Here is a 144,179-nt window from a genome sequence, read left to right on the forward strand (position 1 = left end):
CCACCATTGTTTCTTTCAGTTTTTCATTTTTCTTAATTGTAGCACAATTTACTATTTTTGGCAGTTTTTCAGGTCTTGAGGCCCTAAAAGACGTTTTTTTGAAAAGTCACCTCAGGTAAATATGAATTTTCAACTCAATATTCATTGTCAGTAGTTGTAGTCCTAGAATAGATCTTTCTAATGAGGTATTGTGTGCATCAAACAAAGATCGTATGCCAAAGTTACGACCTCGGGAAGTTTATGTACCAATTTACCTCAACGGGGCCCATAGTTTAGAGTTTCATCTCCTAAGGTTGGGTTTTTGGATGTTTTTGGGTTTTCCATTGTTTCTAAATAATAAATAGGCCTTCAAGTCTCATTGTAACACAGTTCGAAGGCATGTAGCCACCACATCTCTTTAAGAGATAAGTTACCATTACGTGAGCTAGTTTACGTCCATTCTGTATGTAAGCATATTTAGTTCTTTGATATCAATGAAATGAATTTTTATGTTTGTTGGATCTCTGTGTGGTTATATTTGTAATTTGTCATGTTTCAGTTTAAATTCAGATCAAAGATGATGCCATCCAACCCATAGATGACGAACTAGGTTCTCTGGTAGAACCTCCTCCTATGGTGTCCATCTCCTATTTGATGAGATGGGAATCACACCTCCACCAGAAGACAGAGTCATGGACATATGTAATGTCACATTTGATCAACTGAAGGAAAGGATCATGTAATAAAAGTGAAGGTTCTTCACAAATGATCCTCAAAATCTAGTCTCTGTATCCACTTAAAAGCTTACGATTGTAAATACTAGGAGGAATCCATGGGAAATCATGATAACTATTGTTTCTTTCTCTACAACAACACAAGATAACACAAAGTATATGTTTAATGAGAATTCACGATTGAGGAAAGAGTTATATGTATTAAAGAAACAAGCGAAACATCTCGCCGCAGAAAACCAACGACTATCTTCCTACAAATTCAACACATCATAAAGGAATTTAACCATATAGGAGGAATTGAGGCCAATGGAGGATACCATGGTGCAATTTTATGACGAAATGATACTTCTCCATGAAGTAGTGGCACCTCTTGTTGGTATACAAAAGAAAACACAAGAAGTCTTAAAGCTCCTCGAAGTGGAAAACATAGTTATTGATTAAATCTAGGAATGGCCTGCCAAGTATCAAGATATTCCACAATAGTTGGTTAGAAAGGATGTATTGTCGCTAAAGTGGAAAGAGTACAACTAAGACTCCACCATCAAAATTACATTTGTCTCAGAGAACAATCAACTAACACTATTGCTGCCTATAGTCAACTGCACAAGGGTTTAGAGTCTCTAGCACAAGAACACAAGATGCCTTCAGTGGGATCACTTAGAGAGATAAGAGGAAGGGAAATCATCTTACAAGAAGTGAGGCAGTACATTGAGCAAATCAAGCATACATCATAACAAGAAGGCTTAGAGATCACTAAAGACATTATTTTACAATATGTTATTGCACCAACTAAATCGCACATGAAATTGTCATGGATATGGAATAATGTACAATCAAGCTCCAAATCCATATTGCAGAAGCACTAGAGGTGAAGATACGACTTGTAGTAGACTTGCCAGTCCTGATCAAAGTTATTTCTATGTAATCCAGAGCATGGCATACATATATTACCAATGAGCTCCATGAAGAAGCAAATGACTTATCTATTTGAAAGTATTTTTGTCCTATTAGAAGTTTTGTCTCATATAGCCATTGTCTTATATGTATATTGTCTTTTGTAATGAGTTTAATGTAGTGAATTCCAAGAGACACATGTGGAATGTAAAAGGTCATGTATAGAATGTGAAAGTTGTATGGAAGACCATAGGTCATCGAAGTTGAAAAGTCATGAGGAAACTCAAAAGTCATTGTCATTTGTTATAAATAGCTCCTCATAACTCAAGTAAGGGGCTTGGATTATTATAGTTTGGCCTTCGCTACTCCTGTATTGCATTGGAGGCAAATCATTCTTTGGAGAATCAAGTTGTTTCCACTACTGGATCTAGTGTTTCACCTATGTAAAAGTGTACTTGGAATTTTTCATTAATAATTAGAAGCTCCTTGAGCCAACACTTTTTCATGCATGTATCGTGACTATAGTAAGACTGGATTCTTGATATGTTTGCGGTATATGTTAGTGTAATACATACTAAGGCTAATGAACTATTTCATTGCTTAGATATGGATATTGTTGAATGAGTGTTGTTATGCTTTTACGATTGTTGTTTATCTTGTGAACTAATTTGCAAGTAAATCAACAGGTCTTTCTCTTCTGCTCGCGGGTCTCTCTTAGGATAGTACTATTACTTCCCTAACCAAAGGCTCATTTCCCTTTACCAGTCGTGGAAGTTTCTTTTGCATTCTACATTTGGTGTCACACAAAGCTTACATACTTGTTTCCCCAAAGAGGTATTTGTGATCTCTTGTGTATGTGTTGTAACCAAGGTGTACCTAAAACCTTTGCAATGGTGGTTGGACCATATAGCCGGATGGGAATCCTACACCAAATGGTGTGAGGTCTAATTGGGACCTCACATCAGGGAGATCCCTTGTATGTTGGTGGTATCCAACACTGTCAATACCACGTGCACGCTTGATCCATACACTTTTCTTGCTACTAGCCTCCTTGAGTGATTCTGAACCCTCGTACATATTTCCAATCACTAATAGAGGGATATAACTTTGAGGTCCACATCCATGATTTCAGTCATTACGATTGGCAGTGCCACGATTCTTGCAGATAATCTTTAGCTACCTATTGAATGGCCTTGTGCTCTTTTTAGGAGATCCTTGTTTTGCACCATGTGCATTTCCAGCCACAATCTCCGCCTTTGAACAATTGACGAATCAAATATGGGATGACAAAGAAGAGTACGAAGGTGTGGCCATTTTGCCAAATGGGCCACTAGATTACCAGAGGTAGCGAATGAGCTTAATTATCTGGAATTTCAAGTCATATTAAATCACCATAAATAAATCAGTTATATGAAATTATTGTCGTATGAAATCATTAAATGTCTTATTTTTTTTGCTTGTTTGTCAATTTGTTTATGTTCTTCTACCTAGGTTTAACTTGTGGTTTAGAAACCACTATCTAGAAGCATCTAAGCGCCCGTCACCTATTGAATGGCCTTGTGTTCTTTTTAGGAGATCCTTGTTTTGCACCATGTGCATTTTCAGCCACAATCTCCGCCTTTGAACAATTGGCCAATCAATCTCTACACCTTCATTTTAATATACAAGAAAACCACATCCAAATAAATAAGGGTTCATGCACCATGCCCTTGGCATCTCACATTTACTTCTCCACAAGTGAAATCTTCTGTGAAAAAAACCTTCAAAGCCTCCTTTTTACAGTAAATGTCGACAAGCCTTTCTTACTGTCAACAACACCTCTACATATGTGATCTAGAGGCACATGCCTCCATGTGGATCACTGAGTTCCTGCAGAAAATACCTTCATGCCTTCCATGGCTTGAACTAACCGCTCTCTCCAACATATCATATCAGTTGCATTAGTAGCACCATTGTCAACTCAATGCACGACTTCATTGAGATTATGGTAGCAATGCCTCTCTCATATTAACTCGTGATATTATTGGTAGCTTATGTAGGCTTTCAATTTTTATCCTTGGATGGCAGTAAACAATGCCAGCAAGCCATGCGTTCCTATACATTGAACGCAACATCATCCGCTCGCAGGGCCTTTATTTGAATCTAAGCAACCGGTTCGAAGAGGATCTTTTTGACGCTCATTAATTTGAAAATTGAAAATTTAATTTTAAATCATTAAAAAAAACAAATAAAATACCTCAATCGTTTTTAAAATACCTGCCAACAAAGTTGGCTGCAGAAGTCAACGGCCCGAAAGAATTCGAGGACTGGGCTGTTGGCACAATATTTAGGCCAACATTTTGGTTTAGTAGCCGAGGATACAATGTACCCGTGTAGCCTCAAGATTCGAAAACCCATGGCCGTAACATCAATATCAGTGACAGTGACAGGATTCTCTCTTCCAGTTCCAATGCCTCTTTCGTCCCAATGGCTGCGCATCAATCTCGGAGATAAGAAAATTCGGATTTGGGATGCTTAAGAAACATAATCCCATGCTTATGAAACGCAAGTCGAGTCTTCGCCAACACAAGCAATGATCTTGCTTGAACCACCTGCATAATAAAAAACAGTAAGAAGTCGAATTGGAATATTTAGAGACGAGAAAAACAAAGGAATCTTGTACCTGGATCGAATGTTGGGATCAATCATTCTCCTCTTTCTCCTAGAAAAGAATCTTCCACATCAAATGCTTTCTTAGGTAAGCTTATCTAGCCACTTAATTCTAAAGATATTAAAATGCTGGATAATATTTAAGTTAACTCTTCTCGTTCTCTTGCTACTTTTTCATCTGTTTCTTTTCTTTATGCAAACTCTGACTCTATTCCTCAATCCACCAATGGATTGCAACATGAAAAATTTCCTACTCTGAGTAGGAATCCCTCTCTTCCTACTAAATAGTTTCACCCTCGCGAATATGTTATCTCTCAAAACCATCTTTTAAGAACTTCTAGCACCAAGTCGAATTGAAATATTATGTGCGTACTCGATCATAGATAGATGCTTCTGTGTTTGGTGGCACTGCTTCCTGTATTAAGCGTGCTGAAGAAACGTGGGATGCGTTGTGTGTTGACAAAGGCGTCGAGAGTGAGATGATGATGTCGACTCATCATCTCACTGGGTCCTATGTTTCTTGCTGGGGTTGGATGTTTCCTAGGGACTTTCAGTAGAGTTCGAGATTATTCTAGGGGAAATGTTTTTTCAGTTAATGGTTGGACTATTTGAATTTTTTGTTTATATGCCTATGATGCCATCAACCGGGTCACCTTAAAGTGACATGTCATTTCAAGATTAGTACGTGCTCCAAGTACTCAGTTGCTCTTAAACCTGGACTATGCCAAGTTTCTCTAAGTTCCTCAGTGTGGAGTAGTTTAGTCTAGTAGTTTTCAGGACCAATAGGTCTAATGCAATGGGGGGTTAGTCACTCACTTGTAGTGGCTTCTAATGTGTTAGTAGATGATGTGGGTTCCCTTAATATGATCTCTAAGGGAAAGTTTACTGAGGAGATATTGATTAAAAAGGCTTCAGGTACTATACATGTTGTGGGTGAGGTGTCTGTGTCTCTAGCCATTGTATCCTCTCACCTCGATTTTGTGGAGGGGGAACTCCCTCAATCATCTAGTGTTGTTAGGTCTACAGACTTAGAGAGGAGCCTATCGTTAGTATGTGGGGGTGAACTTGCTCATTATGGTGAACCCTCTTATGATGGTTCTCGTCCATTTACTAGGCATGCTTCTTTGGTGGCCCCTTCTACCATAGTATGGTGCATTATGGAGAGACGAGCAAAACAAAGGACTCTTGTACCTGGATCGAATGTTGGGATCAATCATTCTCCTCTTTCTCCTGGAAAAGAATCTTCCACATCAAATGCTTTCTTCGGTAAGCTTATCTAGCCACTTAATTCTCAAGATATTAAAATGCTGGATAATATTTAAGTTAACTCTTCTCGTTCTCTTGCTACTTTTTCATCTGTTTCTTTTCTTTATGCAAACTCTGACTCTATTCCTCAATCCACCAATGGATTGCAACATGAAAAATTTCCTACTCTGAGTAGGAATCCCTCTCTTCCTACTAAATAGTTTCACCCTCGCGAATATGTTATCTCTCAAAACCATCTTTTAAGAACTTCTAGCACCCCTTATACATCTTTGTTTATCTCCAGCCTTTTCAATCATTCTAACTTTTTTAGCCCCTCAGAAAGGTGTCATGAACACCCTCTTTTCTCTGTACAACCTCTTCCTCCCCTGAATCCTCAACATTCTTTTTACCTTGAGAAGGGGGTCTCTTCTATATCTGATTTGTATCCCCTTAACCCCTTGACCCCGGGAGGTTGCAATCTAAAGAGGGATCTTTAAGGATCTCACAAATATTTATGTTAACCATAGGGAACTTAGAGTGGAGAATCCCTCTAATGAATGTTCACAATAATCATGATTTCCTATAAAATCTAGGGAGTTGGGTGCCCTTCCAATAAACATGCTATTCATAGACTAGTTGGTCTCCACAAACCCTTTGTGATCTTTATTAAAGAAACTATGGGGTGAGGTTATAAAGCTAGGGAGGACTTTCATAAGATTTGTCCTGTGTGGTATATATGCTTCGTTGATGATGTGGGACACTCTATGGGTTTGTTGGACATGTGCAACACATTTGATGTTTTTCTTAGACCCTTCTTTTCCAAGGTTGTTATAATTTTGGATGGTCATCTTAGAGGATTTGAGAGTCTTGTCTTACTTGTCAATTGTTATGGGTCATATGAGGATATAAAGGTGTTTTGGAGATAGATTAAGGAAAGTGGTTTGATGTAGGAAAACTCACTCATTTTAGCTAGGGACTTGAACTTCATCACTTCTGCTAGTGAATTTTTGGGGGTTAATGCTCAGACTGACCCTATTGCCCCAATTTTCTCTCAACTAATTTAGGACTCCAACCTTATTTATGTTTGTCCAATACCTCTAGCCCCTACCTAGAAGAATGGGAAGTTGGGGGCTCATGGGATTTCTTAAAGGTCGGACCATTTTCTAATAGTTTAACCCTCGACTGCTAGGATGGGGAATGTTTGGTCCTAGATCTATTCGGAGGGCTTATATTATCATTTTCCTATCTTCCTGCAACTATTTTTGAATGCTTCCCCCATCAGGTTTCCTTTCAAGTTCAATTGCTCCTAGATAAAAGATTATTCCTTCATCTATTTGGTTAATTCCTATTGGAAGGATTTTTCATTTGGGCCCTCACATTCTGCTATGGAATCTTGGGTTTAAAAAATGAAGGAACTTAAAAAAAATGTCAAAATTTGGGCTAAGAATAAAAAAATAGTGATAGAGGGAGTTGGGATCTATTGAATTAGAGTACATGACCACCTTTCAATCCTATACCTCCTCAAATTTTCTTAATGAAGTGAAATTTTATCTCTATAGTCTAGAAGATAGGAAAGCTCTATTACTTAAAGCTATCAAGGAGGAGTGGCAATTAGAAAGCAGAGTTATCTGGGTTAAGGGAGGAGGTGGAAACACCAATTTTTTCCATAAATTTGCAAACTTTAGGAGAGTTACAAACTCTATTTGCGACATAATGGATGTTGACGGAAATACTTGTAGCTCAAAAGTGGAATTAGAGGAGGTTTCAAAGACTCACCTTTCTATTCTTTCCAAAGATTCAGGAAAAAAATCAATTTCAGCATAATGTCATGTTATACATCAGTTTCCTTACTTCTTTTTAGAGTAGGACTCAACTAAGGTGGGTGGCTCTGTCTCTTTGGATGAAATTAAATCAGTCTTAAAATTATTTGCTAAGGATAAAAGCCTTGGTCCAAATGGGTGGACCATTGAGCTATACCTTGCTTTCTTTGATTTTTTGAGGAAAGTAATTCTACGGGGTGTGGAGGAGGCTAGAATAGTAGGGTTGGTTTCTGGGGAAATAAATGCTACCTTTATTGCTCTTATACCTAAATGATCCAAGCCTTCTACTTTTAATGATTTCAAATTGCTTTATTTAGATGCAATATGATCTATAAAATTATTGCTAAAATCATCTCAAACAAATTGAAAAGTAAACTCTCTGAAATGTTATCGCTGGAATAATTTGGGTTCCTCCCTAAATCCTAGATTCATGATGCTATATGTGTGGCTCAAGAGTCCCTCCATAACATCAATACTAAAAAACTTGAAGCTATGATTTTAAAAATGGATTTGGTTAAATCATATGACAAAGTTAATTGGGACTTTATTAGGTTGCTACTACTCCATATTGGTCTTGACTTGAGGGTCACAAACTAGATTATGGATTGTGCTAAAATCTACAAATTTTGGGTGCCTGTAAATGGGTCTCCAACTGGTTTCTTCAACCATATCAAGGCTGGAGACAAGGGTGCCTACTATCTCCTCTATTATTCCTACCTTTTCATAGAAGGCTTGAGTATAATGGTCACTAAAGCTAAAAAATAATGGACTTATAAAATGGGTGAAGGTGACAAAATCTTTGTATATTAGACATCTACTTTTTGTGGATGATGTTTTTGTTTTTTGGGAAGGTAGGGTTGTTGAATGGGACATTTTTCATAGAATATTCACTACTTTTTTCCATGCATCTATTATGGATATCAACAGTAAAAAATCTTCTTTCCTTTAGAGTAGGACTTCAGCTGAGACCATAGCCTCCATTAATTCTTTCTTGCCCTATAAGGTGGAATCAATTAAGAAAGGATTCACATATATTGGATTCCAATTGAAACTGAATTGTTACCACTTGGAAGATTGATCCTGGTTAATTAAGAATTTAAAGAAGAATTGGTAGCTAGTGTTACAAGTGGTTATCTCTAGGAGGTAGAACAATTTAAGTAAACTCAGAGTTGGAGAGTATCCCGCTGTATTGGTTAACACTCTCTAATATCTCGAAATTAATTATTAGGAAGATTCATTAATGCATGTTTAATTTCCTCTCATCTAGTAAAAAGGAAAAGGAAGTTATCCATTTGGAAAAATGGGACCTTTTATTTCAACATAAAATCCTAGGGGATTGGGGTTTCAAAAATCTACACTGGTTTCTCTTATGCTCTCAATGAAGAGCCTTTATAGTGCTACGAATGGTTTTGGTATTTGGAATCAAATTATTAAGGACAAATACTTAAAGAAAAGTTATCTACCATTGGTGGACTAAGATCCTTTGACAAGCATGTTAATAACTCTGGTTCTACTACCTGGAGGCGCTTGTTGGAATCTTTCCCTTGGCTCTCCTCCCGTCTTTCCTGGAAGGTGGGTAAGGGTAATCAGATCATTCATGGGAAGGATGATTTTAGAATATGACACTTTTTATAAACTATCTCCAAAGCTAGAAATAATTTTACATGGACCATTGGCTATGAATGGGACCTTTTGTAAAAGGTGATTTCTAACAGTATTTACCTAGATAACAAAGATGATTTCATATTCTAGAGTTGGAATACCTCTTATGGACAGGTTTCAGCTAGACTAGCTTTTGAATCTATCTCCTCTTCCACACTAAAACATAGATATATTTGGTGGCACATAAAGATATGGAAATGGCCATTGCCTCAAAAAATCTGGTGCTTTGGTTAGATCTCTCCAAGAAACTATATTCTTACATTGGACAATCTACAACAAAGAGAATTCATCGGCCTGAATGTTTTCTATCTTTGTATGAGTGGGCCTAAATTTGTGGAACCAACTTTATTCAATTCTCCTTTACCAAGGTTGTATGTAAATACATATTATTTTTTTCTTAGACATTAGCTCATTGGATCAACCCCTTCTTTTCAATCCTACCTCTACTGGTGGGATCAAGATATGGGCATATTTAATACACTACCAATATTTCTTGTTCGGGCACCTTGAAGGTGAGGAAAAAATACATATTTGAATATTTGACCATCAATGTTGATCATATACTAACTTAGTGTTGAAATATGTAAGTAGGTTCGGTCTTCATAATGGCATATGTAATCATGATTTTGTGTATTTAATGAAAAAGAGAAAAATAAAATTATTATTTGTATTCTTGAGTCATTGGTTTCATGCTCAAGGGAAATTTAATTTTAGGTCAAGCACCCATTGAGTGCTTCTAGGTTTGTCATAAAGTCAATTGAGTCTTTATCATGTATTGAAGACCCATTTGGGCATGTTACATATTGTAAAGAAAAAGTTATTGAGTCAAAATAAATTCAAAAGACCCTCCAAGACCTCGTCATGGCACAAAGATAAAGTTGGCCTACATGAAGGGACAAGTTAGACTCAAGAGAGAAATTCGTACTATTCACAAGCCTATAAATAAGAAGGAATTCAACCTCATTTGCTCACTCACTCAAGAAAGTTCGATCTCCTCAATATAGAAGTTGTAAAAGGACAAAGAAGAAGATCAAGATCGAAGATTTTATGCCTCTCTCCCTCTCTTTCGTTAGGGTTTCTACTATTTTTGGGCTAGATGAAATTATGAAGATGCAAGATCGAAGTTGTGAAGTTGCAAGGTTGAAGATGTGAAGTGGCAAGGTCGAAGATGTGAAGTTGCCTCTAGATTGAAGAAGCTGCTAGGTAAAAGTTTTTGAAGTTGCATCAAGGTTGAAGACGTGAAGCTACTAGGTCAAAGTTGTTGAAGCTGCTAGATCGAAGTTGCGGAAATTGTTGTTGGGATCGAAGTTGTTGGAGAAGTTGTTGGAAGGTCAAAGTTTGTTGGTCGAAGTTGTGGAAGGAAATCTCATCAAGAAGGAAGGATGAATTGGCATTAGAGGGTCTTGGTCAAGGGTCATAAGTCTTGGAATTAATCATTGAAGTTCTATAAGAAGAGAATTATTCTAGTGGGTTTTCCTCTCAATTGGAGAGGCTTTGGCCCTCACTGATCACCTATATCTTGTGTCCTATTGTCTCATTATTCTTTATGTTTTGGTAGTTGTTTAATGATAGATAACACTAATAATAATACAAAAACAAGAAGTTAATCAAGTAAAGTAAAAATACATCACAAGTAGTTATCAAAGTAAGAGAAACTACCGACACTTGTTTTCCCTTAGATTTCTCAACATGGGATTAGAGCTAAGGTGACTACATCAAGGAAGGGAAACATGAAGAAGGACACTCTAGGGCCCAAGTATAAAGAGATCATCCTGGAAACATCAAGAGCATCAATCATCAATAAAGACTAACCCTCTCATCATATTGAAAGGGAATAATTAAGAGAATCAAAGAAGACATCAAAACCTTAAATTATCCAAACAAGAGTTCCACACTTGAAGTGTTCTTGGGAAACTCACACACTCTATAATAATTATTATCAAGAAGGAATAATGAAGAACTTTTTGGTCTATTTTTCTAGGATGTATTGTCTACTCATGCGAATTATTAAGACATCCTTCTGCAATAGCAAGTATCCAACTGAAACCACCATCAAGGATCAAGTCATGTGCCAAGAAATGTACCCTTTGCAAGCCAAAATAATAAGAAAAAGAAGTCAAGCCAAGTGAAGTAGAAAGGAGGAAAATTTGTCCATCTTCTAGCCGCTTGTGTGAACTAGGTTCGGTCTTCATAATGGCATATGTAATCGTGATTTTGTATTCTTGAGGCATGGGTTTCATGCTCAAGGGAAATTTATTTCTAGGTCAAGGACCCATTGAGTGCTTATAGGTTTGTCATAGAGTCAATTGAGTCATTGTCATGTATTGAAGACCCATTTGGGCATGTTACATATTGTACAGAAAAAATTATTGAATCAAAATAAAGTCAAAAGGCCCTCCAAGACCTTATCATGGCACAAAGATCAAGTTGGATTATATGAAGGGAAAAGTCAACCTCAACAGAGAAATTCATACCCTCACAAGCCTATAAATAAGAAGAGTTTTGACCGCATTTTCTCACTCACTCAAAAAAGTTCGATCTCCTCAAGATAGAAGTTGGAAAAGGATGAAGAAGAAGAAGAAGATCAAGATTGAAGTTTTTGGGCCTCTCTCTCTCTCTCTTTCATTAGGGTTTCTTCTATTTTTGAGCTAGATGGAACTATGAAGTTACATCAAAATTGTGAAACTACAAGATCATAGTTGTGAAGCTGCAAGGTTTAAGTTGTGAAGATGCAAGGTCAAAATTGTTAAGCTACAAGGTCGAAGTTGTGAAGTTTCCTCTGGATCGAAGAAGTTGGTAAGTCAAAGCTGCTGAAGCTACATCAAGGTCGAAGTTGTGAAGCTTCTAGGTCGACATCACTGAAGCAACTTGGTCGAAGTTGTAGAAATTGTTGTTGGGGTTGAAGTTGCTGGAGAGGTCATTGGAAGGTCAAATTTTGTTGCTGGAATTTGTGGAAGTAAAGCTTATCAAGAAGGAAGGATGAATTGGTCTTGGACGGTCTTGTTCAAGGTTAACAAGTCTTGGAATTTTTCAATTGAAGATCTATAAGAAGAGAAGGATTCTGGTGGGTTTTCCTCTCAGATGGAGAGGTTTTGGCCCTGACTTATCACCTATATCTTGTGCCATATTATCTCATTATTCTTTATGATTTGGTAGTTGCTTGATGATACAGAACACTAATAATAATAAGAAAAGAATAATTTAATCAAGTAAAGTAAAAATACATCACAAATATTTATCAAAGTAAGAGAAATCACCTACACTTGTTTTCCCCTAGATTTCTCAACACTTATATTATTGGTTTTCGTAAGGAATACATGAGACTTGTGAATCCCAAAAATATTAACAAATATTGTTACCCTTTGGTATCTTAGTTATGCACCTTTGGATTTCTTGATGGTGCATCCCAAGAAGGCCAATGTATTAGGGGTGCCTTTGTCATGATTCATGGTCTTCTCTCTTTCCATATTGAGATGAACCTTGGATCCAAAAAAATCACTAAGGTGGAAATCATTGCTTGTTGGCCCACTTGCATATTTTGCTTCCTTAAAAAAGTTTGTTTTCTTACAAGTTTGTGGTGACTCATAATTGGCTAGTTATCAAGCTCCACAAACTTGGAGGCATTAAATTTGCCTTACTGGAAGTACATGATAACAAACATGAAGAAAAATTTCCAATACCTCTCTTTTCAACACATACATAGGGAATGGAACACTTAGGCAGACAACATATTGAAGAGGGAAATTTTCGTAGAAGAAAGATATATATTTTTTGAAGAATGGTAGGGTACACTATTGTCAAAAAGATAAAGAATTTTTCTTTTCTCAGTATATCAGTTTTTCTTAAACAGGACCAAGCACTGAACAAGGCCTTTCCATCTTCAAATTTGTTTAAACAACTTGTATATTTTATCTTGGAAAATGATCTCTCAATTTCTTAGAGAAATTAGTACAATGATAGTTTTTTTGTCCGTTACTTTTTGTTGGGATTATTAGCCAAGTTTTTGTCAGCTTTTCTCAATGCCTTACTTGTTGTGTTTACTAAGTTTCATCTAGTGATATTGTCATATTTTAGGATCTCTACTTTTGACATTTGGAATATTTCCTAGTTTTCTGCTTGTGGAGACTACTTTTGAAGCTATGCTTCAATGTAACATGTTTGTATGTAACCTTTTTATTTGAATAGAGAAGGTGAAAACTTTTCATAAAAATATAATAAATAAATAAGAGATTTGGCTATTAATCACTATTAGTTTATCATTGAACAATGCAACTTATAATGTTTAGAGTTGTCTCTAATAAGAATTTTTGAAGTTTCTACCAGAAGCCGGCAAAAAAAATTTGAGGTGAAATCTTGATTTTGCTTATTTAAATTGGGCTTTTGACTGCATATATGGATTTAGCACCCTGAAAAACCCCTAGGGCACTTTGATTGTGCAAATTTTACCCATCAAACTTGTGATTTCAATGAATTCCTGCTGGATTTTAGACAAATTAAATTGGAAACATAAATCGATTTTTTTTCAAAAATTCCATTAAAGACAACTCGATAATGTTTAACTTTGAAAAAGAACAAAAATCCAATATTGTTAAAAAAACTATTTCTCAAACATTTGATTGGACCATAACTTGAAAGTCTTATTGCAGCCTTTGCACAATATAATACCATATATCCAAGTAGTAATTTATGGATATTGTTACAATATTCATGCATTAATTTTTAAATACTTGTGTAACAATTTTTTATTCTTATGTTTTAGGCCATGATGTAATTTATGGATATTGTTACAATATTCAGGCATTATTATTATATACTTGTGTAATGATTTTTTATTCTTATTCTTTACAAAAACTATTCAAAATAAAATACTTGAAAATAATTCATACTTAGGTAAATAACATATCTACCATCAATTACTTCCAACCATAAAAAATGGATTAAAATAAAAGATAAATAAATACACTTACCTAGGGTATAATTGTAAATGTGTGGAGTTGCTAGTGGTTAGCACCAACCAAAATTTATGGAAGTTCGTGTATGATCAAACAATTTAGACGAAATCATTTTTTTCACTAATATCCAGTGATACAATTTATGTTGTTTAAGATACATATTTTAATGCATAAATGGAGTCAACATCCTCACAAACCCCTCGGAATTCGTATTTTACAAATTAAATAACTTAAACTCAAGTTTTTAAAAACATTTGCCATATTTTAGTTAAAATTAAACAACGATATCATGCCTAGAGAAATTCATTTCCCCATTGCCTATACCTCTAAACCTCTAAAGATAAACTTAATCCTGAAGGAGTCCATAATATTTTTTAAACCAGAAATATAATGGACAATCATCATATAATGGAAATTCTCGTTTCACTAGTATAGGAGCAAAAAGCGAATATGAAGGTATTCTATTAAAAAAAAATTGAGAGAATGTTGAAATCATCTAAATTATCTTCATCACAATGCACAACGGTTTTTTTTATCAAAACGATTATAAAGGGAGACATGTTTTTTTATTAGAATGATTATAAAAAGAGGTTGTGCTTTTTCTAATATGGTCATTTTTATAGGCATCTTTATTACCCATTGTAGATTCTGAAATATTTCCAAAATTTGTAATCTATATAAATTCAACACTCCAATGCATGCAACAATTTTGGTGTATTAAAAAATACTAGGAATCATTGAAATTAGCATGAGACAAAACACAATGAAAATTAAAATTATGTTTACCCAACAATACACAGATGTTTCTCTTTCTGCTTGCACTAGTTTAGATATCAAGAGTGATGAAAAATCCTTAAATGCATTGTGTGTTTACATAGGCATTGAAGGTGGGATGATCAGGTAGTAGTAATGGAAATATGGGTTGATGGAGAAGATATGTTAGTAGTAATGGAAATATGGGTTGATAGAGAAGATATGTTGTAGAAATAATGAGGAGACAAATACAATGAGAAAAACACAATAAGTAATATAAATATTGATTTTTAAATATTAATATGGTAAATCTTGATTTAGAACTCAATTTAGGTATTAAGATTGATGAAAAAAACACTAAATGTGTTGTGTGTTTACAAAGATATTGTAAGTGAAATGATTAGGTCGTAGTAATGGAAATATTATAGAGATATTGAAAGTGAGATGATGGGGTGGTAGTAATGGAAATATGGGTAGATAAAGAATACATGTTGTAGAACTTATGAGGAGACAAATACAATGAGAAAAACAGAATAAGTAATATAAATATTGATCCACTAAACCTTAATTTCTAATTCAGAGTTTATATATTAAACATTATCTTCAGCACTCCCCCTTAATGTTTAATGAGGTGATTCCATGTATCTTTTTCATATAATGAAACTTTTGTTTTGGAATTGCTTTGGTAAATATAAGAACAAGTTATCATTTTTTTTACAAATTTTATTTTAATCTCCTTTTGGCATAGGATCCCTTCTCAAATGATATTTGATATCAATATGTTTAGTATAATTATGAAAAATTGGATTTTTACTCATGGGAATTGTAAATTGTAAATATGTTGTCGCACACCCCAAGGTGAATACGGTTCAAAAAATAAAAAGATGAAGAATTATATTATAAATCTTATTGGTTACTTCTATGTTAAGTCATAGAGAGTACAAAAGTTCTCACAGTTTAATGTTTCATGAAGTTCCACACAACTGGAAACATTATAAGTTAAACGTTCACATTTAAAATACTTACTGCTCTAAAGTAATCATACGACATTATTATAAGCCTGGCATATCATAAGGATGCTACGCGGTTAAAGTTTTTAAATCATTCAATGTAGAAATTACATTACATAACTCTGCAACCCTAGCTGTCTCAATCATGGTTATTACAAGTGTTTGGAATCCTTAAAACGCAAGATCTGACCGTCCACTTGGCAGCTTCTCCATGTAATATATCTATAGATCGATGATCCTCTTGAATCAGGCCCATGGGACGGTGTAATTTGATTGGGGCGATTAGAGATGAACTAACCCAACCCTTCCCTGGCGACCAGTCTCATTTTCTTGCTTAGTTGTTCTGGTTTCGTCTCTCTGCTCAGATGAGGATTTGCTGGTTCAACCGGGATTAAAACAGTGTTAACCGCTCAAAACTCTTGTCCCTTCTTTGGACATCCTATCTTCACCATGGAAGAGGCCCAGCTCCTCAGGTAAATAAATTCTTTCCCTTACGGCCTGTAGTACACAGTTATAGATTTCCTACAATTTCTTTTGTAACTTGCTCACCGGATTTTTAATTGACATGGTTCCCTTGTAGGAGCTTGGCTATGCTTCTTCCCGAATGATTCTGGGTTTCCCACACGTTCCCGGTCTTTGTACAGGTATTAAATTGTACATGGTTGGAGGTCTTTTCTCTTTTCACTTCTGCTGAAGGTATTGTTTGAACATAACTAGCCTCGGTCATTTTATAACACAAGATTGACTGTTCCAGCAGGGTTCCTCTCGTTCAACTACCAGGTCAAGGTTATTCTATGTATGTTTCTTTTTTAGAGAATTCTCAATTTGGAACTAAGCTTATCCTTTCTACTGTTTTTGTATGACACAGGTATGCCACAGTCTGGGTTGTGTTGGGTGGTTTCTTTAGTTACACTTTCACAAATTCTTATCTGCTCTGGCTACATGGTTTCAGGTGTGAAATTCGCCTCTCCCAAATTCTAGATGGGAATAAGTTCGTAAACTTGCAAATTTTGTTTTTCAATGAAGAAAACCCAATAGGGAATTTTTTTTGGGTTTTCACAGTTTTGTTTTTTATAAATTTTGAGGATAGACTATAACAGTTTCCACTTAAAAAAACTCAACCCTTTGGGTTCACTCTATATCGTTCATCTAGTTATACATTCATACCCTCTCAAGGATAAGGACAGAATGTGTTAATACAAATAATCTCTTTAAGTTATTCAATTTTTTCTCTTTTCTGTCAAGAAAGCGTATACGATAATTAAGCGTGAGTCTCTTTTTATCAATATAGAGATACAATTTTCTTATGAAATTTGGTAGAACACTTTTCTTGTTCTTTTCTACCCTTTACTATCTATTCTTGTAATAAATTATTGAGGTTGTTCCCTTACACTTACTGTTTGTATTCAAGCACTTTAAACTCTCATTTATGCATGAAAAATGGGAATTACTGTTCCTATTTACTGTCCATATTTAAGAATCGAATATTTGTATTTGTGAAAGAATATCAGGTATTTCCCTTCCTTTTTTTTACAGTATAACGCCACTAGTACAAATTTGTACTGTCTTGTCGTGGATAGTTTAGGGACTGTCGCTAGGTCTGCCATTTCCTGGCTGGGACCGAGGACTAAGCCTTCTCCTCCATGGCCTAATCATTGTAATACTGAAATGTGTATTTCTAATAACATAGTTAATTTATTTTTCTAATTCTTGTTTCATATCCTCTATTGGTTTACTGAAACCCTAACCTAACTGAGGATTGTCACAGGAAAACATGTTCTCTACAATTATGCTAACATTACACAATTTTTCTTTCTTTTGACGACACTTTCCATACTCTCTCTCTCAGAGGTCACTGTCTTGTGAGATCAATAAAGTTTTCAGATCTAATTTCTGTTCTATTAAAATCATATATATATATATATATATAGAGACATTCAAATAATCTTCACATTCCAATATATATATATATATATATATAGAAATTCAAATAATAAATCTTCACATTCCAAATCTATAATCACATACAGATAGAGGGTTAGCAAAAATACTTATCTGTTATTCTTCTAAATTATTTATAACTCCAACTATTGGGAAAACAATGCTCCTCCCAACCTTGAGGCCAAAATTTCCCCTGCACCCCCCCCAAGCTTGCTGCACACCCAAGTAGCTTACATGATAGTTTAATAAAATTTGCTTAGGCTATCTGATCCTAGCCAGATGTAGCCCCAAACCGTAAGTATGATCTTTAAAGCCTCAAACGGACTCTGCTGGCCAACCAGCTCAAGAGTTTGATTCCTCTATCTCTTTCCTCCTCTTTCCTCAGGTTCAAAAAATCCCCTCTTGGCCTTCTCTTGGAAGTTTTTATTTCCAATGGAGGAGTTTGGGTAAGTAACTACCTTGCCCATAATTGTCTAACTACCTTGGGTAAGCTTTATATAGCATTGCTTCCCAATATTGGTTCATAATAAAGTGTTGTAGCGGCTACAACCACCCTCCAAATTTTTTCCCTAGCTTTGTTTTGGAGCCTCCATACCAACCATCCTTAGTAGCATGTCTTGCACTATCAAGTACATGAGCTTCATTAGTTTTCTAGCAGCTTGCCAGCCTGTGCATGATAGCTTGCTTCACTCCCCTCACAGGCTGCTTCCTCGAACTTGACTTGGTCTAGCTGCTAGCTGAGCAACTCCTCAAGAAATTGTGCAATTATGGAGGGGAACTAGTATTCCCTTCAGAAATTGTGCAAATTTGACTGGCAGCCTGTTGGGCTTAGAACATGCGCAATCCTGTCAGACAGTCTTCCCAATGAAAACTAGGCAATATAGCCCAACAGGACAGCTCAGCCCAGCAGTTGTGCAATTCAGGGTAGCAATCAGCTGCTCCTCCCAGAAATTCTGTAATCCCTCTAGACAGCTAGCTTAGCTTCCTCCTAGAAATTGCACAAAAATGTCCCCTAGTCAAGCAGGTTGTTGCATGTGCCTTTAGGTTGACCGGCTCCACCTGGGACCGAGAAAACTGGACTTGCATGCATGGGCTGCTTTTTCCTGAAATAGCAAAAATCAACATGCAAAAAGCATCCTAGATTTTAGGGAGCTATTTTTAGCAGCTAGAGGTTACATGCAAAGTTCTTTTTAGAAAGTTTCCTCCAAGTATCGCTTTTTCCTACATTTATGGCATATGCGTCATGACCCTGAAACTTATTTATTCGATGCTTCAAAGCTCATTCTTCACATTGATCTTGGAGCTTTGACATTCCACATCACATCTATTAGTCTTCGACACATCCAGCTCAACTATTTCCGGGTAAGTCCGCTTTACTTGTCTTTTGTAGCATTTCTGTCACTTTTTGTGTTTTGGGTTGTGTGAGTGTTGTTTGCTTGATTTCTATGAACACTTGTTGTCATTTGCATGAATTCTAACTTGTACAAACATCGTTCTAGTTTTCATTAGCATCTCATTATTGTCGCATGCATGACACTATTTTGCACGAACGGTCACCGATTTGGCGACTCGTTTCACACACATGCATGTTGTTCCATTTTCTGAATCTTACATTCACTGTTTTCATGCATGATCATTCACTCCTTCTTATACTTAGTATCGCCATGCATTCACATCTTCATTTGCTTTCAGTTGCCCGTCGGCGGGTTTGGGAAACCTTGGCCCAGACTCTACCTCACCAAGACAACATTGCACAATTCTGAGAGGGAAGGCTCTGCCTTCCTCCTAGAAAATTCACAATTATGGCCAGTGACTATCCTCTAGTCTTACCTTGTACAATTCTGAGAGGCAGTGACTGCTGGCCTAGAAAATTGTGCAATGCAATTCCTGGGCCTGCATCACTTTCTAGTTGGAATTGTGCATTGTGAAATCTCAGCACCCAGCAGGCCAATCTAGATTGCGCATTGCACAATTCCAGTAGTCAACCAACCTACCAACAGTTCGGACTACCTTCTGTGCAGTTCTGCAAGTTAGTCTCCCGGCCTCCCAGTGAAAATTGTGCAATCCTTTCCAATCAGTCCCCAGGTATGTTGCATGTCATCCCCCAAGTTTGCTTTGGTTTTAGCTAAAAGATTTCTTGCCATGCATGTCACCATGTCTCCAGATATAGTAGGTGTTTGTCTGTCTCTTAGCAGTTCAGGATCAATGGCCTCCAAGAGAGTAGGATCAAAGGACACCAATGGAAGTGCAACTAGAGCAACAATTGAGTGAGTGTCTATGAGTTTGTCGATCTATGAAGACACCAAGCTGATCGTAGACAAAGACATCAAGATGAAATGGCAAGAGGTCAATGATGCATTCTCAAGCACATTTAGGGAAGATCTCGAAGACCGCCAAGTCTATGTGAACATTCACAAGTTCGGCTTGTACTGGATTGCATGCAGGTATCCTGCATTCCCATGCACGGACATGATACATTGGATCGTCTCACACACTGATCCCAAGACGATGACATTGAGTAGTGTCAGCGGGATGAAGATTGCTACCTTCAGGGCATAGGATTATCAACAGATGTACCATTTGTCGAAGCCAGTGATCACCATGGAGACACCCTTCAGCATACCCAACAATAATGCCAACTCCAAGGATATCTTGAAGAACTAGGTAAAGGAGCCAGCCAAATTCAGGATGACACCCAACCAAATTTACAAGACGAAGATATTGCGGAAGGCGTATCAATACTTGGTCATATTTGCATGTCACTTGTATGGTTAAGAGAGCACAAAGACCTTCTCATAGATTTGGGTGATCACATTGGAACAATTGGCCAATGAAGGCAAAGCATGTAACTGGTTTGACATATTGGGTCATAGGCTGAAGGAACAAGTAACAGGAGCTCGGTAGCTGCCTAAAGGTCAGAAAGAAGAAATCTACATGTCCACTTACATCTTGGATGCAATTTGTGCCCGTCAGCAGTTCCCGAGCATGAAGTGGGCATGGACATCGGCGAAAACCTTTATCAATACTTATTGTAAACTATTTTCCGAATGCAGCTTCAGAGGAGTTATCACACAACTGTCAGATCATTTTGTCACCTCGGTGTACAAGATGATATTTGAGCAGGATCCACCTTGCATGTTGAAGGCAACAATGGAGGCACTGATCGATGCAATGGATTGGTATGCCTCACCATCCGACACCTTCATACGGATTTACAGTGCAGAGAAGCCTTTGCATGTTTTGCCGAAGTATGCCTTGGACAAGCATGTCATGCAAGAAGTATCATACCACATCTCAACACGACTGTTAGCTAGGCTGCACTTGAAGAAGAAGGCACCTTGGCCCACTCTTTTGTTGCAGATCAGGTTGTACGAGATACCAAACCTCAAGCATGCATATGTCAAAACAGAGGAGATCAAGAAATATCATTTCGATGCCCGAAGCTTCAATACATATGACCCGCATTGTATTGTGAAAGATCACTGCGTGAGTGTACAGTTTAAGTGGATCCACAGGGCATGTCATTGGGGAGAGGAAGACCCATGGAGATATTGTTACATCTTTTCCAGGCCCAATGAACCAGTCCGCATCACTATGGAATGGTTAGTGAAGCAGTGTGAAGCAACATTCAGGAAAGCACTAGCAGCACCAACAATAGAGCTAAACATACTGGCGCACAAAAAAGGCAAGAGAAAGATTGTCGATAGCACATAGGCAGAAAAAAGTTGCAAGTTCAGAGCATACCCACTAGTGCATAAAGCATCTTTGGCAATAGAGGCAAAGAGAAAACAACGTGATAGGAGGACCACGCAAAGGCAGAGAGAAAAATAGAGGATGGAGGAAAGAGTGAAGGAGTTGCATGAGTTGAAGGAGAAACTCCGTAAGGAATAGGAGTTGTGCAAAAAGGAGAAGGAAGCTCAACAAGAACAGGTATAGTAGGGGGTGCAACATGTACAGATAGACGAAACTGCACCTGTATAGGTAGTATAGTCATCCAAACAGTTGGCACCAAGCAGACAGGGTGAGAAGTCGTAGGAGTAGGACTTCGCTCAAGAGATTGAACAAGCACTTGAGAAAATGGATACGGATATGAAGCAGCAAGAGTTAGAGAAAGACATCGACCTCATGCCTTACCACGAAGATGTCGACCCACTAGCTTCACTGGATCAGGAAGCAAAGAAGGTCCCAAGCGACCAAGGAGATATTGTGATACTTCGAGACAATCCAAAAGGAGAGATGCACAACATATCATTCGATGAGTCTCAACATAGATTTGTGCAATCATGTAGAGTGTCTACTCCAGATGAAAACACATCTCTTGCACAATTTAAGGAACAAGTGATTGTGTCTAACATGCGCAAGCATCCAACAGCATTGGCCAATGCTACCAGAGCATATGCTGAAGCCACTAGCTCAAGTGTTCGCTTCTTGATAGTAGAGAATGAGCGAATGGCTAAGGAGTTACAGATGACCAAGCAAGGAGGAGAACTGGTTACAACATTCACCCAAGAAAAGTTGAAGAAGGTGATACTAGATGAAGTATCGTCCCTTAAGACAGTCATGTGGGCATTTTATTCCAAGTTTGGTACCATGCATAAGGAAATTGTCCATCTCAACGGTTGGTAGCAACGATGTGCTAGGAGAGAACATATCTTGTCAAACGTGCATACTACTATTGACTACATGCAAACATGGACAATGAGATACAAGGGAGCCTTGTTACACTTTCCCAAGATGATGAAGCCCAGAGCAGTCGAGTTGAAGGCACACATCCGGAGTCAGATCTGGAACTATGAAGATCTCCCACAGCTCATCACTAGTTTGCAGGCTTCCCATGCACAGGTATTTAGGAGTATGGATGTTGTTGTGCATGCACATGCAATCCCATCTATTGGGAAACTCACTGAGGCAAAGACAAAGGCACAAGTCTGACTGGAGCTTGACTCATACTTTAATGAGTTGATGCGCATAGCCACCAGCAGAGACTTGGTGATCAGTGCAGTCACCATGCATCAGTATGTCATTGGTCTGACCCCATGTTATTAGATGAGTTGGACAGAGGAGCTAGAGAAGAGTACCCAGATGTAATGGAGGTAAGAGTTCATTTCCAGAAAGATGTCACCACAGATTACAAGGAAACCATTGTAGACTACCAAGCTTGGCATCAGTTCGCCATCGTCGACCATCATGAGGATGTTGAAGAGCTAGTCTTCCCACAGCTGTCTGAAACATAGTGATGTCTTTCATGGCTTGCTCAAACCTATTTTATCTCACATCGGTACATGTGCAAATTGTATGTAACGTCTTATCAAGTGGAAATTCAAGTGTCGATAGTTGGATGTAACAGTCATAGAGTAGATGAAGAATCATGAGGGTAGATGAACAATCACAAAGGGGAATGCCAAGGGACACCCCACCCTTTGCTATATATAGTCCCTCATAACTCATTATAGAGGCTTTTGGTTAGCCAAACTTCTGATAGGAGTATCTTAGAGAAATCTTGGAGAGTACTATAACGAGCCTTCACTTCTCCACTGTGCATAGCTAGTATATCTCTTTGGAGGAGCAGACAGCATTGACTGTAATGTTCTATTGTTGGAACTAGTGGTTGGTCACGATTGTATTGTATGATAGAAAATTTCACTTCTTAATATAACAGAGCCATCACGTTTCATGCATATGTTGTTATTGTATTTCAGCTAACTTGTTTACTCTAATAATATATGTATCTGTTTTCTTACACATGCATGTATGGCTTTCCTATATAGGTATGTATGAATCTTATTGAAATGTTCTATTGGTTTATCCATCACTTTGGATTGCTAGCTCACTTGACTTCTAGTTTTTGATGCATATTTTCTTGTGTGTTCCCTTCTTAACTCCATGCTTTCACAGGTTTCCAAGGGGCGCACTCACCTCACCCTCTGTGTGTTAGAATCATTCATGCACCTTCCTTGACTTGCTGCATATGTCACACCCTTGCTACCAACAGGGACATCTTACTTGCCTTTGTGTGCAACCGCAGTCAAGGCGATATCATACGACCCACTGCTAGGACTCCTACACCAAACAGTCTGAGGTCTAGTTGGGACTTCTTACCGGGGAGATCTCTTGACATGTTGGTGGGTCCAACACCATCAACATTTCTAGTGCTAGAAGGAGGGCCAGATGGCAAGCTGTGTCCTCATCCTATTTTGAACCTTTGCACATCTATCATGGATTCTATTACACTCATCCCTCCACGATGTCTTTCGCATGCCGAACCTCTCAACATCATGAGGGAGTTTTTTGATCTCTTGTCCGAATTCACGTATGATGGTGAAGGTGAAGTAGCCTAGCCTGAGTACTTAGAAGACTTCTATGCATTCCTTAATAATGCAGACGAGTTCTATGTAGAAGAGGTCAGTATGCTACTATCATACACACTTTGTGAATCCCCACAACGGTGGTGCTGCAGTCTACCTCCTAGCAGCATGCACTCACTTAAGCAGTTCTGTGATCTCATTGAATCTACTTTCCATCATTTTGATCCAGAACCTCTTGACCAAAAAATGTTACAACAACAGAATTCCCCGCATGAATCACCTATGGTATTTTGGGAATGCTTCCATGTGTTGGAGTTTCAATATTTGAAAAGCCAAATGAAATTTCCATATCTTTGGGATAGATTCGAATACTGCCTTAACAAATCAGTCCATCCCAAGAAGAAGTTCAAGCCCAAGCCTTGCTCAACATACTTTGGTGATGGAGCTGCACAATCACAGATGGACACTATCGCTATCACAAGTGACTTTTTTTCGTCCCCTCATCAAATAGCTCCACCACTACAGAGTGATGTGGGAGAACATGCACACACACCTGTTCAACTGTCACATCCTCCCGACATCACTTCTCTCAATTTTCACGCAGATTTGGTTGCGAAGCCCATGGGTTGTCACATGAATATTCTACCTCAACCTCCATCTTTGTGTTCCGATGATCCTCCAGATTACACTGTCCTGTGTTCTTCCATTATGGAATCTACACTTGTTTTGAACGAGGATCAAGCTATCGATGGAGTTGGTGTTGCACAACCACCCTGCACTGTCATTCATGAACAGTATGATTGGGATCTTGAGCATCAACACTCGGTGAAGGGTTACTCACTTATGTCTGATCCTCCTCTGTTTTTTCTTGACATCTTTGGTGATTCTGCCATCCATGATTTTGCATGTGTATCTCTGTCTACAGATGCACCCATTGTTGATCATTCAGAGAACACACTGGATATCATTCCATCATCTGACAACGGAGAGGACAAATTATTCATTTTAAATCCACTTGAGTTTTGATCTGCTTTTTTCGGAAACACAAAGGGTGATTTTTTCCGCTTCTCATCTACCCCTCTGTTTGATTCATTAGATCATGAGGATGTCGATGAAATCATCGATTTTGCTAATCATAGCTGTCATGATTTATTTACTCCCATATTCGATCACGATGATGATTATATTGCAGTTGATTTTTCGAAGCCACCTGTTTATGATGATCTATTTTTTGACGAAGTCGAAACGCCACAAATTGTCAAGGCACTTCAACTCAAGCTGATGGTTATGTCAGGCCCTCGCTTTCCTGAGGTTGGTTTCACTTCTGATTAGGAAATTGTTGAAACACCTGAGGTTCCTCATCACTCATTTGTATACATTGAAGACCAATCTCACACACAGATCATTCTTCCTCCACTCGAGCTACACGACCCCATGCAAGTTGTTTTTGTTTCTTTCGTTTTCTTGCTTGTCACAGTTAAGATTATATGTATGCTTAACAGTTGCACGTAATGTCACACAACAACATGATAAGTCCACAGATTGCATGTCATGTACTTTCACTCACTTATGTTATGTGGACACATTTAAACTCAGAGTGTGTTTGTCTTCATTATTATATATTTCATGTTTGTTGGTTCGTACAATTGTGTTGTTCGTGAACCATGCCTTCACCAACATGGGCCGGCCAATGAGCCAGTGGATGCAATTGGAAGAATCACTTCACATGAGCAAACCCATGCACCATTAGCTTAGGAGTAGGAGTAGTGTTTTCTTTTGAGTTTGTTTTCTTGCATGCATGTTTGTTTCTTACTTTGCATGTTTGATTGTTGTCCTGCTGGTTTACTAACTCACTTTGCTTATGAATTTACTCTTGCTTTTTCTTTATTTTGTTGTTTTTTTTCTTTTTTACTTTCATGGGTTAGTATCGCATGAAACTGTGTTCGACTCTTGGAACAAGCTGGGTAAAGTACAAGAATACTTGTGTAGCTATCAATACCTGGTTATCTATCGTCTTATCTCTGTATGAAGAAATTTTTATCTTTACTTCATGATACTTCGATGGAAAATACGTACTGTTTGAAGTGAACCTTGGTGAAAACACAACGCTTGTGTGCTAACTATTGTCACCTACTCTAGTCGGTTGTCTTTGGGTTAACCCTTGGCAGCTCAGTGAAGTAGAGTAAGGTGGGGGGGAAATCTTAACAAGCACGTTAGAGGTATTTATAAACTACTTCTCTAAAGGAACAACCTCTTTTGCTCTCAATAAATCAGGATCCCTGTTTTTCCTTTGAAATGAATAAATGCTAGGCGTAATTATGAAAATGAAAAATAAAAAAAATGAAAAGTGAAAAATTTCGAAAAAAAATGAAAAATGAATAAGGTGAAAGAAGAGAAAGGCTTCCTATGCAGAGAGGTGATGCAAGTAACTCCACCGGGGTAATGACCAAGCTCACTGGCGGCAGAGCGATGATTTTGTTCCTATGTGACTCCGTTGGGGTACTGTCCAGGCCTCCTGGCAATGGAGCAACACTAGAGATGAAACTAAAACTCTGACGACTATACTGATTGTGCACCAATATACCCCTCATCCCCAATTGAAACAACTGTGTTTTCTTGGCTTGGAATGTGTTTCTACCGACCAAGAGCTTGGCAGGTGCTACATCTTACAATCAAGCAAGTGTGAAAAAAAGGAAAAACTTAGAACTGAACAATACTTCTGGAGGTGTTAGACTTGCTTTTCATGAACAAGGTCCATTCAGAGAGCTGGAGTTCTACCAGTGTGTCTCCAAGTGTTATAGCGGCTACAACCACCCTCCAAAATTTTTCCGTAGCTTTGTTTTGGAGCCTCCCAACCAACCATCCTCAACAACATGTCTTCAACTGTCAAGTACATGAGATTCATTGGTTTTCTAGTAGCTTGCTAGCCTGTGCATGATATATTGCTTCACTCCCCTCACAGGCTACTTCCCCGGACTGGGTCCAGTTGTTGGATAAGCATCTTCCTCAAGAAATTTCGCAATTCTAGAGGGGAACCATTCTTCCCTCCATAATTTGCATAAATCTGATTGGCAGCCTGCTAGGCTCAGAAACTACACAATCCTGTAAGACAGTCTTGCCAGTGAAAACTACACAATCTGACCCAACAGGATAGCTCGGCCCAAAAATTGCACAATTATGGGCAACAGTCAATTTCTTCTCCCAAAAATTGTGCAATCCCGCTAGACAGTTAGCCCAGCTTCCTCCCAGAAATTGTGGAAAGATATTCCTCAGTGAAATAGGCTATTGCATGCGCCTTCAGGGTGACTGGTTCCACCCGGGATCGAGAAAAATTGACTTGCATGCATGGGATTCTTTTTCCCGAAATAGAAAAAAGCAACATGCAAAAATCATCCCTAGATTTTAGGGAGCTATTTTTAGCAGCTGGAGGATACATGCAAATATTGTTTTAGAAACTTTCTTCCAAGTTTCACATTTTCCTAGATTTGTGGCATATGCGTCATGAGCCTCAAACTTATTTATTCGATGCTTCAGAGTTCATTCTTCAAATCAATCTTGGAGCTCTGACACCCCACAACACATCCAGGAGTCTTCCACATATCCAACCCAGTTATTTATGAGTAATTCCACTTTACTTGTCTTTTGCAACATTTCTGTCGCTTTTTGTGTTTTGGCTTATGTGAGTGATGTCTACTTGATTTCTGTGAATGCTTTTTGTCATGTGCATGCATGTTAGCTTGTTCAAGCACCATTTCAATTTCCATTAGCATCTCACTACTATTGCATGCATGACATTGTTTTGCATGAACGGTCATTGATTCGGCGACTCGTTTCACACACATGCATGTTGTTCCATTTTCTGAATCTTGCATTCACTGTTTGCATGCATGATCATTCACTCCTACTTACACTCAGTATCGCCATGCATTCACATCTTCATTTTCTTTCAATTTCTCATCGGCAGGTCTGGGCAACCTTGGCCCGGACTCTACCTCACCAAGACAGCATTGTGCAATTCTGATAGGGAAGGCTCTGCCTTCCTCCTAGAAAATGCACAATTTTGGCCAGTGATTGTCCTCTAATCTTTCCTTGTGTAGTTCTACCCAGTGACTATCCTCTAGTCTTGCCTTGTGCAATTCTAAGAGGTAGTGACTGCTGGCCCAGAAAATTGCGCAATGTAGTCCCTAGGCCTGCATCACTTGTCAGCTGAAATTGCGCATTGTGCAATATTAGCACCTAGCAGGCCAGTCTGGATTGCGCATTGTGCAATTCTAGTAGTAAACCAACCTCCTAAAAGTCCAGCTTCCGTTTTTCATAGTTTTGGTAGTCAGTCTCCTGGCCTCCTAGTGAAAATTATGCAATCCTTGCCAGTCAATCCCCAGGTATGTTGCATGTCATCCCCCAAGTTTGCTTTGGTTTTAGCTGACAGATTTCTTGCCATGCATGTCACCATGTCTCTAGATATAGAAGGTGTTTGTTCGTCTCTCAGTAGCTCAGGATCAATGGCCTCCCAGAGAGCAGGATCAAAGGACACCGAAAGAAGCGCAACTAGAGCAACAATTGAGTGAGCGTCTACGATTTTTCCGATCTATAAAGAAACCAAATTGATCGTAGATAAAGACAACAAGCTGAAATGACAAGAGATCAATGATGCATTCTCAGGCACAATTAGGGAAGATCTCGAAGATCCCCAAGTCTATGTGAACATTCACAAGTCCGGCTTGTACTAGATTTCATGCAGGTATCCCGCATTCCCATGCGCAGACATGATACATTGGATTGTCTCGCACACTGATCCTGAGACGATGACATTGAGAAGTGTTAGTAGAATGGAGATTACTACCTTCAGGGCACAGGATTATCAGCAAATCTACCATTTTTTGAAGCTAGTGATCACCATGGAGACACCCTTCAGCATACCCAGCAACAATGCCAACTCCAGGGATATCTTGAAGAACTGGGTAAAGGAGCCAGCCAAATTTAGGATGACACCCAACTAGATTTACAAGACAAAGATACTGCGGAAGGCATGTCAATACTTGGTCATCTTTGAATGTCTCTTGTATAGCCAAGAGAGCATAGAGACATTCCCGTAGGGTTGGGTGATCATGTTGGACCAACTAGCCAGTGAAGGAAAATCATGCAACTAGTCTGACATGTTGGCTCACAGGTTGAAGGAACAGGTAACAGGAGCTCGACAGCCGCCCAAAGGTCAGCAAGCAGAAATCTACATGTTCGCTTACATCTTGGATGCAATCTGTGCTCGTTAGGAGTTCCTGGGCATGAAGTGGGCATGGAAATCAGCGGAAACCTTTGTCAATACTTATTGTAAACTGTTTTTCGAATGCAGCTTCAAAGGAGTTATCACATAGCTGTTAGATCATTTTGTCACCCCGATGTACAAGATGATATTTGAGCAGGATCCACCTTGCATGTCGAAGGCAACAATGGAGGCACTGATTGACATAGTAGATTGGTATGCCTCACCGTTCAGCACCTTCATATGGATGTACAACACAGAGAAGCCTCCACATCTTTTGCCAAAGTTTGCCATGGAAAAGCTCATCATGTAAGAAGTATCATACCACGTCTCAGTAGGACTGTCGCACCGGAAGAAGAAGGCACTTTGGCCCAGTATTTCATTGTGGATCAGGTTGTATGAGATATCGGAACATCAAACATGTGGATGTCGAAAAAGAGATCAAGAAATATCCTTTCAATGTTAGAAGCTTCAATCTGTATGACCCGCATTGTATTGTGAAAGATCACTACACGAGCATACAGTTTTAGTGGATCCACGGGGCATGTTATTGGGCGGAGGGAGACCCATGGAGATATTGTTACAGCTTCTCCAGGCCCAATGAACCATTCGACATCACTGTGGAATGGTTAGCAAAGCAACATCTAGGAAAGCACCAGCAGCAACAACAATAGAGGTAAACATATCGACACTCGACAAAGGTAAGAGAAATATTGTTGACAACGTAGAGGCGGAACAAAGCTGCAAGTTGAGAGCAGACCCACTTGTGCCAAAAGAAGCTTTGGCAATAAAGGAAAAGAGGTAACAACGGGATAGGAGGACCACGCAAAGGTAGAGAGAAAAATAGAGGATGGAGGAAATAGTGAAGGAGTTGCATGAGTTGAAGGAGAAACTATAGAAGGAACAGGAGCTGTTCAGAAAGGAGAAGGAAGTGCAGCAAGAATAGGTAAAACAGGGGGAACAACATTTACATATAGATGAAAATGTGCCTGTACAGGTAGTAGACTCATCTAAACAGCTGGCACCAAGTAGACAAGGTGAGCAGTTGCAGGATCAGGACTTCGCTCAAGAGATTGAACAAGAACTTGACCAGATGGATACAGATATGGAGCAACAAGAGTTAGAGCAAGACATCGACCTCATGCCTTACCAATAAGAGGTCGACCCACTAGCTTCACCGGATCCAGAAGCAGTACAAGTCCTAAGCAACGAAGGAGATACTGAGATCCTTGGAGACAATCCTGAAGGAGAGATGCACAACATATCATTCGACAAGTCGCAGCATAGAGTTGTCAAACCAGGTAGAGTGTCTACTCCATATGACAACACATCTCCTGTGCAGTTTGAGGAATGAGTGATATTTTTTGACGCGTACAAGTATCCAGCAGCATTGGCTAATGCTACCAGAGCATATGCCGATGCTACCAGACCATATGCCAAAGCCACTAGCTCGAGTGTTCACTTCTTGATTGTAGAGAATGAGCGAATGGCTAAGAAGTTAAAAACATCCAAGAAGGGAGGAGAATTGTTTACAACAACTACCCGAGCAGAGTTGAAGAAGGCGATACTGGATGAAGTATCATCTCTTGAGACAGTCATGTAGGTGTTGTATTCCAAGTTTGGTACCGTGCATAAGGCAGTTGTCCATCTCAACGGTTGGCAACAACGATGTGCTAGGAGAGCATGTATCTTGTCAAACGTGCATACTACTCTTGACTGCACACAAACATGGACAGTGAGATACAAGGGAGCCCTGTTATCTTGACCAAAGAGGTCGAGTTGAAGCCACACATCCAGAGTTAGATCTGGAACTATGAAGATCTCCCGCAACTCATCATTAGTTTTCAGGCTTCCCATGCATGGGTATTCATGAGTATGGATGTTGTTGTGCATGTACATGTGATCCCATCTATTGGGACACTCACCGGGGCAAATACAAAGTCACAAGTTTGATTGGAGTTTGAATTGTACTTTGACGAGTTCATGCACATAGCCACCAATGTATACTTGGTGATCAGTGTAGTCACCATGCATAAGTATGTCGCTGGTCCAACTGCACTCAAGACAATGATGTGCATGTTATTAAATGAGTTGGACAGAGGAGCTAGAGCAGTGTACCCAGATGCAACAAAGTTAAGAGTTTGTTTCCAGAAAGATGTCACCACAAAGTACATGAACACCATTATGAACTACCAAGCTTGGCATCAGTTCATCACCGTTGACCATCGTGAGGATGTCAAAGAGTTGGTATTACCATAGTTGTCTGCAACATAGTGATGTCTTTCATGGCTTGCTCAAGCCTATTTTGTCTCACATGGGTACATGTGCAGATTGTATGTAACATCTTGTCAAGTGGAAGTTCAAGTGTTGATAGTTGGACGTAACAGCCATCGAGTAGATGAAGATTCATGAGGGTAGATGAATAGTCACAAAGGGGAATGTCAAGGGCCACCCCACCCTTTGCTATATATAGTCCCTCACAACTCATTGTATAGTATTTTGGTTAGCAAAGCTTTCGATAGGAGTATCGTAGAGAAAGCTTGGAGAGTATTTTAATAAGCCTTCGCTTCTCCACTATGCAGAGCTAGTATATCTCTTTGGAGGAGCAAGTGACAATGACTATAACGTTCCACTGTCGGAACTAGTGGTTGATCATGGTTGTATTGTATGGTTGGAACATTCACTTCTTAATATAACAGAGCCAACACATTACATGCATATTTTGTTATTGTATTTTAGCTAACTTGTTTACTCTAATAATATATGTATTGTTTTCTTATGCATGCATGTATGGATTTCCTATATAAGTATGTATGAATTATGTTACTGAAATGTGTTGTTGGTTTAACCATCACTTTGGATTGCTAGTTCACTTGCCTTCCAGTTTATGATGCATCTTTGCTCCTTTGTTCCCTTCTTAACTCTGTGCTTTGATAGGTTTCCAATGGGCACACTCACCTCACCCTCCGTGTGTTAGAACCGTTCATGCACCTTCCTTGACTTGCTGCATATGTCACACCCTTGCTACCAACTTGGACATCTTACTTGCCTCTGTGTGCAATTGCAGTTAAGGCGATACCGTACAACCCACTGCTTGGACTCCTACACCAAACAATCTGAGGTCTAGTTGGGACTTCTTACTAGGGAGATCCCATAATATGTTGGTGTGTCAAGCACTGTCAACATAAGGCAACGACATTATGCAATTTTAATAAAATCAAACATGTGTTCATATATGCCCATTTATATGTTTTAGCCTTTTCATCCCATAATACATAGAATTACTAAAGTAAAAGTAAGTTAACTATTTTCTTTTCATTGGGGGTGTTACATATTCCCCGTCTTGAGCGAAACACTATCCTTGGTGTTTTTTAGCCTTTAACATAGGCTGGAATTTGCTTATGCATAAATTTTTATTCCCATCTTCATAGGTAATCTTTCCTGGCTGAAGTACCTCTGCTGTACTTAACGCAGTAACTACTTGTTCTGTAGCATCATTTCCTCTAAATGAGAACACATAGAGGTTTGATTATGGTCATCCTTTCCAGTTTGGCTTACATTCACTACCCTTGTGGTCATTAGTTTCTCTTCAATACTTATTTAAGATCATATATGCATGTATTGTTTCAATATTCATCACTACATTATCAGTTGTTATTTATATACCCATCAAAGATCATTAGCACACATCACAATCCAACAAAGCTCAATAACCTGCACTCATTATGAGTTACTATCATCATTATAAATTCTTTTATTTACTCAATGATGTCACCAATCGACAAAACCACTCCAAGTAGTTCTATTACAAATTTTAGTCCACAAAGGTATCAAATTTGTTTACGCTACTTGCTACGCAATAGTAATATGATCAAAATTCAATCATTCTTGTCCCCGATGAGAAATTGTACTAATTAGCACTACTATAACTTTATCTTCATTCAAATGTTTATGCATACTAGTTTTACATGAGTAATGTTTAGGATGGCTTCTATTATTTTTCTTTAATATAAGGGTGTCTACTTGTCCAGGTAGCTTAATTATGTTCATCCTGGATTTCCCCGTTTTTATCTAGTAATTGAATTATTTGGAATCCAATGCAACACCAAGTCCACTTTGCAACCTACATTCAATTTTGGATTTTTTCCCTGTCACATTGCAGGTGATGTAGAAACATAATTTGCTTCCATTTATATATATATATATATATATATATATATAGAGAGAGAGAGAGAGAGAGAGAGAGAGAGAGAGAGATTACTCAATTCATTCGGTTAACAAGTTACTTAATTCATGTAGCCTTTACGTTCATGTGGTTTGCTAAAAGGATTAACATTCTTAACTCGATGTGTTGGCAGTAGTCATTTTGCTGACATTTTTTTTATTCTGCTTAAGTGGACATGATTTCGTCCACATTATTTATCCGCTCACCGCTTACCATTTCACATAGAAGTCTTAATCAAAATTCATTTTTCCTTAAAGGTTACCTCCTTTACTTGTTTTCTTCTTTATGATTAAAGAACATAATAGTGCTAATATAATCACTATGGTGATTAAAGAGCACTATGTGAAATAATATATTATTCTTAAAATCACCAAGTCTTGCAACAATATTTCTCAATACATTACCTTGGTGTAGTTATCTCGACGTGGTATTTATAAGCAACAGTTCTAATAAATCATTTAACTCAACTCCACTTGTATCCATAGGGTCGTGATTGAGTGATTTATTCTATGTCAATAGGTGTGAATACTACTTCTGCTAATGTGCCATTAACATTCTCCTTTCTTGATTTTAAATTTGGTTAAACTAGGTGCCATATCACTACAACAAAATAAGCAATTTGTGCCATATTTAGTGCCAAATTTTAGTGCATTTTTTTCCCAATTGAAATGAGAAGCTTGGCGCTAAATCTGACTCTATTGTACAATTTTTAAAGTGTCCTTTTTGTGCCATATTTTTCATCCCTTTTTCCACCAAATTTTGCATCCTTTTTTGCATCAGATTATGCACCCAGTTTTGTGCCATGTTTTGCGTCTAATTTTGCACCACTTTTTGCATCATGTTTTATGACAAATTTTCCTTCCAATGTTGCACCAGGATTTGCATTTAATTTGATGACAAGTTTTGCTTCTAGTTTTGCACCATTTTTTACATCAAATTTAACACCATATTTTAGTGGATTTTTTTTACAATTGGGATGAGCAACCTGTCACTAAATATGATTTTATCGTACGTTTTCTAAAGCGTCATTTTTTGTGCCTAATTTTTCATCATTTTTCACTCTAGATTTTGCATCCCTTTTTACACTAGATTATACATCGCTTTTTGTGTCAAATTTTGCACCAAGATTTGCATCTGATTTTATAACAAGTTTTGCTTCTAGTTTTGTGCCATATTTTGCATCTTGTTTTCATCACTTTTAGCTTCCTATTTTGTGTCATTATTTGCTTACATTTTTGCACCATCATTTGCAACAGGTTTACACCGTCTTTTGCATCCAATTTAGCATATTTTTTTACATTCATTTTGTGTCGGTATTAGCATCTAGCATCTAGTCTTATGTCAGGGGTTGCATCTTGTCTTACACTAGTTTTTGCTTATAATTTTGTACTTATTAATGCATCTAGTTTTGTACCATCTTTGGTGCCTATATTTGCACTATATGTAGAATATGATTTAGCACCAAATTTTTCATCCATTTTTGTGTCCATTTTTGCATTTTTTTTGGACCATTTTTTACATCCACTTTTACATTTGATTTCTCTCCCTTTTTCTCATCCCATTTTGAATCATTTGCTTCATCCAATTTTGCATAATTTTCAACACCATTTCTTATATCCATTTTTTTTTTCTAAATAAGACTATACTATTATTCACATTAAAAGAGTAAAATTACAACATAGTGAGCATAATGAGCCAATTGGCCTGAAAGGAAGGCCGCTTGAAACAGCAAGTGTCCATAACACCGATATTGGAAAGGACTTTGTTTTGCAGTCCCGCGTAGGGTATCCAGAGGAACAAAAACAACAAAAAAAAACATAGCAGAAACAAAAGATTGACCTCGACACAATAGCAGAAACTAAGATCGACACATTTGATGAAAAAGCCCTCTCAACAGGGCCACAAAACCTGTTAAGAAGCTGCAAATCTTGATTAAACATCCGGTATCTCCTCCACGATCTTGCACCACCCCCCGTCAGCCAGGACCTGAGCTTGGGTCGCCTCATTTTCGTGCGTGACCGGAGGAACAAGCACCATTGTAGTGTCATTGACAATGCTGGCCGGCGAATCCATCTCTCGCGGTGAGCCTGCAATTGGCATCGGAGCACTAGGATCGCCCTCTTCATGGGCTTCCTCTAGAAGGAGGACTGAAACATGTGCAGTGATCCGTGGGCGATTAAGGGAACAGTTGAAGGTGAAGATTGCTAAGCCGAAGGAGGGCAAAGACGAGGAGCCAGGGGAGTTGGGTTCAAGAAATTGGCTAGGCCTCAGAATGCTCCCTCTTCCGCTATAAGAGCGAGGGTCCTGACTCGAGGCGGCATCACCGGAGGAAGGGCGAGAAGGAGTGCCCCACGCGGTGCGTCTGCGGCTGAGCATCCTTTGGCGGAGCCGAGGCATGACAACACCGTGAATATTTATAGAACAAACCACAGGAGAGGTGTAACGCAGACCAAACACATAGGCCTGCGGACGGGTGCCCAAAGCCACAGCGGGGGACGGTGAAGTAGAGCCAGAGCCCAACCACCACGGAGACTTCGCGCTAGCAGCACCTACAACCATCCAACACAGAACAAGAAACAACAGAGTGTAACCATGGCAGAACCTGGTTAATAAACATTTCCCCTGCCTCAAGACCCTCCCGCCATAACTATGGCATTCATGGGAGCCGATAGCCGATGACAGTCAGCTCGTGCGAGGAGGGACGAAAAATTAATGTTAACCTCAAACATTCCCTTACACCCTGTTAATCCCACCTGCGGATGATCCTCCCTCCACATGGCTTTCGGTCCTCTGTACAAGGCCGGTAGGTGGCGTTTCGGCTTCGCCCACTCTAGTCCCATCACAATGAATGCAACGCTAAACACTCGCATCCGGGGTTCTTACATCCAATTTCACATCCTTTTGAGCATCCAAATTTGCATCCCATTTTATGTCTAATGTTACATTCAATTTTGAGCCATTTTTTACATCCACTTTTTCATTTGTTTTTGCATCACTCTTTGCATCCAAAATTGCATCTCAATTTTTATCCATTACATATGAATATTAGGGCACAATGGAATCGAACCACCAACCACCTGCTTGTAAAGCAAGTGCTCTTCCATTAAGCTAGCACCCTTCACAGAATTAGACCTTGAAACTTTATAAATTCTAAATTCTAAAAATCTAATTAAATTATAAAACTTTGTAAAGTATTGTAGGTTTCATTGGCTCAGTTGGCAGAAACAATTGTCTAATAGATGCAAAACATAATTGTTTTAGAACATGGAAAAAACTTTCACATGGTTAATACGCTCGACCACCTAAAAAGTAGCATCAAAGTCGATTGTTTAAACTTGAGACTAACCAAATTATAAATCCAAAGTCCCCATGTTCTATGGATCCTCTAATACAATTGGAGATGAAAGAAATCATTGAAGAACTTAAAATTGTATATAGATGTAGTAAAAAATCGACAAAAATAGGCATTATAAATGCTATGATGATTAAAAATCAAAATCATGTAGAGTAGGAAATTCAGAAAAGAGATTGAACATGATGGAGCCAACACAAAATCCATTTCACAATTCTCATATGGAATCCATGAATATGCATACCTCTAGAATGTAATTCTTCTTAATCCCTCAAAAATTAATATAGAACTTAAATGATATATATAGAAGCAACTAAGACACCAAAGGACCTTCAAGAACTAAGACACAAGGGATGATGAAAGCACAAGCCTAGAGAGTATTCCCAACAACCCATTTCCCTTGAAGACAATGATAATTAGCACAAGGTCACTCTAGACCACCTCTATCTTTGAAGCTATGGTTTCTTTTTTTCTCTCACTGGTATTAATATAGTGGATAGGGGCCAAGTTATCTCCATTAATGATTTGTCTTGTTTAATTGGAACATAAACATTTTCAATTTTAAACATGATATTTCTCAAGCTTCTAGACTTAAGAAAACATTACCGGGAAGTAGCGTGAAGGTTTCTTGATTGAGTTCTCATAAAGCATGAAAACATTTTATGTGCATATGAATAGGTGACCTACCTCTTACAAATAAAAGACAGAATTCTTTGATAACATCGTAATGTAGTCCTATTGTTTATGATGATAAAAGATGATAGATGGGATCAAACCAGAAGTATTTTGAATTTGAAAATGCCAATAAACCCTTCTAAGAATTGAATCAGAAATAATTTTGAGAAAACAAATTACTAGAGCACACACACACATATATCCACAGACATTTTTAAAAGTCTAGATTAGAATAATCAGTGACAATTTTTAAAATAGAAAATCAACTACTTTAGCAAAAGGAAAATGAACAAAACATTTATCAAAGTTCGCTTGACTTTGTTTGATATATTTATTTGATGGCATTCTGCTCAAAGAAACAAGTATAAAAAACATAATATATGGTAATTTAGCAATCAATAAGAACGCATTATGCTTATTTGTTTGAAAGGATTCGTTTGAGGAGATCTTAGTGTCTGCCACATTATATTTGTAATGCTAACAACCTTATAATTCCAATAATGTTTGCAATTATATGAAGGACTGCAAAACTTCTTGTGTTTTTCTTCAAAACTTTTAGTGACAATGAAATTCCATTTAAAATTATTTTCTTACATCCTTGAACTTTTCCATCAATGGAATAAGTATTAAATTTTCAAGACTACTTTAAGGGTTTGGGAGAACATATTTTTGGTTGAGTGAGGTAGAAAAATGCTATGAGGATAAGGTGCCTCTCGAGCCATTTAGTTAAAGGTTGTGGAATGGAGGATGGAAAGATGTGATCTAAGCCACAATCAATATTTGGGAAAATAAGCAAAAAAGAGTGTGAAGTAAAGGAGTGTGAAATTCCTTCTAGTTTGGTTATCATTATTATGAATTTGTTTTTGGTTAAACAAGTTGTTATCAAGTCTTTGCAGGAAATAAAAAACACAACCAACTCTAACAAGGATCACTTTAATGTGATGAGGTCAAGAAGTTCAAGTGCAAGTGAAATCCATCCTGAAGGAGAACATATATATATGAAAGTCAAATTGATGATCCATATCATGCGGCATGGGCCTACATCGAAACCTTTGGTGACTTATTTTCTAATTTTAAAAAAAATGTGGGAGCTATGATCATTGGAAAGGCCAACTTTGCAATACTCAATTTCACCATTTATTATGTTCTTGCACAAGCATTACTGAATATGCAATCACAATTAATGGTTAATAGAACCAACCCAAGGCAAGCTGGCAAGTCATCCTCTGATGTCATTGATAATAAAGAAGATAAATAAGTTTGAATTCGCTAGATTGACTTCATTGAACTACTAAATTCATAAATTCATTCAAAGATGAAACTTCAATATACATTCATTAATTCATGCATGTTTAATTGAAATGAGGCCCATTATACTAAAATACAACACAGATGGGTTCCAAAAGAAGAAATTCCAAAACCATCCAAGAGAAATTGAAAGATACATACCTCTCTGTCTTTAGTTGTGATGATGAGTGGAGTAAATCCATTACCTGAACTCCCTGTGATAGACGCAATTATAAGTAATAGAGTAACAATGATCCATCATCAAGGAATTACCTTGAGAAGAATTCATAGATTAATAGGTTATTTTTAAATCATCCAAATGAATAAAATTAGTTCGTACTTTCATCATTCTACTTACAGTAGGTTTCCCACCAGTCCTTGACGTGGGGGGCTGCTTTGAGAAGTGCAAAGGTGATATTTTCCCAGCTAGAAAAATCATGAATGGAAAAATATCCTTCTAGCTGATTTAACCATTTATCTACAGCGTCTGCATCTATATGACCCTCAAATATGGGAATGTCAAAGTTAACTTCTACCTTAAAGGGTGTGGCACTTCAAAAGTAGCTGTCGAAAGTAGATGCGCCGCCCTAGGTAGCCGCTAAAGGATTTGGGAAAAGTTTTCCATCATCTCCTTCCTTTGTCACTCGAGGGCTTCCTCGAGCAATATTTTGATAGGATCCCCTACCCCCTTGTCTTTCTTTTCATCTGCCATGGGAGGCCGTCAAGATTTTCGAGGCTGGTCTTGCAAAGGTTGGACCAGTTCAAGCCCTAACTCCTTATATCCCGCCCTCATTGGGGACATGCAAAGAAAAACAGAGAAAGAGGAGACCCCTTTGATACCACTGATCTAGATTTAAACAGGAATGCAAAAAATTGCAGATATAACCATAAATACAAAGATGTAGTAGAAATAACACTTCATTTCATTAATATCAAATACTGAAATATGCTTACAAACAGAATGGAAATAAGACTAGCTCAGGCGATGGTAGCTTATCTCTAAGAAGATATCTAGCGGCTACATGCCTCTAAACTATGTTACAATGAGGCTCAAGTGCCTCTTTATTATTGAACAATAAGAGAAAACCATAAACAACCAAAACCCTAACCCGAGGAGATGTAACACGAAGTGTTTATGGGCCCCGTTGGGGTGAGTTGGACAGCCAACTTTGTTGGAAATAATACAGAGGGGGAGGTGTCAATCAGTATTAGTCAAGTCAATAATCTTTTTCTTTTCATACTCAATATCATATACGCTACTTCAATGAAGGTAACTCGTGTGTGCACGCAACTGTGTTTAAGGAAACAAGTGAATATCCAACAAACTAATGATTCAGTTAATTAATCATATGTTGATCTTTAATGTGAGCATCAGTACTTTTAACATTAAACAATAATCATGTGTAGTTCATAACAGAAAGAACCTTCACACATAAGCAACACACATGAACACCAAGATGTAAGGTGGAAACCCAATGTGGGTAAAAACCACCTGTTGCTGTCGTCTCTGTCTTCTTTTAATAATAAGAAAATCTATTTACAACATTGTACTGGTGCAGACTCATACTAATACGCAAGCTTCTACCTACAGAAAGCTACAACCTTCTCTCATTTCCAACTTCTACTGGAAGGGAGCTACAACCCCCTATCTCTTGTACTAGCCAATATTTTTACTATCACATAGGTGCCGACCTACAGAAGGCTACAATCTTCTCTCTTCATCTAGGTACCACGTTTCATAAATTTTCAAACAACACAATAATCTGAAGGCCACGTTTCATCCAATTTTCATACTGGACCCATCAACAACATTGAAGCTCAAAATCAATTACTACTGCAATACATCCATCAACTATATCTGCATCAATAAATCATTGAAACTCAATCTGAATCAACCAAACTCAATCAATCACTGACAACCTTTGAACCTCTGACACAATTGAATCAATCATTCATTCATACTTTAACCAATCAACTGCAATAGATAGATCAATGTAACCAATTCACAGATCTGAGTTACACTATCATTCAGAATCAATTATAATCTTAAAACCATGCTTCAGAGTGTATACACTATTTGGTAAAAGCCAACTTGCGTGTATACACAACTTCCTTGAAGCAAACCAACGTGTAGATTTGCAAACACTTTGTTGCACTTTTAGACTTCAGACATAGAGGATAAAACATGTGTTAGTGATCAGATCTAGCCCATCCATTATCAGATCACATAATGATAAATCATTATGATTCTGATCCATCATTAGATTTCATACATCAACATTGAAGCTAATCACAATCCACCAATCTGAATATGCAGAATACTGTTACCAGAAAGCAGTCACCAAAACACAATGTAAAACCCAGAACTCTGCATCAACAACTAGAACCAATTGTAACTTCAAAAATCATGGTTCACAAGGTATACGCTACTTCGATGTGTCGAACCTACATGTATACACACTTTTACCAAGTTCAACCAGTGTATACATCTGTAAATATAATTTTGCAACTATTCTAGACTTTAGTTATAACCAGATCACAATATTTACAGATCAACACATGCGTCAATATATAGATCTAGAATAAACATGATAAAACCATATAAAGGTTATTCACTCCAAGCCTTAAGATTCTGATCCATCATTAGATCTTTTCCTCCATCAACCGCTAAGGTTCATCCTTGGTTCAGATCTAGCTATGCCCAATAACCTGTATTCTTGATCTTGCTCTTCATAAGATATTCAATGCTTGATTGACTTTGCCTAATGATCTTCTCCTCCTTTTATAGTCTTAGGCCTTACTCAATACCATGGACCAAAACCACTTAGAACTAATACCTTGGACCAAATACTTGGGGTCAACACTTTGGACAAGATACCTTGGACCAATACCATGGATCACAATACCATGGACAAAATACCATGGATCAAAACTATGTTTTTCAACATGTACGCGCCTTTCTTTATGTGAAAGTGCATGTGTACGCTATACGTTCCTTTTGGTCTGCGAACATGTGTGTACACGCGTCTTGGTCAATAGGAACCATCATATACCCTTCTTTCTTCATTCTGTGTAGCCTAAACTGTAATTCATCACATCTATAAACGCTATTGTTATGCATTCTATCACATCTGATATGTCCTCTGTAGATTCATCTAGTTATCATATGCAAGATAGTTGTTCTGCTACAAGTGGGTTGCCATCAACTACAACACATGCATCACAATGCCAGCAAAATGAAGAGACACAACCTACAACAAATCCACTGTAATATCCTCTGTTTTCTCTCACAGTCTCACCTCTCTGTTTCTCGCTCACAGAATACACATCTATATCTCAGCCTCAAATACAATACCTGCATACAAAGAGAGGGGTTTCCTTCTAGGGCAAAAAACCCTAAACTAAACATAAGTTCTACCGTCAGATCATCTGCCTAATGAACGACCCAGATTGACTAGAAATTACTATACTTTTATAAGGCAATTTTACATTTGTTTTTAGCTTCGGGGGCGCTGCCCTCGAGCCCCCGCCAAGGGACCGTTGGCCCCCCGGACCCCCGCGGGGGGGACAAGTCCCCCCCGCACCCCCCCGCATGGAGGGGTGTACAAACTTCCTGGGGTATACATCCGGCTGAAACAAAGACCTCTGAACAATCATGCTCCACACACAACAATCTCCCACTTGGAGAATGATTGTAGAAACTCCACCACTGCTTCATTTGCTGGAAAATGACTCCTCTTTGGACCTGGCTATTTCTCATCTTCATCGTCATCCTTGAAGACCAATTGAAACTGAGCATATTCCCAGTTTCTCCCTAGTTACAACTTTTGTTAGCATATCTGCAGGATTCTGGCTAGTGTGTATCTTTTCCAGCTTCAACTCTCCATCTTCCAACACTCATCGTATGAAATGGTACTTGAGCTGTATGTGTTTAGTCATGGAATGAAATGTTGAGTTCTTTGCAAGATGAATGGCACTTTGGCTATCACTGTATAACGTGCCCTTATCATGCTCCTTACCCAATTCACCCATAAACCTTTGTAACCAAATCATTTCTTTACTAGCCTCTGTAGTAGCAACATACTCTGCTTCTGTTGTTGAAAATGCAACAACACTTTGGATTTTTGAAACCCAACTGACAGCTGTTCCTCCAACAGTAAATACATATCCTGTAGTGCTCCTCCTATTATCTCTGTCACCTGCCATATCTGCATCAACGTATCCCTGTAGAGAAATGTTTGCACCACCAAATCATAATGCTTGATTTGTGGTACCTTTCAAATATCTGAGAATCCATTTCACTGCCATCCAATGTTCCTTTCTTGGATTGTTCATGTACCTGCTTACAACTCCCACTGCATGTGCAATATCAGGCCTTGTGCAGACCATTGCATACATTAAGCTTCCAACTGCTGATGCATATGGAACTTTAGACATATAATCCATGTCTTCTTAGGTCTTTGGGCGCATTTCCTTGCTAAGTTTGAAATGGCTAGCAAAAGGTGTACCAACTGGTTTTGCATTGCGCATGTTAAATCTTTTCAACACCTTTTGTATGTACTCATTCTGAGACAATGTTAATTTACGATTTTTCCTGTTCCTGTCTCTAGTTATTCTCATACCAAGGATTTGTTTTGCAGCTCCCAAATCCTTCATTGCAAACGAATTTTCCAATTTTCTTTTGAGCACATTTATTTCCTGCATGTTAGATCCTGCAACAAGCATGTCATCTACATACAATAACAATATAATATAACTTCCATCATTTTGCTTTTTCAAATAAACACAATGATCAGAGTGACATCTACTATAACCTTGTTCAAACATAAGCTTGTCAAATTTTAGATACCACTGCCTTGGAGCCTGTTTTAAGCCATACAAGCTCTTCTTCAACCTGCACACTAGTTTCTCCTTCCCTTTCACCTCATATCCTTGTGGTTGCTGCATATATATCTCTTCCTCCAAATCCCCATGGAGAAAGGCTGTATTTACATCTAACTGCCAAGATGCAAATCTTCAGCTGCTACAAGACTTAAAATAGTTTTGATTGAAGTCATTTTAAGAACAGGAGAAAATATTTCATCAAAATCAATACCTTTCTTCTATGCAAACCCCTTCACCACAAGTCTAGCTTTATACCTCTGTTTTCCTCCATCTTCTTCCTTCAGCCTGTAAACCCATTTATTCTTCAATGTATTTTTTCCTACAGGCAACCTGACTAAGTCCCAAGTCTGGTTATGCATTAAGGAGTCCATCTCTTCTTCCATGGCTACCTCCCACTTCTTCCTGCTTTCAACCTGCATTGCTTCTTCATAACATTCGGGTTCACCGGAATCAGTCAACAATAAATAATATAATGAAGGAGAGTATCGTTGAGGGGGTCTACTTATCCTGGTAGATCTTCTAACACCACTTTCAGGTGTTTGGGGTGCCTGTTGCTATTGTGGTGGTTGTTGTTGTTGATTATTGTTATTTTCAGGCACCTTTGCCTTTTCACTGATTTCATCAAGAACTGCGTATTCCTTGTTTTCTTTTTCCTGTTTCTTTTCCTGCAACTGATTCTTATACAAGACCTTTTCATTGAATATTACATCTCTACTCCTAATGATTTTGTGATTTTCGTAATCATATAAGCGATAACCAAAATCATTAACACCATATCCAATAAAGGTACATTTCTTTGACTTTGCCTCAAGCTTTGTTCTATTTTCTTTATCAATATGGACAAAGGCCTCACAACCAAAAGACTTTAAAAAAGAGTAGTTCACCTTTTTACCTGCCCATGCTTCCTCTGGAACACCACCATCCAAGGAACTTGAAGGCCCTCTGTTTATTAGATAAACAGCAGTATCTACAGCATCTGCCCAAAACTGTAAAGGCAATCCTGCATGCAATCTCATGCACCTTGCACGCTCCATGATTGTTCTGTTCATCCTTTTTGACACACCATTTTCTTGTGGTGTTCTTGGAACTGTCTTCTCTCTGCGAATTCCATGCTCTGAACAATACCTATCAAACTCTTTGTTGCAATATTCACCTCCATTGTCTGATCTAAGACACTTCAATTTCTTTCCTGTCTCAATCTCAACCAAAGCTTTCCATTTCTTGAAAGTATCAAATACATCAGATTTATTCTTAATACAATAAATCCAAGTTTTTCTAGTTGCATCATCAATAAAAGTAACATAATAACGACAGCCACCGAGAAATGATACCTGAGCAGGTCCCCATACATTTGTATGCACAAGCTCTAATTTTTCGCTCTTCTTTTCTTTCCCAACTCTGAGAAATCTGACTCTCTTCTGTTTTCCATAAATGCAATTCTCACAGAAGTCCAAATCAACATTCTTCAAACCCGGCAACAAATTCCTTGAGTGAAGAATCTTCATCCCCTTTTCACTCATGTGTCCGAGCCTATGATGCCATAATGCTGCATCTGCTCCTTTGGAAGTTAAAGCATTAATAGAGTTAGAAATACCATTGCATAAATACAATGTACCAACCTTTTCGCCTTTTGCTATTACCAGGGCTCCTTTGGTGACCTTCCAAGCTTTATCTATGAAAGTTGTCACACAACCTTCACCGCCTAACTACCCTATTGAAATCAGATTTTTCTTTAGATCTGGAACATGCCTTACCTCCTTTAATAGCCATTGGTTTCCATTCTGTTGTTTTACAAGAACCTTACCCATTCCAACGATTTTAGAGGGTTTATCATCACCCAGATGGACTTGTCCAAAATCTCCTTGAACATAGTCATGAAAGTATTTCTTATCAGGTGTGGCATGGAATGAAGCCCCTGAATCTACCACCCAGGAATCAGTAATATTTTCGAAAGAAATAATCAAAGCATATTGTAACACCTCACCTGTCACATTTGCTTCATGATTGTTTTCTTGCTGTGCATCTCCTTCTTTTCCCTTCCGAGATCTGCAGTCTTTCTTTAGGTGTCCTTTCTTTCCACATTTCCAGCACACTATCCCCGATCTGGACTTGGATCTGCCTTTCCTTGATTTACTGCGATATCCTGAGCTCTTTCCTCTTTCCATTTTTCTTCCTCTAGACTTTGCACTCAAAGCATTTCCCGATGTCTCACCGGAGCTTTTCCGTCGCATTTCCTCGCTAAGGATAGCATCGACAACATCATCAAACTTTAAAGTAATGGATCCAGAATCGTAGTTACTAATGGCCATTACCAAACCATTCCAACTTTCTGGTAATGAGCACAAGAATAACAAAGCTCTAACTTCATCATCAAAGTTTACCCCTACAGAACTTAACTGACTTGTAACTATATTAAAATCATTTAAATGGTTTGCAATAGATCCACCTTCCGACATATTCATATTAAATAACCGTTTCATAAGAAATACCTTGTTTGAGGCCGAGGGTTTTTCATATAGTTTCGACAACGTCTGCATCAAACCCTCTATTGTGGTTTCCTTCGAAATGTTGAAGGTGACTGACGCAGCAAGGCACAACCGTATTGTTCCAAGTGCCTTTCTATTGAGAAGATTCCATTCTTCATCTTTCATACCCGTCGGCATCTTTGTTTTTCCGCCCAATGGTAGGTATAGATCTTTCTGATACAGATAATCTTCCATCTGCATCTTCCACAGCGAGAAGTTTTGGCCGTTAAATTTCTCGACCCTAAACTTACCATCTTCTGCCATTGCTTTCACTCGAACCAGGAACCCTTCTTTCCTGCGAGTTTATCAGCCAAATAGACCTTCGGCTCCGATACCAGTTGTTAAGAAATTTATAGCATAAAATAAATAAATACTGAGAGGAATATATATAAGAAAATAACTAGCAACAACCATAAACACATAAACAAACATGTTTATCCAGGAAAACCCCAAATCTGGGGAAAAACCCAATCATAATGAAATTTCATTATCCTTGGCCCAAACCCTGGCCAATCCGGCCAAGTGAGCCTTCACTACTCACCTCCAGACCTTGCATTACAATGAAGTCCTTCCAGCCTTTTATAGGCTCCATTACAAATAATACCACGAGCAGAATACCATGGGTGCACAATACCATGTGCCCCAAAACCATCACTGTTTAACCTGGTCAACTTTGACTCTATCCCGAGACAAGTTTACCTAACATTCATCACATTTGTAAACGCTATTGTTATGCATTCTATCACATCTGATATGTCTTCTATAGATTCATCTAGTTACCATATACAAGATAGTTGTTCTGCTACAAGTGGGTTGCCATCAACTACAACACATGCATCATAATTCCAACAATCTCCCCCTTTGGACTTGATGGCAACCATGTTGGTGTTGATTACTGCAAGCTGTAGAAACTGTTAGAGATAACAAGCAACACCAAAATACTCTCCCCCTTTGACATGAAGGGCAAAGGGTAGACCAAGAGATTCTCCCCCTTTGATATCAAGGGCAAGGGACTGAATATAATCATTGATCATGCTCCCCCTAAGCACATGATGAATTCTCTAATCAAACTCCCCCTTTGTTCATGCTAAGATATATTGTATCATCCATGCTCCCCCTGAGCACATGCAGAGTCTGCAAATATTTTCAAGAAGAAAACATGACTCTATAACTCAATTATGTGAGGATGACCTTCCTATCACCAATGACTCATACATACATCCATCTCCCAACCAAGTGGGGATATACTGAATTTGACTCAACCACCCAACCAAGTGGGGATATACATGACTGGAATATATCAATTATTACATCATCCTTCCCATGCATAGTGGGGTTACAAATTACATCAGGGACTCATCAGAAGACTACAACAGACAAAGATAAATTATTACATCATGGGTCTTTATATGTCTTTTACATTGAATGACAAAAAAAAATCTAAGCAAGACCATGATAGTCATCAACAACTATCATACACAATGTATGATCCATTCCACAAGGCTCTGTCAACAGCAACCTGTATATGTCTATTAGTGTAGATATCATCAACCTGTGACAAGGTATGTCTACATATAGATATCAACTCATCCTCTTGATCTTGAGCATTATCATAACCTTCCATGAATCAACTCTATCATCATATAGGTAAGAAATCATCATCATCATGTCTTCAAATAGCTATGTCTTCATGTGACCTGCAATAACACCATTATCTTGGCCAACCAACAATGCACCTTTGAGTAATCATCCATGTATCCAGCATTCTGTATATAGCATTATGTATCTAGCAAACCATGAGAGAGACAATAACTAAAGGAATCATGCATCATAACTGCACCATATGATCTTTATGACAACAACAGTATAAAGAATATGAGTGGTGTACTTAAGATTTGTATTTCTCTTTGTCCTTATGAAAATCATCATGTAAGCAACATAAGTGTACTATATGCATCATCAAAGAATCATCCATACATCTGAACTAAGAATCATATGAGATTTTTTCATGGGAAACTCATAACCATATCATAGCAAGATGTATCATTTAGCCATATAAGCATCATCATCATTGATTAGGTACCAAAGACTTCTAAACATAATGCCAACAATGCTTTATTAGAAGCATAGCATGTTCTCCCCCTGAACCTGTTCCATCTATTCACTGTCAAATCTGATCATGCACATATCAGCAAGAAGTATCAAGGCATCATCAACAATCAGATATACATCAAGTTAACTTGTGAGGATCAAAAACAACATCTTATGAGTATCAATATATTTCCACACATTATCAGTGGATTGTAACCATCATCAAATAGAGAAATAATTGTCTGAACCATATCAGATCCTTTTTCCTGAGCCTGTCCCACTTCTTTTCTTCAAACTAACGTATACGTGACTATGTAGTGTCTAACTCGCGTATATACATGACTTATCTTCATGAAAATTGCATATAAGATTTAGAACACTGAAGTTTCACACTTTCAGCTCCCTCTGAGTCTGTCATGTCTGTACATTGTGTTGTGCCACATCTTTCTGACTGTACTTCCTTCTTCTTCCATATCTTTGAGTGTGATGATGTTTTCTCCTTTCGGTATGGTGCCCGTACTTTGTTCCTGCATTCCTTCCCTATGTGTCCAAGCTTGTTACATGCATAAAATCTCATATGTTTCATATTCCTTCTATAGTAGTCAATGGCTTTGTGACCAAACATATTGCAAGCAAAACAATATCCCTTAAAGTACCTAGAACGTGATGATATTTCTATGTGATGGTCTTGAACCATTATACTTCTGCATCTGGCTGCAACATGTCCAAAATTATGACATACATAACATTCAACATTATTCATTTAAGGAAATAACTGACTATCACTTCCATAGTTAGGAGTAAAAGAATTTCTTTGAAGAATTTCTTTCCTTGGTCGTTAATGGGATTGACCTCTCATCTCCTTGTTGAGCATTTCAAATTTTGCATTTGAGTTCCTTGTCTTACTTTGTGAACTAGATTCACCTTCAACAACTTTATGAAAGCCAAGACTAGTTTTGATGGCAAGATACCTTTGACTAGTAAGAATATCATCCAAGATCTTAGTACTATCTTGAAATCGTAAGAACTTATCCTTTTCTTCTAATTTATCTTTTAGAATATTTACCTCAACCTGATGTTGCTCTTCCTTCTCAAGATATTGCTTCTTCATGATTCCTTCTACTTTTATTCCTTCTTCCATCTGATGCCTTAATTCATGAACTTTGTTTTCTTGCTTTTCAAGAGCTTGGAGTAGTTCTTTATTTTTCTTATTTCATTCTTCAAGATCTTCTTTTAGTGAGAGGATATTAGCTTCAAGACTTTCATAGTAACTGGATCTATCACTGAGTTTCTTGATTGTCATGCTCCTTTCATTTACTTCATTTCTTAATGATGTCACTTCATCCTGTAGCTTTTGACATTGATCTTCCTTTTTCTTGAATAGCTTCCTTACTTTGTTTCCTTCCTCTAGTTGAGCTTTTAGTTTGGTAGCTTCTTCTTTGAAGGCACATTCCCTTTTGTCCAATAGATCTTGTTGATCTCTAATTTTGTCTGTAAGCCTTTTAAATTATGCCTCTATTTGATATCTTTCTTCCTCACCCATAAGAACAAATTCAGTTGTTTCGCTATCACTTTCATCATCTTCAAATAGATGGAGAAATGTATCACCAGACGATAACAAATTCATACCTGATAGTTCTTTTGCTTGTTCATCTTCATTCTGAGGTGATTCTGAATCTGAAGAGTTGCTTCCACATATTCCCCAATCGATTCTCCCACTGTCATAGTTCCTTTGAGATGTCTTTTTCTTCTAAGATGCTTTCTTCTTTATCTTCTTTCCCATTGTTCTACGGATCTCCTTCAAGCGATCACGCTTCTACCAAAGGACCTGTGCTGATACCAATTGTTGGGAATAATACTGAGAGGGATGGGGGGGGGGGGGGGGGTGTGGTGAATCAGTATTAGTCAAGTCAATAATATTTTTCTTTTCATACTCAATTTCATATACGCTACTTCAATGAAGGTAACATGTGTGTGCATGCAACTGTGTTTAAGGAAACAAGTGTATATCCAGCAAACTAATGATTCAGTTAATTAATCATATGTTGATCTTTAATCTGAGCATCAGTACTTTAAACATTAAACAGTAATCATGTGTAGTTAATAACAGAATGAACCTTCACACACGAACACCAAGATGTAAGGTGGAAACCTAATGTGGGTAAAAACCACCTGCTGCTGTCTTCTCTGTCTTCTTTTAATAATATGAAAATCTGTTTACTGCATTGTATTGGTGCAGACTCATACCAGTACAAAGGCTTCTACCTGCAAAAGGCTACAACCTTCTCTCATTTTCCAGCTTCTGCTGGAAGGGAGCTACAACCCCCTAGCTTTTGTACTAGCCGATATGTTTACTAGCACGTAGGCACCGACCTACAGAAGGCTACAACCTTCTCTCTTCCTCTAGGTACCATGTTTCATAAATTTTCAAACAACACAATAATCTGAAGGCCACGTTTCTTCCAATTTTCATATTGGACCCATCAACAACAATGAAGCTCAAAATAAATTACTACTGCAATACACACATCAACTATATCTGCATCAATCAATCATTGAAACTCAATCTGAATCAACCAAACTCAATCAATCACTAACAACCTCTGAACCTCTGAGACAACTGAATCAATCATTCATTCATACTTTAACCAATCAACTGCAATAGATAGATCACTGTAACCAGTTCACAGATCTGAGTTACATTATCATTCAGAATCAGTTGTAATCTTAAAACCATGCTTCAGAGTGTATACGCTATTTGGTAAAAGCCAACCTATGTGTATACACAGCTTCCCTGAAGCAAACCAGCGTGTAGATCTGCAAACACTTTGTTGCACTTTCATACTTCAGACATAATCAGACATAGAGGATAAAACGTGAGTTAGTGATCAGATCTATCCCATCCATTATTAGTTCACATAATGATAAATCATTATGATCCCCGATCCATCATTAGATTTCATTCATCAACACTGAAGCTAATCACAATACACCAATCTAAATATGCATAATACTGTTACCAGAAAACAGTCACCAGAACATAAAACCCAGAACTCTGCATCAACAACCAGAACCAATTGTAACTTCAAAAATCATGGTTCACAAGGTATACGCTACTTCGATGTGTCGAACCTGCGTGTATACGCGCTTTTACCAAGTTCAACCAGCGTATACATCTGTAAATATAACTTTGCAACTATTCCAAACTTTAGTTATAACCAGATCATAATATTTACAAATCAACACATGCATCAGTATATAGATCTAGAATAAACATGATCAATCCATATAAAGATTATTCATTCCAAACCTTAAGATTCTGATCCATCATTAGATCTTTTCCTCCATCTACTGCTAAGGTTCACCCTTGGTTCAGATCCAGCTATGCCCAATAGCTTGTATTCTTGATCTTGCTCTTCATAACATATTTAATGCTTGAGTGACTTTGACTAATGATCTTCTCCTCCTTTTATAGTCTTATTCCTTACTCAATAGCATGGACCAAAACCACTTAGAACCAATACCTTAGACCAAATACCTGGGGTCAACACTTCAGACAAGATACCTTGGACCAATAACATGGACCAAACACCATGGACCAAAACTAAGTTTTTCAACATGTACGTGCCTTTCCTTCCGTGAAAGTGCATGTGTACACTATACATGCCTTTCGGTCTTTGAACCTACATGTACACACGACTTGGTCAATAGGAACCAACGTATACCCTTCTTTCTTCATTCTGTGTAGCCTGAATTGTAATTCATGACATCTGTAAACACTATTGTTATGCATTCTGTCACATCTGATATGTCTTTTGTAGATTCATCTAGTTACCATATGCAAGATAGTTGTTCTGCTACAAGTGGGTTGCCATCAAGTACAACACATGCATCATAATGCCAACAAAATTCACAGGGTCGCAACTTGGTCATATTATCTTTATTTGACGCGCGTGATAACCTGTTGGAAAGATCTCTCCAAGGACTATGACAGAAAAGAAAATTTTAAATAGAAAATCGTTAGCGATACATTGCCAAAAAAATGTCATTTAGGGCCTCAAAATGGCTTCAGAAGTTTAGGACCCGAAAAACTACTAAAAATAGTAAATTGTGCTACAATTAAGGAAACTGAAAAACTGAAATAAACAATGGTGGGGGTCCAAGTGGAATTGGCGGGTGGCTACCAATATCCACCTGGATATATATATATATATATATATATAGTTGTTTGCTATTTTGGATCGTATAAGTTGTTTTGTTGTAGGTTTTCCAATTTTTATTACAGATCTGAAGCGTAAGCATCCACTACTTTTTTGTCACCTAGTGACTTCAATGAAGTATTTTTGGTACAACTTCCAAGAATTTTCACACTAACAAATGGAGAATCCACTAGTGTAATAACAAAATTCTTGGGTGACTAAATTTTTAGTAAATTTCAAGGTTTTCTACAGCTATTTTTATCCTCTAAATTTAGATTTATATTATTATTTATTTTTTGTCAAATTTTCGAATTCTGGTGGTTTTTTGGTTCTTTCCACAGGTCCCGGGTACCATCCGAGCAAGAGATGGTAAAATATGTGCAAGATATGTTGATCAATAGTCCCGGGAGTAAAACATTCTTTTAAGCCTGAGATCTGCATTCCAAAGCGCACTTTTTGGCCCAAAACCTGTGTTTTCCATTGTTTCAGGTCAGTACCTACATTTTGAAATTTTCCCAGAATTTTTTTAGAATTTTCTAAGATTTGCGGGGAGTGTTCTATGTAGTTTGGGAAGGATTTTCTATCTTTGTTTCATTGTATCCTAGGCCTATATTCTCTTAGTTTTTCTCTTTGAGGAAGGAAAAATACTCCTAGGGTTTAGAGTACATCTCCACATTGTTAAGAAGAGATTGGTTGAGTGAGGAATCTAGGATTTTAACATTTTCAGCCACTGATTTTCAGAGCATGATCCATTACTTGACAACACTTTTGGATAGGTTTATTTCACCTTTTATCCCTTTATATTTTTGGTTTTTCCTTCCCCCCCCCCAGGATCCCCATGTGCATCCTAGGTTTTGGAGCTTCATACCTATCCTTTGCAACATTTGTCACCTCTTACTTCTGTTGTTTGTCTCCACCATTTACAGCAGATTAATGCCTCTAGATCTCAGTCCCTTTGACATTAGGTATTTTAGGCATTTTATGTGTTTTTTAGTAGCTTGTTTTCCCTCTATTTCTTATCTTCTTGATATCCTTTTTGGGTGGGGTTTTGTGTGCTTGATTGGTCGTTTATTTTTCTGTCATTTTTAACATTATTTACACTATTGCAACACTTTATTTTTAGCAGCACATGGAATCATAATACATGCTCAATTAACTCATCCACTTCTCACATTATTTTCACACACTCAAACCCTAAGCGAACGTGAGCTTGGTTAACACTACCAAGCCAAGACTTGAAACACTACACCTTAATAGTTCAACCTACATAGATTAAGCCCACTTGGGCACTAGGGCCAAACAATCTTTGTATTTTAGGTTTAGTATCGGTGGGATACGCTTCCAATAACACCCATCAATAACTTTCATTGAGACATGGAAGTTGACATATTAGGGAGCTTAAAAACCTTCACCATCCCACTGTACAAAACCAAAGTGCATGAGAAACCCAATTCATATGGGATTAGGTTAGGTCATTGTGCATGTTGAAATAAGGAATTACTGAGAGGGGGGTGAATTAGTATTTAAGAAACTCTTTTTTCTTTTTGTTACTATGCTTATAGTCCCTTCTTATGTTCTTTAACTTGTAAAAGCATTCATTCACAAAATAGTGAACCAATAATATTTCATACACACATATTCAAATAACGATCACATGAGCAGCACACATTTGACACAGTGTTTTTCACATGGAAACCCAGAGAGAAAAAGGCACCAATTTATTTTTTGTTTTATGATGTAAATTAAACACCCACTTAATTACATTTGTTTGTTTGTGAGCACCCACTCACAGGAGGCACCAACCCCCTTTGTTTAGCAAGCACAAACTTGCCAAGAGGCAAAAACCTCTTTAGTATGTAGGCACCAACCTCTTCAGTATGCATGCACCAACCTGCCCTTGCCACTATTCTACTATTTCATACAATTTTCAAATTGAAAACAGAGGAAGTCAATTATACAAGTAAAATACCTATAAATGGTTATTTGAGATTCAACTTCTACACTCTACTTTTTGTGCTCACTTGCAGTAGATCTCCTCTTGCTGCTCACATCGACACTTCCTCTAGGATTTGGCTTCACTCTCAAGGGCTATTCATTGATTTCTCTCCAACACTACCCTCATCATTATCCACATAACACACTCGCTACTCTTGTTTCACTATCAAACAAAGTCCTCTCAAGTGCTTCAACCTCTCTATCACTGTGTGCTTCACTTATAGCTCAATACTCTCACGCATCTACTCAATTCCCCAATAGCTCAATGGAAGTTATGGGTTTCATTCCTGTGATGCACTAATCTCAATGTTGTCTCTGTCACCATACATGCCCCGAGCGTGTACTCTTGGCATGGCACTCCATTATTCTGTTGCATCACTCTTTACAAAAAAAATGGTTGCATTAAAACATAATAATGGGCTTCGTTTAGTTCACCATCTCACTGTGTGACTCTCCATGATGAGAATTTAATCTTAGTCCACCATCACACTCCACTGAGACTCCCCATGCCTACTCATGGCTCACAGAGCTTGACTTCACTTCCGCATGGCTTCTCTGTTTTCATTTATTTCTATAATACATGCACGGGATATTAGAGATGGCTTTCTTTCAACCTTGAGACAAGCCCGGCAATTCTTTGATAGTCACCATTACTCCTATTACCAACTCCTTTGTTTTGCATTCAATCCTACAGTTGCCAACCCATACACCTTTAACTCTTTGTATTACACTATCGGAGCCCAATATGTCCTATAATATTATAATAGCGCTATATCGAAGCTTTTCCTTATCAGAATTTATTCTTAAAAGACATTACAAAAACAACAAGTTCCAATGTCCTTGGCCCTTTTTATTTAGCCCCTTTTTCTTAGCTCCTTATCGCATGTCCACCATAGGACCAATGCCTATGACCATTGGTATAGCACTTAGGTGATAATTCCTTTAGCATCCTACTGGGGGCCTTTCTCCTAGTATTATTGCTTTGTGCCTTCAGTTTTCTTAGTTTCATCTTGACCATGCGCTAGCCACATATTGGAGCCCCTCTCATCGAATTTTTTTTAATAACCAACTATTATAAAGTTTTGATATTCTCAATCCTCCGATCACTAACTTCTGATATGATTTCATCACTTCCATGTGGAGACTCCTTAGAGGTGACATGTGTCACCTGGATATGGCTCATTAGACCACCCAATATGGTTGAATATGTCTGCCACGTGTCATGTTGTACTGCCATATCATGCTGACATCAACTGCCACTGTACCTTATCAGATCTAATTAGATGCCACCACGTGTCCTGCTAAAGGAGAGAGAAAAGGGCTCGCTCACCTTTTTTTTGTGATGAAATCCTTTGTTAATTATCTTTTGGCATTCCTGGTGGATTTTAATGCTATCGGCACTTCACCCATATTCCAACATTTAAAAGGTTCACCACTTGGAAAGTTTCGATATTGTGATCGTCGATATGCCTAACTACGAATTTGAAATGAATCGATATCACTGGACCTTCGATATGCGATCGTTGATGTTCTAATGTGCTGGTATGCCCAACCTTCTGATGTGTCGATGCTATGATATCTCAAGACCTACGATGTTTGGATGAGCCAATTTTCCTTACCTCTGATATGTGAACATCAATATGCCTACTTCTTTGAACCTCTAATATGTGATCTTTGATATCTCTGGACCCCTGATATGCGATCATCGATATTCTTTCTTTCCTAAGGCTTTAATTCTTCAAACTTCAACAGACCATAACTTTTGATCCAGTAGTCCATTTTTGGACTTCCACATATCGTTGGAAATCTTATTCAGAGAAATTTCCAATGGGGAGGGTATGATATAGGATTTTAGTCCTTTTTATGCTTGGAAGGTGACTACAAACTTCTCTGCCCGTTGACTCTTTAGCCAACTGAACATCAACTACCATGATGATCATTTAATGGCATCTTTAGTAAGTCTGCAACTACCATGGAGTTCCATCCAAACACCAAATCATCATGCTAACCCTTGTTTTACATCAATGCCAACACTTACACAACCACCTATACACCATCAAATGTCCAACAATCTCCCCCTTTAGCATTGATGGAAACACCATAAGCTCCCCCTCAGGCTTGGCACAGTCTACTTTGATGCCAATCTTCTCCCCCTTTGACATCAGTGGCAAATAATACTTCACAAGCACTCCCCCTGAACCATTGCAGTCTACTCTCCCATGAATTCCACATGCTGAGTAGTACCACCAACAACCAAAATTTAGTCATTTCGAGGGAGGAGTCACAACTCCTATCTACTTCCTAAGATAGTCAAATGGTTCCCTTTCCAGTGGCTTGGTAAAGATATCTGCCTGTTTATCTTTAGTGGGTACATATACAAGTTTAACAATGTTTCCTGCAACATATTCCCTTAAGAAATGATACTTGATAGAAATATGCTTAGTATTTTAATGCATGACTAGATTTTTAGAGATGTTGAGCACACTTGTGTTGCCACACATTATTGGAATTGGATCAAACAAATATACCTATATATCTTTCAAGTTTTTCTTCATCCATAGAATTTGCATACAACAAGTAGCAACAACAACATATTCTACTTCAGTAGTCAGCAGAGAGATAAATCCTTGTTTTTTAATGACCCACCACACCAAGCATTCACCAAGAAAGAAATATACACAAGAATTACTCTTCCTGTCATCAAGACTTCCATCCCAATCTACATATGTGTAGGCCTTCAAATTGAAATCCTCACTCTTAGCATACCATAGTCCATACTTTGTTGTACCTTGAAGAAATTTGAATATCCTCTTCACAACAAAAACATGGATTTTTCGTGGAAAAGCTTGAAATCTAGCCACAATCCCCACTGCTTGCATGATGTTTGGCCTTGAAGCTATCAAATATAGTAAGCTTCCTATCATTGACATGTATTTGGTATGATTTATCAATGATGTTCCATCTTCTTTCAACAATTTGCAGCCTATAGTCATGGGTGTGCTGATAGGTTTGCAATCTTCCATTCCAAATTTCTTTAGAGTTTCTTTGGGATATTTCGATTGGGATATAAACACTCCTTGTGGAGACTAAATAATTTGTAGACTCAAAAAGAAGGAAATGTCTCCAATCATGGACATTTCAAACTTTGTTTGCATACAATTTTCAAATTGATGCCACAATTGTTCCACATTGCTGCCAAATATTATATCATCCACATACACAAGAACTATCAGTAGATTTTCACCTTTATATTTTACATAAAAATTACTGTCAATTGTGCCTTTCTTAAACCCTTGTTGCTGAATATACATACCCAACCTTTCATACCAAGCTCTGGGGGGCTATTTCAAGCCATACAAGGCCTTCTTTAGTTTTCATAAGAGCTCTTCGTCGGAGGAGAGTAGAAATCCTTCTGGATGTTCAATGTAAACCTCCTCTTCTAAATCTCCATTAAGAAGGGTAGACTTCACATCCATATGATATATCTTGATATTCTTATGGATGGAAAAAGAGAGAAATATTATTATAGCTTCCATTCAAGCTATTGGTGCAAAGGTTTCTTCAAAATCTATCCCTTCTATTTGGGCATACCATTTGTAGACCAATCGAGCTTTGTTCCTGATTACTTGACCCTCTTCATTCAGTTTGTTCTTGAAAACCCAATTGGTTCCAATAACATTTTTCTCTTTCGACCTTGGAACAAGCTCCCACATGTCATTATTTTCAATTTGGTCTAGTTCTTCATTCATGGCTTTCACCCAGAACTTATCTTCACTTGCTTGACAGAGGTTCTTGGGTTCTATCTGTGATAGTAGAGACAAATTTGCATGACTTGTATTTCCCACAAGTTTCCTTCTAGTTTGGACACCCTGTCTTTGATCTCCAAGAATGTTACTCTCAGGATGTTCCTTCTATACATACCTGGAGGGTGTTTTTCACCTTGAAGATGTCCCTGCTTCCTCACCTTCGTTGTCTAAATTTGTTTCATCCAGATCGGTGAACCTCAAATATAAGATTTCTTCATCCTCTAAGTTCATTTTGCTTTTAGAGGATTCATGCTGTGAACCTACTTCATCTACTATTACGTCGATGCAATCCTCAATCTTCCTTGTCTGCTTGTTGTAACACATATCCTTTGCTTCGAATAAATTATCAAAGCAATATTCCTTTGTCAATGCGTGAGTCAAACTTCCTAAGGTTATTTTCATTCCTTTTAATGAAGAACTTTCTCCCAAACACCTAGAGGTGTTTAACTGATGCACGTCTTCCCTTACATAACTCAGAGATTTTTATCATTGTTAGACCTAAGTTGAGTTATGTTTGACAGATATACTGTTGCATGAGTTGCTTCTACCCAGAAGTTGTGAGACACTCCTACTTCATCTAACATTGTTATAGCCATTTCCTGGATTGTTATGTTCTTCCTCTCTACTACTCCATTTTTCTTAGGAATTCTAGCCACTAAGTACTGAATCCTAATGTCGTGCTCTTCACAGAATTCCTCAAACTCTCTTGAGGTGTACTCTCCCCCTTTGTTTGATATTAAGAATTTTATCTTTAAATCTTTCTCATTTTCTACCTGAGATTTAAACTTCTTGAAATTATTTAATGCTTCTGATTTTTCTTTTAAGAGAACAATCCAAGTAGCCCTGGTGAAATCATCAATGAGCAACATGAAATACCTTTGACAATCCAAGTAGCCCTGGTGAAATCATCAATGAGAAAAATGAAATACCTTTCTCCTTTTGAGGTATTTTCTCTAGTTGGGCCACAAATATCTATGTGAATGAGCTCCAAAGGTCTGAATGAGGCGAAATTTTTCAATTTGAAATGAGTTCTAGTTTGCTTGCCAAACTGACATGACTTGCAGATTGTGTTATTGATCTTTGATAGTCTTGGTAATCCTCTCACTACTCCCATCTTGCTTATTTTTATCAAACTATCAAAATTCACATGCCCAAGCCTCTTGTGCCACAACCGTGCTTCACTTGTTTTTCTTAAATAGAAGTTAACCCTGGAATCATCAAACACATATACATTATTATGGGTTCTGATTGCTTTTCCCACCAGTTTTCCATTCTTTATGTTACGGATCTCACAATCTTTAGATCGAAAGGTCACATCATAGCCATTATCACACATTTGGCTAACACTGAGCAGATTGTGTTTGAAAACTTCCACATACATCACATTCTGTGATTCTGTTTTCTTATCAAGACTCATTGCACCTTTACCCTTGATTCTTGTTGGAGCATTATTTCCAAAGGTGACATTGCTTCCTTTGTCTTTTTCCTTAAGAGACAGAAATTTTCTTTTGTCCCATTCATATGTTTGGAACAACCACTATCCACATACCATTTTGTTCCTTGGTTATGAGCTGATAAGGCAATTCCACACCGCATGCCTTCTTTAGTCTTCCATTTCTAGCTCCCATTATCCTTCTGGATAGCTGACTATCTATCATATTGGGACTTAGACAAGTGTTCAAACCTGCATCTGCATTCACTTTCTTTGTGCCCAAAATTATTACATTTGAAGCATTCTAATTCACTTAGTATGGGAGGAAATACATTCAAAATTTCTAAGAGAGGAATCTTGAGACTTAGAAATCCAGTGTGTATTATATCTGAGATTTTTGTCTCTTTCAACATTTATCCTTCTATAATAAATGGCTTTATGTCCAAATATATGACAATTATAGAAGTGACCATTAAATACATAGGCATGCCTATTGTTAAAAGAATTATGAGATTGAGCAGGAAAATACCTTGGTTGTCTGACTGATTGGTTCATTCTCCATTGATGATCTCCTCTTTGTCTGGTTGGTATTTTGTCTTCATTAATTATTTCATGATGCTTCTTCTCATGACTCTGTGGTTCTTCGGACCCTGTGGACTTGAATTTTATCTTCCCAATAGAATATTCTCTTGTCTTAGAGTATCCCATACCAGTTTTGATTCCTAAAGGCCTTTGAATATTCAGGATCTGATCTAGTTTCCTTATCCCTTCAACAAACTTTTCATTTAGAACCTTCTCGGTCTTTGTTTTCTCAAGATCGGTTCTCAGAGAGACAACCTCTACTTCAAGACTCTGATAGTTCTCCTCCCATTCTTGAATCAAGTCTTGAAGAACCTCTTCTTTTCGTTTGGCCTCCTCCAGCTCAACTTTCAAAGACAAAATATCATCTTTGCATATTTGTGAGATTGTTTCCTTTTTTAACTTGAGCACCTCCAGTTTCAACTACTTGTTCTCCTCTTCCAGTCTCTCACAGTTTCCTTGATTTTCTTTCAGTAAAATAACTAGATTGTCCTTGATCTTGATAGTTTCTTCAAGATTTTCTTTTTGATAGGCATACTCCTCATTATCAAATTGTTGTAGCGGCTACAACCACCCTCCAAAATTTTGGCTTGCATGAAAATTTTGGAGCCTACATCAGATCCTGCGATTGATTATCCTTGGTCGCTTTTTAGTAAGTTGATGATTTCAAGCTCCCCTCCTTGATCTTATGAGTTTTCCATGTTCTCATCTTCATGCAACATGTTTCATATTTGGGCATAGGGGTCGTTTTTTTTCATGCAAAGGGAATGTTATCTTGCTTCAAGGGGATTGTGTGCATATGAGTGGTTGTCATCACATCGACATGTTTCACTCTCACCTCACGCACTCACGTCACGAAGGTTGTTGCATGAAGCAAAGTATGTCTTATGTATTCTGGATGGTCTACATTGTGTCACTAAGTTTCCATGTGCTATCACAGTCAAGTCCTATAATTTTTACATATGTTTCATTGATCTCACACATAGCCGTTTTTCGAAGCAAACTAGCCTCATCCAGTTTCCCAGAACCATGCGCTTTTCTTATGCAACCATCAAGCTTCCTCCTTTGCCTGCTGAAACTCCACATGCATAGAGAAACCAACCTCCCTTGCTTGTTGAAACCCCACAGCCCGTAGAGACCCCAGCTAGCACTACTCTCCAAAAATGCGCAAAGTAGTTAGCAAGCTAGCACTACTCTCCAGAAATGCGCAGAGCAGTCCAGTTGCACTGCACTCAGAAACTGAACAGAGGTGTCCTCCCAAGACCCTTGTCCTGTGGCAATGCCCTGAGCCTCAAAACTGCACAGTGTTCTCCAAATTTCCTTATCATTCTTGCATGCAGAAACTGTGCCAACGAGCCTCCCAGGGCCTCATTCCAGCAACAGTCACTATCCACTGAAATTGTGCAGATCTACCTCTCAGTGACTTCAAGAAAAGGTGACATGTTGAAATCACTTCCAAGGAGTTAAGGAGAAGGACCAAGGAACCAAATAATGAAAAGATCAGGATCGCATGCAAACTCCTTCGGATGCATGATCATCTTGAGGGTAAGTATGGTAAGTAAAGAACACCTTTCAAAGTACACCTCTTAGTTGAGTTTACAAGATTGCTTGTCATTTTCATATCATCCTATTCTCAGTAACATGCATGTGCATAAACACAAAAAGTCATCTTATTTGTTTCTTCTACATGTATTTCTTCTTTTTCACTTGTTCGACCAACTGTCGTCTTCCACATTTTAATTGGTATGTCATGCTTTCGACCTTGTTTTGGTGATGTTGAAGGTTGTGATTGAGTTGTTTTCACCATGTACACATCTATTGCACTCACACATTATGTTGTATGCATTGTCACGCAAGCGTCATTGCAGTCATTCAATGATCTATCACAAGTGTCGCGCTTGTCACTCACACCGTCAGTCAGTCACACTGAGTATATGTTGTCTTGATGGTTTGAGGTGTCTTGTCATCGAGTCATGTTCAATGTGTGTTCACAATGTCATGTATTCACAAGTTCACTCGCTCACACACTTAGTCATTTTGCTGAAATTTTGACGACCAGATCACCCTCCAACAATTGGACCTTCACTAAGCTGCATTGTGTAGTTTCAGCCCTCAGTGATCATGTACTACTGCCCAGAATTATGCAGAGCTTGAGGTTGTCTCCTAGGAAGCCTACACTGCGTAATATTGGAATCAAATGAACTGACTATCACCCATAACAGCACATATTTTTTCTCACCAAGTCATCTCAATCTGTGCTACCCACAAGCACATCAACCAAACATCCAACTAGTGAACTGGAGAGTTTGACCGGGTAGTGACCCCAGGACTCACTCCCCTAAAAAATTGTGCAAAATCTGTGAAGCATTCCGCTCCGCTAACTGAAGAAACTACATAGACATGCCATACAAACACCTTGTGTCCGTCACTGTCTACCTCAAAAAATTGTGTAGTTTTTCCAGCCAGTCACCTAGTTACCTAGCCTACTTCTCACCAAGAAAACTGTGCAGTTTTCATGAGTAGTTCCCCAACTGCCCAGCATTCTGCTTAGCTTAGAGACTGCATAAGGATGTCCAACATGCCAGCCTCCTAGCATTCTGCAGTTTTTTTCAGCATCACTCTTGTATCTTGCTTCCATCTCCCCAAAGAAATTGCGTAGTTTTTGCTTCCATTCCCCTCTACTGCCTGCAATGCTTCCCTCAAAAAATTACGCAGATCTGCCATCCAACCAAGCCAAATATCACAGACAGTCACTGCTGATCTGGATTGTCTATCTTAGTCTCCCACTGACTTCTGTGCAATTTTCACTAGAAGTTCCTAGAGCCTGCATCATGGCTTGAAATCTGCCTTGCGTAGTTTCAAGAGCCTTGTCCTCTCTCCCGGTCACTTGCACTCGAAAGCGAAAGATAATGCATCATGGTAGACTAGGAAATTTTTGGATTTGATGTTGTCTCGTCATGAGTGATTGTAGATACAGGTTCATGGATGAGACATGACGCGATGACGAACAGGATGAACAAGGAGAGCATGCGAGGAGATTTTTTCGTGAACAAATGAACAAGGAATGCATGCGATGAGATTATTTCATGAACGGACAAACAAGGAATGCATGCGAGGAGATTTCTTCCGGACAAACACATGAAGCATGCCAAAGTAGTAAGCGAAGGAGACACATGCACATGCATGAACTATCAAATGAACACCAAGACCATTGAAGACTTCGTACACCTTGTCATGTGGAGGTGAAGCTATGATACACTAAGAGCACATTTATCACTCAACAACACTACATCTCGACGTGGACACCACCACCAGCATGAACATGCCATCTTTGTCATGTCAAGTTGTGTCATGGGTCATCTCGGCCACTTCACTACTGTGGGCCATACTGTTGTAATCAATGTAATGTAATGTGGAAGTCTAAGAGACCCACATGTAAATATGAAGAGTCATGTAAAGTTGAAGAGTAATGTAATTCAAATAGTCATGATAGAAGTCGAACAGTCACAAGGGTTAGTTTTACCCTTGGCTATAAATACCCCTCATTTGTACATGCAAAGGACTTTTCACCTTGGCTCCTCCCCCATATCCTTGAGAGTCTGTAATGTTTTCTTTGAGGATCGAGCAATAGCTCCAACGCCCCACTTACAGGGTTAGTGATGTATGGTGTACCGATGTGTCTTGGAACTTTCGCTTAATTCAGAATCCTTATAACAGGATAACACATTTTCACACATGTATTGTAATTGTTTGTAAGACTAATATTTGAACACTTGTAATGATGTTTCTTTAACCTATGTTAAAAAAATTGAACTATTTTGGTTGTTCTAATACATATGTTTATGAAAATGTGTTATATAAGTTGTTAATGTTGTCTTGCCTGTGTTGGTTGCCTCACCAGACATCAGATGGAACCTTTCCCATAAACTTGTTATAATGATCGTCACACTCGTGCGAACTACTCCATTGAGTGTTGTGTGTGCTATCCCTTCTTGTGTGTTTGTGACTGTCGCATCTGTGTGGACTACTTTTCTAGAAGATGCACATGTCCTATTGTGTTGTGTGTCTCTGACAAAGTTTGGACTCTTCCCTTTCGACTGGAGACTCACTTCCACCATCTCCCTCTGTAGTGGAAGAACCTTGACACAAGTAACACTAGCACTCACCAGGCACGTGAACCTTGTTGTTCGAAGACAAAGCAGACAACTCTCACATGTTGACAAGAAAGAGCTAAGGTATATCTTTAAGATAATGGAAACTGGGCCATCGTATCGGATGGGACTTCTACGCAAAATGGTGTGAGGTCTAGTTGGGACTTCATATAGGGGAGATCCCATGAATTTTGGTCGGTCCAACACTGTCAACACAGAGTTATACATAACTTTCTCTACAAGATGTAATTGTTCCTTCAGTTTCTTATTATTCTTCCTTGATTTCTTTAGTTCATCAAGGGCACTGATAAGTTCCCCTCAAAGGTCTAGTACTCCTTCTTCTTATTCCTCTTCAAAGTCCATAATACCTTGTTTCTTGGAGTGTGTTTCAAAGGCCATAAGTGTCTAACTCTAATGCTGAGCTATCTTCTTTGGAGTAGAAGCCCTTCTTCTTATAGGAATTTTTCTTTTGATGCATATAAGACTTGTTTCCAAATTTCAGATCCTCTTCCCCTTTAGCCTTTTCTTTATAACGGAAATTGAAAGAGAAATTTCCAACTCTTCCACAGTAAAAACACTTAAAGGGAAACTTCCTTTATATTTTCCTGAGCGAGGCTTCAGTTTTCTAGCTAGTTGAGCTAGCTACTGATCAAATTCACAGCTAGAGCAATGTTTGATGATCTTTGTGCTCCTTGCCCTTTCTAGATACTTTGAACGCTGCTTCCTTTGGTTCAAACTTTTCTATTCCTACTCTCATCTCATAGGTTGTGAGAGTACCATGCAGCTGATCCATCTTGAGATCCTTTAAATTATCCATTTCCTTAATAGCTAAGAATTTGGCATTAAATATCATGGTTAGAGCTCTTAATATTTTTTGAATGGCAATCTCTTCCTTGACTTATTCACTAAGTCCTCTAATCATATTAATAACTTCATCAACTCTGAGGAAGTATTCTTCTATGCTTTCATTCTCATTCATTCTCAAGCTTTCAAACCTCATTCTGAAATTCTAAAGTTTCGCTTTCTTGACTTTGTCATCTCCTTCATGACATTGATTATTTTTTACCCACATTTCATTAGCAGACCTACAATGAATAACTTTTATAAGTTATGATTGACTAAGACTAGTGATAATGGCATACTTGGCTTTACCATTGCTCAGATATATTTTTTTCCTATATTCATCAGTGGGAGGAATATCAAGGACATTGTAGTCTACTAGTATTGAATTCCAATCATTTACTCCAAGGGACATAAGATATGCTTCCATTCTCACTTTCTAAAAACAATAGTTGGTCCCATCAAATACTGGTACTCTACTTGAGTAAGCTTCTTAACTCTCTTTCCTAGACATAATTCCTTATAAATATACCTTCCAATGTTTAAATTGTTGCTGAAGGAACCTAGGCTCTAATACTAATTGCTGGAATAAGAAATTGCTTGGGGGGGGTGAATCAATAATCAAGAAACTATTTTTTCTTTTTGTTACCATGCTTATAGTCCCTTCTTATGTTCTTTAACTTGTTAGATAATTCATTCACAAAATAGTGAACCAATAATATTTTAGACACACATATTCAAATAACAATCACATGAGCAGCACACATTTGACACTGTGTTTTTGAGGTGGAAACCTAGAGGGAAAAAACCACCAATTTGTTGTTTTTTATGATGTAAATTAAGCACCCATTTAATTACATCTATTTTTTTGCGAGCACCCACTCACAAGGGGCACTGAGTCCCTTTGTTTATCAAGCACCAGCTTTCCAAGAGGCACCAACCTCTTTAGTGTGCAGGAACCAACATACCTTTGGTTAGCAAGAATCAACTTGCCAAGAGGCACCAACATTTTCAATATACAGGAACCAACCTTCCCTTGCCACTGTTCTACTATTTCATACAATTTTCAAACTGAAAACAGAGGCATACAATTATACAAGTAAAATACCAATAAATGGTTGTTTTCATATTCAACTTTTGAACTCTTCTTTCTAAGCTCACTTGCAGCATATCTCGTCTTGCTACTCACAGCAACACTTCCTCTGCTCTATGCCTTCACTGTCAAGGGCTCTTCACTGACTGCTCTCTAGAACTACCCTCTCCATTCTCCACATAGCACACTCGCTTCTCTTGTTGCACTATCAGACGAAGTCCTCTCATGTGCTTCAAAATCTCTGTTAATATGAACTTCACTCCCATCTCAATACTCTCACACATCTGCTCAACTCCCCAGTAGCTCAATGGAAGTTCTGATTTTTGTTCTTGTGTTTTACTGAGCTTAATGTTTTCTTTTTTGCCATTCAAACTGCCCGGGAGTGTACTCCTAGCATGGCACTCCATTCTTCTATTGCATCACCCTTTAAAAATTTTGTCACTACATTAAAACATAAGAATGGGCTTCATTCACTTCACCATCTCACTGTGTGACTCTCCATGCTGAGAATTTAATCTTAGTCCACCTGCACACTCCACTAAGACTCCCCATGCCTACTCATGGCTCATAGAGCTTGACTATACTTCTGCATGGCTTCTCTATTTTTCATTTATTTCTATAATACATGCACGAGATATCAAATATGGCTTTCTTTCAACATCGAGACAAGCCCAATAGTTCTTTGACAATAGCCATTACTCTTGTGACCAACTCCTATGTTCTACATTCAATCCTGCAACTATCAACCCATATGCCTTTAACTCTCTGTATTACACTACTGGAGCCCAATATGTCCTATAATATTACAATAGTTCTATATCAAAGCTTTGCCTTATCGGAACTTTATTCTTAAAAGACATTACGAAAACAATGAGTTCTGATGTCCTTGGCCCTTTTTATTTAGCCCCTTTTTCTTATCTCCTTATTGCATCTCCACCATAGGACCATTGCATATGATCGTCGGTATAGAACTTAGGTGGTAAGTCCTTTAGCATCATGTTGGGGTCCTTTCTCCTAGTGTTATTGCTTTGCGCCCTTACTTTTCTTAGTTTCCTCTTGACCATTCACTAACCACATATTGGAGCCCCTATCATCAGAACTTTTTTAATAACCAACTATTATAAAGTTCCAATTTCCTCAATCCTCTAACCGTTGAATTCTGATATGATGTCATCACTGCCATGTGGCAAATCGTAAGAGGTGACACGTGTCACCCAAATATGGCCCATTAGATCACCCAATATGGTTGAATATTCTTGCAACATGTCCTATCATACTGCCATGTCATGCTAACTTCAGCTACCACTGTACCTTATTGGAACCAATCAGATGCCACCACGTGTCTTACTAGAGGAGAGAGAAAAGGGATCGCCCACCTTTTCTTTTGTGATGAAATCCTTTGTTAAGCTCTTTTGGAATTCTCGGTGGCTTTTAACATTATCATCACTTCACCCATATCGCAACATTTAAAAGGTTAACAACTTGGAAAGTTCTGATATTACGATCATTGATAGGCCTGACTGTGATGTTGTGATGTGCCTATATCACTGGATCTTTGATATGTGATTGTAGATATTATAATGCACTGGTATGCCTGACCTTCTGTTGTGTCAATGCTCTGATATCTAAGGACCTATAATGTTGTGATGCATTGATTTTATTGACCTACAACATGCAAATATCGATATTCCTACTTCTGTAAACCTCTGATATGCGATCGCTGATATTCTTTCCTTCTTGAGGAATTAATCCTTGAAACTTTAGCACACCATAACTTTGGATCCAGGAGTCCATTTTTGGACTTCCACATATCATTGGAAATATTATTCAAATAAATTTACAATGGGGAGGGTCTAATATAGGTTTTGAGTCCTTCTGCTACTTTTAAGGTGACTACAAACGTCTCTACCCATTAACTCCTTGGCTAGTTGAACACCAACTACCATGATGATCATTTTATGGCTTCTTCAGTAAGCCTGAAGTTACCATGGATTTCCATCCAAACACCCAATCATCACGCTGACCCTAGTTACAACCACTTATACACCATCAAATGTCCAATAGTGCAAGTGATTCTTCTTGGGGCTACCCAACCTGTGGAAAGGAATCTTGTGCATTGGTTGATCACCAAGAATCTGAAGACTTGACCACCCACATTAGACGAAGGTAATCGTAGTGACCAATCTTAGGAAAACACCCTATAGGATTGGCTGTGGGAAGTAGTTGGTTCTCTACCCTACCTCTCTCTGGACAGCTCTGCCTGTAGGGATGAGATTCGTGAAGTAAGAAGTTCTTTGGAAGGCCATCTGAAATAGTAGATTTAAGATTTTTTGAGGATTTAGAACACCTATAGGCTGGAGGTATTTTTCTTTGATAGGACTTGTTTGCTTATATTATAATAGAATTGTTAATATATTTAGTTTACACTTGGCACCATTGCACTAGGTGTTTGCTTGGTGTTTGTTGCACTTTTACTCCTATCAACACCCTTTAGTCCTTAGAGTCATCATTGTCTTGATATCATTGCACCCCCTAGGTGTTTGTTGTGGAGAATTCAAGGCCTTCACCCTTAGTTTATGTTAGGACATCTTACTCCTCCTCATCAAGTTAGAGTATATTCTCCCAGTCCTCCATCGAGTCATCATTCTGATTCTGCTTCTATTGATTCTTACAGTTCTTCCTTTGATTCCACGTCTTCTCAACTAGGTTAACCTAGGTACCAACTAGGGTAACCCCACAAGCGGCACCTCCACTAGTGTGGTCACTCCTCCTCCTTTGCCTCCTTTTATGGTTGGTTTGAGTCTCCCTGATTTCAGCCAACTCATAAATGATCCCCTTCTCCATGATCCCAATTGACTAGCTATGCCTACTAAAATTCCTTTAGACATCCCAAAGTTTGAAGGTAATCCTAGAGAAGATCCCACAAATCATGTTCGCTCATTCCATATGTGGTGTTCATCCAATTCTATCACTAAGACTCCATATGTCTTCATTTGTTCCAATGCACTCTTACTAGAGCTATTGCTAAGTGGTATGTCGATCAACCCATAGACACTTATTCCACTTTTACGACTCTTTCCAAAGCCTTTATTTCCTATTTCCAGTTACCTCCTATTATTACATCGATACTAAACTATTGACTTCTTTCTGTCAAAATTTTGCTAGTCGCTTATCAGATAATGTTCAGGAATGGCGTAGAAGGAGGAGTGTATGTAAAGCTATTGAATTAAAATATCATGTCTATATGGATTGGTTCCTTCGATCACTTTTAGCCCCCATTTCTAAATATGTCACATAAAAAACATGCACTACAAGTAGCCTTGAAATTTGATCTGATCTACGCCCAGTCAGGTTATGTTTACATTGTCAACCCCGATCTGCCTCGGCCTAGTGCTACTAATTCACCAGGGGCATCTCATGTCATGGATGGTATCTTTGTAACCATTTGACACCCTCAACTATATGCACCACCTCTTATGAGTTATGGTCAACCTTAGGGAGGTACCAATTCCTCTTACATTTATCCCTCCCCCAACCTTTCACATGGAAACTCTTATCCAAGTTCCATCACGCCATATTCTTATCCCATCTACATCAACAGATGTCAGGGAAATCTATTTCTCCACCTATTTATTCCAATGTTTCCCCATCTCCTTACTATCCATATGCACTTCCTAGTGCTCCAGCCCCTCTGGAACCAACACCCCAGCACCCCATGCTTACTCCACCTCTGCCACAAAAACAACCTGCTCCACAAGGTCAAGTGTATGGTTAGCAAAGCACAGCCAATCCCCCCAACCCCAAGAAAAGGAACAAGGGGAAAGGTAATCGAAACCAAAAATCTCAAGGTAATCAAGGTAGACAATGTCCACCACCCAATGTCCATCAGGGACTCTAGCCTAACCCCACAACCTAGCAATAGGGCAGACAACCCAAGCAAAAACAAGGGCCTTTGTACGAAAAGATATTTTTATTGTTGTAGAATATATGGAAATTATACTCATGAGTGTCCCATTTTAACTCATATGTGTCAAGTATGGGAATCTCAAGCAGTTCCTTCAAGAGGACCACAACCCATAGATCCTCCTCCCCCTCCTACTTCATCTCAATGAGTAGTGCTTACCAATCCTTTTCCTCATCAAGAATATATTTTTTCTCAACCTACACCAGGTCAAGAATCTCCACCAACTCCACCATCTGGTCACCATGATTATCAGATTCTTATGATGAATCCTGATGAGTTCAATACCACACAAGTCAACCTCCAGACTCGATCATGCTAATATGACAAGTCAACTGCTAAGTTAGCAACTGAGTACCAACCCCAAATTTCCACTAAGCCTCTCTCATTACCCAATGGTACCTTACAAATCCCTCCGCCTAAGGTAGAGGTTATTCCCAAGATCCTCAAAGGTCCATTACATCTAAATGTTGCTTTTGTTAAAGGCGCATATACCTATAGTGTAGTAGATGACTTGGCATAGTCTCCTGGTACCATCTCAATGCTGGAAGTCCTCCAGACGTGCCCATCCCAATGGAAATATATACTCTTTGCTTTGTTTTTTGTGGATCCCCAAGATGATCATATGATTTTCTTTCATGTTGACAAGTCGAAAAATCCTCCCCTACCTTCATCTGTTGCATTTCAAATACTAGTCTCCATAAAAAACACCACTATCCAGCGGTGTATCATATACGAAGGCACCTCCACATATGTCATGGTTTCTAGTGTTTGGAAGCAACTTGGTTCATCTAACCTGTCTCCTTCCACCATCACTCTCTGTGATTGGGATGGTCATCCCTCATATCCCCTTGGCTTATATCGCAATTGTCCAATCACTGTTGTCAGCAAGATTATATCTATTGATATCGAAGTCACTATTGCCCCATTAGACTACAACATCCTTTTGGGTTGTCTTTATACCTATTCTATGTCAACTATCAAATTTGTGGTTCATCGTAAGATGTGCTTTCCCCACAATGGAAATATCATCACCATCGATAAGTTGACGTACTACGATCCCAAATCTCAAACTTCACCTCAATCAAATATCTCATCAGTGACTGACAATAGGACTCTCTCGTCCCTCACTAATGTCTCTCCTAGAGTCTACAAATATTCCACCTTGCTTGGTGCTTATTATGGTCCACCGCCTTCACCTTCTGAGCCTAGCTCATCTAGTGTTTTCATGCTCCAAGCATCATGGGCCACCCACAAACAATATGGTATGCCTTCACAGCAACCAGCACCTCTGCAACTTGTTGTTCTCAACTCAATCCAGCCTTCTGATCATACTCCTCAAGGAACATTTCCTTCTATTGGTATCTCTCCTAATCCATTTCCACCCAGAACCATTCCCCCAGGCCTTAACCATCTCGGAGCAGTTCCCCAAGGCCATTAATCTTTTGGTCAAATATTGTTCTTATCCCCCCTCAGATTTTATTCTACATGGCTACGTTGAGTTTATCTAACATTACCTTGGGGATCCTAGTCTGGTACATCGGTCCTCCCACAAACACTCCCCCCAATCAACTCAAACATTACACTTCTTTGACCCTGTTCCAACTTGTTGTTCCTACCCCTATCTTTGCTTTAGTTCCACAACAACCTCAAAAATAACCTACTCTTGTTGCGAAAGCATCTGGCAAGGGGGGGAAATCCCAGAAAAATGGAACCAAAGACAAGGCACCCCCAACAAGTCCATCTCCTCCTAAGCCACCAAAGCCTATTCCTCCATGTGCTTTATGTGATGTTGTTGGTCATGCCACCAATAATTGTCCTAAACTCCCTCATATCAAGAATGTGGTCTCTGATACCTTCCCTAATTCTAACATTCCTGAGGTCCATGTCACCTTACCTGAGTTAGCTAAGAATAACAGATCATTACACATGAATCACCCCTATGCTTTGTGTGATAATTATGGCCATTATTCTCATTGTTGTCCCTATCTCGAAGATTTTCGTGATACACTTCAAGTGCTTCATGAATTAGAGGTCACTCATAGTGATTCCACCTCTCCTCTACCTACAGATTCTAATCCCACTCCTACACCATAACAAGAGGTCTATCAACCACCCATTGTGATCCCTCCCCTGATGTCGAGATGAAATATAGCACCACTACCATTCTCTACCTGTCATCATCCATGAGATTGATGAATTCGAACTCCCTTGAATTTATCCTATTGTGATTTTCTTGAACCTTCTTCGATGAACACTTCGGTCTCAACATCCTTAACCCTTCCATCTACTAGTCATATGTCTCCCAACCTTGATAATGTGTATGTGAACCTTGTTGCTCATGAATATGCCTCAGGTATCTCTTCTTCATCATGTGGCCTCTCTTCCTCTAGTCCCCCCATCTTTCATTCTGATGAAGACATCATGGAATCCATGACCACCCATGATTATCCGTGGTATGATATGCACCATTATGCGTACTTCCTTCCACAATATATTGTGGATTTCAAAGACTTCATCCATGGTTAGGTTGATTGGTTCAATCACCTCTTACTTCAAACCCGCAAATTCAAACCACATATACCTTGTGGCCATTACATTGCCACTGAATGTTTGGGTAAGGGGGCATCCACTTTTGAGAGTCTAGGAGAAGAAATTCTCCCCAACCTCTTAGTACATCTAGTCGTGTTAACTCTAGTAACATTATTCTTCCCCAGGTTGAAGAACCTCTACAATATCATATCACTCCAAATCACCATATGGATGATCCACTTAATCATTCCTCCATCTTACATCAACAACCGAGTCCCTTCAACATTGTTGTTGTTCAACCACCATGTCATTTCGATGAGCATCAATTCATTATTTCCAAAGCCACGATTTGGTATAGTGACACCATGTATGAAAATCTAGAAATTCAGTCCATTTGATTCATATATGCAGTTCCAAATGATATTGGTAATCCACCATTTCCTTTCTCTGACTGAACCTTTCCACTCTTACCACAAGAAGACATCCATATCATAAACAAATGGTGAACCACATCATCAAAATGTGTTACTATTCTAAATACATTTGGCATGCCCACATCATGCTACAACCATATCTCCAACACTGGGGGGCACATATGCCCCTACATCTACTTGTTATCCTCTACACGATCTTGTGCCAATAGGGCTGAATGCTTGAATCCATTATTTGAGCACTTGGAACACAATGGAACTACACAAACTCATCCATCTAGGGGCATCATCCCATCTTTGCATACCATATCATTCCCCTCCATCACATATGCTTAGGGGAAGTATCTCATGCTTGGGGGCACGAAAGCTCCCATGGTAACTTTCTCACTTGATCAACATAAGTCTAGGCCTAGACCCCAACAATATAGGTATGGTTGATTATCCTATATTTCCTTGGATATTTTGTCCTACCGGCCTCTCCAGAAAGCCATATACACATCTCATATTGTATATGCTTGGTACCATATATTAAAACATTCTACTCCATGTGTTTCCACACTTACCACATGGTCCCAGATTTGACTTAGTGGGTGGGGATTATTCTATACCTCCTCTAGTAGTTCATTCACGTGATCTTTTATTTCCTTAATTCTTCACTAGGAACCATTATTCCAAGAAGCATTAAGGCCATCTTTAGACAAGTAAGGCCGCCTACCTAAAATTCGCAAATCCAAATTCCAATGGTCAGGTTGTTCGCTATGATTTCCATAATATTTAGGGCATTGTCCTTCTCTCCAAATTCTCCAACATCTCACTATGCAAATGAATTGAATTTGGGGCAAGAAGCCCTTTTATAGGAAAACCATAGATTTTTTGTTTCCCATTAAGACCAAACCATATCTTGATTTGAAAAACTGTCAGCACCATTGGAAATATCTCACCGAGCTCTATAATTGGTCTCCCTTTATTTTTGGTAATTTGATACTTCACTAGGAAGCCATTTTTTCCATGAGGTCTCACTTTGCCGCATATTAAAATTGAATTTCTTCACTTGATCCACCTATACTCTGGTACCAATTTACCTTTTCACTATTTGACTCACATGTTTATTTTCATCATGAGTGACCATCATTTACTCATGTTTTCATAGTCCCCTCCAGACCTCCCCTACGTGGCAACATCATCAAGTCACCCTTGTTCGGAGCATCCGAGATGAATCACCCTTGTATCTATGGAATCAGTTTTGAGTCCCCTTGATTCCAATTATAGTGTTCCATACATATTTGTGTCATATTCATCCCATTATATTCATCTTTGGCCTCCATCCCTATGGCTCCACCTTTTCCAAACCCTCATTTGAGACAATGATCATCCCCTCCAAAATCGAGTCAGTCACTGTCAGGTCAACCATACATATCACGCTCTGACAAGGGAATTCACCATTCTTCCACTCATCTTGTTTTCTTCCATCATCATCCCTGGTGTCAGTCCATCAGTCACTCTACTATGATACCTCATGCCTTTGTTAAGGATTCCTTATTTCCTTAACTCTGGCAGGTCCTCTTCTGTCGACTTTAGCACATTTATTCTAGAAGTGTGGTCTATATTGTAGTATACCTTGGTTCTAGCTTTCCTCATTGTCCGTTGCCTCGGGTCAAGGAAAGGGAATCATCATTTCCCTTTTATTTGGTTGTTTCTCACGTGCTCGATGTCAACTCCTTATCACACGATTCTGAATCGTACACTTGATGGTTCATAGATCCAGACAATTGTCCCAAAGATTCTCGAGAGTGTGTGAGTTGTTCCAGACCTCATGAGGGGGTGGCCCTTCAAGTAGCCCCCCACATGCCCAAATTTCCATAGATGTTGATCCAACCTCATATGTAGTTATGTAGATGTGATGGGTCTGTTTTTTCGTTGCTTGTAATGCCCATAGCATGCATGTCTCCTTTATATTATCCATTTAGATCTTCAGAGCCCTTTCTGTTGGAACTACTACACACCTACATGCAGACTCTTAGTTAGAGAATGGGACTACATGCAAGATTCCTTATACATGATTTAATCCTTGATTTTCTCCTTCTTTAACTCCACAACTAGTTAGTTCTTCTGCATGATTTACTCCCTGATTTGCTCCTTCTTTCACTCCGCAACTAGTTAGTTCTTCTGCATGATTTACTCCCTGATTTGCTCCTTCTTTCACTCTGCAACTAGCTAGTTCTCTTTGGAACTTGTTGTAGGTGTTGAGTATTCTCATTGATCACCACTATGGTGCATTACCTTGAGATATTCACCTAGTAATGCTATATCATGAGCATTGTAACCTATTTTCTAATGAATCATTCTTTTGTTCTTTCGATTTTCTTTTAGTGTTTTTGCTCTGCAAAGCTGTGTGTTCAACCTTTACTAGCTAGATTCATTTGTGTAGGTTTTCTAACACATTTACATGGTATCAGAGCTCACAGGTTGCTAGATAAAAGGTGCACCAATACTTTATTTTTCAGGTATTACAGTTTGGAGATCGAAGATCGACAGAAAAATGGAGTTTCCCAAAGCATCGATCCTAACACCGTACAACTATCACGAATGGAAGGACCAAATGGCTCAATACCTTCGTCAAAAAGGGTTGTATAGGATTACCATGGCTATAGAAGTGGAACCTACTTCAGACATAGAGAAATCCAAGTACCTCAACCACCTGGAAGAGGCCCACAGATCCATATGCATGTGCATCTCCCCAGAGTTGCAGTTTCATCTATCTGCCTGCAATAATCCCAATGAGATTTGGAAAAAGGTTGAAGAACTCTATGGGAAATAGGATGAGATGAAAGGACATCTGCTCGAAGTGGAGCTGCCGTCATTGGATCCACGTAACTATGACAAAATTCAAGACTTCTTCACCAAATATAATGATCTATTGCTGCAACTCAAGGGTTGTGGAATTGACAAATCGAAGGAGGAGAGTCACCAAGTTCTCTCTATTATGTCAAAGCTCAGACCAGAATACTTTGTCTTTGTGTCTACATTTCATTCAATAAGGCTCACAATAGGTAAATCCTACACTATGCCTTCTCTCAAAGAATTCATGGATTCCCTTACTTTTGAGCAAGATAAACTCATTGGCATGGGGAAAATCAAACCTCCAAAAGCGCATGCACTTACTATGCGTGATGGCAGCCACAATAAAAATCACAGATCTGATTCAAATCAGAAAAATCAGCAGTAAAAAGACAAGGGAAAAGCACATTCCCATCCAAAGAAGGAAGGGTACACCAAGCCCTTCAATGACTCCTTCGGCTCGAGAAATGAGAAAGGGAAGAAAGGAAACAGATGCACCTACTGTCAAAGAGGACTCCATCCAGAATCCTCTTGCATGAAGAAACAAATTGACCAAATGGTAGAAATCATTCAGAAACACAACCTTGGGGAGCACATCCCTCAGGGCGCCAAGAAGAAAATTGAGGATTCGCCACACTGGAAAGGTAACAATTTTCATGCTTTAGTTGCAATTAATTCTTCCCCTGATGCATGGATTATAGATTCTAGTGCATCACATCATATGGCTGCTACAAAGGAAGTCTATTCCTCTTTGGATGCATGCAAAGGACCTCCCATCCTCATGGGAGATGACTCACCTATTGAGGTCACCGGAAAAGGTAGAGTGCAACTTTTACACGGAAGCTTTGAAGATGTGCTTCATGTTCCAAAACTTTCGGTAAACCTGTTTTCAGTTTATTAGATCATTCATTTCGGCACCGGAAAGAGAGTGGAATTCACTCCAGATGCAGTGAACATATATGACCTACATAGCAGCTCCAAAATTGCAATTGGTGAGGTAAACAATGGAGCCAGACCGTATACATTTTCTGAATTTATTGATTCTGAATCCTCCTTATTGCTTACACATGCTGATGATAGTAGTAGGCTTTGGCACGAGAGGTTTGGTCACTTAAATTATAGGTATATGCAACAGCTAAGAAAGAATGAGATGGTGGAAGGCTTGCCAAATATCAGTTTCTTGAATGGAGTTTGTGAAGGGTGTGTCCTTGGCAAACATCCTAAAGAAAAGTTTGACACTCGCAAGACTCACAGAGCATCCTCTCCTCTAGATCTGATCCATAGTGAACTCATGGGTCCTTTTCCTCATCCTTCCATCAACAAAGCAAGGTATGTGCTTACATTTATTGATGATTTCTGACAGTATACTTGGGTGTATCTTCTCAGGAATAAATCTGAAGTTTTTGCACACTTTGACGATTTCAAATCACTAGTTGAGACACAGTCAGAGAGAAATATCAAAGCCCTCCGTACAAACAATGGGGGCGAATATGTTAACACAGCACTTCAAAACCTTTACCTTGAGTCTGGCATACAGTTGCAGTACACAGTTCCATACACTCCGCAACTGAATGGAGTTGCTGAGAGAAAGAACCGATCTCTTAAAGAGATGGCTTCCTGCATGTTGCATACTAAGTCACTGCCTCATAAGCTATGGGCTGAAGCACTTAATTATGCTAACTACATCTAGAATAGATCTCCTCATAGGTCTGTCAAGGATTAGACCCCCTTTGAGGCTTGGAGTGGCACTAAACTAGAGGTCACCCACTTCCGTGTTTTCAGCTCCTGAGCATGGGCCAAGATCCCCTCTGAAAAGAGGAAAGCTCTTGATCCATAGAGCATTGAGTGCATCTTTGTTGGAAACCTTGATGGTGTGAAGGGATACCGACTCTTGATTTCCTCTACAGACAAGCTCATCATTGAGTGAAGTGTCAAATTTGAGGAAATTCTCTCGCATGCACCTCAATTGCCACATGCAGACACCCTTTATCTACCTCATGTCTGAGATGATGACTCAGTACACTCAGATGCAGATACAAAGCATGCAGATGCCACGGTAGAGCATGCAGATGTAGAGGCAGAGTCTTCAGATACAAATCTAATGCATGCATATGATGATCCACATCCAAGCCTAGATCGGGCTTCCAGCAGTGAATCAAATTCCCTTGTCATAAATCAGAGAACAAGGAGTTTACGTGAGATATATGCACAAGACCACCCAGCTGCTAGAAATGGTCTTGTGGGGGATAATTCTGATCTGCAGAGGACTAGCTCAGAGTTTATTGAGCCTCCTCTTGTCCTCATTGCCACTGAACCATCACCATCCTGGCATTGTCATTTGGTTCAGTCTTCTGATCCACAGTCTTATGTTGAGGCTGCTAGGCATCCATCTTGGGAGTCCGCCATAGAGGAGGAGTATAACTACCTCCTCGAGAACCAGACCTGGGATCTGGTCCCCCTTCCTTCAGGAAGGAAACTTGTCTGATGCAAATGGGTCTACAGGACCAAGAGTGCTGCAGATGGGCAAATCACCAGATGGAAAGCAAGGCTAGTAGCCAAAGGCTTCCAACAAGTGCATGGTATTGATTATGACGAGACCTCTGCTCCAGTAGCAAAGATGGATTCCATACGCCTTACACTTGCCATTGCAGCTGCCTAGGGGTGGGAAGTACATCAGATGGATGTGAAGAATGCCTTTCTTCATGGAGACCTATATGAGGAGATCTACATGGAGCTGCCACATGGTTTCATTCAGGATTCATCTTTGGTCTGCAGACTGAAGAAATATCTCTACAGCCTTAAGCAGTTCCCAAGAGCTTGGTATGTGAAGATGGATTCTTTTCTCTTATCACAAAACTTTGAAAGATGTAAGTCTGATCCAAATGTTTGCATGCTTAGGACACATGATTCTCTTGTTATCTTAGTTTTGTATGTGGATGATCTCCTAATCACCAGCAGCTCGGCTTCAGCCATTGCTATAGTCAAGAGGGCCTTGCATGATAGGTTATTGATGATGGACATGGGTCCATTACACTTCTTTCTTGGTCTTGAGATCAGCTAGGATGCCACAGGCATCAAACTCTCTCAGGCTAAGTATGCATGAGATCTCCTCAAGATATTTCGCATGACTAACTGCAAGCCAGCACCGACTCCTTTTCTGTCTGGGGTCCGCCTTGAGGATGGAGGTGCCACTCCATTAGTTGACAGCACTCTCTACTGACAGCTAGTGGGGAGCTTATTGTACCTCACCCACTCCTGAACAGATTTCTCATATGCAGTAGGGGCAGTTTCCCTTCGAGATTCACTATGCAGCAGGCATTGCATTGAATCTCCTTGGCTTCACAGATTTTGATTGGGTGTGAGACAGCATTGATCGCAAGTCCACCTCCAGATATTCACTCAGTTTAGGATCTGGCCCTATCTGTTGGTCAAGCAAGAAGCAGGCTGCTATTTCTCTCTCTTCAGTTGAGGCCAAGTACAGAGGAGTAGTCAACATCACCATTTAGGCTCTGTGGCTACAACACTTCCTCACTAAGTTTGGCGTCCAGTTCCACCAGCCCATTGTCATCTAGTGTGACAACCAGAGCACTCTCAAATTTTGCAGGGATCCAGTACAACAACAGCGGACAAAGCACATAGAGATCCATATGCACTACATTAGAGACTTAGTACATGATCAGGTCATTGATTTGCAATTCTGTTGTTCAGTAGAGCAGACTGCAGACATCTTCACCAAGACATTCACTAAGCATAAGTTTCGCTCTCTGCGCGATCATCTTGGAGTGAAGGACACAGTTGCTGGGGTGTGGGGTGGGGTTCCCACAAGGTTTTCCCTCTATCCTCAATTTTAGTACAAGTTGCACTGTATTTTGGGTGACCTTTGGCCTTAGTTTCCAAGGCCCATTTTCTATTTTTCCCCATAGTGGTGTTCAAGGGGGGTGTTGGAACTACTACACACCTACATGCAGACTCTTAGTTAGAGCATGGGACTACATGCAAGATTCCTTCTGCATGATTTACTCCTTGATTTTCTCCTTCTTTAACTCTGCAACTAGTTAGTTCTTCTGCATGATTTACTCCCTGATTTGCTCCTTATTTCACTCCGCAACTGGCTAGTTCTCTCCAGAACTTGTTGTAGGTGTTGAGTCTTCTCATTGATCACCACTATGGTGCATTACCTTGGGATCTTCACCTAGTAATGCTATATCATGAGCATTGTAACCTATTTTCTAATGAATCATTCTTTTGTTCTTTTGATTTTCTTTTAGTGTTTTTTCTCTGCAAAGCTGTGTGTTCAACCTTTACTAGCTAGATTCATCTGTGTAGGTTTTCTAACACATTTACACTTTTTTGTTCAATAGGGCCTCTTTGGTTGTGATATCGCCTCACCATGTTAGCTTGAGGGGTATTATGTCTCATGTACTCATATGTTACTGTATTCAATCCTGACATATGTCTTTCCAAGAGCATTATGTATATGGGATCCATTGTATTATTTTCTTGCCCATTGATGCCACCATATCATGTGTCATGTATTTTGTAGCTCAATCCCACATTGTTGGGATCACCATTATTCTGTGTACGCAATTATCTCGGCGGGTGTGGGTATGCCTCCCCCACCTCATTTGAGATCATGTACTCCAACATAAAAGGAGACTTCTATCAATTTAGTAGGTATCACCCCTCCGTTTTTGTCCTTCCTTGCATTGCTTCAGTTCTCTCTCTCTCTATCCTCTCTCTCTCTCTGTGACTCCCCTTTGGTGTCTCGTGGAAGTGTAACCTACAATGTATTTTGATCATATGATTTTCTCCTAACACTCATATGTTGGGGGAAATATATTATCACCAAAAAAAGATTACCTAGTTGTCTCTAACTAGGTGGATCGAAATACACCATGTAGCATTAATTTTACCATAGTAAAATCACTTTCACCATGTGAAATAATTTATTAAACCTTTTTTATTAAATTATTTTATAATTAAAACCAAAAATCCCCATGAGAATAATTGAATAAATCATTATTTATTTAATTTTCTCTAGGAATAATTATTAAATCATCATTTGATAATTATTCCTTATCACATTTGACTAAATCCCCTAAGAATAATTAAATAAATCACTATTTATTATTCCTTATTTCTATTATTGGAATAATTGTTAAATCACTATTTATAAATTATTTCAATTTCACACCATTCGTAATCCTCGCAAAATAATCAATAAATCATTTTATTTGTTAATATAATCTAAATAAGGATATTTTACCATTTCAAGTATCTTTTCCCTCTCCAAAAGATATAATAAAGTATTCCTAATGGTTAGATCTTTATTTGGTCAATATTATTTTATTATTGTCCATTTTCGAAATTAACTCAATACTTTGTTATAAATGGGAGGGATTTCCATTCATTCTTCACCGTGACCATTATCATCGTCACCATTATCATCTCTTTTCACTTAGGCTCCCATTTGAGTTCTCCACATTGTTTTGGGTTTTTCACATATTGAGAGAGAGAATTGATTACTAAAGCATCAAGGACATCAAAGGACCCATCCGATGGAGGGGGATTTGAGGACCCTTTTTACAAATCTCCTTCACCATGCGTTATCAATAAAATATTTATTCATTTTAAAGTCAGTTCATTTTAAAGTCTTTCTATATATATATATATATATATATATATATATATATATATATATATATATATATATATATATATATATAATTTTTTGTTTGTTGTTTTGGATTGTATAAGTTGTTTTGTTGCAGGTTTTCCATGTTTTATTACATATCTGAAGCGTAAGAAGCCACTAATTGTCATTAGGGTCACAATTCTACTAGTGACTTAAGTGAAGTATTTTTGGTACACCTTCTAAGAAATTTCACACTAACAAAGGCACTTGTCAACAGGTGTTAAGGAGTCAGACAATTCACCAACAAGTTTGGTAATAGAATCCCAAGGCTTGACTTAGTCCATGGGTGGAAATTCCAAGGAGGGCGAGGAGATGACCCCTAGGTTGATTCAAGATTTTGGTTACTAATCTCTTCTTGTTCTGAATAAGGGGGACTAGAGGCAAAAATAGGCATAACCTCCCTAATATTATCAATGGGTATATCCACTAGATCTCCAATAGATAAATGCTAATACAAGACAAGAACCTTGTCCTAATGAATGACAAAAAATATAAGGAAATCAAACAAAATAAAACAAATGTGGACCAGATCCAGCTAGTAAATAGGGAGCTCAAAAAGATCAAGGATAAAAACAAAAACTTCTGAGGAGGAAAATTGATTTTTAAGGGCTAGAAACTCAGTCGCACGCACAAGACAAGCTAAATTCGGTTGGTCGCTTTGTTACTAACTACAAGTGAGCAACTAGGATTCTCCAGCTGCACAGATGACTCACTATGGGATTGACTGGGGAAGAAACTAAGAATTCCTGAAAAACCTGCACACAAGACAAGAAAAAAACAAAATATTCCAAAAATAAACCTAGAAAATAGTCGCAAAGAGTCTGAAAATTTGGAGAAAACTAAGCAAACCGGGATAGGAGAGAAATCAATAGAAATCAGAGGCAAAGTGGACACAAAACAAAAATTCTCTCATTGAAAGAACCACTTGTATTGCATCTAAATTAGCATGCAAGGGGTTATTGCTCTGTGATCTTATGTCCAAATCAGATCACCAGAAGCAAAAGGAAAGACTAATAGAGATATAATAGTGTCCCAACCCAAATGATCAAACATGCTTCAGGTTGACGGGTCTAGATACTACATGGAAATATGTGTGCACCTGGCCTCCTCAGAAATTGGGAAAGGATTTTGTGCCTGCATATTCTCGTGCTCCACTCATGTGATCTACCCTTTCTGCACCTAATCTGAATCCCTACACACAACCATAAACAATAGAGACAAAAAAGTGGCCTTCCTCGGAAGATCGTTATATCAAAATATCATAGAAACAACTACAAATCATGTTGAATAAAAATAGATACAGGGAAGGAACATATGTTTCTATTAATCATGAAAAAATCATATTACAACCATATACCTTCACCTAAAATCTTCCTCTCCGCAATCAGGCAAAGTCTCCCCACTACAACAAGGAAATGAACATGAAGAGAAATACTCAAGCAATAAAAACCTCATAATCTCTCTCTTTGGTAGCAAGATAGAAGCATAGACTCAAGATCTCTAGCTCACCAAGAATCTTGCTCTCCAAAAACACTCTGGCCAAAAACTAGCCTAACCTCCCAAATGGTCTAGTATAAATAGGCAGAAGATAGATCCCAAGAGGATGAATGTAGACACTCACCACAACAAGAATTCATGGAAAATTCTAAATGATAAGTCTTGTCTAGCTCAAATAAGTGATGATTCGAACTAATCTCCTAGGGACCAAGACACTCTATAATACATCCCTAGTCGCAGGCATAGAAAAGACTGAAAAAAGGTCATAGTCGCTTGCACAAGGAAGGGCTAGGAGAGACTGGGAGGCTCCAATCACTCTCATAGGTCTCCATCAGAGTGACTAGGAAGTATGACTAGAAAAAGAAGGTCTAAATCCTGAAAAAAAAAATCAAATAGCCATGAGGACTGAGGAACACTGACCCTAGGGGGTAAAATAGGTTGATAATAGATGCCCCCTAATGCATGAGGTAAGAAGAAAATCTGATGGCCAAAATAAATTATGATAAAGCTCAGAGGTCAAAACAGCAGTGAGGAGACAAAGCTAAGAATGTGGATTGGGAGTCTCTAGAGTTGATGTCTCATCTATGCTAATAACATCCCTGAGGCAGGCATAAGCATGTTTTGTCATAAGAATATACTGAACATGGACTCCAAAACATACACTACGGATCCATGAGATGAAGTGCTAGAACATGGCCATGAAAGAGATACACAGTGGATCCATGTGACTCAATAAATAGAGCATAGCCACTAAAAAATACAATTTTGGATCTATGTCATAGTATACATCAGTAGTACTATGGACACATGACAGACAAAAAAATGTCTCAAGATAGTCCTCAAATTACATAAGAGATACATAACTCCAACAAAACCTGGAAAGGATGCCATATAAGAGTAAGATGTTCCTAACCTAGGGTCTTTGACATAACGTCGATGCTAAGAATCTACAACATGCGAATAGATGAGCTAAGGTCAAACATGGTAGAAACTACCTGATTACCAGCTAACGAGGTAAACCAGTAACAAATGCGAGGAAATCCATCAATGAGGAAAATGGACCCCAAGGTACCTAGTGCAATCCACTATGTGTGAATAGATGAGATTATGTCGAACACCAATGAACTCGACCAATCAGGATCTAATGATGTAAACCCATTGTTGATAGCAAGGAAGCCTGCCATTGAGGCCTGCAAGCTCCAAGGTACTACTAGTTCCTTGATCAAGATATTAGATAATAAGTTGAAGTCGACATGATAAGATCCATCGAAGGAGGGCCCTGACGTATCCCCAATCAATCGACATGGAACAGACTAGGATAATGTAATGTATGGATGAAGTCATGAAGTGATGAAGTACAATTGACATAGCGATGGTTGACTCAAGAAGGTCAACAGGCTACTGCAGATGCCCGACATAGGTTGAGACTTCCCTTGAACACATAGCGGCACGACACAAGAGTGACTTGGTAGCATGACTAATGAGAACCATGTGATATCATGCAATGACGCGCGAGGCATCGAAGCATGCTCCATATGACTAGAAGAGTCACCATTTGAAAGAGTAAAGAGACTCATATGGATGGTACTGCTCCTAGGCAAGCTAAAAACCAACTTTGATATAATGAATAAGATAGGTGTTGTGTTCAAGGGAGACATGAAGGATGACAGGTCATGGCAGGTCATAAGGAGGGATTCTGAAAGGTAATGAAATGACTACATTGACACCAAGACAGAAAAAAGGTGCTAACTAGGCTATCCATGAGTAGATAAACTCTACCACCAAGTGAATATCTACATAAAAGAGAGTGGCTAAAGTCGCAACTTGATGGGGTCGGACCTAAGGCATAAATATGCTACTCACAGTCAAAATGCAATGGAAATGGCGAAAATGACCTACCCCTATATGCCAATAAAGGGAACATACCTCAGTCCTAATGGATGTCACAATAGAAATTCTACCATGTCGTGTAAAAACCATCTATAAATACTAGACCCATGGTTAAATCACATAATGAAAGAAATAAACATGGACGAGGTAAAAACAAGAGCATATTTTTTTTTTGGATTTTTGAATATGTAATGTTTTTTTGTTTGGATACACAGTTACCAAGGCATGATTATTATGATATGCATATGTGGCACCTAAACACCCTATAGGGTATTTGCCCTTAAGGAGACATGGACCACCCACCCAGGCCGCAGCAGCACCTGTAGACAAGATAGAGGACAAAGAAGAGGAGTTGCAAGATTTCACTCACAATGTTGAGGGGCTTACTTTAGATGTTCCTCCAAGGAGTATGGCAGATACCCCTCAACACTGGCAGAGGCATACGGTTGGTGTTGAGTTAGCCTTTCATCGAACCATTCTTCGCCACATTTTGAATGTGGTCTTATGTTATCATGAGCACCACTAAGTGGAGGTAGTAGTATAGGGGTGTGTGTTTTTTATGGATCTACATATGTATGGCATAGTAGCCAGGGCCTCAGTTTCCCAGTTTTTGAACTATGTACCCAAAATTTTTGATATATAATAAAATGACAACCTCTATGTGTTTTGGGTGTAAATGATGTGTATTTACAATGAATGTTTAATGTATCATGTGCATGGTTAAAACTATTGATGGGACAAATGCTAATCTAACACATAATTAGCTAATGAATCATCCAATCGGTTATGGTCTTAAGGAATATGAACATAATCAATGTTATCAAATAAATGTTCCAAGAGACGTACCCTCAATAAATAGCGTAGGAGAGTTGAGACACTACAATCTAAAAGCCAAGTTGAACAACTAGGTGGTGTATGCCAAGGCAACTAGCCTCGGTCAATACCTCAATACCAACACTATATTCAGTCACATTATTTGTGACAGGGCAAAGACAAATACCTCCAGACTCACACTCTCATCTGTGGGTGAAAGGAGAACCCAAGCGACAGAAGCAACATTTCGAGTGTAATGTTTTGAACAATCTACAAAGCCTCTATAAGAAAGCAAAGGGTGTTGACATTTGTGCATCAAATACCAGACACATGAATCACACACAAAAACAAGGAAGAATGATAAATACAAGCAAAAAGAAATGTATCACACACACACACTTATATACAATATTAACAAGTGCAACTCAATCAGATAGGTCACGCTAAGGGGTGCCCACAGTCAGGAATGGGCCAAGTGTTTTTGTACATGAACTTATGGGAGGTGAGAGACCCATATGGCTTAACAGTGCAAATGCATGCCAAATGAAGTCAAAATTCCCAACCTGTAAAGGTTGACCATACGAGGGACAAGCTAACATAGACACACTCTCAAAATTATCTTGAGGAAATAAGGGAGGATCAACACATAAATATGGTACAAGATGCTTGTCAATAGGTGTTAAGGAGTTGGACAATTCACCGACAAGTTCAGTAATAGAATCCCAAGACTTGACTTAGTCCATGGGTGGAAATTCCAAGGATGGAAAAGGAGATGGCCCCTAGGCCGATTCAAGATTTTGGTTACCAAGCTCTTCTTGTCCCAAATTGGGGAGACTAGAGGCAGAAAGAGGCATAACCTCCATAAGATTATCAATGGGTAGATCCACTAGATCTCCAATAGATCATAAAAAAACAAGAATATCAATGCCTAATACAAGAAAAAAACCTTCTCCCAATGAATGACAACAAATCTAAGGAAATCAAACAAAATAAAACATATCTGGACTAGATACATCTAGTAAACAGGGAGCTCAAATAGATCAAGGATAAAAACATAAACTTCCAAGGAAAAAAATTTATTTTTCAGGGCTAGAAGCCCAATCGCGCGGACAAGACAGGATAAATTCGATCGGTCGCTCTATTGCTAACTCCAAGCAAGCAACTGGGATTCTCCAGTCACACATATGACTCATTGTGGGAGTGACTGGGGAACAAACTAAGAAATCTTGAAAAACACACTGACAAGCCAAGAAAAAAGTAAAATATTCAGAAAATAAACCCTGAAAATAGCCGCAAAGAGACAGAAAAGCTGGAGAAAACTGAGAAAACCAGGATAAGATAGAAATCAATAGAAACTAGAGGTAAAGTGAACACAAAGAAAAAATTCTCTCATTGAAAGAACCACTTATGTTGCATCTAAATTTGCATGCAAGGAGCTATTGCTCCATGATATTGTGTCCAAATCAGATCACCAGAAAACAAAAGGAAAGACCAATAGAGATATAATAGTGTCCCAACCTAAATGATCAAACATGCATCAGGCAGTCGATTCTATATACTATAGAGAAATATGTGTGCACCTGGCCTCCTCACAGATTGGGGAAGGATTTTGGGTCTAATGTAGATTCTCGTGCCCCACTTGAGCGATCTACCTTGTCCGCGCCTGATCTTGATCCCTACACATAACCAAAAACAAACAAAGACAACAAGTGGCCTTCCTTGGAAGATAATTATATCAAAATATCATAGAAAAATTATAAAACTTGATGAATACAAATAAATACAAGGAACATATGGTTTTATTAATCATGAAAAAATAAAATTACAACCATATACCTTCACCTCAAATATTCCTCTCCGCAATCTGGGAGAGTCTCCCCACTACAACAAGGAAATGGGCATGAATATCAATAATCAAGCAACAAGAACCTCACAAGCTCTCTCTCTAGTAGCAAGATAATAGCATAGACTCAATATCTCTAGCTCACCAAGAATATGGCTCTCAAAAACTCTCTGGCCAAAAACCAGCCTGACCCTCCCAAATGGTCTAGTATAAATAGGTAGAAGAGAGGTCCCAAGAGGATGACTGCAGATTCTCAAGATGATGAGAAGTCATGGAAACTTATAAATGATAAGTCTTGCCCAGCTCAAATAAGTGATGATTTGAACTAATCTCCTAGGGACCAAGACACTCTAGAAGACATCCCTAGTTGCAGGCATAGAAAAGGCTAAAAAAGTACATAGTCACTTGGACAAGTAAGATATGGGAGCAACTGGGAAGCTCTAGTCACTCTTGTAGGCCTCCATCAATGTGACTAGGAAGTATGTCTGGAAAAAAGAAGGTCTAAAGCTTGGAAAAAGTCAAATGTCCATGAGGAATAAGGAAAACTGACCCTAGGGGAGTAAAATAGGTTGATAACACCATCTCTAAAAATGGATTCTAGTTTTTCCCACATATCTTTGGCACATTTAAACCTATTAGTCTCTTCATATCATCATCGTGAAGATTCTTGTATATTATACATCTTGCTTGTGCATCCAGCTATAAAAATTCACTTGCAATTGGATCTTTGCCACAACCTTCACATACTACTTTCTAAATGTTAGCTCCACGAGAATAAAATTGAGATTTTACATTTTGGTGTCATGCCTTGTAAATTACAACGATGACGAAAGTCATTCAAAAAAAGAAAAAAATCAGTTTCTCCTAACAAACCCCAGATCTACTCTCCAACGATCAAGTTGCAATCAAGAGCCCCGCTCTGATACCAATTGTTGGAAACCTTTGAGCACTATTGAGAGGGGGCGTGAATCAGTAGTGTGATCTATATACCATGTTTTCCAATTATTAATTCAATTACTAAATCACACATATATGCACCAGCAACACATTATATTATCCATGCATATAAATATATAAGCAACTAAAAAAAGATAACCATGAGATCAACAATAATCAACACATCAAAGGCACATCACATCAATCACACATGAGACACAAGATTTCTAGTGGAAACCCTTCCAGGAGAAAAAACACCCTTATTGTTGCTTCTATGCTCTGAATTTCTATTAGTCAAGAAATTGGCCTTTTACATAGCTTGGTGACTCGCATAAGCATGGAGACTCAACCTCGTATATAAAATGCCAACACCCATCAGCTAGGAGACTCGATACTACTGATCAGCTTAGAAGACTCTATTCTCTACAGATCTATGGACTACCATCCATTGAAGGCCACCACAATCAATGTTCCTCGCCTAACTCCAATTGGACTATCCAACTACCATTGGATGAGAAATTGTTCCTTTTGCTTAATCTTCACTATCACTACTCCTCTTTCATGAAGTCGTTGCTCCTATACCACTATGAGAACCTCCTTTCATGTATTTTCAAGCTGAATCTAAGACACTATTCTCAATAAGAAATCAACTCTGCATACATTCTCTTAGAAGCAAGATCTCATCATCAAATAAAAATGAAAACAAACTCCACAAAACATATTCTCTCCAATAGCAAAATTATGGCCACAATAAATCTGAATACTAACATATATCAAACTCTCATATCATAATGTAATTGTTGCATACTATAATTAGTAACATATAACACTAAGGCTATGCACCAAATATAATAGAAACTCCTACAAAAACAAGTGTGAAGGTTACCAACATATACTCCAATAGCATACAAAACTCTCCAACTCAAACTCCAAACCAGCAGCTTCAATTCTGATATATTCTATAGTATGCTTCAGATCTGCTCACTATTTAGTCATCAACACTCATAAACTAAAGAATTTACACTCTCCAATAGGACTAAAGCATACAATACTTCTCTACAACCTTCTCACTCACATATGTTCATCATCAATCAATCCTCAGCTCCAAGATCAAGCATATAAAACATGTAGGGAAAAATTGAGCATTTTGATAGGATCAAAGGTGCACAATTTGGACCAAATCAATCCACTAACACCACAACTTGTGCACTAAATGCATTCACATCATGAGAGGACCTTTTCAAACAATTCTGGAAGCCTCTAAGAATTACCAAGTTAATTTCCTTCTAAACAGCGAGAGGAATGCGGAGAAAATGTCGTGAAATATCTCAGTCACATGCAAAACACCATTCCTTCAACTCAGAAACTCTACCACATGTTTAATCACCTTTTCCAGCATTTGTACTAGCCTCCAAACCTTTGACATGGCCTCTAACACATCTACAAGTACATCAAACCTGCCTCCTAAGTGTCACTGTCAAGTTGGTCTACAAGGGCCAACAAACAGGGTTGGCAAGTGTGCAAACAAGTCCTCCACTCTCCGAAAAACATTTGAACAAGTTGCAACACCTCTCATAGATCTACAAAAACTTATCTGACACCATCATCAAGCCATCACATAACTACAATAAATCAACCTCATAAGCATAGTCATGAATATGTAATGAATACCTAGTTGCTAACTCAACTAGTGTGCAATGAACCATCTCTATCACATGTACATTTGTATGATCAACATGTAGCAACATCCTCTACCTGTAGCAGCACCATCCAACTATCTTGCAGCATCAAAAAACCATCATGACATGTCTATCAATGCACATGCCAACTCCTCTAAGACCATCATGCTACCATCAAGCTCCATCAATGCCATCATCTGATCAACATCAATTCCAACACATGCCAACACAAACCAACATGAGTGACATCATATTGTTGACATCAATGCCAACACAATCATCCCAATGTCAACTCAACTAGCAGCATCATGACCATGTTGAAATCAATGCCAATATTAAAATGCCAACATAACTATCTTACCAGGGTAAACATGATTTGAGGGCTACTATGACATGACCCAACCTCCTAGCTTCATTAAGGAAGTGGAGTCAACAAACTAAAACTTTATTAACCTCACTTAGGAGCTACAGGACCCCTAGGAGCTAAAAACCCACTTCAGGTGCCCAAACCCTAAGCTAACTTGCTTTTTTGGTGATCTAGGTCCCTAGTCGTATGCATGACAAGGACTCCATGCAACTCTAAGCCTCCAGTCACATGCAGAAGCCTGGAAGGTAACAACTGTAGGCTAGAATTGTCAGTTAATAGCATGCCACCCCGGAATCGGTGCCACCTTTTTGGGTCCTGACTCCCAACCACTACCCAGAACTTAATGAGACTTTCTAGAATGATATATAACATCAATACAAATCCATTCATACAAAACTTAGTCAAGAACTTGACCTAACCAGGCCTAACCATGACATTCATTTTGTCAAACATATAGTGAACATGAAATCTACAGGTCATGAATGCATATATGAACATAGGGGCCTGAAAATTATCTGAGATTCACCAAGAAGGTCTAATTCCCTCTCTTAATAGTTGCAATAACATTTTTTATCTCATGCATTCATCAACCAACCAAATACATATCAATTCATGAAGAAGCCATAGCTAGAGTATATAACAAATCCATAACTTATCTCTAGCAAACAATCATCATAGTAACCCCGACATAACATCCATCAAATCATCGTATTAACCAGTACAAATGCTTCATATATTTCCATAGAGAAATAGTTCTCATTAAATGATGTAAAAAATCCAACCAAATCAGGAACTCCCACGTACCACCCGACCATAGATTGGGTTGAACTAAATATTTCTTTTAGCCAATCACCCTCATGCCATATTCCAAGCATGAATGTGGGATCTTATGGGATAAACAAAGACATAAAAAAATAAGGGAATCCATAGGTTAAACCACCTCCACCCTCACGCTACTATGATCTCACCTAAACCATTTATGATATCCCAAAACCAAACCATCCTTGGATGCCTCAAAATTCCTTCACCATCCCTTGAGGAATTTTCCTATCTCCTCCCACTTGTTGAGGGCTTCCTATATAAAATCATCTCCACGCTGAACCCTTGGGATTTTCCTTAGACCACCTCACTTAGATCCAAAACCTTCAACAATCCAATGCTCAACCAAGAATGAATCCCATCACACCATGGCTATCCAGGAATTGGCAAGGCAGGACTGAAAACACTATCAACCAGGAAAAACCCATGCCAATAATATAAAATGAACCAAATACACAAATGCATGCACCATGCATTCACACTTCATCGAGGAAATCACACAGGCTACCTATCACTTGCAATTCCCCCTGCTGAAGCTGCTTGATCCAAATCTTCATTGCTTGTCCTTTTCTTTCCTTGTCCTTCCTTTACTTGTCCTTTCTTTCCTTTGCCTTCCTTTTCTTTCTTTCTTGTTTTCTCCTCTTGGTGCTCTTCTCCTCTCTCAAACTAACTCCAAATCCAAACTAGAAAAAGGCCCCAAACTGATGTTCTAATGCCTTTTTATTATTGATGCCTCTAATTTCTTCATTTTTCCTCTATTTTCCTTCAATTTCCTCCTCATGCAAACTCTAACCTTTCATTTCTCCTTTCTCCTATTTTCATTTATTTTCATAAATAAATGCCAATAATTTCCACTTTTCCTTTCCAAAGCCTTTGCTAATGTCATTGCCAATTTCCTTAGCCATAATAAACAAGAAGTGATGCCCACTAGGAGGTTTTTCACAACATTCATCTTGGAATAAGTGTCCCATGACCTTGGTCTTATTTTTCCTTTATTAAATTTTTATTACATGAACTTTTAACCCCGGGGTTGTTACAGGATGAAACTGAATCAAACGAGAAGTCTCAAGCTTTTATTGTAAAATAAAAGAAGAAGAAGAAACGAAAGTATGGAAATTCAAAAGGAAAACCAGATATGTCCAAGATTCAATGCTTTGGATGCAATAAGTATAGGCATTTTAAGAGCGATTGTCCAAACAAGAAGAACAATAAAAGGAAGGAAAGAAATGAAGCTCACATAGCTGAGGAAAAGGGAGAACCTGAGAAGAAGTCAAATGGAAAATATCCTAAGGATCTTTACTATTGAATAAATATCCATGTTTATCAGTTTCATTACGCAATTTATCTTTATTTTATTAGAAAGTACAAAGTACAATATCACGCAATGTTGCATTTTCTAGAATAGTCTTGATTTTTCTAAAAGCGTGGAAACATAGAAAGAAGCATATGATAATAGAGGAATAGGAGTCTACATAATCAAGTTTCTTTGAAAGGAATCATCTAGCTTAAAAGAATGAGAAGATTGGGACCATATTGCATATTATAGTTCATCCAAAGCATTTTATAACAAATATTAGAAGTAGTCATCTTGCAAAGAGGGATCATCAAGATCCAATAAGAATGATCATTTAGGAAGGTTCTTGGAATAATCATTACAACCGGTAGATATTACATCTAATATGGAAATAGTAATCTTGAAGGATGAAGGCATGAAGATGGTCAAATAACAAGTTTGAAAGGAAAAATTAAATTATTTCTACTCCTGAGAAAGAAAACTTTATCCTTGATAAGGATGGAAGTAAGCTTATTCAAGAAAAGATGGCTAGGGAAGCAAAGGTATGCATGTTTATTTAAGTAACTCTTCTCTAGAAGGTAGAGTTCATATCAACAAGAATCTTGTAGAAAGATTTGGTTATAAGAATGTTCTTCGTAAGCATTCCATGTGGTTACTAAATGCTTGGAAGTAGAATTTTGACATGCTTTGGAATGGTTAAGGATCAAGAATATTTTACAAGATAACACAACTTCGACATGATGATGTTGATCAACATCAAGTATAGTCTCTAGAAGAAATAAAGAGAGTTAATAGTGACACTCCAAAGAAGATATTCTAGATTACTAATCAATTTTGATCCATGGGAACCTTGATTAAAAATTGAATGCATGGAGAAGGATTCTTGTAAAATATGGAGATGTATAATGTGAAAGGATGTTGATATGAAAGGATCAAGAAAGAAAATACTTTGATTAAAGAGTGTTAATTTTAGGATAATGCTGGTATGTTCTATGCTTAGAGTAATTTTTTTCTTTATTATCCCAATATCATGTCCACTATAGTAATCACGTCAACATGATAGTAAAATTCAAATAGAACATAACAAATAATAGTAGAAGACAAGCCAACACAAGAGGAAACAAGATATGGAACTATTAGCTCTGCTACAATTTTCAGTGATTGCAGGTCATTTTCAGGTTTGATGGTGGGTTTGTGCCGAAAGGGCCTCGCAACAGTCGTTTCCTTTTCTTCTCCTTCAAGTTTCCTCAAACTCCATTGTCTCTGTCCCTTTCATAAACCCCTTCAATCCCTCGCCTTTACCTTATTCTCCTTGATTCTCCTTACCTTCCCTTAAACTCCCGCTAGCCCTATTTTCCTTCAAGCTTCAGTGTAAACCTGTTGGCTTTAACTCCTGGGCGCCATGACCATACTTCCTCTGTTTTATCTGTTTAAACTCTTTATAACCCGTTTCTTTTGCTCGGGTGCTTAAAATATAGTTTTGCGCCATTATTAACCCTCTATCGCTTTTGAAACCGCAGTCGTTGATCGTCGTGATCCAACAATCTATGCGCCTTTTCCCACACATTAAATAGTTTGCATCTTCCCCTCCATCTCATCATCCATTGTTGATCCGATGGCTGACGCATCCCCCGATCGCACGACCTGCACACACGATAACTCGCGGGGGCGGTGGTTTTGGGCTGCCAGGTGGCGCTTTATTACAGGATCGCGCCCCATGGTATGAAAATCGCTGAGTCCCGGTGGGCGGTGTGGGGAATACCACCCGCCTCTCTAAACCGCCTTTCCCCGGCATTTAAACTCTGCGCAACTCTCGTGTGCGATCAACGTTGGATCTACCCGATGGTGATCCAACGACTCTCATCGCATCTTCTTTGTCACTTCCCGATAGTTCCTCCTGTGCGATCTCCGCCGTTGATTTTTATGATCCAACGACTGGAATCATTTTCGCTGTTTAACTCACCTGTCCTCCTGATAATCCCTATCACTTGATCGTAGTCGTTGATCTCTGCAATCCAATGGCTGAGATTTATCCCCGGCTTGCTCTTACTCATGCCATGAAATCTTATTTCCCTTTGACTGTCTCGAGCTCGCGAAGGAGGGAGGAAGCCATAATCTGGTATCTGCGTAGTTAATGGCTCCAACAACTGTATTAAACAACAGAATGGCTGAAGGACAAACAGGACGACCTCGACCAGTGAAGAGAATTTATCAGGCATGGAGTTTAATCCATAATTCACTCCATCTGCTAGAGAAGGACATCAGACTATCTAAAAAGGCCAATTTTTTCCATTAGAATCAACAGACTATATCGGAGCCCATATCTGAATGTAAATGTGGTTGGTGGTCCATTAAGAGACCTCCACGCATAGCTTAGCAGAGCAATTTTGTAAACAGATTCTATATATACCCAAAAACATAATGTAATAGGTTGATGAGTGTTGGATGAGTGTTATTTTGCTGTAATGTTCAACTTATGGAGATTGTAACTGCTGTGATACCTACAACGTCTGGTCTTCATTTTCAGCTAATGCAAGCTTCTTTTGCTGTTAATTGCTCACTATCCACTTCATCTTCTAGGCTATGCATGTTTTGCATTTATTCATGTGTTGTTAATGTTTAGCATTAGAGGGGCTGTCATCTCACCTCTGTGTTAGGTTTTAGCATGTATCATTGAATTTGTATGCAAGTTTCTGTTGTTTTAATGCCAGAGAGCTGTCATCCTGTCTGTGTATTAGAAAACAGATTTATAGACTTTTTAACTGGTTGCAGTTGGCCATCACAGGGTCCTGTGCATTTGCTGGTGTGTTCAATCTTCTCCATTATCACCTTATCCTCAAAATGTGAGTAATTGGTGGTCTAAAGCCTTGTAGTCTGGGGGTGTTCACCCATGTTTGGGGTCAAGCACAGTAGAAATGGTTATCTGGCTTGAATATGCAACATTTCTTTCATTCATCCACCATTTTCCAACATTTTTGTTGAGTTTGTAATGTTCCCTAACATCTCTGATGTACAACCTAAGAGAGTTTCTTGGGGTGATAACAGGCACCATCCAAGGAAAAATGCCAATGTGGGGAAACCTTTGATCCATTCTTCTTATAATTCTTCAAAAGTTCAGCACAGAGAGAGAGAGAGTACAATTTACAATATTCACTTCCCCAAACTAATCAATCAAAACAACAGAAATAAAAATCCCTAACCAGAAATTCAATGTTGGTCAATAGGGTTGAAACTAACCTCCAAAACAGATCGGTCAACTCGGCCTCCAAAAACAAGATAATCCAACCCAAAACAATATGAAAATAACTAATCAAACCTGGTCAACAAAACTCAACGCAACAACCTAAATTAGGGTAGTCAACATTAGTCAATGCATGGGTCAAATTGCCACGATTTTTGTGCCCAGAACAGCAGCCTAGCCAAATAGAAATCATGCTCACAAAACCAAAGTCAAACATAGTTAATGCTGGTCAAATTCAACCTCCTAAAATTTCAGCCTCCTGAAATTTCGGTCTCCTGAAATTTTGGTCTCTTGAAATTTTGGCCTCCTAAAATTTTGAACTCCTGAAATATTGGTCAAATCTGGTCAATACAGCAGCTAGAAAAACAATCTTCCTTTTGTATGTGTGGAGAGAGAGAGGCCTAGAAATATGTACCCAATCAAGATGAGAGAGAGAGATGAATGAGATGAGATGCCAAAATTGTAGGAGGCACCTTGTATTTATATGCAACATTGAAGGCTGGAGGAGGCTAATTTGATGGTTGGCCGACCTTGACAATTTGTCCATAATCAAAATAAATTCATAACTTCATTTGTACATGTTAGAATGGGATGATAATGAGATCAATCCTATATCTTTCGAAAAGAGGAATCCAAGAAAAATATCATTTGCCTCATAAGATCTATCCAAAGTGATGTTTGGCCCTAGTTGCCAAATTTAACATTCCCTCTCAACTAGGGAGAACATCACCTGCCAAAATGTCTGACAATCTGTACCATCCTTGTCACTGGACTGCTCTGCTCTACTCTTCTCTACTCTGCTGAACCATGAAGAAAGAAGAAATTATCGAGCATGTAACATATCATTCTCCACTGACTTGAAGTCAGTCTCCAATAATAGAGAGTGTTCCATGCCACTCTTAACTAACCCGTAGTTAGTTTCCATTGATCCATATGGATTCGGTAGTACATGATGCACCCATCAGTAGTGCTATCATCCCTATCCTCATTTCCCTACTCATTGGCTAGAAGAGAGGTACTTCCCATGAGTCCCAGACTGCATGGGTAGGATGTGCTGGCAGGAAAAGGTGAACCATTCATCCTGCTCATATGCCATAGGGGAGGGTGACCCACTCAACCTATGCATATTCCACCTTGGAGTATCACAGAGGAAGGCGAACCATTCACCCTATACACAACGCACTCCTAGGGGAGGGTGAGTCACCCTATGGTTGTCACAAAAGATCATAGTGGTATCCAGCACATGTCCAAACAACTCACTAAAGAGCTTCCTCAACCAAATAGCTTCACAGGAGGCCAAACTAGCAGCAATGTATTCAGCCTCAGAAGTGCTTAAAGAAACTAACTTCTACTTCCTACTAATCCATGATATTGAAGCATAACCTAGAGAGAAGCAACATCCTAATGTGCTTTTGCGATCCACCACACTGCCAACCCAGTCTTCATTAGAGTAACCATGGAGCCTCACATTCCCAGCACTGTATCCCAATCCATAAGTGAGTGTGCCTTGGAGATATATCAAGATATTATTGGCAGAAATCCAATGTATATGATGAGGCTCGACCATAAAATGACTCAATGTGTTCACTGAAAAACATATGTCCAGACGGGACTTCACCCAGAACATCAAGGCCCATATGAGTTGATGATACTCAAAAGGATTTCCAAAATTGGGCCCGACAACACTTCCACATAACTTCTTGAAGTTAAGTTCCATCAGAGTAGTCACAGATTTGCAGTCCACCATCCCAAATATTTCAAGTAGCTTCACAAAATATTTTACTTGAGAAAAGGAAATTCTTCCCTAGCTTTTTCTAGACCTCCAACCCTAGGAAGTAATGCATCAGTCCTAGGCCCTTCATATCAAATCCGAAAGCCAAATCTCTCTTACATTGATGAATAAGAGGGTTTGCACCTGTCAGAAAGAGATCATCCACATATAGTACCAATATAAGAGGTCTATCATTCTCAACCTTAAAGTAAAGGTTTAGATCAGCTTCACGTATTGTAAATCCCAACTTCATCAGATAGCTATCGATCCTCTCATACCAACCTCGGGGTGCTTACTTCAACCCATATAGGTATTTCTTCAACCTACATGCATATGTCTGATGATCTTGAAATTAAAACCCCTTAGGTTGTTCCACATATACTTCCTTCTTAAGTGAACCATGAAATAACGTAGTCTTGACATCCATCTGGTGTAGATTCCATCCTTGTGAGGGAGAAAGGGCTATAATCGAACGGATGGTGGTGTAGCGAGAAACGGGTGCAAATATCTCATCATAATCTACACCTTCCTTTTGAGAGAAGCCTTGAGCAACAAATTCAGCCTTGAACTTCTTAGCACTTCCATTAGCACCATGCTTGATCTTGTAGAGCCATTTAGAGGTGACAATAGATTTGTCATGGGGTCTAGGGACCACATCCCAAACATCATTCTTCATAATTGACTTGTACTCTTTGTTCATAGAATCCTTCCATACTCGTTTCTTCACAGCTTCCTTGAATGAGCAAGGTTCAAACAAAATAATGGTGCTCATAGCAATTAAGTACCCTTGGCACCTATTAGGATTCTTGCCTTCATGAAATGTCCCCCTCGGTGCAACATGTCTCTCGACATCTTCAAGAGTTTCCCTTAGCCATGAGGGTCTCCTTTTGGAAGAGGATGACTCATGTGGAGGAGGATCAATGGCATCCATTGATTCTTCAACATCGAGCATCGACTAATCCTGTGAATCTCCCTGATTTCATGCATTTGCTTCTTTGTCTTTCCTTGGAATAGGAAGGCTTCTAATCTTCCTTAGGGTAGCATCCTCATCTAAGGTGACATCATGACTCAACTCTACTTCTATTTGACCATGCATATAGATTCTATATGCCTTAGAAGCTTCACTCCAGCCCATACAAGTTCCTTTCTTCCCAGATGCCTTCAATTTACTTCTCTTTTCTTTCGGCACATGAAATTATACGAGACTACCAAAAATTATAAAATGAGAAATATCAGGTTTCTTACCGGTGAAAACTTCTTCGGGAGTTTTGGAGTCCAATGCCTTATGAGGGCATCAAATTTTAACGTACACAATAGTGTTGGCAGCTTCTCCTCATAGGAACTTTGGAAGTCCTTGATCATGAAGCATGGAACGAGTGGCTTCTATAACAGAACGATTATTCCTTTCAGTGAAACCATTTTTCTCAGGAGTATATGCAGTAGTAGTCTCCCTCTTAATTTCATCTTCCCTGCAATAGTCATTGAATTCATTTGACTCATACTTGGTTCCATTATCGGTCCTCAATATCTTGATCTTCTTCCCTATTTGATTTTCCACCAAGGCTTTGAAGGCACGAAACCATGAGAATATGTCATCCTTCTTCTTCAAGGAATATATCCAAGTTTTGTGAGAGAAGTCATCCACAAAGACAGCATAATCTAAATATCCTCCTAATGATGTCACAGGAAACATACCAGATAGATCAGAATGAACCAATTGCAAAATTTCTATGGTCTTGCTATCGCTTGAGGGGAATGGTCCCCTTGTATCTTTTCCCTCAACACATCCCTGATATACACCTTCAAGCTATATTTTGAATTCGGGCATACTTGTAACACTTTTCCTTGCATCAGGTAAAACCTTATAGTGAAGATGAGAAAACCTTTGGTGCCATAGTTCAGATTGAAGAGATGTGTCACAAGACATGGCTCCCAGTGGACTTCCTCCAACTTGATATAAATTTTCAACCCTGAATCCAAGAGTAACTACTTCTTTGAAATTTATTTTCTACACACGTACCTTTCCATCGATGAATTCCACCTTGAATCCTTTGTCTTCCATCACTGAGATAGACACTAGATTCTTCTTTAGATCAATTACATATAGTACTTCTTGAAGATGAACATTGTTACCTTGATTCAATTGAAGGGTAAAATTCCCAATTCCCTTCACGGGATAGGTAGCATCGTCTCCAAGGATAATTTCCAAATTTGTATCCTTCTCTATCAGATTTAAAAGATCTTCCTTGTACCTGGTGAAGTGCCTTGAGGCACCACTATCAATCAACCAATTTCCCAAAGTATCCAGAGGAAAGGCAGTAGAGAGGGTAGATATAAGACAAAATTCCTTTTGCTTAGAATTTACAACATTAGACTCATCATACCTAGAGTTTCTTATTCTTTTAGAAGCTCGATCATTTCCAAGTTGAGTAGTGGAATCATTCCTTTTGCCTTTGTTGTTGAACCTGCCATTCCTTTGATTTTTGTTGTTTCCCCTAGAATGATTGTGATCATCATCATGAAATGTGTCCCTTCTATTTTGGCACTCTCTAGCATAGTGACCAAACTTGTTGTAAACGAAGCATCTTCCCTTCCTTCTATTTTTGAATCTCAGTCTTCCTTGACTTTGCTTCTTTGAACCTCCATTGTTCTTCCTCTTTGCATGAGCAGAGAATGCAGTAGGATTATTCCTATTCGAAGGCATATCCAATTTTATCATCCTTGTTTCTTCTTGAGAACATCTAGTGAGAAATTGTTCAAAACCTGAAATTATATCGTTATTGAGAATAGTTGTGTTGGACTCATATCATTCGAGAGGAAGACATCCAAGGACAATGAGAGTGAGCTCCCTATAAGAAATACCTTCACCAATCGAAAGAAGATCATTTTTTATCTCGGTAATCCTCATGAAGTAGGCTTGAATATCCTCACCTTTTTCCTTCTTTATATCCTTCACCATTTTCTTCGAAAGTCAAATCAAGAGACATCTTCCATGCATGATAATAAGACTTATCATGAAGCTTATCATCAACCTTGAAGTAGGATGTGGAGGTCATTGAGACTTGTTCTTGATCAGTGATTTCTCTTCACTCCTGCTTGGGCTTTGTCTTCACCTCAGTTCTGATACCATGCTAATTTTAGGATAAAAATGGTATGTTATATGCTTAGAGAAATTTTACTTAAACTTTATTTATTAGCCCAATATCATATCCAGTATAGAAATAACATCAACATGATAGTAAAATGCAGATAGAACATAAACAATAACAGTAGAAGACAAGCCAACACAAGAGGACACAAGATATGGCACTAGCCAAGGACAAACACCAATGTGGGGAAACACTTGATCAATTCTTCTTATAATTCTTCAAAAGTTTAGCACAGAGAGAGAGAGTACAATTTACAATATTCGCTTTCCCAAAGTAATCAGTCAAAACATCAGAAACAGAAAGCCCTAACTAGCAAGTCAACGCTAGTCAACAGGGCTGAAATTAACCTCCAAAATAGCTCACTCAACCTTGGTCAAATTGGCCTTCAGAAGCAAGATAATGTAGCCCAAAACAATCCAAAAATAACTAGTCAAACCTAGTCAACAAAAGTCAAAACAACAACCTGAATTAGGGCAGTCAACGCTAGTCAACACAGGGGTGAAATTGCCTCGGTTTTTGTGCCCAAAACAATTTCCTACCCAAACAAAAGTCTCCCTCACAAAACTGAAGTCAAACAGGGTCAACACTAGTCAAAGTCAGCCTCCTGAAATTTTGACCTCCTGACATTTTGGCCTCTTGAAATTTTGATCAAATCTAGTCAATGCAAAAACTAGAAAATACAATCTTCCTTTCGCATGTGTGGAGAGAGAGAGGCCCAAAAATTTGTACCCAATCAAGATGATAGAGAGAAATATGAATGAGATGAGATGCCAAAATGAGGAGGAGGCACCTTGTATTTATATGCAAGGTTGAAGGCTGGAGAAGGTTAATTTGATGGTTGGCTGACCTTGATAATTTGTCCATAATCAAAATAAATTCATAACTTTATTTGTACATGTCGGAATGGGATGATATTTAGATCAATCCTACACCTCTCAGAAAGATGAATCCAAGAAAAATATCAGTTGCCTCATAAGAGCTATCCAAAGTGATGTTTGGCACTAGTTTCCAAATTTAACAAAGAGCCATCATGATAAGGTAAGTCTGATATTAATATTTTGGTATTGGTTATCTAGTTGATATATAGTTTTTTCTACCTGGGAAAATGTTGCTCAAGTATGTAATGACAGTTGAGACTGTTGGCATTATGATTCAAGTGTTGTCCTTGATGGCAACTCACTCAGAGGTTGGTACAGGTGATGGCAACTTAATCAGAGGACAGATCTTAGTACAGCATGCCAAGAAAGTTCATACACGCAGGTTTGTTAAGCCCAAGTCGCGTATACAAGCAGGTTCACTATATACCAAGTCGCGTATACGCAGGTTCTCTATATATCAAGTCGCGTGTACACGCTGGTTGGCTTCAGTAAAAGCGCGTGTATGTGGAAAACTTATCTTTGGTCCACGGCGGTTATTCCTTGGAAGTTGTGCCTATGGTTTTGGACCTTGATGTCTCGACGAATGTGTTGATCCCTAGTTTTGAAGCTGATGGTATTGGGTTACTATGGTTTTGGACCGTGGTATTGTAAAGGGCCTAAGGCTATATAAGGAGAGGGCAAGCATGGTGTGTCTGACGAAGTGAGAATATCTGGTATCACTGTTTATCTGTTCAGGACGCTTGGCAAGGGTCGGATCTGACAGCGAAGGCATAAGTAATTATTTCTAGATCTGCACGCGGGTTGCCTTTGGAGAAAGCGCGTATACACGCGGTTTTGGTACAATGAAGTAGCGTATGCATAATAAGATTTGATATTTTAGGTTGCTGTTGATTCTGGTGGTTGTTGCAGAGTTCTGGGCTCTGGTTTGGGTTCTGTGTTCTTGATGACAGGGTTTCAGTGATTCAGTATTGGGTTGTTTAATGAATTATGATGCAAGTATAAGTTGATAATTGTATTGCAGTAATGTTTGTTTTGTACTCTTGGATCCAGTCTGAAAATTGATGAAACATGGTCCCTGAAAGAAAGAAGGTTGTAGGGTCAGCACCTACGTACTAGTAAATGGATCGGCTAGTACAAGAGCTGAGGGGGTTGTAGCTCCCTTCCAAAAGTAGTTGGAAAACGAGAAAGGGTTGTAGCCCTCTGCAGGTTGTAGCCTGCGTACTGGTAAAGGACTGCACCAGTACATTGTAAAAGAGGTTTCTTATTAAAGAAGAAAGAGACGAATTGCAGCAGGTGGTTTTCACCCACATTGGGTTTCCACCTTATATCATGGTGTTCATGTGTGTGGCTCTTGTGTGATGTTCTGTTCTGTTATACTGCACCTGTTTACTGTTAATATGCTTAATAATGTTCTGATGCATTTACTGAAGATTAAGCTAACTGAATCTTAAGATCTCTGGATATACGCTAGTTGCATTAGACACAGAAGCGTGTACACGCGGGTTCACTTAATTGAAGTAGCGTATATGTTTCTAAGTATGAAATTGAAAAGTTTTATCTGATCTGATAATACTGATTCACCCCCCCCCCCCCTCAGTATTATTTCCAACAATTGGTATCAGAGCAGGTCCTTCAGAGGAAGCTTGATCGCTTGAAGGAAAAGATCCATCAGAATGGCTAATCCAGAAAGAGAGGCACACATCAGGCCACCAGTCTTTGACGGGAACAACTTTACTCACTGGAAGATAAGAACCACTGCATATCTACAATCACTTGGAGCAGAAATTTGGGGAATCGTAGAAGGAGGATACAAATTCCCATCAGCAACTCCTACAGATCCAGCAGAGAAAAAGCAATATGAGCTCAATGCCAAAGCTGTTACTGTCCTATTGAGTAGTTTGACACAATCAGAATTTATGAAGATCATGCATTTCAAATCAGCTAAGGAAATATGGGACAAAATCGTCACAAGCTACGAAGGAGATGATCAGGTAAAAAGAGCAAAGCTTCAAACTCTCAGAATCCGGTATGAAACTCTTAAGATGCATAGTAATGAAAGCATAGCTAATTATTTCCTGCGTATGGATGAGATTCTGAATTGTATGAGGGATCTGGGTGAAGAATTTGAGGAAGTTGTCTTAGTTGAGAAGGTCTTGAGATCTCTGTCTGCTAAATTTGATTCTAAAGTAACTGCCATAGAAGAAAAGGAGAATGTGCAGAAAATCACCATGTCACAGCTTCACGGGATCTTAACTGCTTTTGAAATGCGACAAGAGGTACCACCAGAAGCCGCATTCGAAGTGTCAGAGGAAGAAGATGAGGTAAATTTTGTCAAGAATCTTGAACGGGGAACTGGACGGTTCAAAGGTAAGCTACCTTTCAAATGTTTTCTATGTGGTAGAGTTGGTCACTATGCTGCTAGATGCCCTCATAACAAAGGAAGGATATCTGAAGAAGATGGTAGAAGCTATTATACCCATATTACAAGTCCATTTAATGATAGTGAAGATATTAGAAGTCTCATGGCACATGAAAAGAAGAATGCTTCATCCAATAATAGAAAAGATATTAAAAGTCTCATGGCACATGAAAAGAAGAATCCAGAAACTGAAGAAGTTACCAAATTAAATGAACAATTGGAGACAGTAACCAGGGTAAGGGAGAAATTGCAGGATGTAGTAAAAGATCAGAGCATAACTATTCAAAGGCTTGAATCAAAGATCCTCTCTCTAAAAGAAGATCTTAAAAAATCAAGAGAACAGAACAAAGAAGCTCTTGAAGATCAAGAACATGAAGTGATCAAATTAAAGCGACAAGTGGAAGAAGGAAGAAAAGCTGAAGAAGACCTAAGGAATCAGTATCTGATAAAGGAAGAACAACATCAAGTTGAGGTAAATATCTTGAAAGGTAAACTAGAAGAAAAGGATAAGCTTTTACGATTTCAAGATAGTACTAAAGTCTTGGATGATATTCTTAATAGCCAAAGGTCTCCTGCTATCAAAATTGGTCTTGGTTTTCATGAATATGTTGAAGGTGAATCTAGTTCACAAGGTGAGGCAAGAAACTCTAATGAGAAATCTGAAATGCTCAACAAGGAACAACCAAGGAAAGAAATTCCTCAAGGAAGATCCTTTACTCCTAACTATGGACGTGATAGACGATTATTTCCTCCACTGAATAATGTTGAATGTTATGTATGTCATAATCTTGGACATGTTGCAGCCAGATGTAGAAGTAGAATGGTTCAAGAAAGATCATCGCATCCCAGGTATTTCAGAGGATATTGCTTTGCCTGTAAGGCATATGGACACAAAGCAATTGATTGTGATAGAAGGAACATGAAAAATGTAAGGTGTTATACATGCAACAACTATGGGCATAAAGCAAGGGAATGCAGGAGTAGATTTCAAAATTCAAAACAAGAGGACCATACATCATCACAGATCCAGGAACTGAAGAAGACAGAGACAGAAAGGTGTGGCATAATTCAGACAGCTGACATAGCAGACACAGGGGAATCTGAAAGTGATGAAATTCAGTATTACATCCTACATACGCTGATATAATGAAGACAAGTCGCATATATACGCGAGTTACAGGCTGCAAAGTCGCGTATATGAAGAAAGGGTAGCAGAACAGACCCAGGTTCAGTCATGGTTGGCTCAGGCTCAGGGGGAGCAGAACAGACTCAGGAAATGGTTCAGTCATGGTTGGCTCACACTCAGGGGGAGCATATACTTCAAATCATTCATTGTTGGCATTATGGTTAGAATTTGCTGATGAAACTAAATGATACATCTTGTTGTTTGATCAAAGGAATAGTATTGCGGGCTGATGCTTATGGTACAGATCTGAATGGCTGGTCTTAGAACCTGCATCTGCTCAGGGGGAGCATGGATGGATTGATACAACTTGGCATATACAAAGGGGGAGCCAAATCAGAAACTTCAGCATGTACTCAGCGGGAGTATGGACAGCAGTATGGACAGTAAAAGGCATACCAAAGAAGAGAATATCTTGGTCCGCCCTTTGCCCTTGATGTCAAAGGGGGAGAGTGACTTGGTGTTGTGGTTGCCATCAAGTCCAAAGGGGGAGATTGTTGGCATTATGATTCAAGTGTTGTCCTTGATGGCAACTCACTCAGAGGTTGGTACAGGTGCTCAGAGGTTGGTACAGGTGATGGCAACTTAATCAGAGGACAGATCTTAGTACAACATGCCAAGAAAGTTCATACACGCAGGTTTGTTAAGCCCAAGTCGCGTATACAAGCAGGTTCACTATATACCAAGTCGCGTATACGCAGGTTCTCTATATATCAAGTCGCGTGTACACGCTGGTTGGCTTCAGTAAAAGCGAGTGTATGTGGAAAACTTATCTTTGGTCCACGGCGGTTATTCCTTGGAAGTTGTGCCTATGGTTTTGGACCTTGATGTCTCAACGAACGTGTTGATCCCTAGTTTTGAAGCTGATGGTATTGGGTTACTATGGTTTTGGACCGTGGTATTGTAAAGGGCCTAAGGCTATATAAGGAGAAGATCATTAGGCAAGTTAGGGCAAGCATGGTGTGTCTGACGAAGTGAGAATATCTGGTATCACTGTTTATCTGTTTGGGATGCTTGGCAAGGGTCGGATCTGACAGCGAAGGCATAAGTAATTATTTCTAGATCTGCACTCGGGTTGCCTTTGGAGAAAGCGCGTATACACGCGGTTTTGGTACAGTGAAGTAGCGTATGCATAATAAGATTTGATATTTCAGGTTGTTGTTGATTCTGGTGGTTGTTGCAGAGTTCTGGGCTCTGGTTTGGGTTCTGTGTTCTTGATGACAGGGTTTCAGTGATTCAGTATTGGGTTGTTTAATGAATTATGATGCAAGTATAAGTTGATAATTGTATTGCAGTAATGTTTGTTTTGTACTCTTGGATCCAGTCTGAAAATTGATGAAACGTGGTCCCTGAAAGAAAGAAGGTTGTAGGGTCAGCACCTACGTACTAGTAAATGGATCGGCTAGTACAAGAGCTGAGGGGGTTGTAGCTCCCTTCCAAAAGTAGTTGGAAAACGAGAGAGGGTTGTAGCCCTCTGCAGGTTGTAGCCTGCGTACTGGTAAAGGACTGCACCAGTACATTGTAAAAGAAGTTTCTTATTAAAGAAGAAAGAGACGAATTGCAGCAGGTGGTTTTCACCCACATTGAGTTTCCACCTTATATCATGGTGTTCATGTGTGTGGCTCTTGTGTGATGTTCTGTTCTGTTATACTGCACCTGTTTACTGTTAATATGCTTAATAATGTTCTGATGCATTTACTGAAGATTAAGCTAACTGAATCTTAAGATCTCTGGATATACGCTAGTTGCATTAGACACAGAAGCGTGTACACGCGGGTTCACTTAATTGAAGTAGCGTATATGTTTCTGAGTATGAAATTGAAAAGTTTTATCTAATCTGATAACACTGATTCACCCCCCCCCCCCCCCCTCTCAGTATTATTTCCAACAGAGACAAGCATATTTGCAATTGCTTTTCATTGAACTCAATCCTACGAATTGAGTGAATGGCTTGGATAATCCCTTGAAGGATTATATGGTCAAGATGTGTACATCATCTTGGAATTGAAAGGTAGTAGTACTAGACGATAACCTAATTTTCATGTTCCTGTAACAATGAAGAACACTTTCATGTTTAGAGAGAGTTAGGATAGGCTCAATATAATTCCTTCATTTATGATAACTAGAATAAAGTGATATGTAAGGTTGATGGTCTGAACCTTGTCACAAAATTGAAAGAAAAAAATGGCTCCATAATATTCAAGAAGGTAGAAACTCAATATGATAAGATGCAAAGGAAAGGAGGAGCCATGCAGCTACTACTTGAAGATCTAGTAGTTGATGTATTTATGAAGAAAAATTAAAGAGCTTGTGGTTATGACTTCTTAATTAAAAGGAAGTAAGGAATCTCCTCTATATTTGGGAGGGAGTAAGAAGTCTCGTTAGATACTTGTGAAGGAGCAAGAATTTACTCCCTAATAAAATATCAATGAGGATCTCCTCTCTATCTAATAGGGAGTGATGTTAAGAGATCATATTCTCCATGTCTCACACACTAGACCAGGACTAACATTCATAAGTCATAGTGAAGGAACTAGGAAGGAGAATGGAGAATTGGATAAGCATATGATATTAATATTAATTAAGGATAAATAATCCAAGATAGGAAGTAGTCTTGTTGGTTGACACTCTTTTAGGATTTGAAAAGTATCCAAGACAACATTGGTTGAAGAGAACCAATATTTTTGAGGATTGGGAATTGAAGATAAGAATAGTCATAAAAGGACATACCTAGTGAACATCCAGATGGGGTATGTACCTTGAGAGATATTTTTGTATCTCACATAAAGCCTCCCAACATTATGTTCTAAATAAGAGCTTTGCAAGTTAAGGCCTTACTAAGTGGGCAATGTTGGTTATGATGTTGATGCTTAAAGTTTTCTTACCAATCCAACTCTTCTTATGAGAACTCTTTAGCTTGATAATATCCTTGTACCAGTTTTCCAATGATGAATACCTCCCTAGCTAAGAAGGATTGTTGGAAAATGTAACTATTTTCAATCTTCATAATTGTCATTGTACTCATGTCATTATGTATATCTTATGTAACAAGCAATAGAAGAAAGAAGATTTATTATTTTCAAGCATGGGTTTCACACTTCTTCTGATTGGTCAACTAGTTTAAGTATGTTCTTCATGATTATATGTTTTTTCATGTCATAAGAATAAGTTTCAAGAGTCAAAAGATTCAATGTCATTTGTATAAGGTCCTATTGGGAAAGTTGTAACTTGAAAAAAAAAAAAAAATTGAGTCTAGAAAGTCAAAATAAGCCTTCAAGCACAAGTCAGCCCTACCAGTGAGAAGTCGACCTAGAGAGGGCTATTCGCCTCATGAAAAACCTATATGTATATATATATATATATATATATATATATATATATATATATAACCATCTTTGACCTCATTTGACACACATTTGATATACACAAGAGACAAGTTTGATATGAAGCAAGGAGCAAGAAGGAAGCTAGGGCGAAGGTCAAGGAAGTAATACGAAATCAAGAAGAGGAAGAAGGATCTTATTTTGAGCCTTATTCTCTCACAAATATGAAGGAATTAGGGTTTCTATAGCTATTTCAGGGCCAAGAATCGCAGATCGAGATAGAAGATCCGAGTTAGGGGCTGAAGCTGAGATTTGAAGCGGGTTGAAGGGGGATTGACCCTTGATGACTTGGTTGATATTTGAACTACTTGGAAGAGATTCTTTGAGAATAACTTGGTGTTTGGAGGAAGGCTTAATCTAGGAGTTTAGGTCTTGGTTTTCTCATTTGATGCAAATTCTATTAGAAGAGAAGAGATGTTTTCTAGGTTTCCCCTTGGAGGGGTTTTTTCCTAGCTTGGAGCCTACTTCTTTTGTTTATTGTCTTTATTTTTTTCATCTTGATAATTGTTTGATGAAAATATATAACAACGAATCATAAGAAGATAACTAATGTTCACAAGAAACTATTAAGGTTAAGGATAATTGGTTTAAATATTTTCCCTGCTAGATTCTCCAACACCTCGCACACTCAAAACAGAAACTCAAATTCCCATATACGTCCACTTTCATATCTTGATCATCTTGAAGAGGAAAATGAAGTAAGTGAAGAGCAACCTCACTCCATAGATTATAGAACATATGTACCCACTCAAAAGAGAAACCCTAGTCATTGCCCATAAAAGGAAATCATAAATCTCAAATATGAAGTAAAATATAGCTACATCAGAGAATAAATCCAATTCATTGAGGATCACACACTAATCGATAAGTTCATAGGAATTTGGCCCACAAGAAAATATCTAACCTGGTGGGTCTATAAAAACTGGAGACCAAAATTGTATACCAATTTAGAATTTTAGGAAAATGCATTCTTCCCAATCATATTTTCCAACTTGGAAAATAGAAAAAGAATCTTTCAAAATGGTCCATACTTCTTAAAATCTGTAGGTATCTATCTACACTTTTGGATAGAGATATTAAGCCTAAAAAATATTTTTTTATGGCATCCCCATTATGGATAAGGCTCTTCTCCCTTTGAAAGGAATTTGTGGAAGAAGAAACCCCATAGGGAATAGGTAATTTCCTTGGTCACTTTGTTAAAAAATTTGAAGCCTAACCAAGGTATAATTCCTCTTATGTTAGACTCTATGTATGAATATATCCAAGCTACTTCTAATCTCCATAAACATTTCTTACCATAACATGGTCTGGAAGGAAATTATTGATTATGAGAGTAACCATTTTAGATGTAGGAAATTCCATGAAAATTAGCATCTCTTTAGATATTTCCCACTTAATTTTGTGATTCTAGCTCGAGTCCTTACTCCTACTAAATACACTGAGAGTTTTGAGAATCCCCCCTCCTGACACCACAACCTACATTCTCAACCCTTCTCTACCTATAGCAATGGTTTCAAAACCCATAATATCTTTAAATATTGATGCATCAATATGAACCCTTATTATTTAACAATCCTCGGCTTCAAATTCCTTCTAAATTATATCAACCTATAGCTCATAATGAGTCCCATCCAATCCCTCTACTTAACCCTAACACAGAGGCAAGTTCAAATCAAACTAGAAAAACCATGGATCCAATCATATGAAAAAACCAAAAATCAATTATGAAAATGAAGCAACAAAGAATACAGATATAGATTCTTTGAATATCCCATTAATTATAGCAGACTAAAAAGGAAGGGGCCCTCTCTCAATTCTAGAACATCAAGTTCATATTTTGTAAAAGGTTCTCCTTAAATTCAAATTTCAAACACCCCTAAAACCATCAAGTACAAACTATGGAAAGCCAATTTAGGATTTCATACTCATTATTTTAAATATCCTCCTAGAACCTCAAAAGAGGACTAAAATAGGGGTGGAAGAAGTAGTAAGAAAATCCTCCAAGAATAAGAAGAAATTATCATCAACACAGGGTACATTGTCATGATTGAGGAATTCTCCAATATATCATCCAACCCAAAATGAATATCATATCTTAAAACACAATAGGCCTTAATTACAAAGGTGAATAAAGGATTATTAAAAGAATATGTATCAAAGAACAACAAATTACTATGATGAATTGGAAAACAAAATTATTCAATGAAAAAATGGCATTTTCAGAATGTTTGGTAGGTTGTTAATCTATAACAATTAATGCAAGTGGACAAGAAGAGGACTATGTACGTTTTGGAATCCTAGAGAGTTTTCCATTCACTACTACAAATTTACTCAATTTTAGATGGCCTTTGGTTGTTCCTTAAATGCTCTTGTCATCATTGTCATGGAAAATCTAGATTCCAGTAAACATCGCATGTCATAAGGTCGAAATTTAGAGATCCCAAGTTTTTGTCGGAATTGTGTTGCAAACCGTCATTGGAACCTTGGTCATCAAAGCAAGAGGTCTTTGTTGAAATTTCTCCAAATAGCCATCGTAAATTTGACAATTGTTGCACCGATCTAGAAACATTGAGTCGAAGGCCATCATCACAAAAACCTACACATCTATGTTGGATTATTGATAGGTTAGTGAGTCGATCTACCAAAAAAGGGGCCCTTTTTTTTCAAAAAAGTTGTCATATTATTCACATTCATGCCATTGGATGACCAAAGGAAAGTTGGTTTGGTCTACTGACACGAGGTGTTTTCATCTGACAATATTTATATAGTCTCCGTGTTATATTCCATCGTAACTGTCGTCAAAAGACCAAGAAAAATGTCGCAAGACCTGCGCAGTATCGTAGGATGCCCAACTGAAGTTAAAGTTGATGTACCAACACTGAGTTTTTATTCCAACAAATTTTCCATAGTGGCAACATAATCATTGCCATCAAAACCAGCGTCAGAAGACTGGCATCATCTCCAAATTTTAGAAAAAAGTGAAAACCAAAATTTGTGCTCAATTAGAATGATTATACTGGAAAACTAAAACTTCTATAAATTGGAATAATTATATTGTTGCTTAAATGAACTTGGAAATTATTTCAAGTATTTATGTACACCTCGTTTATGCATGGTGTTCATATTCTCACTGACATTGTGCATTAAAAACTTTACATCAAATGATATGATCAGTACTAAGCATAGTACTTAATATTAACAAAATAAGATTTAAATCATTTTGTAATTGCTTGGCATTCAACTAGTCAAAAAATTATAATGGTCATATCATTAATGACCACTGTTATGGTCTTTTGGATTAGGATGTAATTCCATGAGGTTATGAATTCACATATAAGATTGGGAACACATAAACAAACATATATAATCCTTTATGTTTGTACATGAGTGATGACAAGAAGGGTTTATTCATTCTTACACAAACGTGATTGAGGACTAGTGTATAAATTGCCACATAGAACACGTCCACCATTATGCTATAAATAAAATATATATGTAAATATATATTTATATACCCAAAATCAAGTGAAATTATTAATTACAAAATTTAGGACATGGGTCAAGACTTAACGTAGTGTGCGAAATCTATTATTATGGAATTCGGGACGTAGGTTGAAAATTAAATCAAAATGTGAAATTTATGCAATGTGGCATTTGCATAGAGGAACCACACTTTATTGACCACTCTTATTCACATTACAATTCATGTGATTAGGAGGGAGGGAGATTAGAACTAGTACTAAGCTCCAAACCATATTGGTTGAGTGTTGTGGCTTCAACCGTTGGATTATTGGACATGAGGAGCTTATCCATCATGGTGTATACCGTACCAAGGGTTGAACATATGGAAAAAGTGACCATCACTAAAAAATTGGGGTCTATAGTCAAATCAAGGAGGGATAAAATTAAACAATAGATGGTGAGGATCCATTCCCCACACCCCCCCCCCAAACCTCTTCCATACCAGTGTAAGGTCGGGCCTTTGATAATCATCAATCTGACGAAAGCGGGTTTCCACCATTAGATCAGAAGAGTGGAACATCGCATTGGAATAGTGAATGTGGACCCCCTAGTGATGTCACAAGGAGGGGGGTCTACAAATCAATCAAGATTTTTGAGTGTGGTACCCCCTTTCTTTGTCGGATCAACATGTGGTTTCCACTACATGTATGGTTGTAGATAATTCACGTGGGCATATGGAATTAAATACAAACGCAATCATATAGAACCTAGACCTGCAGGGTCTAAGCGATGGTTATGGTATATAGTACATATAGGTTATAAGCAAATAAACAAATTCATATGGTGAGGGACCCATATATGTGGAAATAGACATGTATGTTTTTATGTTTAAAAAATATCTTATTATTGATCGTGTTGGAAATCCACCAACATACAAGGGGTCTCCCCGATGTGAAGTTCCAATTATACCTCACACTGTTTGATGTAGGAGCCCCACACGGAGCATCGGCCCGGCCACCATAACTTGAGGTTTGCCTCGGCTACAAGGAATAAAATAAGATATTTCACACATATCCTTTGAAATTAACAAGTAAGTTGACACTATGAAACACCAATTGCAATGTATAAAAGGAGTCCTTCATGAGAGGAGAGACAAAAGTGAGTCTCTAGAAGGAAAGTAATAATATTATCCTAAGAGAGGCACACGAGAGCAAGGAAATATTTGTTGGCTATCTAGTGAAATAGTTCACATAGACACAATGAACATTAAATCAAATACAATACATATTCAACAAGATAAGCACCAAATCCAATGAAGTAGTTCAATTTCTTAGTACATATAAACATAAAATATACCGCAAACATCTCAAGAATAGTCTTACAATATTCATGATACATGCATGAAGATGTGTTGGCTCAATTAGCTTCAAATATTAAGTGAAATATCCGAGTATATGTTACAATGGTGAGCCACTAGTTCTAGTAGTGGAACATTAAGTCACTTATTTCTGCTCCAAAAGAACGATCTTCTCTACTATGCTAAGCTGAAGAAGACAAGGCTAGCTCTCCAAAGTTTGAGCCTCCAAAAATCCCCTTGCTTGAGTTATGAGGTTTCTTTTATAACAAGATGAATGACCTTTCATATCCCCTATGAATCTTGAGCTACCCTCATGGCTCCTAGACTCCTAAATAACTTTTCAACTTATATAAGAATCGTTTGTCCACATATGACTTTACATATTCCACATATGACTCTTGCACTTCCACCTCTTTTAAATTTCATCATTTTTTGATAATACAATAACTATATCCACAAAATTTGTGGCAATACATAGTGACACATATGACATTACGATATCACTTGTACAAGCCATGATTTTGGATTGATGACATGGAACTACGTGATGATACAACAATGCCATGCTCTTCTCTTTGTTGCTATTTATTTCATTCATGATGAGAGATTTTCTTTGTTTTTCATCTTCACCCTCCAAAGGGACTTGGATCAACATTGGGACCTTTTGATTTATCATGCAATGTCTTTATTTTGTCTTGGTTTAGGATCTCTCCATGTCTTCATGATGGTTCTTTTTTGTGCTTCTTTTCTATAAGTGCTTCTTTGTTTCTTCTCCTTGACATCTTCCTTGAGCATCTCATCTTTCCATGTTGAGGAGGTACACCTGCCAATGAATATCACTCATGAAAAGGCAAGATTAGTCCTGAAATCATTTATTTTATCTGCACTTTTCTCTTGGAAGAAGCTACTTGTGATAGCTCTATGTGAGGACTAAAAGAGGAAGGCTTGTTGAGGATGGTTCAGTTGAGCTCTGCAGTGACTAATGCGAGGCATAATTTCTCACTAAAATTGCACCATGCATTATGAGGAGGGTCTCTTCAGGGTCCAACATAATGAGCAAGTGCAAGAGATAGCGTGATGAGCTTGGTGACTAAAAAGAGCACCATGTGCTAGGCTCAAGGGAGTAGAAGTCAGTGATAATGTATTTGAGCTTGGAAGTGAGTAATATATGAGCCCATTGCTCACTAGAATTATGTTATCACTAAGAAGGAAAGGAAAGATAAGTGTTTTCATAGTGATGAATTTTAGTGAGCAATGGTTGACGTCTTGCTGACTAAAACTGTGTCATGCACTATGACTGAGAGGTAGGCTTAAAGGAAGGCATAGTTTTCTTCAATAGTGATCTATAGGAAGCTCCACTGTCAACTAGAACTGTGTCATGCACTGGGAGGACGAGGAGGCTTAAGGCTAGCATAGTTTTCTTCCACAATGTCTTATTATTCACTAAAAGTGTGCCCTATGCCCTATGCCCTATGCCCTATGCCTTATGCTAGCACATTCTACTTCCGCAGTTCCTGATTGTTCACTAAAAGTGCGCCCTGCACTCAAGAATGCTCACTAGAAGAGGAAATTGCACAATTTTCTAAGTCAAGTAGTAGAAGTCAAATCACTTTGTCCAGTGAGAGGCTTAATGCATTGTGAGAGGGAAGATACCTTGTATGGCACATTTTTATTCTTTATAGGGCCACTAATGAGTCAAAGCATGCAACAAGTGTTAGGTGACTATGCTTTGAAGGAGATGGCCTTGAAGAGGACTCAGTGCAAAAGTTTGGGAGGAAGATATTTCATCAATAAGGATCATGAATAGGGAGTTCTCATCACCTGTTGAAGGATTGTAAGATTTCATAACTTGCATTGGGTAAGAGGACCAGGAAGAGCTCCAAAATGGCTAAGTGTGGGACCAATAGAGTAAGAGAGGGAAAAGCATATGAACAAGACTCAAACGTGGACCACATACACGAATGCCATCAATACAAGCCAAAAAAATACACAAGAGTCATGATCAACAACCACACATTGAAATGATAGCAAAGAAACACTTATTTCTAAGTGGGACAGTTGAAACTCCATGTTACAAGTCTTAGAACACAAGTTGTGACACAAGGGTCGATTGTGAATAGAAAGTGCGCTAATTTGTGAGAACGTGTGTAGCATGTATTCTAATGATATGTAGAACCATCTAATGCAGAGGAGTGCACTAGAGATGCCTATAGTGATATGAAAATGTGTGACACATTATTGAGCCACTAATTTTTCATTTTAATTATCATTTATTGACAAATATTTCATCCATTTCTACCATTCTTTATCATGCCATTTATCATAATTTATCATATAATTTCATTTTATAATTATTTTTTCTCTTGTGGGTACATAATATTTGTTCTCCTTTACTTTTAATAAATTGAATATTATTATGCATGATTTTTCCAATGATGGTTTATTAATGAATTTTTTATAACATTACTCATGATTTTAGCCTCCAAGATCTCTTCTAGATTACAAATTTGATCTTCAACTTATAGTCAAATATTCCAACTCAGAAATTTGTTGGGATTAAAAGTGATATTTTTGCATTGGAATTTTTGGGAAATTGAAGATGAATCTTGATAATTCGAGACATGGGTTTTGGGAAGAATAGGCCAAATTAGTTTTACGATGAGTAGTTTTCCAAAATTTGTTTAGGATTGAGAGAAACGTAAGGTTATCTGAAGAAATTTTCCCGATATTTGTTGTTATGTTCATTTTCCAAATTATCCCAATTGCAATACGAAATTTGACTTGTTCCAGTTGAATCATGATGGAGAGATCTTTCAGATCTGATCTTGCTAATTAATTTGTTGTGGAAAATATATAATTTTAACAGAAATCATTTTCTAATGAATTTAGTTTTAATTTTCCCTTACTCTCTATATATTTAAATGAAGAAAAATATCAAAGAGGGGAATGGAAAATTATTGAATTAGAGGTAGAGCTCGGAACTGTATTGTATATATTTTTACTTTTTAATGAAAGGAACTATCCGTGGAATTTCATAATTGTCTACTTGTAATATGCTTTGAGTCTTTCTAAGGTGAACTAACGCCTAGGTATTTGGGTATGCTCCCCTAGACAAAGTGTTGCCTTGAAATGTAAAATATATCCATTTGGTATTTGTTGTACTTACATAGATCATAGGTTGTTACATTTCATTTGTTGTTATTTGATTTGAATAAATGATTGTTGCTTTGATTTTTTCTGAAATGCAACCACTCTAATGTAAATAAATCTTGTTGTATCTCTTTTATGATTTCTGTTCTTTAGAAATACGAATATTGTTCCTTTGAATTCATGTTGCTTCTCTTTGAAATAAAAATTGTTTTAAATCTGTAATGATTTCTGATTTATTTTGAAACGTAGAGTGGAATATTTATGTAGGTTGAAGGTTTAGTTTTAGCTTCTCATTAAATTCTTGTTTTGTATGCAATTTTGATTCAGTTAGAAATAGATTTCATTTTCGGTTCTATTATTTATTTTGAGTTTTTTTAGGCTTTGCTAGATCAATATTGCTTTTGTTGAAGGGAATGTAACTAGGTTCGGTCTTCATAAATGTACTTGTTCTATTTGTATTTATTCAAGAAATTAAATATTATTTTTATAATATATGTCAATGAGTTTCTTGCTTATTGAAATAGGTCTAGCACATGTTAAAGTGCTATAGGTGAGTCAAAGAGTCCAAAGGATTATGTTGAAGACCTTGAGAGCATGTTACACCATGTATATACTTGCATAAAGAGTCAAAGGAAAACCCTCCAAGAAAAGTCAACTCCTCTCCATGTAACGACATTCTTCAAGAAGAAAAAATGATGAAGAATCTCCAAGTCGGCTTGTAGTCTTCAAGTCGGCCTAAAGGAGGGACAGACCTCTATATATAGAGGTTTTCCACTCCCTCAAAAGACAACGAAATCATCTTTGAAACCAGTGAAGTCAAGGAGCCAGGAAATGAACAAAATAGGATGAAGACAAGGAGCCTCTAGTGCAGTGAAGTAAGAGGAAGTATAAGCGAAGGTTGGAGGTTGTTTTCTAGGGAAAATATAGTCACACGTGCGAGAAAAGGAAGGGAAATCTGTAGTTATATCAGCAGCAAGATCACAATCACATGTTCATCATTGGTTGGGCTAGAAAGTTAGGCCTATAAGGAATCCTAATCAAGCGAAGGTGAAAGGACCCTAATTTTCAAGGTTACCTACCACACGTGTAAGAATCTAGGGCTGTTGTGTAGTCACTTCAGTCTACATCTACATCTCAAGAAGGATCTTGTTTGGTTGAAAGAAGGAAGGTGTCTACATAAGTGAAGGATATCTCTAAGTATTTAAGATAAGCATCTCATCTAGAGCTCACATAAACAAGGTCTATCAATAGTTGAAAGGAGGACGAAGTGTCGGGAAACGAAGTGCCAGAAGAAAGAAGACTAAGTATCAAAGAACAAAGTGAAGAAAGGAGAAAGGACTTGACTTGTGCTTGGAGAATATTCTTATCAAGGGCCTATGGTTTGGCATTGATAAATAATAAGCTTCAATAACATAAAATTACCGAAGGGTTTTCCTCTCAAGAGAAGAGAGGTTTTTGCCTTGGAAAAGAGCCAACATTGTGTGTTCTTGTTCTTATTTTTTTGGTAGAAATTTGATGAAATACACACACGTGAATTAATAATAAGAAGAATAAGATTAATCTAACAATAAAAAATAAGTAAAAAGACTCCACAAATTGTTATCAAGTCAAGAAGAATCACACTACACCTAATTTCCCTTGATTCTTCAACAGCTTTAGGAGTGTGCATAAGATAGATTTATTTCCATCCAATAGAAGTAATTGTAAGTTATCACAGGAATCTCATATAGGAGCAATATTAGTTATTGGTAGCTACTTGCATATATTTTTCAAACTTCCTTGAAATAAAAAGGTGTTCCTTGGGTTGATAATTAATGTTCAGGTGATTAGTTGGTTTTTTATTAAGAAAAATAATTCTCCAACATTTTGGTTTCATTGTCAGGGAGGCAGTCAAATAGCACTACCACACTAATATCAAGTTGTAGATGAAATATTGACTCCGAGAGGGTTAGATATTAAAGACAGAAGGCAATAACCTACACACGTACACTAGCTAACGTGTGGTGAGTCTTCTCTTTATAAGTAGTTCTAGGTCATATAGCATGCATGAATATAAGCAGGAATCATAGAGGTAGAAATTCAAAAAAAAAAAAAACTTATCATTTAAAGGAGGAATCTTCAAGGCTGGTAAGAGTTCTAGGGAACTTTCCTCTCGTTTTTTGAATTTTCTACAAGAACAAGAGTTATAGGAGTTGAAATGAGTAATTTTGTAAAAATAATATTATTATCTCTCTAAACTCACAATTGATAATTTTACAAGAGAAAGAAAATCAAGAAGAATTTGAAGAAGTATTTTGCAACCGGTGCTAAGAGAAGCATGTTTCAAGAGGATGAAAGCAACATATCAAATAGATCGATAAGTTGCTACAAGCTCATAACCATGGAAACCATGGCCAACATGTATGGTTCAAAACTCTATCCTTTCATTTTCTTACTTGCATGGATATTTCTTTCATCTTGCAACATGAACTAATCATTTTTCTTACCTATCAAGGTCAGCCCTACAACCCAATCAACTACATCATCAAAATCCTCCATGCCCTATAAAATTTCCTACTCAATCCATCCCACACCTCCATAATAATAAATCAACAATGCATGCTTACAGTGTTGAACTGAAAAATTTACCCACCCTTCCCACCCATTCTATTTTACCTACACCACTACTGGAAACTTACATTAGGTTTAGGGAGGTTTTAAATCTTAAGATTGTAGAAGTCATGGAAGACAATGTAGCTTCTTCTAATCTATATTAACAAGAATACGAGATCAATTAGACATTCGAAGAAGTTCATGATATGAAAACTATGGAAAACCAAGAAAGCAAAGGCTATATTGGATCTTGGTTTCAATCTATCATTTGTTTGCAACATCACTCCATACTTTGGCAATTTTTGGCACCATCTTTTCAAGGAAACTTGGTCTCTCCTACCCTGGTATTTATTAACGTGTATTTTTCTAATTTGGGTATGTACATACTTGAGGCCTTGTTTTGAAAATGGATACATTGGAAATACTCTTATACATTGAAATATTTCATCGTTTTCAAATAGAGTAGCTTAGTGTAGAAAACAAAATAAATAAGTACATAAATAAATAAATTTCTTTATATGTAAAAAGAGTTTTGTTTATTGCAATATTATTTGTAAATAAATATCAATGATATATCTATGAATTCCTTTGTGTATGTATACATATTATATTGAAAATCATATTTCTACAAACAATCATCACCATTTTGGAAAAAATATCATATTTTATGGCATGTGAGCTTGATAAAGTTACTAAAAATACAATCTGAACAGTCATGTTTTGAGGGACTAGACGGGTATATTTTTAAAATTTGACTCTATTCTACGCATCCATTAATGTCTACTTTCTAACCCAATTTTAATCACTCAATTTGGATCTCAAACGAAAAATTTATGACAAAAACATTGACAAGATGAAGCTCAAGGACAGAGTTGAGACAGTTAATTTTTGGAGACCTAAATGACTATATATTGTAAACTTTTTTCTATGGTATATTCCTATATGAATCTAGTTTACAAGGTAATTTGAATCACTCAATTTCGATATTGTATGGGAAGCTTATGACCAAAATATTGATTGCCTATCATAAATCAACACTCTTAAAACCCTATTTTTTTAGTTGTTCCTTAGCACATTTGACCCATCAATTCTTCTTTTATTCAAAACTTTTTTCCATTGGATATATATAAATTAATATGCTTTAATATTCAATTTTAATTAGTTGAATCCATCATCAAATGAAAGAGTTACTTCCAAAATATGGATTGTTGGTATAAGCTGGGAAATAGAAAATAACTATTTTATGCAGGTCATTCTGAGCATGTTTCACATATCATCACATGGAATTTTTAAAATAAATTTATATCGGAGATATCACTCTGAATTATATTTCATTTTTCTTTGGAATCACTCAAATCGGACAAAAAAAGAAGAAGTTATGATTAAAACACTGCTAGTTAATATGGTTGGCTATTGCTCTACCGCAGGTAACTAATGCATTTTATTTATCTTTATGTGGATTTGTTTTACAGATTAACTACTTGTTATTTTTTGCATATGCTTTATATTAGGATAACCTGATCGCCTCTCTTCTTCCATGATTTCATTTTTTATTGTAGGTAGACGCTCGTTTTTTGCAACTCCCAGGAGAATAAAGAAGGTGAATTTATGAACGAGTGATTCTTTAAGACGATGTTAATGAAATAAGGGAATGTCATCCAAACATATATTAAAAAATTTAATATCATATGATGTTGAGTATTTTTAGGTGTCATGATCTAAAAAATAATGGATCATAAGAGTTTGTTGTAAAATTGTTCCCACTATTGTCCACCAACATGAAGAAAACAACGTGAAGACTTTTTCACTACTTAACGAATTAATAATATGAGAAATGAAGAATTGATTTCCATTTTAAGATCCAAATCATTTCTGCCCAAAAAAATCCAAAATATTTTTTATTTCCATTAATTCACCATTGACAGATTGTTGTTCCCTAGAAACATATTGTTCTTCCCTTAGGAAACAACATTGTTGCATCCGAAATCAAAACTATTGTAACTTAAGTTATTTATTTCTTTATTATTTTTCAATAAAGTGTTGTTTCTTTTATTATTTCTCTTATGTATTTATGTTTTAGGTGTTGTTTCCTTCAAAGTCAAGGTTGGTGTTCCTTCATAAAAATAAAAGAAGGAAGTTCTTGAGTTTCATGTTGTTGTTCCACATCTATCCTTTTGTTCCATAGTCTTATCAAGTATATGGTTGCCTCAGATCTAATATCAAACACTCTTATGGTAATTCTTGTCAGGAATGATTCACTCTTAATTCCTCGTTATTTTGTAAAGTGACTATAATTGTTGATTGTTTAATCCTTCTCCATGTCACTATGCCAAGATGACCCATTGAGTCAATTTAGGGGGGTTGTCACAGTAGTTCTTGATAATTCATGAATGATATGGATATTTTTGAGCTTGTAACATGCAATAATGGTACCATTCGATAAATAAATCTCGAATCATAATTGTTGCTACCTTAGCTATAGTTATTGATTCCTAAGTCACGGCTGTTATTCCCTCAGTCACAATTGTTGTTTACTAACTCACAATTGTTGTTCTCTTGGTCACAATTGTTTCGTAAGTCACGGTTGGTGTTCCCTCAGTTACACCTGTTGTTTCCTAGGCCACAGTTGTTGTTCCCTCAATTATAGTTTTTGTTACCTCAATCATATTTGTTTTTATGTAAATCATGATTGTTGTTACCTAAGACATGTCCATTGCTACTTCAGTCACAACTATTGTTATTAGCTCATTTTCACGCTTTTGTTCAAACTTCTTGATTTGACACTTGTAGGTCTTTCCATTTTTTTCCTTGGTGAATGGGAAATACTTTTAATGCTCTAGGTCCTTTTTGACATAATGATTGGGTAGTTAGTTTATCATTGTTTATCTATAAACATAATCTTATTTTTAAATGATAATTATGCAAAGATGATTTCATCATGCCAACTTTAAACTTTCTTAATTTGTCATGTCCTTGATCTTGTAAAATTTATGATGATTAACAAAAAATTGTACTTAAACCTTTTTGTCATTATCTAATGAATTGTTCCTCAACCCCAATCTTAACAAAGAAAAATATATTTATCAACAATCATTTTAAGGTTATTAATTTTCGAGAAGCAAGACTAGCCAAGTTGAAAATAGTTACTACAAAACATTTTACGGTATCCCTAGCTCTTAAGGAGCTAACATGTCACCCCAATCTATTAAGTAATATTTTGTTGATTCACAATAACGATAGTTTAATTTTAAACATAAATAGTCAAATAGAGGATAGGATGTCTCATCACAACTTGACCTACCATGATCATAGGTCCTAATAAAGTGACGTTACCATTACTGGTCACCAAGCCAAGGTAATAGCCTTCAATCGCAAAATTGAAGGACAAGAGGTCTCATCACGAGCCAGCTTGTTCACTTTTATTAGCTCCCGTGAATGGCATTGTTATTAACTGGTTACTAAGCCATAACAGTGATCTTCATTAGACATCTAAGTAAATTGAAATTCTCGTGAAACTGTATTTTTATTTCTAATAGATGGGACAATGGCTTCTCAATGGGTTAAAAAGAAATCTCTGTCAAGGCTATGGATGTATGCTAGTAGCAGTGATTGTTCCTACGGTATAGAAGTTAATTCAATACTATGATCTACTTGGTTACCTTGTTTTTTCAAAACTAAATGTTTATAAAGTCTATTGTTGCATATATAAGGTTTGCTAGAACTCATGGTTCATGGGGTAATATTTAATCAGTTCTTAGATGATGATAGTTATGATTTATATTTATTAATGAGTTCTAAATATTCACTTTACATTTCAGGGACAAAACTTTTAGGATATTTGAGATTTGGAATTTTGTATCATCTAGTCTATCATTCCCTTATTCTACAAGTTTTCAATCTTTAACCAAAGATAGTTTCTTTGCCCAATTAGCCACCATTTATTCGTAACTTAACAACACTACTATTATTTTGGGGTAGAATAAAGAGGCCTAATTATGGTTGTGAATGCTAGGTAATTGGTCAAATCTTGAGAAGAAAAGACTGAGATAACTAATCCATCCCATGTATTGCCATTTGTGTGCCCATAACAACCAAAGTTGATGGGTCTAGGGTATGCATCTTTTTATCGTCATTTTTACCCACTTTTATATTCCCTTTTTATCCATTATTATCCCATGGAATTCACAACATTATTATGTCACTTTTATATATAATGAGGTAACTGAGGTGATGAATTATTGATTGAGGCCACTCATGAGATGTGTTATAGAAATCTTGATGACAGGGCAACTAATCAGTTTGGGGGAAGGAAACCCTACTACACTTTATGATCATTTTCTTTCAGCTTGCATGGCTTCCACCTTTCGCATCACTTTTAGCATCATTTAGCCTACCTCAGCTTCAACAAATATTAGTCCAACCATGTTGTTTCACGCTTTCACGGAGGTAAAACTTGAGGTAAAATAGCATAAGTTTTTTATTTATTAAAAGTTTAGGAGAATGTCATGAAAATCCACTGAGCATTATTCACTCATATATTTAAGCCATTATTTCCCCTTCTTTACCACTCCTTGTTTTCGAAGAAACAAAAGCTTTCAATTTTGGGGAGTTTATTTTTCATTAATTTATTCGTCATGACCATGCCACGAGTACTCTTTATCATTCATCCATATCCTTATTCATTCTCAAAACCTCCCTTATTTCATGATGTTATATACCAAGCAAAGATTTCAACAACGATTGTAGCAACCACCTCAATTTGTTTTCTAGTATAACATGAGGGTGCGCTAATTCTAAAGTTTGGGGGATGAATTGCTACGCATGAATGATGTTTTCTTTCTTCTTCCTCATTTAAGGCATACAATTTCATTTTTATATAGTGCATAAATTGATTCACGTATATATTTAAAACCATCAACTAGATTCTTGTGATTTTCAGACAACAAGAAAAAATCATTAAAATGAAAAAACCCAGAAAATTTCAAGCTAAACCAATTTGTAAAATTCCATAAATCACACATTGTCACCTATAGCCATTTTGTTGATATATTGAAATATGTTCATCGGATTGCTTTGATTTTTGGTGTGGAGAAGCAGTAAGGTAATAGAAACAAACTTGTGAAATTTTAAGCAAAATTGATTTATAATTTTTTATAAAATTAAACATCATCACCTACAGTAATTTTTCTTATATCTCAGAATTAGTACATTAGATGACTTTGACTTTTGGCATGGAGAATCATTAATATAGTGGAAATATGCTTGTGAAATTTCAGCAAGATCTGGTTTGTAGATTTTAAGAAAAAGGTTAATGAATTTTGTTGTTACTTGTACCATATTTTGTTGCAACTTCATATACATATAGTTAAAAGTCAAAGTGAAAATTGTTACATCTTTACCAACATTACTAGAATTGAAAACCCATTATTTTGAAGACGCTTTCGAGGGGGGGAATATTTTGTTCTATCAATACCATGAGTTGGGGTGAGTGTTTTAATTAATGTATTATAAATTGGTTAGTACATAGGCATTGGTTGCATGAGGACATGCATCATTTTTAGCTTTGGGGAAATGTTGGGCCACTAATTTGTCATTTTAATTATCATTTATTGACATATATTTTATCCATTTCTACCTTCTTTATCATGCCATTTATCATAATTTATCATATAATTTTATTTTATAATTATGTATGCTCTTATGGATAGGTAATATTTGTTCTCCTTTATTTTTAATAAATTGAAGATTATTATGCATGATTTTTCCAATGATGGTTTATCACTGAATTTTTTATAACATCACTCATGATTTTAGCCTCCAAGGTCTCTTCCAGATTGCGAATTTGATCTTCAGCTCATAGTCAAATATTCCAACTTGGAAATTCGTTGGAATAAAAGGTGATATTTTTGCATTGGAATTTTTAGGAAAATGAAGATGAATATTGAAAATCTAAGACATGGGTTTTGTGCAGAACAGACCAAGTTATTTTTTTGACAATTAGTTTTCCAAAATTTGGTCTAGATTGAGATAAACGCGAGGTTCTCTAAACATGGTTTTCCCATATTTCTTGTTGTGGCCATTTTCCAATTTATCCTAATTGAAATACCAAATTCGACTTGTTCCAACTGAATCATGATGGAGAGATCTTTAAGATCTTATCTTGCTAAATACTTTTTTATGGACAATCTATGATTGTAATGGAAACCATTTTGTAATCAATTTAGCTATAATTTTCCATTTCTCCATGTATAATTAAATGAAGACAAAAATCGGAGAGGGGGGTGGACAATTATTGAATTAGAGGCAGATCTCATGATTGTATTATATCTATTTTTAATTTTTAATGAAAGGAGCTATCAATGGAATTTCATAATTGTCTACTTGTAATATGATTTGAGTTTTTCTTTAGGCAGACTGACTCCTAGGTAGTTGTTCCCACTCCCCTGGATGAAGTGTTTTCTTCAATATGTAAAGTATATCCATTTGATAAGTGTTGTATTTACATAGACCATGGGCTGTTTCTTTTCATTTATTGTTCCTGTTGAAAATAGCAACAAGAAATGTTAAAAATAGCATCTAGAAATTCTAATTTAATTTGTCCTTGAAATAAATTGTAATTATTTTCTCATAGCAATGTGTAATAGTTAGACTAAGTTAAGTTGACTTAGTTAACTTACTAATTTCGAGTTTGAATTCTATCTAGCGTCATGTAGGTGTGATCCCTACATTTTAGGGGTCCAAATTGATTTTATTGGACTTGTAATTAGATAAATTACTTCAACTGAGTTATAGTCAGTTAAACTAGTTCTAAATGTTGGAGGAACTAGTAGAGGTTTAGTAGTGAGTCAATGCACCAGTGCATCCACAGTGTCACACCAACAGACTAAAGATTCACTCAAGAATAGCCCATGCATGTCGGTTCAGAGGAAGACCCAGTTGAGACTAGAGTGCAGGGATAGTGTAATATCAGTTGGATAATTTTTCGAGTTGTACATATGGTGCATGCATTTAGTTGAGGACCTAAGTTTGGATTGTGAAGTTATGGAAGAAGGATTTCCTCGTTAAATAGAGGATAATTCCTCTAGGAATTACCCAAGAAATTAGGGGCTCCACAAGCAGCAGAATTGGCTAGAGCGGGCTTATGAGGCAGAGAGTTATATTATACTTGTGTTAGAATTGTTCAAGAGGAACAAGCATTATATTTTCTTCTCAGATATTCTGGTTAATGCAATATACATAGTCAGGGTTTTGAGAAGTTGCTTTCCCTAGAGAAATATTGTGTTATGTGCCATTGATATTCTTCCTCTTTCTGATTATTGTTTTCATTGATCAAGTTGTGGCTTTTGTTGAAGAGTAGAGTAGATTCTTGTCTTATGTTTTAGTATAACACATGAGTTGTTGAATCTATAGGAAAATATACATGGTATTGGAGTCGAAGACGCCATAGAAGAGGAGATTTTGAGTTTGTTGTGCAGGTGAAATTTGAATTTACAGTTCATACTTTAGAGTCGGCAAATGGCTTTCTATGGTTTGAGACTTGAGTATGCCTTGGATGGAAGCTTGAACTACATAACATGGAAGCACAGGATGGAAGTAGTGTTGGAAAATAATGACCACAAGAAATTTGTTGATCAAGACATTCTTAAGCCTCCAGCATTGGATGCTAAAAATTTGGCTTAATGGAGCAAGTGTGTGGCAAGGGTGAGGTGGATTATCCTTGAGCGAGTTCAATATCACATTATCTCGAGTCTCCATGGAAACAATGCTCCATAATCCCTGTTGAAGGCATTGACGGACTTGTTTCAGAATAGCAGTGACCATAGGAAGTTGGCATTGAAGGACAAACTTAGAAAGATCAAGATGGAGAAGGGCGACTCAATTCTGAATTACTTGACCAAGTTCACCCATTTTTCGGGATGAGCTTGGAAGTGTCAGGATTACTATTGCCGAGGACGATATCATGAGCCTAGATCTTCTAGGACTTCCCAAGAGTTGGCACAGTTATCAAGACGTTGTCAATGGGAGGGAGAAGCTACCATATTGGGAAGAGTTGTGATCAAATTTGGTACAAGAAAAGTTTCAACGGAATGCTAGAGATGGGACCTCTTCCAAAGAAGTGGAAGAGGACTTTTCCTTAGTGAGTAATGAAAAGAAATCCAAGGGAAAGAAGTCCCAAGGCGAGGTGCATGAAAAGAAGGAATTGTCGAAAGTCAAGTGTTTTCATTGTCACGAGTATGGGCACGATGCCACAAATTAACCACAGAAGAAAGCAAGTAAGAAGGAGCCTGAAGTAGCTACAGCAGGGGAAGCTCTAGCTTCACAATTTGAACTTGATTTCACTCTAATTCCATGCATGGACAACACTATAATGGGAGCTGTGTGGTACCTTGAGAGTGGTGCCTCATTCCACATGATTGGGAACAAAGATGTCTTTAGTGACTTTGAGGAGAAAGACCACAAGCGGAACATAGACTTTGGAGATGACGGGAGGTATAACACTAACAAGATCGGTAGGGTTACATTTCAGAGGGAATTTGGCTCCCCTCTCAGAATCCCAAATGTGATGTATGTTCCAGTACTAAAGAAGAATCTTGTTTCTATTGTGGTATTGGAAGACCGTGGCTATGATGTCATTTTTAGTAAGGGAAAGTTTTTCCTTAGACACATCACCAAGGGACAGGTGAAACAGATCAGTGTTCGAGGAAAGAACATGTCTTCTCTTGAGGTATAAGATGCATGCAAAGCCTTTAGGAGTAAGGAAAAGGTTATAGACTAGGTGGTTGAACGGGAGAGTGAATTACCTCTCAACATGCAGCCCCAGAAGAAGCCTTAGAAGCAGCTTCAGGAAATTGTGAAGAAACCACAATTAGAGAAGCAGAGAGGAGACTGAGTGGAGACATCCACTCAAGAAGAGAAGAAGCAGAGTCAGAAATTTTTGGAGCAGCCACAATTGGAGAAACAGAGAGGAGACCGAGTGGACACATCCACTCAAGCAGAGACCTCCAATAAGTGGAATTTCGAGCCAGGTGCGCAGAGGGAGTACATGCTGCCATACCTACAGGTGAGAGGTGGGACGATGTGAAGTGATAGTCCCAAGAGGGCAGAAATTGGGCAATATCCATTGAGAGGTTTATCTCTTGGACCATGGCCTTGCTACGGGAGCCCAAAGTACATAGTAGCAGGATGGATCAATGGCGGTTGATGCAGTCATAGATCAGAGTGACAGAGGCTAGAGAATTCATATACTGGAGAGTGCGGAGCAGAGTTGACAATAGTGCATAAAGGAAGATTATTTAGAAGTGTAGAGTTTTTAGTCGACAGAGGTAGAGATAGTAGCAGTTAGAGACTTTGATGGCAGATGCATCATATTGATTCACGTTGGATGTTTTTTTTTAGTTTCGGGAGTTTAAGTAGCTGCAACACTAGAGAGAAGTGTTGCATGCAAAAAATTCCAAAGGTTCAAGATTGGGACAAAGTTGAATTCCTTTCATGTTGAGAGGGTGTGTTGACAATAGCAACAAGAAATGTTAAAAATAACATCTAGAAATTCTAATTTAATTTTTCCGTGAATTAAATTGTAATTATTTTCTCATAACAACTTGTAATAGTTAAACTAAGTTAATTTGACTTAGTTAACTTAGGAATTTCAAGTTGGAAATCTACATTTTAGGTGTCTAGATTGAGTTTATTGGAGTTGTAATTAGATAACTCAGTTCAATTGAGTTATAGTCAGTTAAACTAGTTCTAACTATTGGAGGAACTAGTAGAGGTTTAGTAGTGAGTCATTGCACTAGTGCATCCTCAGTGCCACACTAGCTAACTAAATATTGACTCAATAATAACTCATGCATGTCAGTTCAAAGGAAGACCCAGTTGAGACTAGAGTGCAAGGACAGTGTACTATCAGTTGTATAATTTTTCGTGTTGTACAAATGGTGCATGTAATCAGTTGAGGACCTCAACTTGGATTGCGCAGTTATGGAAGAAGGATTTCCTCATTAAATAGAGGCTAATTCCTCTAGGAATTGCACAAGGAAGTAGGGGCTCCACAGGCAGTATAATTGGCTAAGTGTTGGCTAGAGTGGGCTTGTGAGGCAGAGAGTTAGATTATACTTGTGTAGGAATTGTTTAGGAGGAACAAGAATTGTATTTTCTTCTCAGATCTTCTGGTTAATGAAATATAGATAGTCAGGGTTTTGAGCAATTGATTTCCCCAGAGAAATATTATGTTATGTGCTGTTAATATTCTTCCTCTTTTGGATTATTGTTTTCATCAAACAAGTTGTGGTTTCCGCTGAAGAGTAGAGTAGATTATTATCTTATGTTTTAGTATATCACATGAGTTGTTGAATCTATAGGAAAATCTACATGGTATTGGAGCTGAAGGTATTATATAAGAGGAGATTTCAAGTTTTGTGTGCACATGAAATTCAAATTTTCATTTCATACTTCAAAGTCATAAAATGGCTTTCTATGGTTTGAGACTTGAGTATGCCTAGGATGGCAGCTTGAATTAAATAGCCTAGAGGATAGGATGGAAGAAGTGTTGGAAGACAATGGCCTCAAGGAATTCATTGATCAAGAAATTCCTAAACCTCCAGCATCGGATGTTAAAGATCTGGATGAATGGAGTAAGTGTGTACAAAGGGCGAGGAGGATTATTCTTGAGGGAGTTCGAGATCACATTGTCTCAAGTCTCCATGGAAAGGATACTCCATACTCAATGTGGAAGGCATTAACGAACCTATTTCAAAATAACAGTGACCATAGGAAGTTGGCACTGAAGGACAAACTGAGAAATATCATGATGGATAAGGGCGAATCAATTCAGAATTACTTGACCAAGTTCACCCATTGTAGGGATGATCTTGCAGTGTCGGGATTACTATTGCCGAGGACGATATGGTGAGCCAGCTCTTTTCAGAATTCCCAAGAGTTGGCACAATTATCAGGACTCTGTCAATGGGAGGGAGAAGCTACCAGATTGGGAACGGCTATAGTCAGATTTGGTACAAGAAGAGTTTTGATGGAACACTAAAGATGGGACCTCTTCCAAAGAAGTGAAAGAGGACTTTGCCTTAAAAATTAAGGGAAAATCCAAGGGAAATAAGTCCCAAGGTGAGGTGAGTGGCAAGAAGAAGGACTTGTCGAAATTCAAGTTTTTTCAATGTCATGAGTATGGTAATTATGCCAGGAATTTCCCACGGAAGAAGGCAAGAAACAAGGAGTCTACAGTAGCTGTAGTAGATAAAGCTCTAGATTCACAATTCAAACTTGATTTCACTCTCATTGCATGCATGGCCATCACTATAATGGGAGGTGTGTGGTATCTTGACAGCGGTGCCTCGTTCCATATGACGGGTAACTAAGATCCCTTTAGTGACTTTGAGGAGAAAGACCTCAAGCAGAACATAGAGTTTGGAGATGCCGAGAGGTATAACACTACTGGGATTGGTATAGTTACCTTTCAGAAGGAATTTGGCTCCCCTATTCTAATCACATATGTGATGTATGTTCCAGGACTAAAGAAGAATCTTGTTTCTGTTGTAGAATGGGAAGATCATGGCTATGATGTGAGTTTTAATAAGGGAAAGGTTTTCCTTAAAAACATCATCATGGGAAAGGTGAAACAGATCGTTGTATGAGTCAAGAACATGTATTCTCTTGAGGTACAATATGCATGCAAATCCTTGAGGAGCAAGGAAAAGGCTAGAGACTTGGTGGTTGAGAGGGAGAGTGAATTACCTCTCAACATGCAGCCCTAGAAGAAGCCTCAAAAGTAGCTTCAGGAAATTGTGAAGAAACCACAATTAGAGAAGCAGAGAGGAGACTAAGTGGAGATATTCATTCAAGCAGAGAAGAAGCAGCCTCAAAAGAAAACTCAGAAAGTTTTGGAGTAACCAAAATTGGAGAAGTAGAGAGGAGACCGAGTGGGCAGAGGGATCACATGAAGCCATACCTATAGGTGAGAGGTGGGGTGATGTGAAGTGATAGTCCCAAGAGGGTAGAAATTGGGCAGGGTCCTGTTGAAGGCTTGAAAAATTGGGTATACAACAAGGGGGATAACCACCCAGTCTAGACCTTAAAGAAACTCCTTTTTCGTTTGGAACAGTGGCTCCGAATGGGGATGATGGGACCAATTTCCCGATCTATTTATGATGTGTGTACTAATGGGATGATGTTTTTCCTTTTTGGGGTTTTATGGAGTGAATGCTTATTCTAAATCTAATCTATCTTTTAACTATCATAAGCAATCTACTCTAATGAAAGAAAACACCTAACTTTAAACTATCCCGGGAGTAACATTTCACTTATGTGATCTAAAATAATTTCTAACAACAATTGATAATGAAAATCATTCAATCACTACGAGAAAAGAATCCATTAAAAATGATTGTTTCCTATAAAAAATTAGCCAAAACAATTATGAGAAACATATCACAAAAGGGTTATTCATATACTTAACATAAAAAAGTAAGTTATCACCATACAGAAGTGCAATAATGACAACTAAACATTCAGACTTTCATATATCAATAACTGAAAATATTTATCACTTGGCACATAAGTAAAAATTATTAGGAGATAAAAATACCATTGGTAATAAGTTCTACTCATGAGCTGCACCAATATAGATTTATCTTCGAATCACTCAACATCCACTAAGAGTACAAAAGTGCATTTCAGTAGCAGATATCAAACTCATATAAAAATAAATCTCGTTCCATTCATTTTATCAAAACCTCCTCAGTGAGGGGCAAACCGCGCGTTCTGAAGAATTGTTTAAATACTAATCTAATGAAATCTAAAAATAAATATTACAAAAATAGATGAGGAGGTTTAAACTACCTGCCTCATTTTAAGCAAAAATGAACTAAAACAAAACTAAACTATATCTATGATAAATCCTGTATCTGATCCTTTAGATTTCAAATGTCTAGCATTGGTTTCAAGAGTGTCAGTTGGCCAACTTCAGCTCTTAACTATCCTGCAAATACGGTGTTAGCTAGCGCTGACGCTATCTTCTCGGCAGAGGTTATGAGGTATTTCAGGGTCATCCATTGGCTATGTGGCTTTACCAGTACTGCTAGTATGTGTCCCGGTTTAACTTATTTACCTTTTTAATCACCTCTGCCTTTTCCTCTGTTGTTTGTTTCCACTTTGCTTAAAGTTGTTGTGCCTTTGGGAGGAAGCCCGGGGTAGTCTCTAATATCAAATTGGCCTTGTGCAGATCTTCATTTATGCACTCAATGACATTGTTTGCTGTTGTCACTGCCTCTTCCATTGCTTGTTCTGCTTCTTTAATCTGGGAATCCCATTTCACAAATAAAATTTCTTTGTGTGATTCATCGATTCTGGGAAATTCCGCTCTTTTCCCTTCTTCTGATCTTTTCCAATTCAAGAAGTATAAAACCTTCTTAAAAATTGAATCATAATCAAGTCATAAATCTATGACTTGATTTGTAATATTATCGCTTGTTTCACAATGGGAATTCCATTGTGAGATCTTCTGGTAGAGTATTTCTTCCTATTGCAAGAGCTGGGCATTAAGAGTGAGTGCTTCTGTGATAAACTCCCCAATTTTTGGATCCTCCTTATGCAATTCTATCATAGCTTGTAACTGTTCTTCTTTATTGGCCAAATTGCTTTGATGATTCAATTGCATCTGCTGGAAGTCTTGCTGGCATTTTATTAGCTATGTTTCTACTTCTTGACTGATGTTGACTTGCTGTAGTTGTTGCTCTAAAAAAAAAATCCTATCCTCCTTTTCTTTTAGTAGCACTTGAACTTCTGTTGCTTTATCAATTGTTGCCGAAGCATATGCTCCTGCGATCTGAGAGAGCCTAGTTAGATTTTTCGATGGGTCTGTAGTTGGGTCCTTCCAAAGAAAATCCAAAGGTTCATCCTCTGGAGTGAGCATGGCATCTATTTTTCTTTTCTTTCTTTGCCTCCTGACAATAACCTTATGTTGTGGGCTATAAAATACGTCTAGAGGAGGAATCTCCTCTATATTTAGTACAATTTCAGATGATGGAGCAACAGGAATATGCTCTGTTTCCTGAGTATTGATATCCCCTTCTACCACCATTTCTATGGTTGTCTCTCTTGGGTTTGCCAGTGGCTCTGTGATCTATTCCTCAGTGTTGATTAACTTATTAAAATTCTCCCATCCCCCTTCTAGATCCACTACAAGTGGCTTTGTTGACTTTGTAAGGGGACTGGGAACTTCAGCTTGTTTCGGGGACAAAACCTACTTGTCAAGCTTTTCTGTAGATTGAGTTGTGTCTTCAATTGACCCCTCGCTTCTACTGTGTTCACTCTTGGATTGATCATCGGACTTTTTAGCTGATTCTTTTTCGGAATTTGATTTAGATTTATCTTCTTTTGAACTACCACTTATGCTAACACTGGGAGTAGGCTCCCTTACTGGTTCAATGAGAAATTGGTCCAAAGGGACCTTTGTTAACCTTTGTTTTTTGTAATTTTCAAACTTTTGAAGTTCTTCTTGGTTAAACTGAATTTGTGCCATATGTAGAACCTCTCTAAAAATGTTCTTCTGTAGAAAGACATCGTCAAAGGGATCTTTTTCATTGGTAAACACTTTTATTTTTAACCATTGTAGTAAAATTACTTACAACACCAAAGGGATCATACTGCCTCCCTAGGAACTTTGGTAGTTGTAAACATAGCATATTATCAACCTCTTTAAAATCATGACCTAAGTCAAATAATGCAAAAGCTCTGCATACTATAGGAAATGGAGGCCAAATGGCCTTTTTAGAATCTTTTAGTACTTTGCTCATTCCCCCAATGCCATAGGTCTAGTAGGCTATTTCCCTCGCCATTAGTTTATCAGGGACGTAAAAAGGAAGCACATTGGGTGAAGCAATGCTGCCAAACATCCTGATGTATGTGAACAACTCCTCTCCAAACCACCTTCCCACAGGGATAATTTCAACTTCAACTTCTGGGGAAAATCTTGGGGTGTCTTTGTTGTAGAGCATTTTATGAATAGGGAGCATAACTCCATGACAAATATTGTAGAAATGTGGGATGAAATTGGATTCCCACAATATTTTGTGATAAACCTAAATGGAAAGAGGATTTTGTACCATCCACTTCCATCCCATAATAGGAAAATCAAAGACAAAACAAATGGCGTCCATGACATAGGCACTCAAAAAGAATGGAGGATAAACCCTTGAAGTAAAAATTCTTTTAGTTCGATATCCTAAAATAGCAGAGGCTAAATTATCTGATAAAATTTAGGCCCAATCCATTATGGTGGCATTGGTAGCCGCATCTAATAGAGGTAACCACTCTGATGAAAACTTATTGATGTCTGGTCTCGCAAACAGTGTACACAACATTACAGTGGAAAAACAGTAAGGAGAAAAAAGAGAGCCAATGGTGTACATACCATTTTTATCCTTATTTAATCTTTCCTCGTTGTTCGACCAATGCTTTGTACATTCTTAAAAGTCTTCGTTCTCCTTGGCAAAATTCTCTAAAAACTGCTTGTTGTAGCTAGCCTGGGGTTCTGGCAAGTGATACATGCGTCTCAGATTATTTGGGGCGAATGACCCCATGACTTTTTGATTGGCCATCTTGAATTCTCTATCAAATATGTCTGTGTGATCTATAATCCATTTCACCATATCTGTGTAGGGGAGTATCTTCAGCCTCGCAGCAATACGGTGTAGGAACGAGCATGCAAGCTCAGTTAGGGATGCTTCAGAAGAGCCGCATCCATCTGCTGTAATTGTAACCTTCATAATTCTTGGGTTTTCCTCTTCTAACAATTGGTACATGGCTTCCCAGGTAGATATCCCTGCATCCCTAGTACAGGTGGTGTCTGTGAATAATGGAGTCATTTCTATTTTCTTAGATGCAGGTGCTTTGCCTTTCTTCCCCATTTCGTCGTGTATTACGCTCTGCGTACTCTTCCTGAAAATTTGCAAGCAGAGAGCAAGGATATGATAAAGATGATAATGAATATAGGAAACATCAATAGAAAGACAAAAATAAGGTGACAGGAAAGCTTTAATTCTAAAATCATATCAAAGATATCACCTTGCGTCAAATTGTCCTTTAACCTGAGCCGAATCGTTTTTTAAATAAATGACCACTAATGGAGCATTAAGTTAAAATTTAATGTTCATAACTTTGCATCGAACAACGAAAAGTACTGTCATAGAACTCTGAGCCCTTAGATCTGCGATAAAAGCGATTTTGCGATTTTCTTTGCAATATCGCAGATCGCAATATCACAAAACCTGCTATCGTTAGAAATCATCGTTTCATCGGGCGGCTGCGATATGTGATTTGTGAGAGGCTTATCGCATTTCGCAATATTTGGGCATTTTACATAAAGTAGCGTCACGGATTTTGGAATTTGCGATGCGATGAGGTTGTAAGACTTTGTGATCTCGCATTCTCGCGGATCGCATTTTCGAGGAGTTACTTTTATAAGAGATGCCCACTGTGATCTTTTGTGATGCGATAATATCGTTTTAAAAGTGGGTTTTTCAAAGCTTTTCTTAATATTCGAGACTTTCCGCTTACAAAGATTTTCTTAGGTCTTGTGGTCATATAGAGCTTTTTATAAGGTAACTCATAGTTTGTGATGTTTCATGCACTTGGAGTATGAAAAGGTAAATTTACATGTTTTAGCAAGTTCTCCTTTGATATCTTGTTTTATTCTAAAAACAAAAGGCAACATTAAATGCGCAGATTTGATTTTTTGAAAGGGTCCCCAATTATTAATGTTATTGGTAACACTAATAAAAGGGGGGTTGTTGATGGTCACAACAATTGGCGATTCACTTGAAAGAAACAATTATCTCTGATGGTTTTTTGAATTTTCTAAAACTTCTAAAACAAAAATGGTTTTGAAAATGAAACTTTACTATAGAAATATAAGGTAAATAGTGTTATTTGTTAACAACAACATCTTGTTCCAACTATCCTTATTTTAATTATCTTCTCCCCAGAGGTAGTCATTGTACTCACATCAGTCATTACTTGGTTTGTAAAGATAAAAAAAAAGACATCTCCTTATATCAGTTTAGGTATACTCATTTTTCGTAGGTAGAGCCTCTGCTGCCAGCAGGCATCCATAGCCTCGACAGAGTTACCTATTACCCAGCAATGATCCAGTATCCTACTTAAGAAGTATGCAATTTTCAAAGATAAATCCTCATATACACTTATTGATTTTTATTTTCTTATTTCTCTTTTAATTCTTAAAGAACAATGTCTTGGTTTGGTGGCCAACAATTGACAGTGTCATCCACTTGATTTGTAACTTAACTGAACAAGCTAGCTCATGATGAGACCCCTTGTATTTTCATTGAAACAATCTCAAGTCATTACTCTATTTTGGTATACAGTTTGGCAATGTCAGTTAGTTATAATCTTTATGATCATGATAAGTCGACTCTTGATGAGACCTCTTATTCTTTAAGTTTAAAGTGCATAGTTGGATTACTCTTTGAATCTTGCAATTTCCTAAAGTGGGGAGGAAGTCATTGGTTCCTTAAGAATTCTTCTGTACAACAATTGTAGAGTTTTAAAATAGCTTTTCTATAGAGAATCTTTGTCTTATTATTGATACCTTTTATGACTGATATGAGGAAAACTTCTTCCTAAGGTTGATTTTAACCAAAACTTGTATAGTTGAAACAAAAGAACAAGTAAAAAAAAATTAGAATGATAGCACTTGACCCTATGTTTCAAAAATAAAGATTAATTTTCCTAACCGCTTCCACTTATACAAGCAAAAAACAAAAATGACAAGAGACACTATTCTTTTGTGGAAACCAAAAGTAAACATTTTCGACCTATTTTGTTATAAAAAAGAAAACTAAATTAAAAACAATAATTTACAAAAAATAGAAGAGATCATCTTCTATGGGAAATATTTTTTAAGGATCTGTCCATTAACAGGTAAAGACTCTCTTTTCCCTGCTAAATCTTGTAGCATGAAAGTTGATGGACCAATGATTTTGACAATCTGGAATGGTCCAAGCCACATCCGTTGGAATTTAGTATGCTTGCCTTTCTCTTCATGGGCTTTATCCCATTTCAATACTAAGTCTCCAAGCTGAAAATCTTTTCTAGATACCAAGTTTGAATCAAAAGAAGCTTTTACTAACTGTTGATGATGCGCATGGGTAATTCTGGCCTTTTCTCATTCCTCTTCAAGCTTAAGGATTTGCAATTGTCTTAATTGCAAGGATGAGGAAGGGGTTTCTTCAATGAATTGAACTAAGGCTAAAGAAGGAATAGCTAGATTTGTTGGGAGGACCACTTCTTTCCCATAAACTAAATTAAAAGGAGAAGTGCCAATAGAAGTTTTCTGAGTTATTCGATCTGCCCAAAGAGCGTACATTAAAGACTTATGCCAGTTTCTATGATTTTGATCAATAGTCCATTTAATGATTCTAATAAGGTTTTTGTTCGTTGATTCAGCCAACCCATTTCCTTGCGGATAATAATTGGCAGAATATTTAAGCTTAAAACCTCTTTTGAGCACAAATTCAGTCATAGCATTACTTGAGAAATATGATGCATTATCAAACATTAAAGCGGAAGGTAAGCCAAACCTGGTAATTATGAATTGATCTATGAATTCAATGATACTATCAAAATTGGCTGACTTGAGTGAGACTTCTTCCACCCATTTAGTAAAGTAATCGATAGCAGTAAGGATGTATTTATGATGTTAAGAAGAGTGAGGAACAATCTCACCTATTATATCCAATCCCCATTGTTCAAATGGTTGATCGATGTTGACTGGATGTAATGGCAAAGATGGTTTCCTCTGTCTTCTAGCAGCAATTTGACAAACCTGACATCTTCTTACATAGCTATGTTCATCCTTAAATAAGGTTGGCCAGTAGTAGTCTGCGTGCAAGATTTTGTGTAATGTTGCATCCCCTGCATAGTGTCCGCCTGCTGGCCCATCATGAAGTTCCTGCAATACTTTTTCTGCTTCAGATCTCTCAAGGCATCTAAGGAGAACAAAATCATAATTCATTCTAAAGAGTACATAATTTACAATTTGATATTGTTTAGCTTTTAGCCTTGGGATCTTTTCTTTGTATGATTCAAATGTGGAGGAGCATATCCATTTTTTAAGTAAAATAAGATATCAGCATATCTTGTTTCAATGTCGTTTAGGCTTACCTCATGCATTTGTACTTCACTATCTGGAGACTGCGTTTCTGACATGTGTGATGCTCTAGCAAACATCCTGCAAAAACCTTGACCTTTTACAATACTTGCTGGTTTGATTTCAGCATCATATTCTTGTAGGGCTGTGACCCAATTTGCCCTCTTTTCGCCTACATCTTTCTGTACCAAAATATTTCTTACCGTTATAAATGGTACTATTATTTTCGTATGATTCTTGAGAAGGAAGGGTCTAAAGTGTTTAATTTCTTTAAATACAGCATAAGCCTATTTCTCAATGTTGGAGTAATTTAATTCAACTCCTTGCAAGTTCAAACTAAAGAAGGCAACTGGGGCTTCGGATTTATCTTGATTGGCCTGTGTGAGTATTGCAACATACGATTTCTCAAAGGCAAATGTATACAAAGTGAAAGGATTTGAAAAGTTTGGAGTTGCTAGAGATGGGGCATTTATAATCGCTTGTTTTATCAAACCAAACGCTTCATGTTCTGCATGACCCCATTTGAAAAGAGAGATTTTCTTTATCATGGATTAGAGAGGTGACACGATTCTTGAAAAGGCAGGAACAAATCTTTTAACAAAATTGATCTGACCAAGGAATGATTGCATCACTTTTTTGTTATGGGGTAGGGATATCTCAGAAATTTCCTTAATTCTGTCTGGATCAATATGGATTCCAGCTTTAGACACTATAAATCCGAGAAGCTTCCCTTCACTTAATGCAAAAAAAAAAACTTTTTTGGATTAAGTGAGATCCCATATTTTTGACATCGTTGGAAGATTTGTTTTAAGTCTCTAAGGTGACTACTATGTTTTTTAGAATACACTGTTATGTCATCTAAGTAAATCACAACTGACATATTCACTAATCCTTTAAATGCAATGTCCATGGCCCTTTGGAACGTGGCACCGGCATTAATCAGCCCAAACAACATATTTTGATATGCATAAGTGGCCCATTTTGTTCTAAATGTGGTCTTCAATTGATCATCTGGGTGGACTAAGATTTGGTTATACCCCGAGAAGCCATCTAAAAAGGACATCAGTTCAGACCCTGCAACCAATTGTAATATCTGTTCCATAGGGGGTAGTGGAAAATTATCCTTTTGGCAAGATTTATTGAGATTTCGAATGTCAATACAAATCTAGATATCTCCATTTTTCTTTTTGACTAGTACCAGGTTGGAAACCCGTCTGGAATGCCTAACAGGAAAAATAATCTTGGCTTTCAGTAATTTGTTCAACTCAGACTTAATCTAATTTTCCAGATTAGGATGGATTTTCCTCAATTTCTACTGGACTGGATTTTCATCAGCGATCATTGGAATTATATGTTGTATGATCGAAGTTTCATAAGTTTTGAGATCATTGTAATTCTAGGAAAAGACATTTTTGTATTGTTTTAACAGTCGAATGAAAGCTTCCTTTTCCTCGAGTGTTATACCAAGACCCAGGTTGACGTTCTGTGGTTTTATGTCAGTCCCCAGATTCACTAATTTGTATCTCAGAGTTGAACTCTGAAGTTTTGAATTGGTGGACCTTTTTAACCTATCCTTTAAGTCATATAGGTCCTCCAACTTGACTACAGATTTAGGTATAGCGTTATTGTTGCTTCCTTGTTTCAACTACTTGTCATGTTAGTCTTCATAGATTATTTGATTATTGTAAGAGCTTTCTAAAGTCAGAAAACTTACAATATCAGGGTCATCATTGAAAACTCTCCAGTTGGTAATATTATCAGGAATGGAGGATCTAAAGATTAATTCAATCGAGATTTTGTCTAGACTATAGTCCTCTGATGGAATGAGCTTGGAAGCCACATTAGCAAGCAGATCAACAATAGTATTTTGGAGTCTGGGTATATATGAAATATTAAATGCTATAAAGTGTGAAGTCAAGTCTTGTACTAACGATTGATAGTGCTTCAAGTGTCCTGACAAACAATGTATAATATTTCTTACCTGTCTGATAACAATCTTAGAATCTCCAAAGACGTGCAGATATTTTATATCAAGCCTGATTGCCTTGTATAACCCTTGAACTAACGCTTCATATTCAGCAGTATTGTTCGTGCAATCGAACTCGAGTCTACATGTTAGCATGGTTTTCTCTCCTTTTGGGCTAAATAATATACAACCTGCTCCTGCTCCATCATTATACTTAGAACCATCAAAAAATAATTTCCAAAACAAAGTTTTATTTACAGGTTTATCTACAAAATCAATGCATCTAGAACTGTCCGTTTGAGAGAAATTTTCTATCTGATATAAAACGGAATTTTCTAAAAAAGGTGAAGTATGAGCATTGAAATTCCCTAAGAATGAATCAATGGAATAATTTCCAATTATATTGTTGTTGTACGCTATAGGTTTGTTTTCCCCTTCCAACTCCGTTACTATATACTTTTGGTGTCTTTCTCACTCAACCTTTATCTGATTTGGTTTACCATTGTAAGGGAGCCACATATGAGACCAGTTGTTGCAAAGTAACCGTGAAGCTTCTCTGACCGATCCCTGCTAAGAATTAGTCCATAAATTTCAGGAATATCTACAAAAGGTATATCAATAACTTGACACACCTTTGGATTTGATGAAAGCCTTATGGTCACTTGATTAAGTTCACCAATAACCTCAACTTGAGACCGATCCAACTGTACTATGCGCACTAAAGATTTCTGAGGTTGGACATTTAACTTTGTGTAAACTGTCTTAGGCAAAATATTAGATGAAGCACCAGAATCTACCAGACAGTTATGCAAATTTTTATTGAAAACTTAAAAGGTAAGGAGAAATGGTGGAGTATGGTATTTTAACCTTCCTCCAATCAAAGCAATGTCATTTAGATCGACTTTATTTGACATACTAGTCAGAGGTCTTCCCATTTCATGAGTAGCTTGTGAAATTACAGCGGCAGGTAGAGGTGTAATTGGTACTGCATTCAGCTCTTTCAAGAGAAATTTCTATTGATGCTTTAATTTGCTGAGCTCATGAAAAGTAATATTAGCCCTAGTCTTCTTCATGTCTTCAACAATGTTATACTCCATTCCATTGGAGATGATAAGCGTTTTAGATGGAGTTGTTGAATCAGATTGGACTGGGTTTGTCTGAGTAGACTTTGGTGAGGACTTCTTACCTGCGATTTTATCCTTAGGAGTTGGGCTTGGGTTTTTCTGCTTAGCACTGGATTGTGGAGGATCAAGTTGATTTCTACTTCTGGTAGTAACTGGTAATGCAAATTGATCTTCTTCATCGAGAAGAATGAAGTCCCACATTCCTTGTATTTCTACAACTTCATCATCATCAGTCTGTTCCTCATTTGAAACTTCTTCCTCTTCCCCTTCAAATTCTGCGTTTGTTATAGCATTTGGAGGTTTCAGGTCAATTGAAGGATTTCTTTTAAATGGTTTATAAGGTTTCTTGGAAGAGGTTTCTGCTACTTGTTTCTTTATATCTACCATTTCGTTGGACATGGTTTTCAAGAATTTCTGTAACCCTTCCAGGTCGAACGGGTCTTTTGATTATTTTTTCTTAGGATCATCTCTAAAAGACACTTTTTTAGACTTTTTTTCATCTACAACATTTTTCTTTTCTACGGCTAGGATATGCTTCTCTATAGCTATCACCTCTTTCATGTTTTTAGCTAACGTTGGCTTGGCAGCTCTATCTACAAAGATGGTTGAATTTGAGGGCAAAGCGGAAATATACCATTCATTTTGGACTTCATTACTAGGCTTCGACGCTGCTAGTATTTTGTTTAATAATTTATTGAAGTGAGAATTGAAATCCTTAATTGGTTCTCTTGGTTCAACTTTCAAATTGGCGAGGGCGTTGATTAAAGTTTTTGTAGATCGGTCATCTCCAAATTTTGTTAAAAACTAATCTTGAAATGTATCCCAGTTATTAATGGAGCGTGATGGTAATGAAAAATACCATGACCCTATGTAATATCCCTCCCCTTAATAATAAATAATAAATAATAAAAATAATAATATAATAATATAATAAATATTAAATAATAAAAATAATAAATAATACAAAATAAATAATAATAATATAAATAATAAATCATAAATCATAAATGTTAAATAATAAATGATATTTAAAAATATACAAGAAAATAAATAAAAATAATAAAAATAAAAATAGTAATAACTATGCTAAAGCTCTAAATATGAATAAATAGAAATAAAACAAAGAAAACAATAAAAAAATCAGTAAAGCTATCAAAAAGAAGAAAATAAAATAAGAAAGCTAAAAATCAAAAGAAAAGTAAAGAAATAAAACAAGAAAGCTAAAACTCAAAGTCGCATGTAGACACATGGAGTGTGTGCATGTGGTTCCCATCCAATGTTTGTTCTATTTAATAGATGGTGAGGAAGATGAGAGGCATTTTTGCATTCCATCATTCCGAGATTCTATCTTTCCTTCTCTTGGGAGAATGGTGTTCTAAGACTTAGGAGTCATTGGCAGTAGCACGTTGATTGAGGGCTCAGGGGTGGCCAGTTGTAGCAGAATCCTTGCACAATTGAGCCTACTGTTGGGTGGAGAGTCGTCCCCAAAACCTTGTTGCGGTAAGCCTACTTCTACTATAGGTAAGCACTATTCTTAGTTAAATTTAATGTTAATTAGAAAAGTTAATTAGATATTTATTTTTGGATTGTTACACATGGTATCAGAGCAGGGCTCAACCCTTAGGACCTATGGGCATTTAAAATATATATATATATATATATATATATATATATATATATATATATCTTGTCAGAATATTTAACTTGACTTGTTTTTGAAGTTACAGGTTGCTTATTTTCCTACAAGTTAATTTCCACGGTAACTGAACTTTGGAATTGAGATTTCTAGATTTCCGCAATTTTGATTTGTTTTCATTAATTTATTAGCGATTTTTGACAATTGTTTGCAGGTTCGACAACAACATAAACCAGAGTGGTGTGTGTTTTATGATAGGCATCAGATAAAACTCGTTTATCATAAATTTATTTATATTGTGGTTCTGAAAGATAATTTGTTTCTGCGATCATTTTTGTCCGATTTTTTTTAAATTTTGGTAATCGACATGTACTTCTCACATCTGTAAACCCCATTATTGACATTCAGATAGATAATGTCGTTCCACCTCTATATTTGGTCTCTCAAAAAAAGGAGGGGCAAGAGATCCAATTAATAATTTTTGGATTAAATGTTTAAATTCGCAATCTGCCTTACAATTTAAATTTTTAGATTTTTGTATGGCATATTATAGCAAGTTAAACAAAGGCCTCGCATCGATAAACATTAACATTTTTTTTTCCACCATAACGGTTATGTGACTAACCCGCGATTAGCAAGCCTAGTCAATACATTGTGGGAGAGGGTCGGGCTTTGTTATCGCTCAAGAGGCCGAGTTATGGGTTGAATGTGACCATGTCTTCCCACAAAGAGGTCTGAATCTTCATTCTTGTGCTGAT

General features: G+C 37.7%; 1 long non-coding RNA gene across 1 annotated transcript; it reads left to right on the forward strand.

The window, feature by feature from the left end:
- Positions 1-15,961: 15,961 nt before the first annotated feature.
- Positions 15,962-121,286, forward strand: LOC149229634 (uncharacterized). Its single transcript, XR_016247303.1, has 4 exons — positions 15,962-16,171; positions 16,279-16,342; positions 16,567-16,650; positions 121,078-121,286. It is a non-coding gene; the product is annotated as an uncharacterized LOC149229634 (long non-coding RNA).
- Positions 121,287-144,179: the final 22,893 nt, after the last annotated feature.

Source organism: Pinus tabuliformis, chromosome J (genome assembly GCF_031772625.1).
Source record: "Pinus tabuliformis cultivar Carrire ecotype Pingquan chromosome J, CPIR1, whole genome shotgun sequence".
NCBI lineage: Eukaryota > Viridiplantae > Streptophyta > Pinopsida > Pinales > Pinaceae > Pinus > Pinus tabuliformis.